We start from the raw sequence: 119250 nt of genomic DNA on the forward strand, positions 1-119250 counted from the left end.
TTATTCTATATTATCTCCAAACATTTGCATGCTATCAATAAATATTGGTAACTCACTCTTTGTCAATAGTACTTATTGTTGAAAATATTAAAATAATTAAATATTTTTTTGACGGAGCTGCTTCTCAGTATAAAAATAAATATAATCCCTTAAATCTTAGGGAAAACTTAAATGTCAGGGGTGGGTAGCCTTAAGGCGTCCCAGAGCAAATGACTTTATGACCACGATGAGGACCATATTGGGTCACCCAGCAGTTGAGTGTCGGTGGATTGATTGTTTACGTTTAGAGAGGAAGATAAAGTCTACAGAATATTAAGGACATCGTCCTGAAGGATCTGGCCACGGAGTGGAGAGTGACTTTTGACTCTTTGGCAAGAGGACTATGTCAAGGGACGCGGCGCTTACCCCAGAACCATTGAAGGGTTCGGAAGTTTCTAACAGGTCATTAGAAGACCAGATAACCACACCACAGGAATTGTGCGACTGAGCGACTGCTAATATGAAAAATATTAATTTTACATTCAGTACAGTAAAATGGTTAAAAAAAGTTTTTTTACTTAAAATAATTTTTTTTACAAACTTCAATGTTTTCTCTATAAACACCGTAAAGCTCATCTCCATTCGCTTACTAGTTCAATAGCTATAATTTTTTTAGAATAAGTTAGCACTTAACTTCAAACAGCTGTAAAATCGACAATTTTAAAAATTTAAAAAAACTTACTCCAAAACGTGCCTGATTTCGCGTGGAATCCAATAACATAAAAGTTGGAAACCGCTCGCTTAGAGTGTAATTTGGGCGAGTCTCACATAACCCACCGGCTAGCATCCGTAGGTATGCGTAACAGCATTTTCCTCTCCTCGCGAGAAAAGAAAAAAAAAAAAAAAACGACGACGACGATGATGGCATGCATGGGGAATTAGTACTGGACAAATACAGTGGCAACATACAAGTTGATTCCTGGTGCACAGTTAAATGAGAAAGGAGAATGGAACAAAATTCAGGTAATGCTGCATACTTTTCAAATATGATATAGAAATCAGTTTTTTCATATGTATATAAATTCAACATAAAAAATAATATATAATCAATATAATACCAAAGCATTTATATCGACGTGTACAAAAATAATTATATATTTATATTATTTAATTTGTTGCAGATCCGTAAAAAAGTAAATGGTGTATGTTAGAGCAGTACGACAAGAAGGGCCTTCTCTAATACTTATACAATTTGTTAGAAAGCAAAAATAAAAACAATTACATATACATGTATAATATGCAGAATAAGAATAAAAAGTTTCAATGTTACACATAGCAATATTGTCACATCAATCACTTGTATCCAATGTTACCCTAGAACCTCCTTCTATTTCTTCCATTTTTTCTTCTCTTTAAAAAATCATTGACGAATTCTGATTTCTATGTGTAAAAACTTAGACTAAAATACAACATACGGCTAAAATATAATTTTGAATTTTTACGTTATGAACAAAATAATAACATTCCTAATTAGACTACAATTTGTGTGAGATTGGGCCCTGAAACGAGTGGCTTTACGAAAAACATATGTCCTTACAATGTTTTGTATAATATCGACTCCATTTACAACTTTTTGGATTCAATCTGATCCAAATTTGAATAATGCTTTTACTCAAAATATACTACATGGTAGTAAATGACCTTCGAACTGACAAAATTAGTCCCAATAATAAATTGGTGAATTCAGTTGAGTGGTATAATTGTAATCTGTGAAAAGGTATACAAAAATTAGAATTATTTAAAATAAAAATTGAAAACAAAAAAAATTAAAAGCTACCACGAGATTCGAACCAGGCACCTACAGACTATGAGAGAATGCCTAATTCACACTCAACTAAGGTACTTTCTTCTAAAATTAGTGGATTAAACTGTAACTTTTGGAACAATTCCAATTGTTTGTTTATAGTAAATAATAACTATTGAAGAATAATGATTTGTAAATCACCTTTACTTGCTACATTTTCATCGATGCAAGGGTCACTCACACTGAACCTCTCGTACTGTTTGCAACGAGTGCAAGACGTTGCGAGTATTCATTAGCAATGTTATAATTTATACATTTAGTGAACAATAAACAACATGTATCATAATATAATGACAAAAACATTATAGGGGTACATATTTTTCGTAAAACCACTCGTTTCAGGGCCCAATTTCGCACAAAATGCAGTTTAACTAGAAATGTTATTATTTTGTTTATAACGTAAAAATTCAAAATTCTATTTTAGCCGTATTTTGTGTTTTGGTTCATAGTATTTGCATACAAATTTGCAAAACGATCGATCAGCATGTTGTCAGTGAAAACAACGACAATATACTATTTTGTAATATATTTTTTAAATAAATTGATATTTTTAAAAACTATTTACATAGGTGGATTCGTCGTTCAAAAATATACAATCGCTCCATTTATATCATTTTGCTATACGCACTAGTTTTGGAGATATTAAACGAAATATGTTTTCCACCCCCAATTTTGGGGGTGGTTTTCACACCCTTTAGATGAATTAGAAGCAATAAAAAAAAATACGTGTCGAATATTTTCGGCTATTCTACAATCCTACAAAGTTTCATCAAAATCGGAGACTTTCACCTCGCGATGTTCCCTTATTAGTAAGAATCAAAATCTCGGCTGGAGTTGGATTCGTTCAAGTTTTCCTGATGAGCAGAATTGTAATATGTACATACATATACAGGGTGTAACAAAAATGTCGCAGTTCCTTAAAAGGGGTGATTTAGGGGTTGATTTGAAACAACTTTTTCCTTAGCGAAAATGTAAGATGAGGCTTCGTTAACGAGTTATTAACGAAAAACACCGGCCAATGAGAGCGCGAGTTTGCCGCCCGAGCGACCGCGGTAGCGTTGGGTACGCGCGCTAGATGCTACAGTTGTACTCCGAACAAGAAAGTCGTCATACATCGAAGAAAATAGCATTAGTATGAAAACTGAAAGCGACATAATAAATAACACCGAGTCCTTTTTTTGTTTATCACTTGAAGTGAATAATTACTTAAAATCGAGGAAAACTACGTGCAACGTAAAAATACGAATATGTAAATCTCTTATTCGCATAATGTATAAACGAAAAAGCAATACAACGAAAAATAAAGGAAGAAGAGAACAAACTTCACCTGTAGTTTGTAAACCTGTGTCACTGGGTCACTGTACCGATCCTGGTCATCGACTGTCGAAATGGTTTATGCTAGGGCACGCATTTAGGTAATTTATGGCTTTATTGCTTTGGTTTCGAAGGAGACATGATCTCGGAGTGTCCGAACAAAGAAGGTCTGAGGTGCTTAAACTACGTGGGGGGTACAAGGAGCGTCTTTGGAAAAATTCTACCCTGCCATAAACCACTCCAGAGGTCGATGACCAGTATCGGTACAGTGACCCAGTGACACAGATTTACAAACTACAGATGAATTGCATTTAATTCATTAATGATTATTATTTTTTAAATCTAACGCAGACTACTTTCAACGTTTCTATCTTCAACGTTAATTCTCCAATTCTCCGTTCATTTCTTTTGTTGCATTGCTTTTTCGTTTATACGTTATGCAAATATTTTCACACTAATGCTATTTCCTTCGACGCATGTCGACTTTCTTGTTCGGAGTACAACCGTAGCGCCCAGCGCGTACCCAACGCTACCGCAGTCGCTCGAACGGCAAACTCGCGCTCTCATTGGCCGGTGTTTTTCATTAATAACTCGTTAACGAAGCCTCATCTTACATTTTCGCTAAGGAAAAAGTTGTTTCAAATCACCCCCTGAATCACCCCTTTTAAGGAACTGCGACATTTTTGTTACACCCTGTATATGGCAACAGCGTGACGAAACTTTCAATACGTTTTGGCAACTAAGCCTTTCTTGCGTCTGGATTCGTGTATTCGATGAATACGCCATTCAGCTGTCAAATTCTAGATTACATTTACCGACTAATCTGTATTTTTATCGATGCTGATGGTAATATGACCAAATTGATTGAGATATACCATTAACGCTTCTAACGGCAAATCGTTGAACTATTTTTGTGTCAAAACGGGTGCACAACGAAAATTACGCTTTACGCCTTCAAGAAGTGTTAAATTGAGGAAAATCGCATTTCCACGATATTGTGCTAATTCAAGGAAGGGTGCTCTGGTGTGCTATGAGTGAAAAAACCATTAAATCGTGAGATATTTGCGAAAATGTCACTTCGGCAGCCATCTTGCTAGTTACAACAGCGTCTGTTTCATGCTTACAGTTTGTAATTTTACAGTTTTCTCAACGTATAGTGTTTATTGTAGTTTAAACGGACCAGAGCACCCTGTAGTGAAGTCTACTCATGGGTTCTGTACCCGCGAAAAATTCATTTATGCAAGTATCGAGACGTAAAGCGTAATTTGCGAAACCGTTTGTCTCTCTCGCTCATCGCGTATACGTGTATGACTTTCTTTGCTTGTGTGAGCGCACGCACACAGCTCAAAACACAAGGAGTCTGCCCCCTTAATTGCAATAGCGCGGAGCATGCAAGTATCGGTGACCAACTAGCGGCTTGCGTGTTCCCGTATTTCTGAGCATACGGAGGAAAACATATTTGAAAGAAATGTAAGTGATAGTAATCAAATATAGTAATGTACAAATATACAGATAAATTATGTATTAATTTTTGCGTCAACTTACATTTTATTCTAAGACGTATGTTCCGTTGTCCCTGTCATTCTCCGTTTCATTAGATCATGGTAAAACAATCAGCTTGGCAATATCTTCATCTATGTCTTTTTTCTTGTGGCTCTGCACAAATAAACTTAAATATGGATCGGAGCTAATTATAATAATTGTTAGGTTTGAACGACCCGCGCATGGCGGTTTTCTTTGTCTCTGTACATGTTAATTGACTATATTCATGCGATTACCAATGGCGTGTGTGGTAATGCTTGTTGTATCACTGAGACACCATATTAAACGCAAGGCATATTAAGTGTAGTGCTGGACGTGATATTTTATTTTCATTTGCGCACCCTAACTCTTGCTAAAAATAATTCCTGGTATGATGCTTACAGAATCCCAGAATGTTTCAAAACGTGCACGTAAAAAATACAATATCTCAGAAAAACTGAAGATCTTCACAATTGAATTTACGTGCATGTTTTGAAACATCTGACGATAAAATCAACGAGGAAATTTGCCTTGGAAACCATCAATTGAGCAAAGTTTGTGATGAGTACAACGCCAACGCACAATCTCGACGAAATCTTTGGATCTTTCTATATTTTAATTTCCATTATTTACGTTATTTATTTTCAGTTATTTAGTTTAGTTTCATTATGTATGTTATTTATTTAGAGTTTTCGTGCCGTACTCATTTTTAATTATCACGTTTTACTTTCCGCGATAAGTTATTTAGTGCTCTTATTAGTTGTTATTACTTAATTAATCATGTGTAAAGTGAAAATACTACGTTCAACTTTGCATACGATGATGTTGGATTATAGTGATGAAAGAGAGAAGAAAAATCGCGCCATGAACTTCTTGAAAGAAATATTACGTATAAGTGGACATTTTGATGACGAGGGGAAATTCAAAGATCACATTAGGAAGAATTTCTTCCTTCCGTACTTTAGATTTTGGAATCAGTGCCATCGCAAAAATGATCGGTTTTTAAAAAAACATGAAGTCTGGCTTTCACAAGAAATTGATTGTAGTTCAATTCTTTCAAATTCTCCGATAACTTCATCAAGTGAAGCGAGAGAAACACAGCAAAAGGGACGTCCAAGCAAACAGTTTGGGGAATGCAGTGAAGTTACCAAACGAAGAAAAACTGAAAATCTTCGCAATTCTACATCCAATGATGAAGTTACATATGCCACTGCTATGAAATTGCGCGCGGAAGGCGATAATGACCCTGCAGCTTTACTTTTAGAATGCACAGGAACAACTCCAACAAGATCTGGACGAATTTTAAGAAATTGGAAAAATGTCGGAATCAAGCCAACTGCTATGACTCCTGAAGAAGTTTTATCTGTCTTATTATCTCATAATTTCACTAAAGAAACGTATTGTAGTCTGAGGTCTATTGCTATTTCTCATGGAAGCAAATTATATCCATCTTATTATAAAATTATACAGTGCAAACAACAATACTACCCAAAAGGAATTAGCATAACGGAAAGTAAATGTGAAGTCCCATTGCAAGAATTATTGAACCAAACCTGTGAGAGCATAGTAAAAACAATTTCAGGAGAGGAAGTTACAAATTCCCTTACGTTATACTCTCAATAGGGATTCAACGGGAGTTCTGGATATTCTTCTTACAAGCAACGATATGAAGCTAGAAGACAGCAGCAGTGCGTTTATTACTTCTATGGCCCTTCTCCGATTAGTCGAATCTGTGACAGGTCGTATAATTTGGAGGAACCCGACCTTCATCGAAAAGATTTTGCAGACCAGTGCGAATACAGTGGATACACGAATCCACTGAAATCACAAGAAATAAAGAGGAATACATTCAAAAACAAATTAATGATCTGAATTCATTTCATTCGACCGGGAATTGTGAATTGTTCATTGTTTTTAACTATGATAGATGGAAAGGTAAGTTGACGCAAAAATTAATATATAATTTATCTGTATATTTGTACATTGCTATATTTAATTAGTATCGCTTACATTTTTTTCAAATATGTTTTCCTTCGTATGCTCAGAAATACGGGAACACGCCAGCCGCTAGTTGGTCACCGATACTTGCATGCTTGCACGTGCACTCGATGTTACAATCAGCGCTATCTCAGATTCGTTCGTCGCGATTCACCTCTTAACATTGCCTTAAGAACAATCGTTTGAACACTGCGACCTCTTGCCTTTGAGATGCTGTTACATTCCGTAACGATTAAAACTTTGTTTTACATCTTTCCTGAGACAAATTATCGTCGTTCCGACGGTTGGTCGCCACCCGATATTTGGCGATAGCATAAAGTAAGTCGCGAACGTCTCTCGAGTCCTGCAATGACCTGCCGTTGCATCCATCAGATATTAACGTCCGGTTAATACGTAGAATCCCTGGACGCTCAGTGGTTCTCCAATAAAATTTAATAATAATAAAATTACCATTCACAACGGATGCATCCGTTCCCGTTATTTTCACATGAACAATAGCTTTGCGAATATTTCTCAAATTCTTGTCGAAGCACTACCTCATTTGTAAAATTATAACGTTTTTTCTTTGTATTATTATCATCTTAATTTTATAGATATACATATTTTTATACATATCCTGAATCACAATTGTGCGAATGAATGCGAAAATGTATGTAGGAATGTGAACTCATAATTTAGGATGGTTGAGAACATCACCAAATACTGGTCGAGGAGTGCAGAAATAAGAGGAACACATATGCTATGCACACACGCATGATTTCAAGCGAACTTCGTGAGAGCAACCGCAACTTGTCGTCGGGATGCAATAATGCAGCATCAGCTTTTTGGTAACTAGCCCAGCTAGGCCCCTCTCGAGGGCTCCAAGCCGCGACACTTTTCGTCGATAAGTCGTAAGGTACGCGACGAGGGGCCCGTGGGCTAATTATCCTTTCTTCTATCAGTTCTTCTATCAGTTATTCATTTTCATTAGATTCGCAATAGTTTCGAGCAGATTCATTCAAAAGTGCAGTGAGCCGGGAGTGAATAGACTCATAGGCTCAAGTGAAAATTCAAATAGTTTTTCTTTTTCTTGATTATTTCTTACTATCCAAGTTCGGTTTAATAGTATAATAATATCTCTAATCGCGCGCGCGCGCGTGTGTGTGTGTGTAGTTTTCCGAGTATACTCCAGTTTGTGTATAGTACTCCAGGTTTTTGAAGTCGGATAAAGACCAAGTAATTCAAAGAAAACATATAAAACTTGTATAAAGAAATAACCAGTAGATTGGTGAGTCTCTTATTGTACTATTTTTCATTTCTCGTATGATTATAATTTTTTTTTTTGTAACGAGGAAAGGGGGTCAATCAAAGAGTTGTCTCTGATCCTGGAATATCTTTGACTCTCCTGTTTAATGTTCTCTTATAATGTGTTTATCATTTCCGTTTGATATGTAACCTCTACACACATGTATATATCTATATCAGAATATATTCACGTATCTTAATATTGCAAACAAAATACAGTCTATTCAATAATCAGAACTTCATACATGCTTCCACCTTCCCTTGAACAAGCATCCACTACGGGGCCTGTATAGGATTAGGCGAGAACGGATTCACAATAGTTAATTTATCATCGAGGGTGAAGTAACTGCTTTACTTCATTGTCGAATGTACTGTTAACGCGCGTAGCGTTTGAGTAGAAAACTTTCCGCTGATCAACGCGACCGCGCTACGCACGTTACAATACTAATTCTCCACATGAGAATGATCGGGATTAGATGCCAACAATCGATTACTTCATCATCATATTATTAGTTACGTTTAACCAATTTCTTGCCGCTACTCTACTACTGATGCATTTTTACTCAATTGAAATGGATATATAAATACCGTTACAAAAGTTTGTGAAATTTTCCCTAAGAACATTAAAAATGCAAAGTTTGTACTAAGTACTTAAGGTGCCTTTAAACTTTTCAAATCTTGTCATAGAAAGAAATGAACTTTCCAAAAGCTTTGCGCTATTTAAATTTATGTAATCATAGATGAGTTGTGCACGTACCCATTGTTTCAGCTTACAGTATGTTTTGTTATATCTATTCACAAGTTGGTTAAATTTGATTATGCTAGTGGTTAAATATTTTAGACAAACTTCTAATTCATTTGCTGTTATCTTACAAAATTCAACGTAGTTGTAAATATTTATTGTGTAAATATTATGTGTCCCACTATACTATAAGCAAGAATAATGAGTTGATTTATGATTTCATAAATTTAAATGGTGGAAAGTATTTAAAAAATTAATTTCTTTCTATGACAAGCTTGAAAGGTTTATAAGCACTTTAAATACTTGGCATAAACTTTGTATTTTTAATGTTTTTTTGGGGGGGAGGGATTTATAATAGTGCGAAAGATATGTACATTGTCAAAATAATGGAGAAACATACTATTAATAACACCCCCACAGTTATTGTTGAAAAAGATTGAACAACTGAGCTTTAAGATATAATCTCTGATGAACACCTAAATTAACTAAAGAAATATACATATTATTAAATTTTATTGTTTGGAATTTATTTGTTAAAAACCTTGAAATCCAATCAAAGGGGGAACCATTAAAGCTGATAACAGACAGTTTAAATGGTGATATAAAATCTAATAAATTGGTTACAGCCACAAAATAGTTTTTGATCATTAAATTGTTATTTCATCATATTACCACGTCCAATTAATTATTAATACACGCACGTTAACCCTTGTGCACTATTCAACCCATTATCAGATTCATATTCTTTAGATGACATGGCGTTAGAAATTCAAATTAAATGCAACTAAAAATTTGGTGCGCTGGAGATGCAAATATCAGGAAAGCATGGATTCATTCACACTTATTTAGGTTACAGAATTGCCAGTTCCATGATAGGCTATAACCAGCGTTTAAGAGGTATCTAGAACGGAGACGAGACTTTTTCATCCCTGGCCAACAGCTGCAGCAGTTTCGAGGCTTTTCAATTGAAATGGACATCTAGTACGTCTGCAGGCTGGGGTGGAGGCGTGGAGGTGATGTGCTATACACATGAATCTAAACTAAAGAATAGAGCATTAAGTTAATGGGTAACGGTGATGGTGCGGGGGTAGCATCCACCGACAACCATATGCATGTGGGCAACACTACAGCCCAATTTAAATATTAATACTAGTCGCGCTATTTGAAATTTAAAATTGTGTAATAACGCGTACCGCCATTATTATATTGTGGTCTCACAAAACGATATCGTGAAACACCGCTTTAGACTGCGTTTTTTTAAGTATCATTTAATTATTGTTTTGGGACATGTAATTGCAGTATTAGAAATAAAATATTACACAATGTGAAAAACAAGTGCCATCTAATTTTTATTGCTTTTTCTATTACACTTGGATTAGAAGGAGTCAGCGTTTGAGATTTTAATCTCGTTTCATTTGGACCGTCGCCCAAATCATTCACAAATTTAAAATAGTTTCACGGTATGCCATAGGCGGCAGCACTTATCTCCCACAAGAAAATGACGGCGGCAATCACTCTGCTTTTCCGTTTATGCCTCCCATCGCGCTGGTGTGGTAGCACTATCCACCGTCCTTTAGAATTTTAGATGCATGGCTATACACAAATGTATGTGCAGTAGTGGTGACATTAATGATGGCGGCAATCATAGTGACATCGTGGTAAAATGGTAATGTCATCTATAGTCATAAAAATACTTAATTGTGACAGCAAAATTTTTTTATAAATAATAATGTGAACCTTTAAAAACATGAAGATTTGCGTAACGTGTGTGTATTGGACATTACTTTTTATATCAGTCGCTTCCAGGCAAGTACTTTTTTATCCGTTTCTTTTATTAACAATTTATACCCGTGCAAATGAAATGCTTAAAAGTTGAACTGCTTAAATGGTTTGTTATATACCTACTACTTTGTATAATAAATAACTGCAATAAGTTAGTCAGTTTCAAAAATATATTTTTCTTAAATGTTTTTTTATGATTGTCGTTTCCAATATTTAAAGTAGATAGTTATTAACAATTACATTTCAAAATATTTCTCATTATGTATATGATATACTTGTTTCTTAAGTGTATGTAATAAAACTATGTAACTATAACCTAAAAATTTAATTTCATTCTTTAGGATGATAAATATTTTAAGTACAATATTATCGCTTAATTTTTCACATAAACAATATAATTTCTGGTTAAAGTAATCATATTACATATTATCCATGATTGAATAATGAAGTTTCTATGTAAAAACAATAATGAAGATTAATTTACATATTTTAAATATTTATGTACAACATTTTTTAAATTTTAATTTTAATGTATAAGTAATGATGAAATAATATTAAAAAGTTGTATTGTGTTTAAATTTTTTTATAATTTTTTAATGTCTGAAAGCTATCACAATGCAACAAAATTTTATATACAGTGAGACTTCTAAGTCTTGAACATTTTGGTTATTTGAACAATTTAAAACTTGAATGAATAGTTGGAAGAAAATCTTGCTTTGAAACTTGAACAGAAATTCTAATGTCTAGCAAGAGTCATGTCTCTTTAAGTGATAGAAATATTAATAACAATAAAATGGTACTGAACCGTAACCTGTCATTGAAAGATTCTAGACTAATGCTAGTAATGATTATATGGTATTTTTTATGTAATTATTGTTATAAATAAAAACATTTAATTATTGAAGTTGTTTCATCATTATATATTTACAAGTATGATCTTTTGAAGTAGGCAATTGAAATATCTTGTAATGTCTTACTTTTGATGGTCTGAAACAGATTAATTTAATTTAAGTTTCTTCAAATGGGAAAATTTCACTCAAAAGTCAAACTGTCTTCTGAAACATACAACGTTTAAACTTTGAGATTTCATTGTACATAGATCCAGATACAAATTATCGTTGCCATAATAACAAGAAGGAACACTGATTGTTTTTTTTTTGTCTAAGAATGTGAGCTATTTATATATGAGTGAGTCATTTAACTCTTCCACTTTCTCTCATATAGAGAAATATTTTACACAATGTTTGTTTGATAGTAATAAAATTATAGCCGATGACAATGATGTATGCATAGAATTTTCATACACGAAAGTTCCATTGTCTTTTGCTAAAAAATATCTCAATAACTGAGCTTTTGTAGAGACAAACTTAGCAACTCCATTTTTTCTAAATATTTCACTTTCATTGCTAAAACATATGAGTAATAACCAGCTTGTAAACTGAAAAATTTACCTGCATAGTTATATCTATTATCATAACACAATAAGGCTATGTATGGTTCTTAAATAATATTTAATACATTTCCGAAGCAATTTTAACAAATTTTAAATTTTGAGTCAAGAATTGAATATCGCAATTTTCAATAAGAGATTATTTTGGTTGTTTACCTAAAGAGAATATGAGAAGATTTTGAGCTGGAAGAGGGTTCATTTGAGAGAAAAAAGTTCACTGGAGCGCACTCTGGTCATGAGTTAATGAGATTCTGCTGACATTTAGTAATACGAGTGTTATAAAGTAGAGTGAAAATCAACCATCCAGAGCTTTGGAATCCAAACACTTTTATGTAATTTAGAGAGTATTCTGAATGAAATCATGACCAGAATGAGTTCCTTTCTTCTTTCGAATGAACCTTTCCCAATTCAAAATTGTGTTATGTAAGGAGCTTCCCTAAAAAAAGTTAGCTTCCCTAAATCCATATTTTTCCCAACTTTTGTCAATAATATTCCCTCTGCCGTATCCAAGTCTGTCCCTTTAAACAATACTATTATATTAAATAAAAGTAGTACTCAATAGTTTAGCAGTTTTATTTATCTTGTGAAACTTTCTCTAGTAAATGATTGTAAAATAATTTGTTTCCGTGGAACTTGTATTATACAGATTTTAAAATATTTGTTTAATAAGAATACTATTTATATAAATTCTTTACAATAACATTTCATTTCATAAAAATTCCATGGGGATAGATATTATTCTCTTAAGCGAAACATATAAGTTTCAACTGAACTTTCCATAAATAAGAGTTATCACCTATTTATTTTGAGGCTTGCTTTAGCATTCTTTTAAAATATATGGCCATGTTGATTGTCACAGTTAAAAAACTCAAAATTCTTTTCATATTTCAACAAAAAACTGAAATAGTTTGTAAGTACACACAGGTAGTAGAGTTAAATAATTCATTGTATATAAGAAGCAAGTGGACTAACAATAGTATGACAAATATGATAATTTACACATAACGATTTATGTAACATATATAATTTATATAACAATAGGGTAACAATTTATATAAAGACTTTAATAATTATATGAATATTACTTTTCATTCTTTTTCAACTACTATTTTCAGCTCATTTATCAATTTAAATTATCTTTCGTTATGTATCTTTAGATTAGGAAAGTTGGTTTGCTATGTTAAATTCATGATATCATTTATAAAAAAATAAATTTAAATCCTTTTTGTTTAAGGTCATAGATGCATCACCTTGTCAAAACATGAATTTTTCATTACAAATAAAGATAGCATATTTTTTAACTTTTGCATCTATAATTGATAGATAACCAACACTATCTATTCTTTTATTAATACATCTTAATGATCAATAATATTTCCATCTGTAAATCTTAATATAATACTTGAAGAGCTCATAGCAAAAACAATTTTTACGATTCTGTTGAGTAAGAACACATTTTATCAGTCAGAAACGAAATTTACAATGTAATGGACCTTATCCTATCAAAAACGCACTATGTGTACTTGATGAATATTTTATTAAAAAGAACATTAATCAATTGAAGAAAAATTAAAAATGCTACAGTATTCTTTTGTCCTCCTAGAAAGAGACAAAAATTAAAAAGGGCCACTTTTGTTGTGAACTATTAGAATTTTTGTAAAATTATGAAAATAATAATGGAACTAACCATCTGTTCTATTTAAATTAAATTATGTTTTGTCACATAAAATAATTTATTATCATTTTTTCCTCTACATTATATATTTCTATAGAATGTTCATTCTAGTCTCTCTATTCTCTCCTGTTAATGATGTCTGCTTTTAATTCATTTTAATATATTTTGAGTTATTCATTGCACTTTTTCCTTGTGCACACTTGCTTTTAAAAGAGTACATTTGTGCTGAAAAAGCAACCTAGTACGTAATTGTCTCCTACATTTACAATTTCCATAATTGTCTACCAATGTTAGGAAATTTATAATTACATGCTCATAATTTTCACAATATTTTAAACATTTATACTACACTTAAGATACTAATTAACTTACAAAAGCTACTCAAGCACATTCAGTTACTACAATCAGTTATAATATCGATCAAGCCACACAGTAGTGCTTCGATGCCAAATATATATTTACTGGAGTTTTGTGTATGGAAAAGTTTAATCGCGAATTTCATTGGATCCGTAACTCACAAGGAAACATTCCGAAATGAGAATGTACAATTTTTATGAAACTTGGCAGGTTTATAGATCAGTCAAAAATATTAGACACATTTTTTGTTATCTGCCGGTATTCATATTAAAGGGATGAAAACCACTTCCAAAGATGGGGGTGGAAAAAATATTTTGTTTATATCTCAGAAACTGTCCGTCATAGGCGAAAAGTGATAACTCTTGAAGATACCTAGTTAATTAAAAAATATATTAAAAAATTTGCATGTAGATACTGTATACCTAAATACAAATACGAATATTTTGGAATTTCGAATTTTTGCATTGTAAAAGAAATAATTGCATTCAAAGTTTATCTACGTTTCATGCGAAATTGTACTGGCATAGATTATTTTAAGAAAATTTAATAGTCTTATGATATTCGTCACAGTGTTACGAGATATACACTGTTACGTCCTAACTAGACGGGTGCATGGTCGTCTCGAGCGATGGAGATCGACTTTAAGGGTTCTTGCTCTTTTAAAGTGCTAAAGCACACGTTGATTAAACTTATCTTAGAAGTGTGTAGTGGAAAGATGAGGGGAAGTGAGCTGATAGATTATGTTTAGATTTATCAGTTTCATATATTTAATAAGTTACGAATTACATAGCAATTCCTTCTTACTACCTGTACGGTCTCAACGTTGTCACCTTGTAAGTTAACTGATCGCTGGTCGTTCGTGGTTGCTTCTCGATGCAGCTTCCTTGCTACACGCACTTTCCTATTTCGGACTTCGCGGATTCTCTCGATGCAGTCTAAAGAGGCAGATTCGAACTTTGCGGAGTACGCTTGCGATACCTTACCACTCTTACGCGGTTTTCGCTTAAACGTTACAATATACCCTCGCTGTTACGCTGTCAGTTCTCGTTCTATATTATTCCTTTTTGGGTCATAACATCAAAAAGGAGAACGCTTACACATTGGTTTGCCGAATCAGCTCGATTGAGTTAGTTGCATACTAAGTTACATATTTAGAAATGCATCAGCATTTCTCGCTGATTGACACCGAAAAAAGGGACCAGGTGAAGGCCGGATGTAACAACACTATTAATTGTTCATTAAATTAACTATAAATAACAACGAAAGACGACCTGCTAAGTCAGATACCCGCCATATAGCGAAAAGCCTGTTTTGAGTGAAAGTTTTGAAGTAGAAATTACTCTTGTATCAATTAGTGTTATAAATATGTATAGTTTGTTGTTGCACTATTTTACGTTGTCATTTATAATTTATAAATAACCGAAATTTACGTCAGGAATATTTAAACTGAATCCGCCTTTCAAAAGTAGACGACTTTAGTGAGTTCATTAGTTGTAGATACCTGGCGGCTTCAAGGCGGCGCTTATTTTTATGACAGTGATCTACTCGGCTCCGAGGATTAACACCCTGTACGAATTTTGGGTAGTTCGAGAAATAGTCACAGGCTTTTAAGCTAATAGAATTAGACCTACTCACCCCTTAGGCCGGTAATTATGATTATATCATCGAACTAATTTAAATGTTAACAAGTTTATAATATTACTTCTTATACATTTACAAGAATATCTATACTCCTTTTCACACGGGAAAAGAGTAACTTTTCAATTTCGTAAAATAACGGATATGTTTTAAATAATTTTAATTATAAGACAATGTTAATTTATAATGTGGAAGTACGTGAGCTAGATTTAAAAAGAAAAGTAGGCAGACAGGAATCGAATTCACTACCTTCTGCTTGTAAAATAATCGTTTTTTGCATTCAGCCAAGAAACTTTATGAAAGACGGACTCAGTTTAAGTATTTCTACCACAAGTTTCGGTTATTTATAAATAATAAATGACAACATAAAATATTGCAACAACAAACTATACATATTTATAATACTAATTGATTCAGAAGTAATTTACATGTCAAAACATTAACTTTAACTCTGCGGATCATCTTTTTAGTTAATTTAATGAACAATTAATAGTGTATATCATAACATTGTGACAAATATCATAAGACTATTAAATTTTCTTAAAATAACCTGTTCCAATACATAATGTCGCATGAAACGTGGATAAACTTTGAATGCAATTATTTCAGAATGCAAAAATTCGAAATTTCAACATATCCGTATTTTGTGTTTAGTTCTACAGTATGTACCTACAGGATGTAAAAAAAGTAATGGTCACGGCTTCTAGGGGTGACAGTAGACTTCTGGATCGGTGGACATTTGAAAAAAACATTGCCGTAAAATTGTTTAACAATGAAAAAAATTGGTAAAGTTTTTTATTGCGTAAATGTGTTCTATGTGTCGAGTAGAAAAAAGGTCTAAAAGGAACCATGGTCCGGAAATGCACTGTTTAGGCGCTATAAAATTGCCAACATATACGCAGGAATGAGCGTGTGAGGCGCCACTCACACAGAGCCTAGCGCGCGGCTGACACATCCGGACACGCGTCCACTGGTGTGCGTTCCGCATCGTTTTACACCAGTACGTTATGTTAAGAGAAATACAGACGTTTTCGCTAATTTCTTGCTACGCATTCCCGTGACCCCGACACACGCACATTCACGCATATTCGTTTCTTTAATCCTTTAAAACAACAAAGACGAAATGGTCATGAATATATCGATACACGGAACAGCTGAAATACGTCAATCTTTGGCCAGTGAATGTGTGCTTCCAAATGTTCCTTATCGTTTCGTATAAGGAACAAACGCAATTGATTCTTATACAGCATGTAATACCACTAACTAAGAACACTTATATTTACTACTAATAGTTAGAAATGCGTTAATTAATATACATTATATGAATAATAACAGTATGTAACGATATATAACAATATTGCGTGTATTCATAGAGTCTGTATTTGCATTAATAATTGAACCGTGTTTTGCATTGATGTGTTAACCTACAAATAACTCGTTTTGGTAAATTGAGCATTCTTTACTAAAATAATCTACTCTAGCAATTTTTTAGTATAATTACTAATATAATTAATTTAAATAATTGTTTACATGTAAGAATATAGTAGTTTACAAACAAAATATAACCTAGTTCGTTTAAAACATGAGACTTAATTATCTAAGTATCATTAGAAAAAATTTGAGAAGAATAATATATATTACATATATCATATACTATACGTATATTATTGATATTTGTCTATTTGAAATTGCTAATAATTTAAAGCACGATATAAAACAATTACAGATTGTGATTACACTGGAAATTACATATAGAACATAAGTGCAAAACGGTTATTTAATAACCATTGTTCAATAAGACAACTCGTAAAAGTAATTTTAAGCTTCAGAAATTCAAAAAATTCTTAAGTATGTATTTATTAGTAAATATATAATTAATTACGTTCTTTTCAACAATACTGTTATATATCATTAATTACGTCCTCCACAATTTCTTAAATATTCTCTACATATTTCACGAGCTTCTAGATAATTACGATCCGCTTCGTCAATAGCACGTAGCATTAACCGAATGTTCGTAGAGTTGCAACGAAAATTTCTAAGCATCGTGACAGGATGGTGGTAAAATTATAGAAATTAAGAAATCACTTAAAATAACTGTTGTAGGAAAGAATAATATTAAAAACAGTGATATCTGATCAAAGATAATCCTTGTATGAAACTGTTCACAGCACTTAAAAATCACAATAAAAATACACGACACTAATCATGTAATTAAGAAATATGTTTCTCAGTGTCACGTGTTCAGGATTCCCGTTGGAATATTTTTGTCTTACATAGAATCGAAGCAGGTGGCGGAGTGGTACTTTGGGAGGAATAGCCAGCTTTGCCGCATCATCGCTTGTTTCATGATCTGATTTTTAGCTACTGGAAATTCATTAGTTTGTCGTGGGACGGAACAGGTGGCGGGGAGGTGGCATTCCGTCTGCTCTGCTCCTTACATGTGACTATTCTACCCGAAGTACCATCCCCTCGCCACCTGTATCCTTTGGCTACTAACTACAGACATTCCAACGGGAGTGCTGATCTCGTTTCAATTACGTGATATATTAACGTATATTTTTTTGTGATTTCCAAATATCTCAAGTGCGAAGTGTTTCAAGTACCGTGAACAGTTTCACAGGACTATCTTTGACTGAGTGTCATTGTTTTTATTATTATTCTTTTTTATAATAGTTAATTTAAGTGATTTTTTATTTTCTATCATTTCGCCAACATCATGCCGCGACGTCTTAGAAATTTTAATTGTAGCTTTAAGAACATTCGCTTAATGCTTCGTGCTATTGACGAAGCAAATCGTAATTATGTAGAAGCTCGCGAAACATACAGGCTGTCCCAAACTAAGTGCGGTAGCTGGAAATGGGAGATTCCTGGGGTGATTCTAAACAACATTTTCCTTTGCAAAAATGTCCTCCGAAGCTTTGTTAACAAGTTATTAACGAAAAACCCCGACCAATCAGAGAGCACGAATAGCGAGCGCTCGGCCGACCAGCGACAGGTCACAAGCTACGCGGAGCGTCTGCTACTCACCGTGCTCGAGGCTTGTACAAGAACCTCAAGACCTTTACACGTTATTGCCAAATTTCTCCTAAAGTATTGGATGAAAACTTACGAAAAAAATTAGAGACACGCTAACTATCGCGACACATATTGTGGAATTTTTTCAAATTTTTAAATTATTAGCCAAGTTGTAGAAAAAAAAGACAATGTTAGTGTTGATTTCTCATAAAGTATTGGACAAAAAATTATGAAAAAAATTAGGAACACCTTAGCTATCGCGACAAATGTTCTGGAATTTTCTCAGATTTTTAAATTAATTAACAAAATTGTAAAACAAAGAACGAGAGACAAGAAGGATGCTGACCAATTTTGTTAAAACTATTGTTAAATAGTTAACTATCATGTTACAACATGTTAGCTATCGCGACAAATATTTTGGAATCTTTTCAGATTTTTAAAATAACTAACAAAGTTGTAAAACATAAAAAACGAGGAAAAAGAGTTTCAAAATGCTGATTTAGAAAAGTAATGCTATAGTAAAAAAAATAAAAAGCAATGTTTTCGTAGTTCCTACGGATTTTACGTTATTTTACTGTGTATTAAAACATTGAAAGCTCTACAAGAATACTTATTTCATAATGAATGAACAAAAATTGGACGTATTAGTTGCTGTAATCGGTAAAAAGTGCGGAAACATTGATTTTTATTTTTTCAATTATGACGGATCACAGCAAAAAATGTTTAAATAAATTGAGATTAATAATATGACTCTAGTAATACGAGTAATTACTATCGGTAAAACTCACCCATTCGGAGAGGAATTCACCTGCTGCTTGAACACTTGCTCCATTGGGTCGCTGTGCCGATCCCAATCATTTAGGGATGATGCCCACGTAGCGTTGATCGCAGGTATACAACACCACAAGAAACCACCTTGCATTTACAACACTTGGCGGTCACTAACACTGATCACTTCACTAAACAAGCACTTGACCTTTTAATGACCGACAACCGATTACTTTGAAACGTTCTGCAGCATTCCGTAAATAAAAACAGGATCTTACACAGTTCGGCGGCGAAATTACGATCGATACTGACGATTTTTTCCGATGTCTCTTTCCTCGTGCCCTCGCATCCCTCCAGCGCGACTTCTCGGGGTGTAGCTTCGTCAAAATACTCGAATTTGATTTGCTAGCTGACACCAACAAGGCTGGATCTTCCTCGGTTCCTTTTTTTAGTGGAGGTGGTAGTCTCTCCTTCGAGTCGAAAAAGTCACAGAAAGTCACAGTCCTAAATGCATTTACGTGCATGTAAAAGATCCGTTAAATCTTTAATACATGAGTAAGTCTCCCCTATAGGTCGAAAAGGTTTACGAAAATTGGGGAAGAGAGGAACAAACATCGGATGATCATTGTGTGTGTGTGCCGTAATAAAATGCATGCCGGTCGCAGGACTCTGATATCGAAGTAACTAAAGAATGAGAATACAATTGCCGTATTTTCTCCTCATCGACGAGTTTGTCTGTCTATGCGAGACATCCGTTGACCAAATGTTTAACGTTTAGAAGCTTTCCCCAACTGGCGTTTTAACAACGGGCAATTCCATATTTCATCCGTCCGAATGCATCGAAAGGACTTCCATGGTAAACGCCACGCGACCCTTGCGGTCTTCAGTCTCGGGTACCGATGGCTTCTTCGAACTTGCAGGGCAATACCTGTGATCATAAACGGCCGCATCTGCAAGACACTCGTTACGGCCTTCGCTTTTCCCCATGAATTTGCTTGCGACTGTTTCGACCCGAAGAAGAGACTACCACCTCCACTAAAAAAAGTAACCGAGGAAGATCCAACCTCGTTGGTGTCAACTAATAAATCAAATTCAAGTATTTCGACGAAGCTACACCCCGAGAAGTCGCGCTGGAGGGATGCGAGGGCACGAGGAAAGAGACTTCGGAAAAAATCGCCAGTATCGATCGTAATTTCGCCGTTGAAGTGTGTTACATCTTGTTTTTATTTACGGAATGCCGCAGAACGTTTCAAAGTCATCGGTTGTCGGTCATTAAAAGGACAAGTGCTCGTTTAGTGAAGTGAACAGTGCTAGTGACCGCCAAGTGTTGTAAATGCAAGGTGTCTTCTTGTGGTTTTGGATACCTGCGATCAGCGCTACCTGGGCATCATCCCCCAATGATCGGGATCGGCACAACGACCTAATGGAGCAAGTGTTCAAGCAGCCGGTGAATTCCTCTCCGAATGGGTGAGTTTTACTGATAGTAATTACTCGTATTACTATAGTCATATTATTAATTTCAATTCATTTAAACATTTTTTGCTTTGGTCCGTAATTAAAAAAAATAAAAATCAATGTTTCCATACTTTTTACCGATTACGGCAACTAATACGTCCAATTTTTGTTCATTCATTATGAAATAAGTATTTTTGTTGAGTTTTCAATGTTTTAATACACAGTAAAATAACGTACAATCCGTAGGAACTACGAAAACATTGCTTTTTATTTTTTTTACTATAGCATTACTTTACTAAATCGGCATTTTAAAATTCTTTCTTCTCGTTTCTTATTTTTTACAACCTGGATAATTCATTTAAAAATCTGAAAAAATTCTATAATATATGTCCCAATAGTTTAGGAGAAATTGAGCATTGACGTAAACATTATGAGTTTCTTGTACAAGCCTCGATCACGGTGAATAGCAGACGCTCCGCGTAGCTTGTGCCCTGTCGCTGGTCGGCCGAACGCTCGCTATTCGCGCTCTTTGATTGGTCGGGGTTTTTCGTTAATAACTCGTTAACAAATCTTCGGAGGATATTTTTGCGAAGGAAAATGTTGGTTAGAATCACCCTAGGAATCTCCCATTTCCGGCTCCCGCACTTAGTTTGGGACACCCTGTATAGCTTTTACTATATTGCGACCATTATCGGTGACAAAATAAGCAGGTTTAGAAGAACTATCTAATCCCCATGTAAAGATGTAAGTAACACCGTTCGTAAATATTCCTCTGTATGAGATTGTGTTAAATGGCTTAAATTTAACATGTAACGACACATACTAAAATCTTTACTTATATCATGTATTGTAAGTGATAAATAACTCTCTATAGATCGAGAGATCCAGCCATCGGTTGTAAATCTCAAGATTAATTCTCGTGTTTAATCCGTAAATATAAAAATGAGTTAATATGTATATGTACAGAGTGTAAGGAAACTAATAGATACCGTTGACAGGGTTGAAACTAGACCTTTGAGTGGGTGGACATACGTAAAAAAAATACGTCGTAAAATTATTTACATATACAGTATGTCCCACGAAATCCTGGACAGTCGATTATTTAGTAACCTGTTAAAGATACGAAAAAAGTTTTTATATGAAATTGAATGGCAAAAGGGGGCTGATTTATTGGGTGTAACAACTTTTTTTTATCATTATTGTTTACAGAGATATGAAAGTTAAGTTTGGTTTTTTAAATGGGATTATATATTTTTTATTTGATCAATAGATAGTACGTTTCAAGACGACTTCAGCAAACATTAATGTATACACCTTTTTTCAAATAGTTTTTAAGATATTACGCGTAAAAGTTGACTGCTTTTCGGTACAAGAAAATCTGCGAGACCAGGAAGCACAGTAGGAAGTCTCGACTTTCGACCACACTTAAAATGCTACGGGTTAAACCGTGCCTCTTAAAACTGATACGAAGAGACTGCGGTAGACACGGCAGTCCTAAATTCTACATAATAGTTTTGTATACACCGTAGCAATACCATTCACATCTGAAAAAGTTTCTCTACCCCTTTCGTACGAATTTAAATTCAAATTCTAATACTAAATTCTTGTGGTACATAATATTGTTACATTCCGGGTAAATTATTTCGAAACAAAAAACGCGCTGAAGTCGAATGACATTTTGACAACCTCAGCAATGCAATAACCCGGGAAGGTGTCAAATATGAGCCGGCGACTGACCTAGTATAATTCGCGTTAGAATAAGATAGGAAATAGATAGCGAGAAGATTAGAAACTGCGACCTCGTTGGTATATATTACTTGAGGAATATCGTAGTCCAAAATTAATAAAAATTATAGATGGTAACCTCGCAACTACAGATCACGCGCTGTAGATTTCGCCGAGGTAAGCATCAATTGCGACAGGACTTTCGGCCCCCTCCATTTGAACAAATTCCAATCAACCCTTTAAAACCTGTCGGAACTTTCGACTCTTGCTTTTTCCGTCCACTAAACTCAAGTAAGGAATACGCCCGGAGGTCACAGTTTATAATCTGTGTAGTGTAACGCGACGATAAACCGGGAAGCGAAACTTGTAAGTCTCCTAGAAGCCGAGCCATTGGTTTGTTACGAGTCCAGACGAGTTACGTAAAGTAACTATGAAAGGGCTCGATTCAAAGCTCCTTCCGTTGACCTTTGACTTTGCCTGGAAGTCACCATGTAAGGGCCGATAGGCATTTCCGTTGCACCCAATTAATAGATTTTCTTCGAAATTAATATCTCTCAATTTTCTTGGAAACTCTGCGATGCAACCGAGTCCCCACCATTTTCCCTATAGATTTTTGACTATAAAAAGGCTAAGAAACTCGGTCTAGCGGGCTCACTCGTAATCCAGTTTGGAAGTTAGTACGTGGCTTAGACCGGAAAGCAAGATCGAGCATTAGTTCTCCTTCAAGCAAAAATCTTTGAGTACAGTACGTAAAAACTCACTGTAACGTAGTCTTAACGACGCGTCCCCCGCATACCTCTGTGCGTAATCGAGAGAGAGAGGACTTAGTTCCGCGACACGTAAAATCATAAACACTTGTATTCCTTCGAGTCAACTCAAACGTGTAATTATATACAGTTTTATAAGGTTTGTTAAATTGGATTTAGTTCAATCAAAACCTTTCCTAAATCCAATAAGAAGCGAACGCGTAAACGATCCCACAAATAATATATCTTTACCGCTCGAGATATATATTGTAAATTTAAAAGTTACGAGGCTATATTAACATCTTCGCAATCCTTGCGAAGGTCCTTTTCCTAACCTACAAGTGGCTCCCGGTGTTGGCAGTTGCGCACTGGTTCGTCCACGTCCCGGTGGCTCCTGGCGAGTGCAAAGTTACTCGCTGGTTCGTCCACAGTCTTTATTCCATCCTAGTGGCTCCCGATACTCGCCAAGTTGAGTGTCGGTTCGTCCACGAAAACCTACCCAAATCCTAACGTGGCTCCCGGTGTTGGCAGTTGCGCACTGGTTCGTCCACATCCGTGAGGTGGCTCCCAACGAGTGCAAAGTTACCCGTTGGTTCGTCCACGAAAAAATAACAATATTCCAAAAAACCCTGACCCTCGGTCAGACCATCTAGCCCTCGGCTCGTAACAGGTTCCTCTCGATTTCGTACCTCCGAATTTAAGGTAATCAGATATTGTAATTTATATTCAACTTGTAATAACATTTAAATCTCCGAAACGAGAATTCTAAATAAACTAATTGTACATGCATACGTGAGAAGTTAAGTGAACCCAACCCTGAATTTCCGAACGATCCCGAGGAAGGCAAACGAAGCCTAAACCTCACAAAATACTGTACTATCCCCGGTAGCGCACCCGAGACGTAACAATATCTTGCCATCATAAGTATTTTCCATTCAAATGTCTTGCCAATTTGTTAATTACTTTAAAGTACGAGCAACGCTTTAGCTTTATCCGTTAGCTTTATTTCTTTACTAAAACATGGGCGATATTTTTCTGCATGCCGTAAAGGTAACGGTTGTGGAAAAAACTATTGTGTAGAATTTAGGCCTGCCGTTCCTACCCCAGACTCTTCGTATCGGTTTCAAGAGGCACGGTTTAACCCGTAGCATTTTAAGTGTGGTCGAGAGTCGAGACTTCCTACTGTGCTTCCTGGTCTCGCAGATTTTCTTGTACCGAAAAGCAGTCAACTTTTACGCGTAATATCTTAAAAACTATTTGAAAAAAGGTGTATACATTAATGTTTGCTGAAGTCGTTTTGAAACGTATTATCTATTGATCAAATAAAAAATATATAATCCCATTTAAAAAACCAAACTTAACTTTCATATCTCTGTAAACAATAATGATAAAAAAGAAGTTGTTACAGCCAATAAATTAGCCCCCTTTTGCCATTCAATTTCATATAAAAACTTTTTTCGTATCTATAATAGGTTAGCAAATAATCGACTGTCCAGTATTTCGTGGGACATAATGTATATGTATAGCCGTATTTATACAGTGTGTCTCACGTAACACTGGACAGTCCATTATTTACTAAACTATTTAAGATACAAAAAAACAGTTTACATGAAATTTGCATGGTATAAAGGGGTAAATTTATTGGCTGTAACAAATTATTTTTTAGATTATTATTTTCAAAGATATGACTGTCAAGTTCAGTTTTTTAAACGGAACTATATCCTTTTTTTCAGATCATTTTGTAGTGCGCTTCAAGACAAATTCAATGACGTACAAGTTATGTATCTTTTTTCAAATGGTTTTCGAGATATTGCGTATGATTTTACAGAACACATATCCTTTTTTAAATCTTCATACATTTGAGGTATGATACTTCTCTCAAATGTTGAACGATTTGGAATTCCATACCGTGGTTCTGCAGTATTTAGTAAGAATCGAAAGCCGACATCTTCAACAATAGTATACGGCTGCATATCTAAAGCCATCATACGTGCGATTGGTTGGGTTAATTGTTTCGCACGTGCAGAATCTTTATTTAAATATACTCTATCTTGTCTGGAAATATTTTTCTGTGGTTCTCTAATTGTACCTGTATTATATTATGTATTATATTATTTCTATATTATTTCTTGATGTTTGTACTTCAAATATCGCATAAGACCACTAGTGTTACTATATTTTATTTGAAACACTTGCGTACACAATGAACATTGGGCTTTACACCGATTCAGTTTTTTAAAATACTGCCAAACGAAACTTTTGTTTCGTTGTTCTCGTGGTAGAATATCACTATTATCACCATCTTGTGCTGGCATGTCAGTTTCTATACTATTTTCCACAGGAACATGCGACATAGCACTTTCTTTAATTTAACCAGTTTATACAATATGTACATTCACACTGTATGATATACTCAAGACAACTGAGTAAGTTAACGCGTTGTTCGTATCAGCAGTCTTCGTTGGTAGATATCGGGATTTAACCATTTACGCAGAAATCGAACAACTGTTTTCTTTTTGTTCTAGACCTTTCGAGGAAGAACGTAGTAGAATGTATCGTCATGTTTCGATTTGTAATAAACAGTACACAGCTGTTAGTAATCTAGCTTACACACTGCCTCGCGACTCTCGTCGCCGTTTGACTATAAACTCTCGCACATCAATACATTTGTTTCATTTGATGTTCTTCCTAAAAAAAAAAAACCATTCCCATATTTCGTACGTATAAAGATTTTAGAAAAGATATTAGGAATAAAATACAAAACGATTTTATCAAAATCCGATTAAAAAATGCTGAAAAAGATCCGCATTTAGTTTTGGGTACCCGAACATTACAAACTTTCGGGATCCCGATCCGAACCCGGAATATCGGTTCCCGCACACCCCTAATATCTAACAATACATACAATAATTATTTTATGTTCCTTATAAAAATATTTACTACTATTAATATAAATTAATAATATTCTAACTTTTAAGTGTAATTTGTGATACGTTATATATACTGTTATTGTTAGACGATATTTATTGTTCAATTCTGTTACGTATATGTATGCAATGTACTCTAGCAGCATAAAATTAAACAATTTACTTACTTAATTTTCTTAAATAAGAAAAATTCGCCCGCAAAGCCTATATTTTCTTCTCATCCACATATCCACCGCGTGCTTTTATAATCGCATTTATTAGTCGTGGCATCCTGGCTATTCATTTTTTCATTATTTCACTGTCAATACAGTTCCATTCGGATTGTAAAATTTCCCATAAATGTTTTCTGACTTTGGACAATGCTTTCTAACTTCTCTATCCATTGAAATCGGGGCTTTGGAGTGGTCAATCCATTATTTTTAAACCAGAAGTTGCAATTGTTGTAAATGATCTCTACAGATTTTGGCAGTGTGTTTCGGATCAGTGTCGTGCATAAATGTGAAATTGTGTGACCAATTATTCTCTGTCTAGATGGAATCGCTTTTTGAACCAAGATGTTTAAATATGCTTCTTTTTTTAAAATGCCGTCTATTTTGATAAGTTCTCCTGTCGTGTTATTTCCAAAACATCCCCACACCATCACAGAACGACCTCCATGCTTAACGGTGGACACCACGTAATTCTCATTTAATTTTTCATTAACTTTTCGACGAACAAAAACACGTCGTTTGGATCCGAACACTTAAAATTTTGATTCATCGAGCCACAACACTTTTTTCCAATCTTCTAATGACCAATATTTATGACGTTTACCCCACTGGTCTTTTTTTTCATTTTGTGCTCTTAACAATGGTTTTTTTACCGTTGACACCGAAATTGTTTCATCCCTGGACTTATTAATTTCTGCAGCTATTTCAGGGGCTGTTTCTCTTCTGTTTCTTTTACTTATAGTTATAATATGCCGATCTTCTGCCTCAGTTGTTTTTCTAGGCCTTCCAGACCTTTTCACTGAGGAACAAATCCCTGTAGCACCGTACTTTTTAACACTATAATTTACACAAGATTTAGAAACTCCCACTTTTCTTGCAATTTCCCTTATAGAATATCCTTCTTTATGTAGCGTAATTATTTGAGAATGCATTTCTCCACTTAATTCCTTTCTTTTTGTCCCCATCGTGTTCTCACAAGAATTCAAAGCGAACTGATGTCGATGGATTAACAGAGCGGTCGCTACGCTGTTATTTACGGTTTTCCCACTCTGGATCATGTTTGTAAATGTTTATATTAGTCTTGGGAATGGTAGCAGAATGTAGTAAAGTGAAGCAGTCATCGTGAAATGAACGACCAAACGTTTATAAACCAAAAGAATATATAACGCAGCATTAGGCTCTTCGAGCGAATTTTTTTTATTTGAGAAAATGAAATAAGTAAATTGTTTAATTTTATGCTGCTAGAATACATTACATACATGTACGTAACAGAATTTAACAATAAATACCGTCCAACAATAACAGTATACATAATATATCACAAATTTCATAAAAATGGTGAGTGTCCACATACTTTTGAGCGGGGGTGTACATACATAAAACCAATTCCACAATATTTACTATTTATTGACATTGTACTACTTTTACTATTTTACTGACAACAGGAATTTAACGGAGTCCGGATGAGGTATTAGAGATCGGGTATCGCAAAAAAAGTGTACGCTAAGAATTTAATTTTGTCTGTCCTAAAAAGGACAGACGTTTATTTTAAATAAATATTGTTCCCAAAAAGAGGGAAGGAGGGACGACCCGGTGTTGATCCCTTGGCCGATCCTGGTCCTTGGTGCTGGTAGGGGCCTTCCTCTCTTGCGGCGTTCAGCTGCCGTCTACAAAAAGAAGGGTTGGCGAAACAGCACTGGTTAGCTAGAGAATAATTCGCTCTGGACCGTATTCTCCCGACTCCAGGCCTCGACGACGAGTCTATGTGGAGGGGAGAGCAGTACCTTGCCGTAACGCTAAGGTAGTGCAGTGGACTGTATTACTGACGTCTCTTCGCACTGAAGAAATCGTCGGTAGGCGAACGTACAGAGAGAAGAGTTCCTCCTTTTGTCTGCTTAATACACCTTACAATAAGGTTTGCCTCGTATGCATCTCGGCTTTCGCTAAGATTCGTGAGTGTGAGACATACTATAACTAGGGCTGGTCTTGGTGGTTGATAACGACCAGAGGTTCTACCACGCGCCGTTTACCGTAACGTATACATCTATTTGTCACACGTGGGCTGCTGCTAAATATGGTGCCAGATCGCGGGTAACGCAGAGGTGCCACACTTACGTTAACCCTCTCTGTTTGAATGCCACTTATCAGGGTTCAACCAAGCAGTGATCTATGGCTGCTCCGCTGACAAATAGCAAACTCAGGGAATCAGGGAAACCACCGATTCCAAGAGTGCAGTTAATCGTCAAAAAATGTCACCAAACTGCGTTCCCGATACTCTGTCGCACGTATCTCACGTGTTAGCTGATCAGAGTAATTGCACAAGTCGCAGCAGAGAAACACCCAGCTTTAGAAAGCGTTGAGATTTCAAGAGTTTGGTGACCAAACAACTTGAACTCGGTTGGTTATTGTAATATCACTGAATGCTTGGTGCAAGACTAACTCTCGAGCTCGAGTGTTTTCGCAAAAGCGTGTAGTCCCCGAAAAGGGGACTGTAATAGTTGAAAAACGAGTTATACGTCGAATGTACGGTTTTTGGGGACGAGACAAAGACTCGAAATATTATCGCTTTTAAACACTATTCGTTAATATTTTAATCTAATTTTAAAATATATTTCTATAAAATCCATATGAATCCAGTTACAAGTAGATTCTTTTAATCCTTTACAAGTCTATAACTATTATTTATATATTGTGTAATTCCTATGATTATTGTTTGCTTACATATAAATTAAAAAAATTGTCATTTTTACAGTTTCAATACTTTTGTTTTATAATATATCTATTTTCTTTTGCAGTGCACTTTTATTCATTATAGTAGCTTCAGAGAATGCACAAACTAATTACTATTCATCGTTTAGGAGCAATCAAACTTTGGAGACTCATGCCAATGAATTGGATAGCATTGAGCGTGACAATTTAGAATTACCTAATATAGCAATGGTTAAACTACCGGATTCAACAAAGTTAACGACTAACTACAAGGACAGTTACTATCGGGTAAGAACTCAAACTCTAAAGATAGAACTTATATTTATTTGTCATCTTTTTTCTAACTATGTTCTTACGATCTTCTGTTAAATGCTCTAACGTTTTTATTTTTTTTGTTGTATATTCTGCACTTATGCTCTTCTTCTGCGATTCAGTATCTGTTCCTCTTATAGTTGTTTCCGCATTTGAATCTTGCTATCATTGCCTGGTTTCTTCTATCATACTTTGCTAACAAGTAATGTGATCTTGTACTCTTACTTATCCTATTGCATGTTTTGTTACATTTACTACTTCTTTTATATTGTTCTTGTTTGTCCGTGTTAGCTCTTTTGCTAATTCTGTATTGTTTTATGTTATGGTTTTATATCTGCACCCTTTCCGCTACTGGATATTTTTCCATTCTTTTTTCTCCATTTATTATTTATTTTCTTCCCGCTGTATTCCACTATTTTGTTTATCTTTATTTTTGTTGTAGAACTTCTGACTTCCCTCTATTTTGTACTACGGTCGGATTTTCTAAAAAAAATTCCTGGTGACCGAGGTTTTTAACTTACGATTTTGTCGCTTTGCAGACCGCGCACCCTACTCAAAGTGACTTAGCTAGTTATCTACGAAAGTTCCGTCGTATGTTCTCACTTATTCCTTGCCTTTTTCTGGTATCTGTCTCCTTTCCCTTTCAGCGTGACTACTTAGCTCTGTTTCAATGGTAATTTACAAGAATGTAAAAATCTATTGGCGATTATGATGTGTAGGTCTATTTAATATTAAATCCTTATCAAAATTCCTTTGATTCGTGAAAAAAATATGAAAAGAGAAATTAATTTGGCATGGAGTGACCTGCGGGTGAAGGAATTTGATTTATTGAGTCAGTGAAAGTGCTTTTAAGAATAGAAGGAGAAATCTAATTTGATATAGAATCCAACAATGTTGATGCAAGAATTATCTACATTTACCTCTAAACTATGTGCTGGCTGTCTGGATTGCTTCAGGGATTTTCGTTAGAAAATTCGACAGTGGGTCTTTTCTTTTAAAAAAGTCTTCAACCTTTTTAGCATTTCCTGTAATTTTTACCTCTACTACTATCAAGAAGGTGATATCTTCTGAGTATGTGAAGGGTCATATTTTTTTTTCTATTACCACTCCTGATTGTCCTTTCTTCGTATACGTTTCCAAACCTGTTGTATGTAACTTAGTTGGATTTAATGGACATTGTTGCCTAACTCCTTTGTTTATCTAGAATTTTCTAGGCATTTCTTTATTGACTTCAGTCACATTTTATTTCTTTTTTAATTATTTTCATTATCCTTCTGTTGGCTAATTTTATTTTCTTCCATGATTTGAGTTTTATCTGTATCCAGTTTATCGAAAGTGAACTTTAAACCTATAAAAAGTACATATTGTTCCGTTCTGCCTTTCATAACTTCCTGTTCGCTACATAAATCGGTATGGAGATGTCAATTACTTGTCTCCCGACTATTATTTTTTTTTCTTATATTTCTTCTTTTAATCGTTTTCTATTATTGTTATGTATATCTTGTATGCCATTTCGAGTAACACGATATTTCTAAAACTCGATACCTTTCTCTATCAACCTTTTAAAAGTTTTATATTGAACTCCTTCATTTGATCTCTCTAGAAAATTACCTTCTTTTCATGCAAATTTTCGTCCTCCATTTTATTTTCTCTTGTTGTGTTCTTTATTTGTTTCGCAGCAAAATTTATTTGCTTTACTAATATGTCTATTCCTCACTATTGTCTTAACTTAGTTTCACATTTGTTACACGAAAAATTTGTATCACATTTCTATACTTTAGATGATTTTTGTTTTAAATATAGGGCAAATTCGTTACGGACACTACCAATTTTGAGACTGTAATAAATGGTGACCAAAGAAGTGGAATTTCTAATAAAGGTCCAAATATGCTTGAAAATCTTACTCAACAAACGAACTTGTCTGAGAGGTAAGTTTTTGTATGCGATACATATAGTGAAATGTTATTTATGCAAAGAAATTCGATAGGATTCTCCAAATAACTCAGTTATTTATAGTCTTATAAAAAGAACTCCTTGGCGCAACATCACACTACTCCAAGGGGTACACGTAATCGCGGAAACAACTTTTTAGTAGTCATTTCTTTAAGAGATTTCAAGGTCATCGGTATTTTTTTAAATGAAGTTTGCGATATGACCGTCCCGTCGAGCCGTATTCGGGCTACGACGGGCGTGCAGGATCCGGCTACTACGCGTGCCACGTTTGATTTTTCCCGTGGGCGTCAGGTATCTTGCGATACCAGCGTGGAACACGTTTCTCGTTTTCCGAATCGCGATCCAGGCTAGCTCTTTGCGCGGAGAGGGGTGAGATTCTTTCAGACGTAGGGTGAGGAACGTGTCTAGGATTTCGGGTTCTTACAGCGAGAACGCCAGTCAAAACACGGTTTTCTGATGTAAAAAAGAATATATTCTAGCGAGAAACGTACAAGTTCTTGTCGAGATTATTACACGCGCAGTCCCGCGACACGTGGTTGCGGGTAGTTATCCGTTTCCCGCTACAGCGATCGCGTTTCAAAAGTTTACGGGCGGCAACGAGGCTAAAACGCACGTTCGGCACACGTTAGAGATTCGCCCGCGTGGCTGCTGTTACAAAGATTCGACATCAGCAGGCCGAATACATTTCCGCATGCGACAACCGTTTGCTATTACACCGCTAAGCCGCGGGCTCGCTGTTCGGTCGAGCCTGCAGGTTCCGAGAAACCCGCCCGCGAAGGCTCTCTTCCTGTCACGCGGCCTACACGACCACCAACAGCCGGCCCTCTTGAAATTTCGCGTTCGAACCGAGCTATTCCGAGTCAACTCGGGAGAACAATGAGGAAATACTTATCACCTACGACCCAGACGGCGTCCCGTACAAGAAGAAGACCGAGATCGCTGCGTGTAGCAGAATCTCGGCACGCAATGCTTCCCCCACCGTGTCCCGATCGGCTCGCTCGTGTCGCACGACCTCGCGATCAATAATTATCGGCGCCGTTCAAATGACTAGCGGTGATTGGCAGGGACCCATTGAGTCCCCCTGGAACTCTTCTTGCGGCGAGGATCCGAGACGCAGTATTAGATGCTGTGCTTCCGGGGCTCGCTGCCACCATCTGTCCATGAGATGGCTCCCGTAACAGCGTCCCTGCGCCTCTCCGTTGAGGACTTCTTCCCGGAACGCGGAGCGAGGTGGCCAACCTCGCGCGCGTCGGCTGGTTCCCATCCATCGGTGCGTCCTTGTACAACCGTTGTGCAGTCCTCTCATCGTGCGTCCTTCTTGAGTCGGCTTGATGGGCCACGACAGCCTCCTAATTTAGGCATCGCGTCACTCGCCGGGTAGAGTGACCCTGGAGTGGCTGGTACCCTGGCCGCTTCCTGATTCCGAAGATCCGCCGCAAGAGACCGCTTTGGTGGCTCCGTTGTTGTCTACCTCGTGTTTGCTGCCAATTCTCGCATCTAGGACACATAGATAACCATGGTAGCTTGGTCGTAAAAGAGATGTTAGTAACGCGTTAGACTCGCGATGATGCGCAGCCCTCATGCCCCGAGAAGAGTTAGGATTTGTGACTGGCACTGGTGCCACATCACAAGTTCTAAATGTGAAAGTTAGCATGTTTACTTCAAATAACAGCCAACGTTTGTGTTTGCATTTAACAGTGTGAAATTTATGTGTTACGTGAATTTTTAAGAAATTTTAACTTTCAGTTACAAATATTTCGAATTAAAATGATCCTAACGATATGATTGATCAGTCTTCGAATGTTTTTTCTTACTTTATAAAGATATAAAGAAAAAATATAGGATTCTACTTAAAACAAAAATACCGATAACCTTGAAATATCATGTGTTCTTCCAAACAGTATGACTTTGTTCTGAGGATTTTTTCAGAAAACTAGAAATAACGGAGATATTTCAGCGTTTTCATGTATGTACTCCATCCCATATGATGTGTTTTGTTATAGAAGGTAAACCTTAATCGAATCTCTGTATTTGTTATGTTCCGAAACACCGCAATTGTTATTTGACAATTACTTGAGATTGTAAATCCTGATTTCATTCGATGCAACGATGATCGAGACTTTGGCTTGATCCAAATGTTTGATCAAGACGTGATGAAATGATAGGTATAAATGATTGAGTTATTATTTGTGTTTAATTTATTTAATTATTTCGGTGTAAATAACGTGACTATCTAAAAGTCAGTTCGAAATATTCAAGAGAACGGGATGAGACTCCGTATAAATTGATGCATGTCTGTCTTTCGCATCTACTGTAGCTTCTAGGACAGCCCGATGTGTCGCTTGTATGTTTCTATTGGTTCCGATTGCGTAAGGGAATAGACAATGTTTATGCCTTATTGGTTACATAAGCGGTTGCGCAAAGCTCTTGACTTAGACTTTCGGGTTCGAAGTGGGAATCAATGATGAGATGGTTGGGTTATTTGTATTGTAATTCATAGATAAAAATTAGACTTCATCGAGGGTAGTCGCAAGTGGTATGTAAGTGGTTTGCTTGAACTAAGGACGGTATGGTATTGCTATTTAAATTGTCATTTTTGTGACCTTCTTTGTGACTTTTTTTATAATGTGGGTAGGTTGTTTTGTATTGACATTTTGCAGATATGTTTATTCATCTTATAAGTATATACTGTATTGTTTTTCATCGAAAAATATTAAAAATTAGGGGTGTTATAATTTTTTGTTTAATGGCTCCTTTAAAAGTATTAAAACTTGTAGGTCTTATAATTTTTTGTTTAATGGCCCTTTTAAAACGAGTACTCCACTGGTTTCCATGATATCTTAAGATCTAATTGTCTGATTGACTTCAAGTTTGGAGAGAATTTTCAGCAGATATACCTTTATCGCCGGAACTAGAGATTTTAAAAAATATTGCATTTTACTATTTTCTTAAATATTTTATAGATAAAAAGGGAACTACGAAATAATCATTCTAACTTTAGTGCTGCCATGTTTTATTTATCGAGATTTTTACTTCTCTCTAGTTCCTGCTATAACTATACCTCTCTTAATGAAGATGCTTTTTCCCTCTTTGTTTCAGATTAGCAGTTTGGTTGGAATTTTGAGAGCCAGTGGAGCACCTTTTTTAAAAGAGCCATTAATCAGAAAGTTATATTCCTCACGATTTTTAATGTTTCTGGATGAAAAAAATGCAGTATATACTTATAAGATGAATAAACATATCTGCAAAATGTCAATACAAAACAACCTACCCACATTATAAAAAAAGTCACAAAGAAGATCGCAAAAATGACAATCTAGTCAGCAATACCCCCTTCAATTAAAAGCCTTTGAAACGATTGAGACCACATGGCCCTTGATTGGCTTCGCAAGGACTAAACAATATTAAATATAAATTAGATTTGTTGTTTAAATTAGAGTATAAATTCGGCTAAATGGATTTTTGTACATAATATACACTTTCTTATACATAGAGTATTTCTGAATAGCACGGCATAATTTTAAGGGCTGATTCTAGGCACTAAAATAAGACGAAAATGGAGAATAACGATTACGTGTTAGAGATTTCGTTTATTAGTTTAAAGCATCTAAAAACCTGGTAGGAAGCACCAGAATTGAGCTCGCGCGGAGGTCTCAAACAGTGGTTGCTCGAACAGTAGTATCGCACTGACGTAAGGTAGGGGAGAGGTCACTTACTGGAGAACAGTTGTTTGGAAATATTACGACACTCGACAAGACTACACGATCCAAAATTGAGTTAAAATTCATGAATATCATTGAGTAATAATAATCTTGTCTATTCGTTGCATCCATAGACCAACTGAAAACATTCACTACGAGATAGAAAGGGTTAGTATGTCTATCTTGACGTAAATTGTCTGCTCATTTCATACGTCCACACATCATGATTCTCTCATCCGCAATTATTGAAACCGTACAACCGTATCGTTAAATAACACTAAACCTGCCTACTCTTGAGTGAAAGGGTTAATGTGTCCACCCTGCTATTAATCTTCTGGTCCAAATTCATACAGGACAAAAACTGTACACATTACTAGAAGTCTTGGCGTAGAATTTGGAGGAGAATCGCACACACAACGAGAATATCGCGAGAGGACTAGATTTGTAGGAAAACTCGGCACGTATCACGGATATACGCGCGCACACATATCCATAGGAAATTTAGTTATCGATTTTTTGGTTTTCTTAGACTCAGGGGATCGTAAAACGTCGAAAAATATAAAAAACTCCAGGGGTCAAAATTGGCTATCGACCTGAAAGAACAGAATCTTTCCTGAACATTCTGTTACGGTGGCGAAAGAAACCTCCCTTCAGGTTGAAGCGATTGTCGAAGCTTTGGGAATGGAAAAACAGTACTTCGGATTAGTGTACACGAGTGTGTGAGAGAAGAACTCGGCTCCACAAACGTATTTACAACTTACTACATGTAATAATATTTATAAACGGAAGACAAAAAAACCGAAAGTTTCGTACGCTTCAATAATAATTCGATTGAGGGTTGTATTGGGAGCCACAATTGAGGGCTGTTGCGGTCTCCACCACTTCACTCTTTCTGTGCCGTGGAGTATACAGGGTATCCCAAACTGAGTGCGGGAGCCGGAAATGGGAGATTCCTGGGGTGATTCTAAACAACATTTTCCTTTGCAAAAATGCCCTCCAAAGTTTTGTTAATGAGTTATTAACAAAAAACCCCGACCAATCAGAGAGCGCGAATAGTGAGCGCTCGGCCGACCAGCGACAGGGCACAAGCTACGCGGAGCGTCTGCTACTCACCGTGCTCGAGTCTTGTACAAGAAACTCAAGATTTCTACGTTATTGCTGTATTTCTGTTAAACTATTACATGAAAAATTATGAAAAAAATCAGGTCCACGTTAACTATTGAGACACATACTATAGAATTCTTTCAGATTTTTAAATTAATCTGTAAATAACTGGCTATCGCGACACATATTGTGAAATTTTTTCAGATTTTTACATTAATTATCCAAGTTCTAAAAAATAAAAACCGAGGAAAAAGAATTTAAAAAAATGACGATTTAGTAAAGTAATACTATAGCAAAAAAATAAAAAGCAATGTTTTCGTAGTTCCTACGGATTGTACGTTATTTTACTGTGTTCTAAAACATTGAAAACTGTACAAGAATACTTATTTCATAATGAATGAACAAAAATTTGACGTATTAGTTGCTGCAATCGGTAAAAAGTGCGGAAACATTGATTTTTATTTTTTCAATTATGACGGATCACAGCAAAAAATGTTTAAATCAATTGAGATTAATAATATGACTCTAGTAATACGAGTAATTACTATCGGTAAAACTCACCCATTCGGAGAGGAATTCACCTGCTGCTTGAACACTTGCTCCATTGGGTCGCTGTACCGATCTCAATCATTTGAGGATGATGCCCAGGTAGCGTTGATCGCAGGTATACAACACCACAAGAAACCGCCTTGCATTTACAACACTTCACGGTCACTAACACTGATCACTTCACCAAACGAGCAATTGACCTTTTAATGACCGACAACCGATTATTTTGAAACGTTCTACGACATTCCGTAAATAAAAGCAAGATATTAAACAGTTCGGCGGCGAAATTACAGACGATACTGACGATTTTTTCCGAAGTCCCTTTCCTCGTGCTCTCACATCCCTCCAACGCGACTTCTCGGGTTGTAGCTTCGTCGAAATACTCAAATTTGATTTGTTAGTTGACACCAACGACGTTGGATCTTCCTAGGTTACTCTTTTTAGTGGAGGTGGTAGTCTCTTCTTCGGGTCAAAAAAGTCGCAAGCAAATTCATAGGAAAAAGCAAGAGGCATATTGGATCAGTGTAGGAGACCGTAACGAGTGTCTCGCAGATGTGGCCGTTTATGATTACAGGTATTGCCCTGCCCATTTTGGAGGAGCCTTCAGTACCCGAGACTGAAGGCCGCAACGGTAAGCGCGAAGCAACCCTTGTGGCGTTCAGTCTCGGGTACGGATGGCTCCTCCGAACTGGGCAGGACAACGGTAAGCGCGACGCATTCCCATTGCTTTTTATTTTCTTACTATGACATTACTTAACTAAATTGGCATTTTTTAATTCTTTTTCCTCGTTTTTTGTTTTTTACAACCTGGATAATTAATTTAAAAATTTGAAAAAATTCCATAATTGTGTCGGAATAGCTGACCTGTCCCTAATTTTTTCATAATTTTCCGTCTAATAGTTTAAGAGAAATTGAGCAATAACGTAGAGATTGAGTTTCTTGTAGAAGACTCGGGCACAGCTAATAGTGAACACTACGCGTGTAGCTTGTGCTGTGTCACTGGACAGCCGAGCGCTCGCTATTCGCGCTCTCTGATTGGTCGATTTTTTCCGTTAATAACTCGTTAAGAAAGCTTCAGAGAACATTTTTGCAAAAGAAAAGGTTGTTTAGGATCACTCTAGGAATCTCCCCTTTTCGGCTTCGCCACCTTATCTGGGACATCCTGTATATGTATGTATGCATATTTTGATTTAGGTCTGGGTTAGGATCGTTGGATCCTAAATACAGTAAAAATATGATCGAGGGCCGTTTTGTCCACAGGAATAAGAGTCGCGACCATACCCGAGCGCAGCGCTCATCCGCATCATCGCTGTAGTGGAGTGGAGTATTTTCGTAGCATTCTGCATATCTCGGCGACCGAGAGCAAAGAAACCCGAATCAACTACCAGTTATGGACGAGAGCCGCGTTCGGGTCTGGCCGCAGCTGTCGAATCGACTACCAGTCTCGGACGAGAGCCGCGTTCAGGTCTCGTCGCGACTCTGGGTTGGGTGCGCTTGAGTCTCGTCGCAGCTCTCGTCCGTAATATTACTATATACGTAAATGAGCATGACCTTTCGTTCTACAAACCAAGAATCATGTCGTGTTTGATATCATTTTCATCGGGAGAGCACAAGGAATTGACTGGTGTTACTGGCGTGAAAATTCGTTTGCGAATAAGAAACTTCAATTTTTCCTATTTAAATCTCTGCTTGTTCTCGTGCATCGAGCTCGAACGCGATGGTTTCAACAATTAATTCTTGCTATTCGATTCTCGGAACATTCATGCATATGTTTATACCGTATAAAAGGTTTTACAGCAAAAGAACCCTGGATTCCCTGAACTGTGATAAGAGTAAATATCACACAGTATAAATACAAAGCTCCTTTTAAATGCTTAGAATATATTAGCCATGGTGAGTATTTTTCGAGCCAACTGTACTGAAACTTTCTTTTCAAATGTTTGGCATCTTCAGGAAAATTGTAATTTTGTGAAGGTTTCCAACAGCGTTTCAAAACTTCCATTTTTATGGCTGTAGTCATAAGAGAAGTTCTTCCTACCCACTTGCCGATATCATTGTCATAACTCTCTTCTTGAACCGTGTCTTGAATTATCGACAAGGAAGGTTCCGGCTGAGGTTCAGAATTTAGTGAGGGATTCTTTGTTTTTCCTTCATCACTTCTGTTTTCATTTTCTGATCTTTTCCTTTTCTCGGTTGCTAAAAGAAATCCACAATTATTATAATCTATAGATACTGTATAAGCAAGGTAATATTCGGTAGTAGTAGTATTTTTGCAAAATAAAATAAAATCATAATAAATACCTTTAGCCATAAAAAAATCTCCTTATGTCCATTTTAACACAGCACTACACACGATGGATTTTTGTAGAAATAATAACAAGTAATAATATAATTAATGAAATCTCGCAGGCAGGTACAACGCTGCGCACTGCACACGAATTAAACTCGAAGCTAGCCAAGAAAATGTTCGTCCATTCCGCGGCACCGTCAATTAGGCTCCTATGACGCTTAACGGCTGTCTCTCTCCTTTTTATGCGCTCTCTGTTCCCGTCTCCTCTTTTCGCGTTTGCCTGCGACTTTGTTTTGTTTATGAGGGTTAAAAAGAAAGGGACAGCATGCTCTTTGGCTAACCGACAAAAGCAAGAGAGTGCTAGCGCGCACGTGTTGTAGCCCTCGAGCAAAGGAATATATGGAGAGAACGACGGAGAGAGAAGGAGAATCAAAACTGTGTAGGAGTACTTATATCAATGTATAACAAAACACTGTTTTTTATTTGACAGCCGCTGGCGTTGTTGTCGCCACAGCCAATTGCAGTGGATATTTTGTTGAAAATTGGTACGGCTGCTTCCACACACATCTTCTTTAATGTTCTCTTTATATATTTCTTCGCTCTAAGGTTGTAATACGGAAGCGTCGCTAGTGCTCAGGAATTTGCAAATGAATCAAGAGCAACAATCTCGCGAAGCTCAGGCGTACAAACGGTGAAAAACACCTTCGGGACACCTTCCTGACCCGCACATTAGTATATAGACACCCTCGACGAAGCCGCGGGCAGACTCTCGATAAAATTCTGATTGTAACACGGGCCTTCGGGCCCAGAAAAGTGTCAGTTTAAATAAATTCGTGTATTAACCATCCTCGGTTGAGTTCTAATGCTTTGAGCTGGAAAAATCCCATTTACCTTCGGCCAAATATTCTTTCTCCTATGAATAAACCCCAACGAATTTCGAGGAACAACGGTTGCATTAGACCGGCTAAGTAGCGACAAACCCAGTGTGGAACCGCTTAGAAACGCAGGCACAACACTCGGTTGAAAATGCAGAATGCTACAGAAGTGTCACCGGAATACAATTATGGGGGCCTAGTTAGTCTTTTCGACAACGAGTATCGCAGATAGCATCTGTAATCCAGATAATTTCCATTTAAAAGCTTATTTTTTTGTTTACAAAGTAAATGTTTCTTTTAGAAAATTGGGGGGGGGGGGCATGCCCCCTGGCTTCCGTCCGTGTAGACGAAACGGTTCTCGTCCGCATCATTACTGTATTCCAAATAATATCCGAAATGGTGTCGTTTTTATATTTTGTCTCGAAGTAGTATTAAAACACCTTTGACACCTGTCCAAGTATTTGTACCACTCTTCAGTTTTCGGCGCCGATAGTTTGGCTAATAATGGTATTAAAGTACAATGGTATACCTGTAGTCAACATGTGTTTTATACGCTTATATTTACAAAAGTCTTGAAACGCAGTTGACGTGAACGCGGCACCTCTATCCGAACAATCCTTCGAGGATTTCTAAAAGGAATCGCTTGTTTGTTCAAATGGTCTGTTACTTCTGCCGAATTACAACTTTTTGCGGCGTAAAGTCACACGAATTTTGAAAATGTATCTATAACAACGAAGATGTAGTGGTATCTTTTCTTTGTCTATGGGAACGGCCTTAAATGATCTACGCGGAAAGTGTCTAACGGCACCTCGCCTTTGTTTATTGCAAATAAAAATCCTTCCGACCTACCTTGCTTTCTTTCTACAAGTATAGAATCAACACAATTCCGCAACACTTTTTCTATTTTTTCCCTCATATTCCGAAACCAATAATCCTTCTTCAATAAGGCTTCAGTTTTTCCGCATGCGAAGTGACCGTTTTTATAAGTGCGTCTAATTATTTGGGTCCGTATCAACCTTGGCACTACAAGGCGTATATCCCCATCAATTTCTTTAAATAAAATACCACCCCTAATTGTAAAACCCTCAGCTTGTCCTGACTCTACCACCTCGAATATTTTCTGGATACTTGGGTCTTTCCGCTGTGCTTTTTTGGCTTATCACTCATACTACTTTCGCTCTCATCTACCAGCATGCACGACGAAAGAGAGTTCTGACTCAAGGCGTCCACGTCTAGTTACTAAAGGTACTAGTCTAGTTTTTTTTTTTAATACTATCGGGCTAGCGTATGCTAAAAGAGAATGTTGTACGATTTCATCACGTAATCATTTCTGTATCTGTACATTAACTGTACCCCTTTCCGATGAAGATAATCTTCCCGCGCGTTGAAACGCCGGCTCATAATCCTTCAATATTATTGTCATTTCTATCTCTATCTCGTGTGTAGCAACAGGTTTATAATTATTAATTATTTCAGCTAAATTTCATCTACGTTCAGTGTCTGCTATGTATGAAATGTTTACTCCGTTAATCTCGCGCTCTAAACTACTCTGAAATGTGTGAAATATTACTCTTTACTGCTTTGCGGATCATGACCTGCCCTTGTTTAACGATCAATTCCACCGCGTGTAAAAGGTCTGTTCACATCAAGAAACCGTGAGACATCAACCGTTCTGGTATTACACGAATCTGCACTTCTATTTTAAAGTCGTCGACCGCTTTATTCCTTCGGTCTAAGCTTATTGTATTGATCGCACCGCATTAAACATAAATCGCTAGCAGTGTCGATCAAGGCGTTTACTCTATACTTTTTTATAATAATTATCACATGATGTCTGTTGCACAGCAAGGTTTACTCCGGTTGTTGTTGTTTTCTTTGTCGAACAATTTAGTGCAACATGTCCAAATTCTCCGCACTCAAAACATTTCGACCCTCCGCTCTGCATCAGACAATTATAAATAAAATGGTCGCGACCGCTGCAACTGTAGCATCTTCCTGGTGTTGTATCCCGCACTTCTTGTTGTTGATGTCCTTCATTGCGCCGCTACATCCCGTCGTCTCGTCGCTATACCGCGTTGATTCGTTACTGAATCCCGTAGTCGCACCGCTGAATTCCATCATGTCGCTGTCGGGACACGTTATCCTGTCACTGGATCTCGTCCCATCGGCGGGACTCATACGTTGCTCGCCACATCGCCGCACCTCCACGCTGTACCACATTGTCGAACCGTTGCACCCCAGCACCTCTTCGCTAAATTTTGTTCTTGTACATTCACGCTATATCTTGTACCTTAAGTGCCTCCAAAAGTGACGCTTGCAATGTGAACTTCTGCATCTTCGCATGATTTCTCAGCGAGTGGTCCGGTATACCATCAATTATATATTCTATAAACTCTTCCTCATCAATACGAATACGGTTTGTCAGAATCATTTTTCGATGGAAATACTTTGCTAATGTTTCCGCCTTTTCCTAAATTCGACTCTCAAATTCCCTGCACGCCGCTATGCGGTTCTGCCTATCACCAAAAATATCCTTTAGAATGTCCTAGAACGATAACTGTAAAAGTAGATATCGACTTGTCAATCTTGAAAAGTCACGTGACTACCCTACCCCTTTAATAGGTTTCATGCGACTTAATTTTTATTTCTATTCAATCTACATGTTACTACATTAAGCAAATACTATATACATAGGTATCTTTTAATGAAAAAAATGTAATAAAATCTAGAGCATCCGTACTGCTCTTGAAAAAATTAAGATTCCTAGATGCTGGCTTAGGTTAATAGACTTTAAATATTAACATATCGTCAATTGTCTTTACTTTAATATTAGGATTCTAAATGCATAAATTATAGGTGAATATTTGAATGTAGTACATTGTATAAACATTTAGATAAAGATACAAAATATTTACATTGGCTTTATTTTGATCTGTAAACTCTCTTTGTTGAGGAGCTCTTACCGATGTTGATGATGATAAGTCATACCACACATCAAAGAGATTCTTGTTTTCGGTTTTTCCAGCCCATTGTCGAAGTTCATAGTTTCTAAATATAAGCAGTTTCTTTTATCCAATCATGTTTTCAATAAATTTCATTGCGTAATTATGGGTATGATTAATAGAAGTATTTTCTTGTTCAGTAAATATTTTGTCGATTTTATCAAATACTTTTTCATACTCTATTGCATTTTCGTTGAGTGGATACAATCCACATGTTTGAAATCCATTCTATCTAATCAGCTTCGACCGAAATACTCGTTTTCGCAGGTTTATGCTTAGAATCCAAAATTAGGATGTCCTGTATCTGACAAGTTACTGATGTAAGCCTTTAACTTCTAAAATAGCTTGTGTCGTTGGTCAACAATCGCTGCCTATTAGAGGAACGGTCTTATTATCACTCGATTGGTAGCTAATAAGCTACCTCCAATGTCTTCATGCTAACGCCACGATTGCTAGGAAAGGAGTCCGTTCTCTGCCAGTTGTGCGGCTCCTTTTATACTCGAAGTTCTAAAAATACGTCTGCATAGTGTTTCACATTTTAGATTGTCTTACTCTATTTTCCGCATTGTTACTATAAATTATTATGATTTGGATAAGTTTTTATAATTATTCATATTAGAAGTATAATATAATGTAACATTTACAAAATTGGTAAGAACATTTGATTTATATAACAATATTTAACGACTTATAATTAATTTTTAGCAACAATAGAGGAAAAGAAAGCGTCTGTAAGAAGAGGGAATAGAAAGTAGGGTAAGGAAGGAATAGACAGCTGAAGACAGAAAAGGATAGAAAGGGAAGTGAGTTAGTAATAGAAGAAAGAAAAGGATAGAAAAGAACAGGTGAAGTTAAATAAAAATAAATAAAAGGAATAAATGAGGACAGAATCTGTCGGCGCGTTACACGTGTCATGCATAATTTTCGAGATATTTATACGTTTTCAAATAATATAGATACACAAACGCAATATCACTGCGAAAACATTACGGTGGAAATACCATATTTATGATCTGTCGGTACATATGTATGTTTTGAAACTTGGATCTATCAACATTAACAGATCGTAATAGCAACATCGCGGATCTTATTCAAATTTTGATACATTGTAATCTTCAACGGTGTGTAATTTATTTCAAAGGGTTTTTCAAAATTTTGAAAGTGATGTATTTTGCTTGAAGTACAGTGAAAACTTTTTTTAAAAATTCATAACTCCTGAATTAATAAACACATGAAACCCAGCTTGTGCTTATTTATAGCGAAGACATTGATGTTGTGATGTTGCGCATAGCGCTGTCGCCGTTTTGTGAAATTACGCGAAGTTAGTGAAAAGAAGGATCGTACGGCCCCCTTGCGGAACACATGCCGAGAGACGCCTCCTGGAGGAAAATATCGTGAATTTGGAATCGCCGCTACTTTCGGGTGCCTCCGTGCCGAGCACGCACGACGTTTCAGGGCCGTGGAGGCAGCCTGAGGGACCCTGAGGCTGTCCCCGTCCCCGTCCCCTGCCCGTGCAGTTTCCGGATTCAGGCGCCGTATCTACACCGGATGGTACAGGGGCCCTCCCCCCTCAGAGTTGAGGGACTTGCCGCCTCCGCGGTGGACCAGAAAGCTTGAGGAAAATCAACCAACCAGCTGAGGGATGGTCTCGTGGTGCTGCCCTTCTACAAAGGCTCAAGCGGAAGGCGAGGGTGGAGACGAGCGCGGAGATCGATGTTCAGACGGTAGTTTCCATAGGAAGTCCTGGGGGAAGTCTCCGCGATGCCAAGCAAATACGGTTCGTCACCGCAGAGGAGCGGGGCCTCGCTCCTCGCATACGCGCCTGAACCAGAGCGAGTACGCAGAGGGGCTGTAGCGAATGGGGGGGGGGGCATGCGCGAGTGCCAATCGTCGTCACTCGTTGCTGATACGTGACGGAAGATCGCTAGCGAATAGAGCAATAAGTACAATAAAATAAATAGTACAATAATAAATTGCTTTGGTCCCTAATTACCGGGCACGAAGTGCCGTTAGTGCTAGGCGCAATTCGGGTTTCCCCCGGGGCGTCTCCGATATCGCGGTATTATGTAATTTGCCGTCTTGTTTCGCTTATTCCGGTGTCAGTAAGATCGACGCAATTTTTGTAACGGGCGAGTCCGCGTGTACAGAGATTGTGAGGGCACGTGTTTGTTTCGTAAATTTCGTAAATTTTTTTTTTTTTTGTTTTTGTTAAAATAAAGTGGAACCAAGAAAAAAAGATGAGATTGCCGCTCACGCGCTGCGAGAACCAATGGAAGAGTTTAGAAGAAGCAGCGTACGTAAGGGAAAGTGATCTAGCCGTTTTTCAGATTGTATCGCGTATTCAATTAACAAAGGCACAAAGTAAAAAAAATCTGATCGGTTCGGCCTTTGGCACAGGTGTTATGGGTACTTTAAAGTAAAAAAAACGTGGACACTTGAATGTTTCTATGATTTTTTTAAAAGTGGCATCATGTTTTGTGAAAAGTGGTAATTAACTCATTTTCTATGTTATTTGGAAATGACCTGTATACGATGAAAAAAAATTCTCACTAAATTTCCGAGGAAATGCGCTTAAAGAGAAACCTTTCAGCTTTCCAAAACACCCTTGCAATTTTCCTACTATTACTCAGTCGTAAATTATAGGTGTTCAACGTTAAAAGTGTCATTTTTCATGCAACAGTAAATAACGTGGTAACAAAAAATGGTAAAACAAATCTAAAAAAAGGAAATTAAAGGGAAAATTTGCCGCTTTAGAAGTATTTAAATGGATTCGCGAAGAAAAATTTCTTTCATCCCATGCATCACTTCAAAGTTGACAAAAATTTTTAACAATTTTTTTATTGCGCTTTATCTTGAAAAAAATGGCATTATACTGCACAAAAAATTAGCTGGGTACATGATTTCAAAACTAGAAACTTCAAGCTAAAAAATGGCTGCTTTCAATATTTTTTATACCTATTGTTTATGGAGATGCACCCACTTGAAAATGATCAAATTTTTTGCAAAATTTTAGTGGATCGTTAATTTTGTGCACCAGTGTAGTTGTCTATATGGAACGTTCTTCATTTCATATTTCTCTGTATCGCTTGAAGGACCATCGCTCTTTGATAATTTCAAACCCGATTCGATCGGTGTTTTACTGGTTTTGCATTCTATCATGTTATACTCATCTAACAATTTTTGTATGTACTGCTCTTGTGATAATTTCATGGTTTGATCAGTGCAACTTATACTTATTCTTAGTAAATAAGACGCTGAACCTATATCTCTTATTTCATACTTCGACGTTAACAATGCTTTCGCCTTTTCTAACGCACTCGTATTTTTGCTAAATAGTACAATATCATCTACATATATAGTTAGTATTAGATCACAATAAGTATATACGCAATTATTACTAATTAATCTATGAAAACCGTTTTCGACTAAGAACGTATTGATTGCATTGTTTCAATTACGACCTGATTGCTTCAACCCATAAATAGGTTTCTTCAGTTTCGCCACTTTAGTATCTAACCCGTTATATCCTGACGGTAACCGCATATAAATTTCTTGTAACATCTAGATGGTGTACTTTCCAACCCCGACATTTTGATATCGCTAACAATAACCTAATTGTTGAAATACTTGCGACTGGAGCATAAGATTCAAAGTAGTCTACATTCTTTTTCTAACCAAAGCCCTGCGCCAGTAGTCTCGCTTTGTATCTAACGATATTTCCTGTATGATCTGTCTTAACTTTATATACCCACTTGCTGCCAATACATTGCATGTGTTCTATCTTGTCAATTATTTCCCAAGTATTCCTACTTTCTAAACTTTGTAGTTCGTCATCCATAGCTACTTTCCATTCTTTGGATTGACGTAGGGACATTGCACGATCAAATGTTACTGGTTCTATTATCTCGGTTAAGTTGATCTCCATGTTTTTAGACTTACCTTTGCAACCCCAGAGGTTTCTCATTACCTTTCCTCGTCGTCCTGGACGAATAGGTGTTTCTACAATTTTCTCGTCATCGTTTTCTACCTTCTGTGTCTCATTCTTAGTTTCACCTAGCTCAATATTTACTTCTTCCGTTTCTTCCGCTATATTTTCCCCAAAGTTTCCTAATACTTCATATGTGTTTTTCCTGTACATATAATCAAATCCACAGATCTCCTCCGCAAACTCTATATGCTTTGAGTGTATAGTATCATCTGTTGAAGAGTCCCATAATCTGTACCCTCTAGTTCGATTTGAATAACCTACAAATGTACACTCTTTCGCTCTTGAGTTAAGTTTGCCATGCTTAGGAAAGTGCACATATGCCAAACATCCGAAAACTCTTTTAAGGGTTAAGGGATGAACTCAGCTCCGTGGGTTTTCGTGGGTTTTCGAAGCTTCTCGAAGCTTCTCGAATATTGCGGCGCGTAGCCGAGTTTTCTTACACAATAGATTTCTTCTTACGTTAGGAACATAATACACATATACAATGTAATACTGAATGTATTATTGCCTACATAGGTTTCTATATTAATGTCGCCAACGCCTACTGCTTTTAAATTATTTAGTGCGCTGCTATCTGCTGAATAAATGGTTTCGTCAACGATAGGCTTATAATTACTAAACCAATCTTTGCTTTTGCATATATGATGTGTCGCACCACTGTCTATTAACCATGAATTATCAAGTTGTACATTATTTAATTCAAGCAAGAATGCATCTTTGTACTTACATTGACTTGACGTACCACTTTTCCAATTCGTCTTTTTATCTTTTATTTTTGACCTACAATTAACAGCTATATGTCCTTGTCTTCCGCAGACAAAGCACTTCCTCTTCTCCTTCTTGTGTTTAATCTGTTTACGTGATGTTCCTTTGGTCTGGTTGTATGCCTCTTTCCGCTCTTCGGTGCATTTAGGCTCCTTCGCTGCTCTCCTCTCGTGCTCGCTGAGTAACATCCCTTTGACTTCTGTCAACTTGAATTTTTCATCATCGAGATTTGCCAATGCCATTACGATCCCTTCGTAATTATCTGGTAAACCGCATAGCATTGAGTATGCCAAATCATCATCGCTTATTTCATAACCAGCTGCCTTAAGACTGTCACTGCATATTTTCATTCTGGACAGATACGACATCATGGTTTCATCAGGCTCGAGTTTTATGGAAACCATTTGTTTCTTAAGTTGAAATATTCTTGGCCGAGATTTCGGCTCGAAGACTTTGGCCAAAGTTTGCTAAGCCTCAGATGCCCTTTCGCAATCTATTATGTGAATTTGATGGTCTGATTCAATATTGAGTGCTATTGTGGCCAAAGCTTTTTTTCTTCCTTTCGATTAAATTTTTCTCTTGCCTCTACGTTCTCTGCCGGCTGCTCAATAGCTTCGCTGGTCACGTGTTGTCACAATTCACGTTGAATCAAAGCCATTTTTGTATTATATTTTCACGAACGATAATTACTTCCATTTAATTTATCAATTCGATCTACAAGCTGAGTTGAATTTGCCATTTATGCGTTATAGTTTTCATTCGTATGTTATTCAAACACGTGCTTTCACGAACAGAACCTTATGTGTCCTTTCCCTCGTGTATATTCTTGTTCACTTTCTACTTACTTGCTTCGATTTGCTCAGTGAAATCGTTACCTGGGCCCATAACCTTGTTGGATTGATGAGAGAATAAACTACAAGTTTAGTGTAAAATTGAACATTATATTCTTTAGCATCTTACTGCGCAACCACACAGTTATGCATACAAAAAATGTGTTATATAGAACGTAACTCAATCAGCGCTGCGTTCGCACACGCTTCGTGCGTCTCCATTATCGGGTGCATTTCAAATGTGGGACAAATGTCCATCAAACTCCATTTGTTTTCTTTACCGAGAGTCTTTAAAAAATACTGACATTTTAAAATTGGGTCTATGAAAATTTGTTGAAATTCACGGATCCATCAAATCCTTCTCGTGCGGTATGCATTATCGATCGAGCATTGCCGCGTGTTGACGTTAATTTTAATGAGTTTTCATAGAACCAACTTTTGAATATTTATATTTTTGGAAAACTGTCCGTAAAGAGCACCAATTGAGGCTATACAGTACTCCCGGGATATAAGTTGGCACGTGTGCCAAGTCACAACATATACCCGGGTGTCTTTTTTAGTTTTCGAAATATTCGCAAAAATGTTTTCAATATTAAAAAGTGTGATCGGAATTGGTCTGGGTTAGGTTCATTAGCGGGCAGGGGTTTGGGGAGGAGCGGCAGCTTCTCCCCAAAATAATAGACACGTTCCTACTTGTTTATTCCTTTATATCTTCAGTTATTTTATATGTATCTGGCATTACTTGAAAAAAAGCATCCAGTTATTCCTCAAAACCGAATGATCTTTTAAATACAAATTTTGCCAGATAGTGGTTGAAATGATATTCTGTACGACTATACGTAGGAATATTGCCACGAATATCTCTCCATACTCATTCAATATTCTGGGTATGGACATCTGTGATTGGATCAACGAAATTTTTGAATGATTCACTACAAAATGTTGATATATATATATATTTTTATCAATTTGTTCATATGCTTTCGAACAATCACTATGGATTATCGTTCCAGGAGCAATCTTTTTTACAATAAGAGGCAGTAATACTTCTGTTTTAGGGGACAGAATTGGTACTACAAATATCTTTTTTGTGTCACGGTCTATACCACCGAAAATCCATATGTTCCGTAATAAGTCGTCCACGATTATACTTTCGACGTCCAAATTTGGATTCATCGATTTCTACAATAATTAATGCACAACGTTACGAACGATTTGTTCGAAACTGATAATAATGAACCGTCTTTCCTCGAATTCTTTCGACATCATAAGAAATATCAACAATATAGGTTTCAGTGAGAAAGGTAAACAGAAGCTGTCGCTAACAAATCTAACCCAGACCTATTTCGATCACTCTTTTCAATATTGAAAACTTTCTTTGCGAATATCTCGAAAACTAAGGAAATATACTGAAGCCACTCTTCCCCAGGAATGCCTTCTGAATACGATGTAGTACATTCGATGCAAATTGCATCATCTATTTGGTCCCATTCAGCGAAGTATCTTCATGCATTTTCGTCCGATTCAAAAAAGAAATACATATTTTTTTCTATCTTCTTTTTTTCCTTCTCCTTGTCTTTGTTTTTATCGTGCTTCCTCTGCTTCATTTTTTTCTTCATAGCTTTGTCTTAATGTGTTTTGTTTAATCTTTACTGCTTAAATTATTCTTTTTTAGGTGTGTCCGTATATATTGTGCTTTTTCTTTTACTACTGTTTGTTTTACCTTCTTGGTATGGTCCTGCTTTGAAAAATCGTCATATGTCTTCCAATACAAATGAAGTTAAAACTGTAAATAAATCGTTTAAAGGTAATGACTCAATTTTGTGTATATTATATAGTTTTTTTTCACTTGTTAGTTATTGCTTTTTCAACGACGCAGATTTTCTTCCAGAATATTTTTCTACTTTATCTTATGCCATGCAGTTCCAAACCATCGAGGAGCCTCCGCCGTGCTTTACAGTCGGTTGTAGATTTTTTAATTCTCGTTCTCTATTAGGTTTTCTCCAAATATTTTTTTTACCGTTATATCCAAAAATACTAAATTTCGAGTCGTCTGAGAAAATAAGTTTTTTCCAAAGGGTATTGCTTTGATTTCTGCATTCCTTCATAAATGATAGTCTCTTTATTCCATTATTTTGTTAAGTTTATTAATGAGGGGCTTCTTTCTCAGTGTCTGACCATGAAAATTTTCACTTCTCAATATTCTTTGACAAGTTTCAGCAGAAACCTTCTTATTGAACATGTTACACATTGTGGTTAACTTTCGCCCTATTATCGTGACGTCCGATCCTGTATCATACTAGAATCGCAAAATTTTATTCAAAACCGCCGCGTTTACGTATATGCGACGCCCGTGTTGAGTGCTCGAAATCGATTTTATAGTTAAGTATTTTGTCTGCCCCGCGTAGCAGTTAATGTTTTGCGTCTTGCGTTCTTCAACGCGCCCTACCTCGACCGAATAGGTCATACGGGCATTCGCAACACTCTGCCAGATATTCGGGCTCCATTCTCAATGCCTCCGGAGCGACACTGCTACTTCCGCTTGCCACCTCGAGTCCATACCCAATCCAGGAACCCTCGCTTAGCCTTGCGCTGAGGCGAGCGGGGTTTGATCCTGGCCCGAGGATCCGGATTCCGTCGGGAGGGCGGAAACGCCGACTAGACTGAGTCCCGCCGAATCAGCAGGATCGCCAGTCATGAGCTCTCGAGTCTCGGATAGATCGACAATCTGATCAGTGGCCTTATGCGTTCGAGCGACTTTGGCTTCCATGACGGTTCTGGCGAATCTCCTGAACTCCCGGTACAATCGTTCGTTTTCGACAAGATCGGCTTCCTCCATTGACCATACAGTGCCGTGGACAGTCGAATAGAACGTGGCTCGACGTTTCTGCCTCACCACATTCGCATCTGTCGTCCGGTACCAAGGCAAATCCATACAGCTTGGCTCGGAAGTCTCCGTGCCCGCTAAGGAATTGGACCACATAATGATCAATTGTCAACCAACGCACATTGAGGCGGTCTGACACGTACCTGAAGAAGTGGAACGTAGTGCTGCCCTTCGTCGACGCCGACCACCTTCTTTGCCACACTGCTAGGGCTTCTCTCCTTACCTCGGCGATTGCCTCGGCTTCGGTGATTGCCCCTGTCTCTAAGTCATTTTGACTTATTCGACACTCGCCAAACTTTATGTCTCTTGCTTTCCGGGCATTATAGACGCATGCTCTCTCCGTTATCACCAGATCTATGGGCAACACACCCGCGATCACAGAGATCGTATCAGTGGATACGCCAAGTAAAACCTTCCTCTGCACCCTCGTGAGTTTGGTCCTCAACTTGGGCCCGAGAAGGTTCGCCCAGTCCGCGGCGGCGTACGCTACGATCGAGACGAAAAGGTCAGCATACATGATACGCATAGCGCAATGTTCCAACCCCCAATTTGTTCGGGCTAGCCGCTCGAACGCGTGGAAAATTCGCACGGTTCTGACACTCAGATGTTCTATATGGGATTTAACACCCAGTCTCTCATCAAAGTGCACTCTGAGATACCTAACGGTAGTCCTCAGAGATACACACCTCCCATATATCTTTATCGAAGGGAGTCTTCCTCTATCCAGAGAATCCTTCAAGAGGATCATCTCGGTCTTGGTCTCTGACAACGTGAGCTTCTGGCCTGCACACCAGGTAGTCAGCGCGTCCGCGACCGTTTGGCCTCTCGCCTCCAACTGTCTCCTTGAGTCGCCATAGACGAGCACAAAGAGGTCTTCGGCATAGGCTAGATGTTCTGCGAACAGGAGGTTCGCTATGAGCTGTAGAACCTCGTCAAAGACTAAGTCCCAGCAGCTCGGACCGAGAATCGACCCCTGCGGACAGCCTTTGGTGACCTTCTTCGCAACACGAGAGCCTTGGGCGACCATGGTCACCTCACGGTCGGCGAAATAGTCAACCATCAGGCGGTAAAGATTTCTTGGGCATCCTCGCGTTCTCGAATTCATGAGAACAAACTTTGGCGATATGTCCCTTTCTTTTACACGTATTACAAATGGCTTTAAGGAAAGGACACGCCGAGCGCTAATAATAATCGCCGCACCCGTTGCATTTTGTTGGGTTAACATGTGATTGACCCGAGTCCGCAAATTCTTTAGATTTTGTTGAATTTGTCGCCCCGAATACGCAGGTGCTGTTTTCGATTTCGAATGAATAGCATTCACTGTCTCCATTTTGTTTATCGGATTGGCGAGTGTTTGTAACCCCGAGCAAATATTTATGTGCGCCTCGAGTTCTTTCGTGACTTCCGCGAGAGTAGCATCCGGGTTTCTTTCCACAACTCGCCCTTGCTGTGATGAATTCGTTGTTAGTGTATATTTTTGTCTTTAGTCTTCGTAGCTTTCTCTTTTCTACTTTTCCTGACGTATTTACGATTTCCTGTCTATTTTTTCGATTTCTACGTTCTCAAGGGTTCGTCCTGGCCTGGTCATCATCAAGCACATTTGGCGACCAGACCAGGGTGACCTTAAGGACTGTTCCTTTTCTTTCAACTTTCTCTCCGGTTTTCTCTCCTTTCCGTTTTCCTTCTCCGTTCTTTCTACTATCACTATCTTTCTTTTCGTGTAGGATTTAAGGGCGGAATTTTCTAAGCGCGGGGCACTTAGTCCGGAGCAACCGAGTAGGCACGTCTACAGATTCCTGTATACTTCACATGAGTGTGACAATAAAATAATTGAGAGCTGAATTAGTTGGAGTCAGTTTGTATTATTCGCCTCAATTCAAACGGTGTTTTGTTCTTATTTTTTCGAGGCGTCACATTACTTACATGACTACTGCATGCTGCGGCTTCTGTCCAAAATTTGGCCGGTAAGCCACTACTATGTAATAATGATTTAACACGTTCTATAATAGTTCTATTAGCTCTTTCAGCTTTACCATTACTTTCAGGGTTATAAGGAAATGTTTTTTCGTGGGTTATCCCATTATCCATTAGAAATTCGTCTAATTCTCTGTTTACGAATTCACGCCCGTTATCCGCTCTCAAACGTTTAATTTTAGTATTAAGCAAATTCTCATATTTTCTTTTGAATGCCACCAATTTTTCATACACTTCGCTTTTCTGTTTTATAAAATACGTAAATTACATACCTGAGTAATCGTCTACCAAAACTAGGATATATTTAGATTTGTTCAAAGATTCTACTGGCATTGGGCCACATATGTCACCATGGATTAATTCAAGTTATTGGTTACTTTGATCCTTTATAATTATTTTGTGCGATTTTCTAGTTATTTTACTGAGATTGCAGCTTTCACAGACAAAACCACTGTCGAAGTTCACGCGGATGCCATCTGCCAGATTGTACCTACACATTTCAGATAAATACTCATTATTTATATGTGCTAATCTTTTGTGCCAAGTTTCATGGTTCACATCTACCGTTTTTTCAATATTGTAGGAATGTTGAATACAATTATTAGGAAAAGGCCGAGCAAGGAATTTTAAACGCTTACCAATCAGTTCGCCAGTTAAAATCGTATTACCTCTATTATCAAGCATAGTGATTGTATCGCTTTCTTGTATAATCTTGTATCCTTTCAACATGAGTGTAGTAGTGGATAACAAATTTTCCCTAAGTTTCGGTACATACAAAACATCATTCATTATAACGGTAATTTCTTTGCCGTTTTCGCTGTAAATTTTGATTTTAATTGAACCAATACCTTCAAAATACAATTTCGAATTTTCTCCTGCTTGGGAGAGTTCTCCCACCTGGAAGTCAATATCAGTGAATCATTTCAAATTATTTGCCATATGATTAGTTGCACCACTATCAAATAACCAAACATTATAAATATTACCTTCATTTGATGAACTATTAATATGAAACGTATACATCTGATCGTTATTATTTAAACCTTTTACAATGTTATTCGCTGATTTTTTTCTTATTGGCGTCTTTGCCCTTTATGATGCTTGTACTGCTCGCGTCTCGTCGCCTATCTCCTTTGTTGTGATGATTACCTGCTTTGTAATCGTCCTTGTTGTTTCGTGGATTCCAACACGCTTTCGCTAGGTGACCCATTCTTCCGCACACATAACAACGTTTTTCACCTCTCTTCTGGATTGCGTAGGCCCCTTCTGCTTCCTTATACTGGCCGCCATAACGTTCGATTTCTTTTTCTCTTTCCTTCAGAACTTCTTGAATTTCTTCCAGCGATTTATCACGCTGCGTTTTGAGTATTTCTCTAATATCTTTAAACCGATTGTTTATCCCGCGCACTGCGTAATAAGACAGCTCACGTGAAGTTACGTTTAGGCCGAGTGATACGCACTTCATTGCTACGCCACGTGCTCGTGCGATGTAATCACTGACTGTTTCTTTGTCTTTCATACGCAGAAATTTTAAATCATTGCTTGCGTTTATTTTTTGATCTTCTGCTACATCTGCATATGCAGCTTTGATGTTCGTCCAGAGTGTTTTTGCGGTTCTTCCTGTTGCAAATTGTAACGCTTGCTCGTTCGCTAAATGTAGACGTATGTACGCCACTGCTTCCCGATTTTTCGCGTTCCATTCATTCTTCACTCTTTGTTCTGCTGCTTCTGAAAGTTTATCTTCTATTATCGCGTTCTCTATTTTCTTCAGGCTGAGTATGGTCTCTGAGTATCGGTTTGCGTGTGTGCAAACGCTCCAAGACGTATGCTGATGGACGTTTTCAAGACATTTTTAAATTTTATCTTAAGACGTTCAGGTATAAAATGTACATAGAATAGGCGTTTTTAAGACACCCTTATGTTATCTGAATTCTGAAAATATGTATAGTTGTAATTGCGGGTATTTCGTAATTGTTGTTTTTATTTATTTTTAATTTTTTTTCGTTAATGCTTCATATTCTGTTCGTTATTATTTCTATTGAAATGTGTTTTCTTATTAATTAAAATATCTCTTAAATTTCAGGATTTTTTTGCTGGTTTTGTTCCTTTTAATAAGGAGTAGCAAAGGGAAACGATTAAATTTGTTAGCGATGTTTATATTTATGTATTTATAATATACATAGTATAGACCGTTTGTTATAAATGTTTCTTTGTTATTTCAGTTTTTCCTAAATCATTTAAAAGAAGTAAAGTACTCTCGTTGAGCTGCTTTGCGCTAGTCCGAGTAAGCTTTACTGGCTGCACATTTGCGCCTTAATTTGAAACTCAATAGGCTGCATTGTTTGCGGCGTAATTTCAGTGCAGCAACTGTACAAAGTTGCGATAAACGTATATTGTTCTGTTTAAAATGGCTGTTGATCGAATCATGCCTGTGCGTGAGGAGGACAGAAATGCCATTATCAATGGAGATTTACTGACGGATAGACATATTGAACAGTTCAATTGTCTTTTACGTCTGAGCGGTTTCTGTAACCCTCGCAGATATCGAAATATTGCACAGTGGCGACAAAGAGTGTGGTCACTGAGTTTGTACTTTCTACGATACGACGACGGTAGTTATGTACGATTCTTTAAATTCAAAAATTTTATACGAAGATCATTGTATATTTTTAAGTAGATTGTGTCCGTTTTACTATTTCGAGAATTTCGGAGTTCAATTTCCTCAAGTTCAATGGCAATTAAACGATGCGGATTGCGGTGTTTTTGCAATAGCTTTTGCAGTACCGCTGATTTATCATTGCGATCCTGAGACAATAACGTACCAATGTTCTTCGATGATATCGCATTTAATATTTGTACAGTGGAAGGTGCTCGAATCACCTGCTGTTCGTCGCACCTCTTGTCTCTTGTCTTCTCAAAAACTGCACGCGGAAACCGTGCGCCCTCTTTTTTTGTTTCGCGCGCGAGTGCTGACCAATCAGCCGACTGGTTTGCACTCTCTATTTTCTTACTCACTAAGCTAAACCTAAGAAAAAGCGCGGGACAACTAGACCCTCGCTCAACGGCGCAGTTGACCTCGGGGTCCACCGACGGTCACGCGCTCGCGGACCCAGCACTGTTGGGCCTTTCAGAAAGTCAGGGGTTTATGATGCCTGTACCAGCTATTGAGGCCTAAAAGGAAACTCGACGGCAACATGCTTATAAAAGAGAAAGTAACGAAAATTACTTGGCTTTCTCAGAAATAGCTTTCCATAGTTACTGACGTCCTAAACCATGTTTCCATTTGCGTGTGCCGACGTGCGCTACAAATCTTTGTATATATGATTCGCTAAATCTGAAAGCATTGCACAAAGATCATGATACGTTTTTGAGGAGATTGTATCCATTTTATGATTTTGCAAACTTAGGAATTACGTATCCTCGAGTTCAGCAACAATTGAATACCAATGATTGCGGTGTATTATTCGCTATAGCTTTTGCCGTATCTTTGGTTTATAATCAGGATCCCCGATTTATAACGTTTAACGTGTGTGTAATGAGATCACACTTACTCTCTATATTAGATATAAATATTTCGCAACCTTTTCCTGTATTGATGGTACTTCGAAATGATGACAAGAAAATAGTACGCCGGAAATGAGAGGTACGAAGTAACGAGAAACATTTAGTAGACGAAGATCATGTTGTGCGTGACGGTATGATGCGCAATACTAGAGATAGTACGGATTATACTGTTACTGTGAAAGGCGATTCATCTAAAAGCATTATAATGTATAAGGTTTCAGAAAATTCAAATATGCGCAGAAGCGAAAAGTATCGTAATATTAGTTCAACGACAAGGAAGCAAATATGCGAAAAGTTGCGTATTTGTGAAAAATCTGACGAGTAGAGTGGGCGAAAATTGAAAGTGTTTGTCGCGAAAGCAATACTCGAGAGAAGCAAACGTTTATATGTTCGAGAGAATAATATTAAAATGTTAAAATCCGATGAAGAATATATAAAAATAATTGCTTGTAAAATGCATTCTGGATCTTCTGTTGAAAGAATGATTGAGTCGCAGAGGATAATTAAGTGGTGCATTCATTTAAGAAAAATGTACATCACGCGTATGAGAGAAACGTTATCTCTTAGGCAGAAAGTAAACGCAATTTTAGCAGTTTAATCGATCGCTACTACTGATACCGATACATTGGTGGAATTTCAATGCGGTCCGTCTATGCATACTTCTTCTTCGGAACTGTTTTTCCTTGTGTAACGACCCACGGTCTTCCCTCTCACTCCATCTCTCTCACTCCATCTATTACTCTCTCACTCCATCTATTACCCTCTCACTCTATTTATTGCTATCTCTCTCTATCTATCACCATCTCTCTTTATATTTGTATCTTTCTAATACTTATTACTATATTACTACATATTATATTATCCTAACACCAACTAATATTTTTGTACCATATATTATAAGTTCAATTATATATTAACATAAAAACAGCATATATCGTCCGATTTCATTATGATTAGAATAAGACCGCCATTAGAAAGTAAGACATTACGCATGCGCTAACTCCGACTAGCGGGTATATAAGGAGCTGCGGAAGCAGCAGGAAACATACTTCGCTCTGGCATCAGGTTCCGAACAGACGAAGATCTTGAAGGTAGCTGATTTACTCGTCCAGTCAGATCGAGACTGCTCCTTTAGGGGTAGCGACCGTTCTAACAAATAGTAGTTGATGCTCCTTTAATATAGAGTTCATACTCGCCAGAAGCAGATGAATCGCCTGTCAACAAGCGCTAGAAGCCATTCCTAGTCGGGCACGTCTCTAAGACCGCTCCTGAAGAGTCTTTTCTCGAAGGTAGCGACTGATGTAGGAAAGACAACGAAGGGCTTACGGATGCTTAGGCAATTAAGGCAAAGATCATATGTTTCATGAAACCTTGAGACCGTTCTGAGGTTATAGCCACCTATAGCTTTGGCAGCGACCAGGGCATGCGAGACAAGATCTATTGCAGACACACACACACACACACAATACACTTCACTTTGTACAGAGGATCCTCTACCGCGAATAGTATAATTAGTTACATAACCTAACTCTCGTTCAACGACATATATATATCGTATTTTCATAACTCTCGCGTTATCGAGATAATTAATAGATAATTATAATCACGTTCAATGTAACCTCTAAATAGATAATCACATATAATATAACCTAATATCATCTTATGATTTTATTTAACCGGATTAGAATAGTTATCATTGTTCTATTAATGTTAGGATTAGAATAAGTATTATTGAATAAATTATTGTTAAGAAAGATATAAGCCTTGGAGAATTCTTGTGACCCGTATTCAATGTGTTTATTAGGGCGAGATAAGACAATAATATTCAGTTGAAAACTTACTACAGTAGCACTACCTTAAGGTTTACATTATAAGTACTAATAGGAAGTAATAGTGCGCACATATCTATCGCATAAGACTCATACTACAGACGGAACCGAAAGTCCAGTAAAAGTCAAACACTTTTGTTTTCTATACCTTTGTATAGAGAGCATTATCAACTTATACAGTATGTCCCACGAAATACTGGACAGTCGATTATTTCGTAACCTATTAAAGATACCAAAAAAGTTTTTATATGAAATTGAATGGCAAGAGGGGGCTGATTTATTGTCCGTAACAATTTTTTTTTATCATTATTGTTTACAGAGATATGAAAGTTAAGTTTGGTTTTTTAAATGGGATTATATATTTTTTGTTTGATTAATAGATAGTACGATTCAAGACGAATTCAGCAAACATTAATGTATACACCTTTTTTCAAATAGTTTTTAAGATATTACGAATAAAAGTTTACTGATTTTCGGTGGAAGATTTAGGCCTGCCGTTCCTAGCACAGTCTCTTCGTATCAGTTTCAAGAGGCACGTTTAACACGTTCGACGCGCGACAGGGTAGCTCTATCGAGTTGAGCCCGTTTCCCCGGAGAATTATTGACCCGGCGGTGCTGCCGCGCGCTAGCATACAATCGGACAAACCTTTTTCGACCATTTTTTTACCCCCGCACGCAACGTGTTAACCAGTAGCATCTTAAGTGTGGTCGAGAGTCGAGACTCCCTACTGTGCTTCCTGGTCTCGCTGATTTTCTTCCACCGAAAATCAGTAAACTTTTACGCGTAATATCTTAAAAACTATTTGAAAAACGGTGTATACATTAATGTTTGCTGAATTCGTCTTGAAACGTACTATCTACTGATCAAAAAAAATATATATAATCCCATTTAAAAAACCAAACTTAACTTTCATATCTCTGTACACAATAATGATAAAAAAAAATTGTTACGGCCAATAAATCAGCCCCCTCTTGCCATTCAATTTCATATAAAAACTTTTTTGGTATCTTTAATAGGTTACGAAATAATCGACTGTCCAGTATTTCGTGGGACATACTGTATGTCTAACAGTGTTAAACATACTGCAAAATATTAAACAATTATACAGTAAAACACATTTACAGGCCAGTCATAAACAGTACATCATAAGTGTATTGTAAAAAAGTTATAAAAACATGGAAAAAAAACAACATGTAAAAAATTTCTCGAGTAGAATTCGAATCCGTGACAAAAAGGACGACGGTACTGGCAAGCGGACACCTAACCGACTAGACCTCGCTCAGTTACGCTGTCCGAAGTCGCAACTTCGGGAGTTAATGGGGGTTGAAAACCCTAATGTTAAATATTTTGTAAATTATTATCCGCCTGCACCCAAAACCGGGTATGATTAGCTTTAGTTTTTTAAGCTTTATCCTTATACAATGGCTCATTAAAAAATAAGAGTTACACTCGGGGACCTTCCCTCGTTGGAGCAGTTTTCATTAGACAATAGTCTAACAACAAGTCAACTCTGATTTCACGTATCATTCTTTTCTATTCACAGTTTATCTTTAATATTTATTCATATTCGTATTATTGTTTTTTTCAGGATTTCTGAAAGTGAAGATGCAGCGGTACTTACTTTCGATACAACTGCAACAGAATTACAAGATTTAGTGGAACCACAATTTAATTTAGAGTTTACAACATCTAGATTTTTTACAAATACTTCATCGCCGCTAACGAAGAGTGCGAATGTTCTAGAAGAAACTATAAATGAACAACAGAAACTTTCACCCAGCACACAAATTCCATCACTGCCAAGTACTGATGAAATTACTGAAGAATACAACGAATCGAGGACTGATGAAGAAGAACCTTCATTATTGCAAAATGCAATAGAGGAAGAAACTTTAGATCTTGATGAAGTGGTCGTAGTAAGAGCAGAACAGAGTCCTATTATCACTGATGAATCAGAAACAAGTTTTCAAGAAAAAGCTATTACTGAAATGCCGAAAGTTGATGAAATGCTTATGACGACTTCTGAATTGGATGACACTGCAAATAAGGCACTATTAGTAGAACATACTGGAGACGAGGCCGCTGCAATTGTATTTAAAGATGAGACTATTCCAGTAAGATCTGCAGATTCTCATGAAGAAATTCCATCCTTTAATGAGTGGGCGCAGAAAAGGTTGGAAGAGGCTGAAAAGAAAAAAAGTAAGTACTTTATCTTGTACATGTGTAACTATATGAAGTACTTGTACATCTTTCCCTGTGACGCAATAACTGATATCAAATACTATTTTCTTTCGCATTAAATAATTTGTTGATTATAACGCTAGATTGTCTATATAGTTGTGATACTCAGCAGTTGACAGATTATGTTGTAATAGGTACTTTTCCAAGTACCATATCCTTGAAATAATAGCTTTTAGAACGAACTTTCTGAAATAATATTCAGAGTAATTAGATCTGTACGTGGTGGGAGAGTTAAATTCACCGCGAATTTTTAACACGTTTTATTGAAATATTCAGTAATGTATAGGGTGTTTCACCTAAGTAGGACCACCTAAACATCTGCCTTATGTTTTGTTGTATGGAAAAACTTCTTAAGACAAAGTTACACTGTTTGAAAGGACACATGTATTCACGAGAAAAATTTTTTCAAGGTCATTTGTTTACGTGATTTGATGGTCGTAGGTATCTTTTGAAATGAAATCCTATGTTGTTTCTCATACTTTGTAGAGTATGAAAAAAGAAATTCAATGAGCATATTAGATCTGAAAATTGAAATCTCTTAAAAAGTGACGTCGGACCATACTTTCGTATTCAAACGTAAACAATAGTTGTTATTAGAAGCAAACATATTATTACATTTCATTGCCAATTTCTAAGACTGTAAATGTCCAAACTGGTAGTAGGCGTTTGCTCAATTGAATTGTTTTTACTACTTTTTCGTATATTTTATTTAGTACGGTGTTAATTGAAGAACATGTAGCAGTAATTTTTTGCATCGTACCTTTTGTTGTAGTAGGTTTGTTAAGGAAAACAATATTTTTTGAATGAAATGTCATCGTAAAGTCAATGAAATGTAAAATTAAAAATATTTGTTTCAAAAAATAAAGCAGATATTTAGGTGATCTCATTTAGCTGTGATACTCACCCGTATATTCAGTAATATACACAATAATCGTTGTCACTACCTTACAGCACGATATGCTATCGCTTATCAATTTTACAAGTGAGAACTAACGTGCAGTAACTAGTGCTGCATAAGATTCCAAAAGTAATCTTGGTATTGTCTTGTCTTGTCTCGAATTTCAAGCCAATAACAAGACAAGACTACTATATACAACATACAAGTCAATACAAGATAAAGTCGTCAATAATCTTGGCTTAAATAATATTTTTTACAATAATTTAATTCTTTTCTTCATTTTAAGAAATATATAAAAATACGTATAAGAACATTTTTGTATCTAAATTAATTACAAATACTAAAAATGTTAAAAATTTTTTATGATTTGTTTAAAAACAATTATACTTATTTATATATAAGTTAATTTTCAATTATTAGATCTATGTTGTTTATGTACATAAACCCATTAATTATTTTAATTCTTAACTACGGAAAATTATTGACATTAATTATTCTACACTACAAAAATGAAACATAACAAATATAGTAAAAAATGTTATTAATAAATATATTACACTTACAAAACAGAAATTAAAAAATTTACAAGAAAAATAAAACCTGTATTTCTTAAATTTTGAATAAAATTTCAGTCAGGAGTTTGTCAGACTTCGTGTCAATAGTTAAGGATTGATACTAATTGATTCCAGTAGAGAAAAAAAATCTTGGCCCAATTGTCTTCATGTAAATTAACACAGGACATAAATACACGTTAGATATAAAATATCTCTAGTAATGCTTTTTCTTATTCGTGTCAAATTTAAGACCTCATATATTACTGTTTTTCATTTTAATTTCGTGACGTTCTGTTCTTTACATAGTAACGATACTGCTATTTACTCTCTCTCTTTTTTTTTTCTTTTTCTTTTTTTTTTTTTTTTTTATAACGAAAATACGTTTGATACGTGAACATAGTTGACTCTAGTACTAGCCATGCTGAACAAAAAATAGCAACACTGCGAGAGTCCGATTTTGCACGTGATAGAAAGAGTACGCAACATTGTGTCTCTATCTGTCCAGTGAAAAATCGAACTCTCGCAGTGTTGCTGTTTTTCATTCAGCATGGCTAGTACTAACTAGCCATCTCTACTCGCTTGTGACGTAGACAAGCCATTAGACGTGTTTCTTTTCTCGCTCTTGTTTTTTGCCATTTTCTTTTTATACTTTTACTACTACCCAACATAGATTATAGCATAAAAAATAAATTATAAATTAAGTAATTAATTTACTATGTTTTAGAATTAGCTTAACAAATTGTATCTTAAATTGGATATAATGTTAAGACAATACAAGATTTTTTCAATCAAAACCAAGACAATATATAAATTTTCAAAATTTTTCAGGAGCAAGACAGTATTCTTATAAATGTTGTCTTATCTTTTGACTTTCGTATAGCACCAACCGTAATCGCAGCGCGATAGATTTAAAACGGTAGATACGAAATTTGCGTAGTCTATAATGTCGAATCCGTGATAAGCTTGGATTTTAGGAATTCCTCGATTCGAAGAAAGCCGAAATAACCTGAAAAGCAAGATCAAAATCACCAATCGATTCAGTGTCCTTCAATATTCGAGAGATAAAACAATAGTATTACCTTGTTTGATTAGCTTAACATGTTGAGTGCCGGTTTTGCATTTTTATGGGATTTTCAGCTATTGCTTGATCACAATTGCCATGGGCAAGGACAAAATGTATACTGTTCCGAAAGTAGGATTTAATGGGATATAAATTAAATATTTACTTTTTCTATTTTCAGTATTTATTCAAATTCGGTATATTTTTCATAAATTAAACCAAAGTATAATACCAACATATATATTGAAGTACTAACTATAAGTTTATTGTTCATATCAACTAATTCATACATGTCGATCTTTTATCGTCTATAGATTTCAATAGTAATAATAATGATATTTGGAAATTCTCAATTATTCAGTTGGTGATTTACGTGCATATGTACCTATCTACAGGGTGTCCCAACAAACACTGTACAGTACGTTATTTCCTAAAGTATTAGAGATAAAAAAAATTGTTTATATAGGATTGCATGGTTCGAAGGGGTCAATTTATTAGCGAAGGCGAATTTTTTGTAACATTATTATTACATGAGATATGATGGTCAAATTTAGTTTTTTAAATGGAACTATATATTTTTTTACAGTGTTACGTCCCGGGTGCGCTACCGGGGATAGTACAGTATTTATGAGGTTTAGGCTTCGATTGCCTTCCTCGGGATCGTTCGGAAATTCAGGATTGGGTTCACTTAACTTCTCATGTATGCATGTACAATTAGTTTATTTAGAGTTCTCGTTTCGGAGACTGAAACGTTATTATAAGTTGCATATAAATTACAATGTCTTATTACCTTAATTTTGGAGATACGAAATCGGGAGGAACCAATGGCTCGGCTTCTAGGAGACTTACAAGTTTCGCTTCCCGGTTTATCGTCGCGTTACACTACACAGATTATAAACTGTGACCTCCGGGCGTATTCCTTACTTGAGTTTAGTGGACGGAAAAAGCAAGAGTCGAAAGTTCCGACAGGTTTTAAAGGGTTGATTGGAATTTGTTCAAATGGAGGGGGCCGAAAGACCTGTCGCAATTGATGCTTACCTCGGCGAAATCTACAGCGCGTGATCTGTAGTCGCGAGGTTACCATCTATCATTTTTATTAATTTTGGACTACGATATTCCTCAAGTAATGTATACTAACGAGGTCGCAGTTTCTAATCTTCTCGCTGTCTATTTCCTATCTTATTCTAACGCGAATTATACTAGGTCAGTCGCCGGCTCACATTTGACACCTTCCCGGGTTATTGCACTGCTGAGGTTGTCAAAATACCAGGTTACCGGGGCATTCGACTTCAGCGCATTTTGTTTCGAAATGATTTACCCGGAATGTAACAACAGATCAGTTGATAGCGTGTTTCAAGACGAATCCAGCGATATCTAATTTATATACTTTTATTAATTAATTTTTGAGGCATTGCGCTTACATTTAGTGATTTTCGTCGAAAGAAAACGTAATATCGGTGTCAAGGGGTAATGCCTAACACGCGCCATCGGAAGAGAACAATAGACCGCCCGCAGTACCTGCTGGTCAGAAAAGTTCTCTTCCGACGAAAATCACTAAACTTGTAAGCACAATATCTCAAAAATTAATTAAAAAATGTACATAAATTAGACATCGCTGGATTCGTCTTGAAACACACTATCAACTGATCTGTAAAAAAATATATAGATTTAAAAAACCATTTAAAAAACCAAACTTGACCATCTTATCTCATGTAATAATAATGTTACAAAAATTTCGCCTTCGCTAATAAATTGGCCCCTTTGTACCATACAATCCTATATGAACAATTTTTTTTTATCTCTAATACTTTAGGAATTAACGCACTGTACGGTGTTTGCTGGGACATCCTGTATATCACTCATTTTTATTAACAGTTAGATAGTTTATCCAGAGGTCTGAAGAGGGTATATGGACTCCTAGTTGATTCTAAATGTTTAGTAGTAAAAAAAAATATTAACTTTATTTAAGGTTTAGATCGGACGATATTTTTGTATTCATCTTTCACGAGAAAAGTATACTGCTTAATTTGAAAAATGTATACTAAATTTAAATGTATAAATACCAGAATGAAAAACAACAAAGAAATATTAAATTTATACTTGAAAGCTGCTTTAAAGAGTACTGTTTCCTAGACAAGTTTTCGTTCATTTATATATTTTTCAACTTGCCGTAATTATCCTTAAGTATTAATATAATCGTAGTAAAGTAATTATTATATGATTATACATATGTATATACGTACATGTCAATAGAGAGCAAGTGAAGATGAATGAAATCGGAACATATTTCTTCAACTTAAATTGCGGATAGGGTACGTAAGAGGTATTGTGGAAAAAAATACATCTATTCCGTCTTCTGCCATACAGGTCATGCCGCACTAAATTTATGGCTTGAATCTGTCACGCGTGTCTTGCCCCTCATCCCTACCAAGGGGCAAAAGAAAAGCGGGCTGAATAGTACCCAGCTCTCGATACAGTAGCGCCTTGTCCCCAGAGTAGTTTACTTGTATCGAGGCAATACTATATTAGCATTTATTAGAAAGTAAATATGATTGAAATTATATAATATTTGCTAGCATTTTAATCAGAAAAATCCTTTCAGTTTGTGAAACTTTTATTAATGAAAAATTGGAAATAATGAAGTTTTATTAATACATTAGTATTGTCTCAATTATACGGAATCCAGATAGGTTAGCACTGGTAAGTTGAGACCAGAATCCCATTCATTTCAAGGGGTTCTCCTGATAGGAATGATGATGGACCCAGTACCATTTATGCGTAGCTCTAGAGGCCCGCTATTGCGAGAATACTGTAATCGGCCATGAATTACGGTAATATTTTGATATCGATACGTGGAAAGTTTTCCTCGAGCATCGAAAACTATCAGATTTTCCAAGACCTACTGTAGGCGGTGGCAGCATTATAATTTGTGTAAGCATGGTAGTCGTAGAAAAACTTATATAAAATTTATTAAAGTGAAAATAAATATTTGCAAATATAAGAATCTTATTAACAAACAAATAAACACTCATACCATGAGAATTATTAGAAATGATCTTATATTTTGCCAGAAGTATGCTTTCGTTCATACTTCGCAGCCAGTAAAAACACTTTTCGCTATTTAGAAAATTCGAATCCTGGACTGGCCAATAACATTATCGAAACTGGGAAAATCTTGCAAAAAGTGTTTGTTAATGATCGACATTTTGAATAAACGGTGAGCTAAAGAACATATTGGGTATAAATAGCAACAGTTACGAAGAATTAAGTAAACCCCTTACGAGACAAATGATTGTTTTTATAAAAATGAAGAAGGTTTAACTAGATATTAAAATTTAACTTCCTAGCGACTGAAGTCACGAAAAGAAAACTGTAAAAAGACGGGAGTGTTAGTTACTGTATGCTGATCAGTTACTGTGCTTCCCCCCATTTTCGCACTTGACAAGATCTAACACTATTGAATTCAAAATACAGTAGTACTCTATTTATCCGACGTGATCGGGGGACAAGGCTGTTTCAATAACTGGATCTGTCGGATAATACGAGTCCACGGATTTTCCCCTACTTCGCTGTTTATTCGTTCGTATGATTGGAGTTAAGTTTCATATAACTGGATTTTGCCGAATTACATATTCTCTAAACAGAGTACTGTGATGATATTGCTTTGAATAAACGAAATTCAGATAAATGGAGTTCTACTGTATTCGATTTTATTAAAATAACAAATATTTTTATTTGAATAATGCTACACCTCGTTATGTGTGAAAATATGATTGCGGGGGACAATAATTGGTATTCTTACTCTAGACGGCTCAAAGTAAATAATACATGAGTCCATATTTCGTACTGTAACAAACCGGAGACAATTTCGCTGATAATTTTAATGGCATTAAATTTGAAAAACTAGGGATATCGACAAATCTCATTAATACTTCTACTTCGTTGAGGGAAATCACTGGGTCCAGAGGAAGGAGGCAACCTCTGAACATAAATACGACGTTGTCAGTATTCAAAGCAGCTTTTAAAAGTTCGAGATTCTAATGATCAACAGTCTCACTGATTCTAAACCGCGCCGAGGCAGCTTTAACCAGCTCCTTGAGCACCACTTCGAGGCAGCTTTAAACAGCTCCTTGGATCCTCCACATCGAGGCAGCTTTAAACAGCTCCTTGGATCCTCCACATCGAGGCAGCTTTAACTAGTTCTTTGATTACCGACCAAAACAGCTTTAACCAGCTCCTTGGCCTATTCTTGATCCCTATCGACCATGATCGATCACTGCCATCTGCTCCAATCACAACTCATAAGTGACCTCAAATTGAAAAGTATTCGGTCAATAAATAAGCACTGCTAACTACCATTTCAGTTTAGTGAAATACCTAATCATACTATTGTTCCTTAAAATGACTGAATTAATTATAAGTGATAAGTAATCACGCATTGTTTAGATTTGGATATTAATCGTATAGAACCTAATTTCAATAAATTTTGTTACATACTAATTTAAGAGAAATCCTAGTCTATGAAATTCATTTCTTAACCGCACGCCACATGAATTCTACTCCCTGTTTACAGGTAATCTACTCTATCTATGAACATTTTATGTACAACAAGCCGGTTTGTTATAGTACGTTGTTACATGTGCAATAACACAAGATACGAAGATAGTCGCTGAGAGGTTGAACAAATCTAGGACATTCTCCCGTTATGTGTCAATATCGTTTTGTCCTACTGATCTTCTTTAATATTTCCACTTTTGTAGGTATAATTATATTAAATGTTAACATCAAAACCTAATTTCTTAAAACTCTTCCACGAAGGCAGTTTCATATGTGTGTATAATGAACTATATTTGTGTCACCTATTAAATTAAAATTGAGATATTAATATGGTGTGTTCCTTTTTTGCTTTGGTGTGTATGTAGTCCGTTTTCGAGTATTAACTGATTTATTAACTGGATTAATTATTTTTTTTCTAGCGCATTTGAATACATCTGTTCAAAATTCTGGTATACCAACGCGAGGAGTTAGTGGAATGAAAGTTCGTTCTAAGAATTACGCTTCTCCAGATTGTGGAGCCAAAATTGTAGCAGCGAATCCAGAAGCTCGAAGTGCTCGAAGTGTTTTAGTATCTACAAGAGATGAATACATGTTGAACACATGCACATCACGTATATGGTTTGTAGTAGAACTTTGTGAGGCCATACAGGCCAAAAAAATTGAATTGGCCAACTTTGAACTCTTCAGTTCATCACCAAAAGACTTTTCAGTTTCTATTAGCGATCGATTTCCTACAAGAGACTGGAGTCTAGTTGGACAATTTACTGCAAAAGATGTGAAAGATACGCAAAGTTTTATTTTACAACCACAACTTTTTGGAAAATTCATAAAAGTAGAACTGCATACTTATTATGGATCTGAACATTTTTGTCCTATTTCTTTATTTTCTGCTTACGGCACCAGTGAATTTGAAGTTCTAGAGACAGAAACAGAAAGCCAAGTCTTAAGAAATACTAATGTAAATGTAGATGATAATGAAGATGGTGACGAGGAAGAGGTGTTAAATATTGGAACTGGGGAACCACCAAGGAATTTGTTTGGTAGTGCTAGGGACGCTGTGTTGAGTATTGTGAAAAAAGCAGCTGAAGTATTGGTAAAATCTAGCGATTTAACTGGTAACAATATCACAAAAATACAACAAAGTATAGATAGTGGTAATATACTTGAAGACTCTTTCGTTAGCTGTACTACACCAAGATACACAATTCTTTGTGATAATTGTTCAGATCAAAAATTTGCAAAAATCTTTCAGTTAGTTAGCTGCAGAGAACATCAATTAAATAAGTTATTAAAGATTCCGTTTGTAAAGAGAACATTACTTCAAAATGGATTCTGTAGAAGTTATGGTGTAAGAATTGAGACTTCTGCCAAAAAAGATAGAGAACAAGAATTGGAGAAAACCAAAGGTACAATAAGAAGATATAAACAAAATGGAGAAAAAGTTAATTCTATGAAGAATTTTCAGTTGACATTCCTTACATCTATATTTAAGCCTGAATATATAGCAGCACTCTGTAATGTATTAGCTATAAAAGAACGCAAAATGGTGATGAATACTAGTTATGAAGTGCCATCTAACAATTTCAAAGATATTGATAAAGAAGACAAGTTGCCCGAGAAAAGCGAAGATAATAGTAATGACGCAGTTGATTCGTTTCAACACCTTCAACACAATACTTCTCGAGAGATTCAACGAAGTAATCAAGACCTCCTTAACGAAAAGGCTGAGAATCTCATCGATGAATCTGTTGAATCTTTTACAAATACTGAAAGTATTGCTTTACAAATCAAACCTACCAAAACACTTGAAGGGAATGAAATAAAAAATGATGTCTCAACTCCTATTTTGGAATCTAGTAAAGACAGTAACGAAGAAACAGTACATACTGATACAATAACAACTGCTCCTATATTTGTAAATGTCGATCAACCTCCAGTTTTAAGTGACCCTGAAGACATACCGATCACCTCTGATGCTTCTATTGAAAATTCACATGAAACGACTGGTTCCATTCCGGTAGTTACTATTGACAATAATGAATCTTCACATAATACTATAGCATTTAGTGTAGATTCTCTTGAACTTCCTGATACACAAGTTAAAATAGAAAAAATGGAACGACCAGATCCAGAAGGAAGACATAAACAAGCAGATAGTTTAGATCAAGAAATAAAATTATCCTCTCAGGATTCTTTAGCGTTCGACTCGTTATTATCTGATTTAAAGGATTTGGAGGGGGAAGCTATCCATGCACAAAATGGGCCTGCTGCAAATCCTTCGCAAACGCATTCGACATCAAATACAATGCCACAAAAAGAGTCCGTTTTCTTAAGATTATCTAACAGAATTAAGGTAAGTGTTCATTCTAAAAATTTAGTTTTGCCATTTCAGCATAAATATAAGAACATGGAGTACAGAGTGCACAAGGTGTCTCACTTCAGTTGGACATTTAAATTATTTTCATTGCTTTTTGAACATAATAAAAAGCTATTAAAAGGAGTTAATATGATTTCAGGACATGTATCTGGTGATAATAAAAAGTATCCCTTCAAGGTCAGTTTGAATGCCATTTTAAGGTCATCATCATTTTTTTTTTGCATATTACCGTCTTTTTCTAATGCAACGTTGTAGTCGACATCAAAACGAGTTTAATACAGCCTTAAAATCTGTTGTTCATAATGAAATTCGTGCATGTTGCACAATGAGTTATGAAAATTCTATACAAAATGTCATTCAGTCGTTTATTATTAGTTTAATAAAATAAACTAATTTATTATTCTTAGTTTGTTGTTTTTTCATCGTTGCAATTCAAATTAATTTTCTTTATTTTATTGAATTCGTTTTAATGTCAACTACAACGTTGCATTATAGAAGAGTGATTGTAAAATGACCTTAGATGGATATTTTTATCATCGCAAGGTGCATGTTCAGAAACCACATAAATACTCAATAATTTATTTAGAGGATAAAATGAACAGTTTACTTTAAAGAAACTGTTTAAAGTGTCCTGGCCAATACGAGCACTTCAAATATCTTTCTTCTGGGGAATTATATTTAAAAGTTTCAAAGATGTACATCTTATATTTGTTACGAGCCGAGGCCTAGATAGTCTGACCGAGGGTCAGGGTTTTTGGAATATTGTTATTGTTTCGTGCACGAACCAACGGGTAACTTTGCACTCGTTGGGACCCACCTCACGGATGTGGACGAACCAGTGCGCAATGGCCAACACCGGGAGCCACCTTAGGGTTTAGGTAGGTTTTCGTGGACGAACCGACACTCAACTTGGCGAGTATCGGGAGCCACTAGGATGGAATAAAGACTGTGGACGAACCAGCGAGTAACTTTGCACTCGCCAGGAGCCACTTGTAGGTTAGGAAAGGGACCTTCGCAAGGATTGCGAAGATGTTAGTATAGCCTCGTAACTTTCAAATTTATAATATATCTCGAGCGGTAAAGATATAATATTTGTGGGATCATTACGCGTTCGCTTCTTATTGGATTTAGGAAAGGTTTTGATTGAACTAAGTCCAATTTAACAAACCTTATAAAAATGTATATTATTACACGTTTAAGTTAGACTCGAAGGAATACAATTGTCGATGAGTTTACGTGTTGCGGAACTAAGTCCTCTCTCTCTAGATTACACACAGAGGTATGCGGGGGACGCGTCGTTAAGACTACGTTACAGTGAATTTACTTTACGTACTGTACTCTATGATTCTGCTCGAAGGAGAACTAATGCTTGATCTTGCTTCCAGTCTAAGCCGCGTACTAAACTCGAACTCGATTGGAAATGAGCCCCCTAGACCGAATTTCTTGGCCTTTTTATAGTTAAAAATCTATGGGAAAAATGGTGGGGACTCAGCTGCATCGCAGAGTTTCCCAGAAAAGTTAAATGATATTAGTTTCAAAGAATTCTATTAATTGGGTGCAATGGAAGTGCCTATCGGCCCTTACATGGTGACTTTCAGGCAAAGTCAAAGGTCAACGGAAGGAGCTTTGAATTGAGCCCTTTCATAGTTACTTTACGTAACTCGTCTGGACTCGTAACATAGGAAACATTTTAAGTAAAAATCATATTGCCGGTAACTTCAGAGTACTGTACCGAATCAATATTTTTAGATGAGTCCATATATTTTTTGCTAGTACAACATATTGTACTAGATTTCAAGACAAATGCATTAGTAAATAGAAATTTCGTTTCAAAACTATTTCAATTTCGTGATTCGGTAGTGATTCACGTTTCGCACACTATAGGAATGCCACTGTGTTCTGTCGTAAAATAGTACCGCGATAGAATCGAAGAAATTAAGTCCATGGAGTTATAACCATCAAGTCCTTTGCATGTTACGATTTTAACAGAAAAAGGCGGGGAAAACTTATTTTGATTTAACAAGTTTATCTCTTTCACAACAAGTACTGTATTATTGTAACTAACAATACGTAATAGTTACTTATTTGATGGTAGTTAGAAGCAAAAGATTGAAGATTGAAGAAAGAGAATTAAAAATTTTCGGATATTGTGTAAATGAAACATATGGATATGTTTGTTTCGAGTTTCGGCTACTTCCTGGGATAACTGTCCGTTTGCTAGCAGTGCATTTTATATTACTAATCGTCCGTGTATTAAGATTTTGTGGATTGTGAGTGTCGTTGGATGCCACGAACATGATTTAACATATGATTTTGCCGTTTCTTTTGAGGAGACTTCGAATTTCTTAATGTCAATTTCGATACCTCTCGAGGTCGTTTGCAGTATAGCTTAGAACCGTTTTATATTAAAAATAAATTTTAAAAATGCAGGAGGAGAGAAACATTTTTAAAGATTGGAGTTTCGCTAAAACAATGTTATAACACGAACAATGCTATACCTTATTAAGACAAGGTCTCACTGCAGTTTTGCGTGAAGAATCGTTCCCGCTGATGTAATGCGCGGCTGCGTACAGTTTTCGGGCCCACTTGAAAGAGTCGAAACACTGGTGAAATGGAATCCAAATTTACGTGTATCCGCGCACAGAGAAGATCGTGTGTGCACTATATCAAGAATAATCTACCATCCCGCGAACAGACAAATGCAAATGTACATAGTCATTTTGTTGCTTTTAGTCCAAAGATATTGATTATTTTTACATATTACTTGAATTTGTACTTATTGTTTCGTACTACTAATACTACTACAAGCAACCGCATGATATTTATTGTCAATAAACAGCAATAATTATATCAACCACATGCATAATTGCAGTGCAATGTATGAACATATCTGCCTCTACAGTTCATACGATAATTATCTAGTGAGAGCGGGAATTTTCCAATTTGGAAAGCTTTTCAAAACTCGGCTTTTATGGATACTGTTACGAGTAGAGCTCGTCCCGCTCGTTACCTACAGTTTTGTTACGGGATGATTGAGACACCCGAGATGTTTCATAAATTAACATATCCACGCTCTATATAAGTGACTAATCGAGCAACTACTCTGTTTTATTAATTGCTAATAATAAGATTATGCGGATTAGTAGTGTGATTGCGATAGCAGAGTGGTTTCTAGATAAAGGAAAAGCTCGGACACGATAGACGAGTATGTCTGCACTTGGAAAAATAAATTAATGCACTGAATATATTGTATATGTAAATGACAAAAATAACAAAAATATATATTCTCAAAATTTAGTAAATCTTGAAATCAATTTAATAGATCAAAAGGAAATATAAAGAAAACGCAGTATTAGAAAGATGAGTAAAAAGAAAGACAAACACCATATCGAATACGAAAAAAAAAAAAGAAAATATATATAATAACACATTTGGTTTCGTGTGCTTCTATACCCTATTGTGTCTACAAGGACACTTGGGAAGATCCAAAATGCTTTGCGATATTTATGCCCTTCCAGCCACGCGAGCGCAAAAGCTGAACACATGTTCGCCAAATTGGACACATGAAAATAACAAAATTAGCTAGAAATACAAAATCAAATTCAGTAATATGTAGAACTTAAGCAAGTGAAAAAACCAATATAAGGAAAGATATACAGGGTGTCCTAAATTAAGTGTGGGAGCCGGAAATGGGAGATTCCTGGGCTGATGCTAAACAACATTTTCCTTTGCAAAAATGTCCTCCGAAGCTTTGTTAACGAGTTGTTAACGAAAAACCCCGACCAATCAGAGAGCGCGAATAGCGAGCGCTCGGCCGACCAGCGACAGGTCACAAGCTACGCGGAGCGTTTGCTATTCACCGTGCTCGAGGCTTGTATAAGAAACTCAAAATGTTTACGTCAATGCTCAATTTCTCCTAAACTATTGGATGAAAAATTATGAAAAGAATCAGGACCACGTTAACTATTGAGACACATATTATAGAATTTTTTCAGATTTTTAAATTAATTATCTAAGTCGTAAAAAATAAAAAACGAGGAGAAAGAATTTAAAAATGCCGATTTAGTAAAATAGTGCCATAGTAAAAAAAATAAAAAGCAATGTTTTCGTAGTTCCTACGGATTGTACGTTATTTTACTGTGTATTAAAACATTGAAAACTGTACAAGAATACTTATTTCATAATGAATGAACAAAAATTGGACGTATTAATTGCTGTAATCGGTAAAAAGTACGGAAACATTGATTTTAATTTTTTTAATTATGACGGACCAGAGCACAAAATGTTTAAATAGATTGGGATTAATAATATGACTTTAGTAATATGAGTAATTACTATCGGTAAAACTCACCCATTCGGAGAGGAATTCACCTGCTGCCTGAACACTTGCTTCATTGGGTCACTGTGCCGATCCCGATCATTGGGGGATGATGCCCAGGTAGCGTTGATCGCAGGTATACAATACAGATGCAGGTATACAGAACCCTCCCAGTAGCCGACTAGCTCCGCCGTTGTGCACTTAATATCTTCCTCATACGCTGTTCGTAATCCCAACAGTACTGCAGGCAATGCTTCTAACCATTGCTCTCCTTGATGGCACATTATTGCTGCTTTTAACTGTCGGTGCAACCTTTCTACCAGTCCGTTCGCTGCCGGGTGAAAGCTGTTGTATGGGAGTGTGTCATTCCTGTGAAATGGGCCAGGCTTTTGAATATGTGGGACTCAAACTGTCGCCCTTGATCTGTTGTTATTACTACCGGAACCTCGAATCGCGTGATCCATGACTCGACGAAAGCGCCTGCAATTGTCTCTGCCGTAATGTCCTTCAGGGGTATTACTTCTGGCCACCTAGTGTACCGGTCGACGCATGTAAGGCAATACCTATACTCTTTACATGGCGGCAATGGTCCGATCAGGTATATGTGAACATGGTCGAATCTTCCGTTGGGTACTTCGTACCTTCCTATTGGTGCCGATACGTACCGGCTCACCTTGGCCTTTTGGCAGGCGATACAGCATCGCGTCCACTTCGCTACGTCGCTTCTTATCGGCGGTCAAACGAAACGCTCTGTCATGATCCTCTGCATCGCCCGAATTCCCGGATGAGTTAGCCCATGTAACGCGTCGAACACCCTATGCCTGCAACTTTTTGGTACCACGGGTTTAGCCGTACCCTTAGATACGTCGCAATATATGTCTCTCCCAGCTGACGAGTGACGGATTTTACACAACTCGAGGCCAGTATCTGATTGTAAAAGTGTACGAAGTTCCTCATCTTCGTCCTGCGCTTGGGCCAATTCGTCGTAGCTCACGGTTTTTACCCCTTCCAAGCGCGAAAGCATGTCTGCTACTACATTATCCTTGCCGGCTATATGTCTGATGTCCGTCGTAAATTGGCCGATGAAATCTAAATATCGAAACTGACGCGGCGAACATTTCTCTATCTTCTGCGCAAAAGCAAACGTTAGCGGTTTATGGTCCGTAAATATCGTGAGGACACGCCCTTCGATCATGTGCCTGAATTTCTTGACGGCCGCATACGCCGCCAGCAGTTCCCTGTTGTATGCGCTATATTTCCGTTGTGCTGAACTTAGCGTCTTTGTATAAAAAGTTAATGATTGCCATTTACGGTCATGGAACTGCTGTAACGCGGCGCCGATCCCCTTGTCGGACGCGTGCCATAGTTCTGCGCCTACGCAGAAAGCTGTCTTCTTGGGATATCTTTCGTCTACCAGGATCTGCCAATAACCGCTCTGCAGATCCAGCGTGCAGAACCAGGTTGAATCGACCATGCCGTCTAACGTGTCCTCAATCCTAGGCAGGGGATAAGAATCTTTCTTGGCAATATCTTTCAGCTGACGGTAGTCCATGCAGAACCTTGTGGAACCGTCCTTTTTCATTACGAGGACGATTGGCGATGGCTATGGGCTCTATAACTCTTCTATCACGCCTTGAGCCTCCATCTTCTTTAATAGGTCCTCAACTTCTTGTCGCCAGGTGAATGGTATTGAATTTTCTCGGCGCTTGCTTAATTGGGGCATTTCACATCTGCTCACTTCGTCTGGATTGCTACCAAACACATCTTGATATTCGTACAGCAATTATGTGAATTGTCGCCGCTGACTTTTTGACAGTTCTGCGCAGCATTGCACGTATAGCCCTAACAAATGCTCCGGTACTGTCTGGTCCGGCGAGTCCTCTTCTTGTCCTCGCGCTGCCTCTTCTGCCGTTTTTTTTAGCGGCACCAAACGATTTCTGAGTAGGTGAGCCAGATTTCACAAGAAGTCAATCTGATAGCAATGCCTTCACAAGAAGGTGATCCCGAGGTTGCACGGTTATAGCATGTTGACGACATAAAATTCTTTCTTGGTTACGAACTCTCGGACCTGTAACTTCAGGACTTTCTTATCGAGCATGTTCATTTTCTCTGTCACGTTGGATCGAATCTTTAATGGGACTTCCCGTAGATTCTTGATCTCCTGCTATGGGCAAACTCGGACACGGCAAGGGAATATAAGTCGGGGCAGCCGAGGGGCCCGGAGCAGCCAAAGGGGGCGCGACGACACTATTATTAACGACACTATTCACAGTGTCGTTAATATGGCCCACGTGGCTATCTCGAGCCCCGCGCTCCCCGGTCTAGGTACCGCGCTGTTTACAGCTACAGGCGAAGATGTCAGCATTACCTGTATTTGCCATTCCTGGGTCTCCACGCCAGCCCGCATAGTGGTCTCCTCCTCGACGGCCCGATCGGCAACCAGCAGAGCCTCTATGCGAGCCCGAACACAAGTTACGCTCTCCTCCTGCCTGATCCAATCTGTGCTCCGTTGCTCCTCGGTTAACCTTCGGTGCTCCTAGAGCTAGCTCACTAGGGATTTCTTTAGCTCGTTACAAACCACGAGGAGGAGGTCGCCGGAAGCGGGATCCATCCCGAGTTGGATCCTACATCTGACACTAATGTTGCGGTGGTGAGCTGGATGTCGGCAGCTCGCGCACTTTACTAAATTTCGCAAACATTGGCCGATTTATTTCAAATTTTGTATAAACAATCTCGACACTTGTACCTTACAGTAGTTGTAACATTACCTTTAGAACTTAAATCTAACATGTATATTTTTATTGTTTAAGGTTTCAAATAACAAACGTTCGATTACTTTCGTGAGCCACTGTATTTCTTAAATTTGTTATAAAAATGGAAATGTTTCAAAATTCTTTTGGAGATGTTTATGATACTAGGAGAGTGCAGGAAAAATTACAAAGTAGCTGCAAATTTGTATGTACGACGCTACCCAGATCGACGGTCTAAATCGCATATGGCATTTAAGAGACTAAAAAAGCGTTTTATCAAGACATTTATTTCAATCACTTTTTCAACATCCCCTTGCAAGTTTGATTTTGAATGACCTTCTGTAGATAGTTATCAAATTCGTCTTAAAATAAGTTACAATACTAGCAAAATATAAAAGTACGATTCTATTTAGAAAAATGGTCGGGACCTCCACCTTACCTTTGCGCGTCCACCAAAAAAAATAAAAGTTCCACCACATGATATTGCCCTCGGTGCTGAATGACTTTGATCTGAAACACTTTTGCCTATAATCAATATTTTTGGAGATATTCGTCTGTAACGCTTTATAATTTCTACCTTGTATAGTTCTGTGACGTGCCTTGCGTGGGGGTGTACCTGAGCGGTAGAAATTTTGCCCTTAGCACACGGATAATAGTGCAAAAGAATTTGGAAAACCTTATCGAAGAATGAGGTGTAGCTTTTGGGATCGTCGACGCTGTAGTCCCGTGCGGTCTCTTTCAGATAGATTATATCAACAACTGGAGGAAGCGTTATAAATTAATTTGCAGTTGGAAAACATATTCAAATAAATAACTCATATGATAGTAATTAAATATTATTGAAATTAAAGTTCAAGTTGCCTAATGATGGATAACAATATTCAGTTAAATATTCAGTTTGCAAATAATGAACAGAAACATATACTCATATCAGCAATTAATAAAAGAAAACGTTGAAATTTCAGAATTTGAAAAGAAACAAATAATATAACTTTTCATATACAAATAATTTATTCGCGGTTCCAAACAGAAACAACAAAATAATACTGATATAAAATATAAGTCATACAAAACAAATCATATAATATAAGAGTAGTAAATAAAAATAAAGCAAATTAGAAATTGAAAGTCGAAATATCTATTCCTTAACTGTCTATAGGCAGAGTGTCCCAAAATTGATGGTACAAGTCGGAAAGAGGTGTTTCTACATGAAAAAATAAATCAAAAGTATAGAACAAACATTCTTGGTATCGTGCTTCGTTTTTGAAAAAATTGAGGTGGAATTATGGTCGGGTGCAAGCGCATAGAGGTACAGTTTTGGGTGCTTGAATTGTATAGAGTGTAAAAAAAAAGTAATTGTCACGGCTTCTAGGGGTGAAGCAGACCTCTGGATTGGTGGACATTTGAAAAAAAAGTTGCCGCGAAATTGTTTATAACAATGAAAAACAATGTTAAAGTTTTTTATTGCATAAATGTGTTCTATGTGTCGAGTAGAAAAAAAGTCTAAAAGGAACCATGGTCCAAAAATGCACCGTTTAAGTGCTATAAAATTGTTAACATATACGCAGCAATGAACGTGTGAGGCCCCACTCACATAGAACCTAACGCGCGGGTAACGAACACGGACACGTAGGGACTGGCCGCGTCCCAAAGTCTTTTTCTTTGGCCTCCTGGTGGTGACTGGTCCGTCGATAATCCTAACGTCTTTGACACCTAGAACAAAAATCGGCGGAACTGCACCGTCTAAGTACGAATAGCTCGCACTAGATTCATCTGATCTGTCTCCAGGCAACGAGCCGTTTTGCCTTTTGGGACGGAGACGCAGTACCTCGTTGTATAGCACAAGGTAGTTCAGCGGTCTGTACATATTACCGACAATTCTTCGTAGTCAAGAATCTGTCGGGTGACGAGCGTATAGAGAGAAGGTGGTCTCTTCTCTGCACTCTATGCTGTGTTAGGCGGATCCGCTATGTTAGGCGGATTGCCTCGAACCAACTGCAGTGAAAACTGTGCTTTGTGAGCCGAGAGAACCACGTTTACTAGCTAGGCTTGTCCCGATGGCTGATAGCGGCGGCCTATCTCGCTTATGCCCTACATCACAGCCTTCACCCTACACGTGTGCATCTTTTTGTCACATGGGGTTTTTTTTGTGAACGCGGAAGTGGAACTATATTGCGGCGGAATAAAACCTGCCTCACGATAAGTGTACCTTGCGAATGTGTCGCTAACTAGTGGTCATCCATGGAGTGGCCCCAGATGCTGCCGCGCCGAATGGCAACCGCCAGGAATCAAAGTAACTTATTGATTTCGCTTGTTTTTTCGGGCTTGCCACGAAAAGCTGCATCTTTTTATAACGCGATATGCTTCGTCTGGGGCATGTGCAATACGTGTGGTTCACCTAGAACGAAATATGCAGATCGCTAGAGACAGAGATGACAGCGTTGGGAATCGACTAAGAGATCTCGAACGATTTGATAGCCAAAGAGCGCTCACTGAGGTGTGCTCTGTAGAGGATATTCGCTGACTGACTGTCAAATGATTGGCAAGTGCCTGGCGTATGCGCGAAACACTAATTAGCCACTATGCGGCGCTCACTGTCTTCTAATATCTGTAACTCTGTTCTGTTACATGTTCTCTCTCTCTCTCTCACTCTCTCTCTCTCTCTCAAGCTTTGACGTCTACAGTCGACGTCGGGCCTGAAATTCGAACAGCTGATACAGGTGGTTCACCCAATCGACTTCAACTGTAATAACCAAAAAGAGTTATACGCCGATTTTGCCGTGTCTGTTATGAGCGCAACGGAATCTCCTATCGAGGACACCTTCGATTGGTGACGTATGCTAACCGACAACGGTTTTCGTGGACGAGACAAAGGCTCGATATATAGCTTCATCTTTAAACACACGGTTATTCCTAACCATAATGTTCAAAGGTTCAGTGTTCAAATACGTGAAGACATGTGAGCCGGATGCTGTACCAAAAATTTTCAATATCTCTCAAAGTATTAATTTTTTTCTATATAGTACTCTTATACGTTCTTACGCAGGATGTTCCAAACATTCTGTGTGCATGACAAAAAAATATGCAATCTCATTAAAAAAAGAAAAGAAAAATAAGTGGTGCCTCTTTTGCCCCTTTAAGTGCCGTCCTGGAACAATTTATTCTGTTTTAAATGACCAGCCGTCATGTCCCATTTAATTTAAAAAAAGTTATGTTGATATCTGCAATCGTTTCAGAAAAACAGCTTTGTCACACTTTAGATAACTCATCCTGTGAAATAAAAGTATAAATCTCTTTCTTAATAAATGATACTTAAGAAAATAGATTAATAATTCACATTTGAATTGTTGTCTGGCATACATAAAAATACGTGCAACTTGTGTACTTACTATTTTTGTCAATTACTTGAGCGAACGAGAAAGAGTTTAGCGGGAAAGTAGGGTACAAAAGCAGAGCGTAAGACCGTAAAAGATAAAGTGCGACGAAATGAGGCAAACTCAGCTTTGTTCTCTTATTTCTTATTTCTTTTTTTCTTATCGCAAGAAAAATTGAAAGCAACACGCTAACGAAATTGCTGTGTTTTAAGTAAAGAATAACAGATGAGATGAACCAGAGTCTTCAATTAAAGAAAACTTGTGCAATATAATGTGTAAATGTAATAAATGCGTAAATTAAAGGAATTGTCACATTCAATTGTTCATATTCTCTAATTCTATACGTAGTATGTTTTACCATACATATTAACACCTTAACGCTCACGCTTGTGATAGTTACGCGCGCTTTTTAAATATGTTTGAAATATGTTTCTTAATAACTAGCCGGTAACACATCATCGTGTGATAGATGGACATACATATCGCTCATATGCGATAAAAGTGACACGATTCAGACACATACGTTTATCAAAATATACCTTAAAGTGCTTTATGATTGTAATTTGTAAACCACATTTCCTGAATTGTGTCATTTTTATCGCATATAACCGATATATTCAGTTAACGTGAGTTGCGCGGTTGGCTTTCTAGATCGATGTGTCATCTCAGATTAGCAGAAACGTGATAAAGTTTGGAAAAAAAAACAGTTAAATATGCGTTAAGGGGTTAAAATGAAATAACCAAGAACCCTAATAGTTATAACTAATATGAAGAAAATTACAGGTCAACAATTATTTTCTCGACTAAAATGGTTTTAATTACAAAGAACAATTATGAATAACTGAAACTTTTTTTTAATTACCGATAGCTATTATTGATAAGAGAAATTTGTTTCAGTTGCTCAAAACTGTTATTCATGAGAAAAAATCATTTCGATCGCTCATAACAGTTACTGACGAGGAATCATTTTTTCGGCTGCATTCCACCAAGCAACTTATTATTTACTTATTAACAGGATTAACCCTTTAGTTTATAACTCTTTTTATCTAGATTTATATAGATTTTATTTATTTTTTCTGTATTGAACGGTTTATCCCATAAAAAAACAAATAATAATAAAAATAATAATAATTCGGTTGTTGGAATGGAATCGAAAAAATTGTCCCTTGTCAATAACTGTTATAAGTGATTGAAATAAATTTCTCTCATTGGTAATAGTTATGAGCGATCGAAATGAATTTACCTCGTCGACAATAATTATGAGTTATCGAAATAAATGTTCCTCATCAATTATTGTTATACGCAACAAAAATAACTTTCTTGTTTCGATAAAATAATTATTGACGATGAAAACAAATGACTATAAATGATGATTATTGTATAACTCAAACATTTGGAAATCGATATTTTTTAATCGTGTCCTTTTTTGAAATATTTACTGTAGCCTTTAGTATTATTCTCAACTGAAGTTAAAAATAAGTTTTTATTCGTGATTTTTTTTTTTATAAAAATTTTTATAATAACTGTTACTTTTGGCCTTTGAAAATAATTCTAATCCTATAGCCAAGCTTGTTTTATTATTGTTATGCCTCGTTAAATTAACGCAGAATATACTTCATTGTATTGATTCAAGTTACTCCTGCTATCTAAAGCATTGAGATATAGTTCAATTAACTCACTTTTACAAGGTCCAAGGAACATATTCAACCTATATTTATGTTTTCGTTATGTGGTCCAACATATTCAATATTTACTTTTATTAGTAATCGTTCATATTGACGAAATGAAAACAGAAGTTGGGAGTTGAAAATTATGCGTATTTTCCTGAATATCTTGAAACTATTAGATGAGAAAGGAAATCTTTCCTGCAAACATTGCATAAAGATACTTCTCTTTAAACATTCCGTTAAAAAAAGTTTTTTGTTAACTCTTCTGACAAAATTGTAATCAGTTGTGATAAGCCAACGTGACATCATTCACGCAATTTCATTACTAAAAATGAATAAATTACTTTCTTTTTTCTCGGTTTATCTTCCACGTTCTTATGTTCTATTTTTTTTTTTTGACATACTTTTTCATGGTGTACGGCATATGTTCAATATCTTATTATCGCAATATATTATTCAAATTCCATAAACGTCGAAAATTTAGTATTTATTGTAAATACCTATACTATGTTTCATCGTTTGCTACCAAAAAATGAATTGTTTATATTTTTGTTGGGTTTAGATAAGGACGCTTCGAACTCGAAAGGGACTCAAATAAAGCTTTATTAGAACAATTATATATTAATCTAAGTAGTGTTGTTCTCTCAGTGATCAGTACTTAGTATACTGTTAAGCAAATGTGTATTATAATTTTTTATTACTCTTATGACAATGCGATAAAATATCAATTGCTTTCGTTATTCTAGTTTTTGCATTATGATACAATTACCATAATTTCTATCACTTCTTAGATATTTCTTAACTTTTTATACTCCTTTTTTAATGTAATATTCATGTGTTACATTCATTTTTTTATATAATATTTGAAATCAATGATGAAAGATATTTATGGGAACAAATACAAATTAGTTTTCTATGAAAATGAATTATTGAATAGACAAGCGCAGCACTGTTTTCATATTTTTGGCATTTAGTCGCAATATTCGGCCTGTTCCAATTTTAAAATGGTTCCGGTAATAATATAAAAGCGGTTGAATCGCTAATGTTGAAGACATCTTGAACTTTTAAATATATATAATTAAAGTGATCTTATTATTGATAAAATTATTTCTTGTTTCGACTTTACGTGGGGGGGATTAAAAAAAATGATTTCGAAAAATCTTTAAAAAAATTTCTTTCTTTAAATATCTTAAAAAAATTCTTTATAAAAATAGTTTCTTAATAGGATTACCTGAACTATGTGCCAAGCGTTCCTTATTAGACTGAATCGATAACATTGGCCGCGAAAGAAAAATGGTAAGGGAGCTCGTAAGCCCCAAGTATATGACAAAAGGATACATTGGATAATATGGTAAAGTCATGAATTATAATGAATAATTGTATCCTTTATTTCATCGATTATGTGCCTGGCAAAAAATACTTCTCGTGCTGAGAGTGAGGTTTGCTCTCTGTCTTAAATCGGGTTAATTTAACGAGGCAGCTTTATATTATTTTAGATGATTTACATGGTTTTGTACATATCGTCATTATTGTATTTGTAGGCATTAGAGAGGAACATGTCTTTAAGTGGGCAGTACTTAGAAGAACTAAGTCGTCGTTATAAGAAACAAGTCGAAGAAATGCAGAGATCACTTGAACGGACGGTTTCAGCAATGAACGAGGAAACACGAAAATGGGAAGAACGTGAATCTAGCAGAGTAGAAGAAATTACTAGTTTAAGGAACGAAATCGCGAATCTTTCCAAATCGATGAAAAATCTGTTATATGACCGTGATAGTTGGCATGGAAGATTGTTGATGATGGGTCAACACCTCTTATTAATATGTTCTGAAGTTTTTATAATATTCTTGATTCTACTATATTGTCGTGGAACTAGAAAATCCCAAGAAAAAGAGAAACAATTGAGAAAAGATATTATGCGACGTAAAAGTGCAGAACACTTTAGTTCCCATGTAAAAAAGACAAAAAAGCGACGACCAAGTGAAATAGCTTCTAATATTACTGGCACATACAATGATTTAATGATTGATGAAAAGTCTTGTGATACCAAAAAGGGAAGAAAAAAGAAACGGAAAAAAGAAGGTGCTAGTAAAACAAATACACATAGTGATACAAAAAAACATTCAATTTTATATTACAAATCTATACCTAATGTTTTTACAGGCGATGCTATGTCGAGAAAATCTTCGTCTGTCGAAGTCTTACGAACAACCAATTCTCAGATACTTACTCGTAAACGGCCGAAATCCGCTCCTGAGAATACAATAGATTGGTTGAGTAGTCATGATTATGAATGCAATGTACAACCAATCTTATCATCAAAAAAAAATCGTGAAATGGAGTTTGTACAGGGTTTTGATTCTGCTGATTCATATACTGAATGTATAACTAAATCTAATTCGTTACCGTTAAGCATGTGTCCTGAGGAAACTATACCCAATGAACAAACTACTGTTGAGTTACAATTAGATGTATTAAATTCTAGAAATAGTAACGTGAGAATAGATACAGACGCTAGATTATATCAATCTTCCTTTATGAAAACTGCTTTGAGCGCGAGGGTAAAGAGGAAATTTCAGACGAATGATGAAAATGGAAAATGGAGTGAACCTATAAAACAGAAACAAGATTTAAATTATTCTAATGAAAAGTCTGAACAAGAAAGTCTTGCATCAGAATTATGGTCGGATAATAGTACGACTAATGGTTCATTATTGGACCAAAGTGATGAATCTAGATGCAGTAATGATGCATTAGCAACCAGAAAAAAAGATAAAAAAAATACTGCTTTTAGGAAGATGGTGAAAAAACTTTTTGATTAAAATAGGTACGCTAACAGCAATCAATTGAAATATCTAGACATTAAATAAACATTTGGTTTAAATAGAGAGTATAAAACACAATATCGTAAAATGCAAAATATATTAAAAGTTTTACTTGTACAGAATTCTTTGTTCTTGAATGTAAATGTAATTTTTAGCTTACTGTTAACTTATCAGTTACTATAATTTAAAGTAATTAAGAGAATTGGCATTACTTTAGTGTAAAGCGCAGGTAGAATTATTTAGGTTTAAATAGAAATACTGTGCGGTCTCATTACAAGCTAAGATTTATTTCTGTCCTTACTTAAGTGCCATTTCCTTAGAAGCACAGATTGTCCTCCGAGTGTGTACTTATAACAAGACAGAATTTCAAATGTCTATTAGTCATGATTTTCTTATATCAATATTTTCAGGGACATCGTTGGTCCTATAAAGAACTGTACGAGTGTTTATTCTAAAGGGCAATAAAAGGAGCAACAATGTATGATGAATTTGAGTGGTGGAATTCTTAATACTTTAAACTCTGTATTTCCCAACGAAATTTTAATATAAGAACGAACGTGCAATGTGTTTAAATAAACCCTTGTTTTCAAGGAAATGACTGATTTAAATAAATGTTATGTATATTGTATATAAAACTATACTCGCTATATTTATTATGTTGAAAAGCTAATAAATGAATATCTTAAAATACTAATAAATGAATAACCTAAAAATGATGTGATCCTTCAATTATTTCAAAATAAGACTGCTTTTTATTCCTGATACAGTTCATTTAGAGCGGTTAATCTGTATATTTCACGGCCTGAGAAGCAACTTACTTCAAATCTAAGCATCAGTTGCGAGAACAACTCGTCATCCCTCTTACGATCCTTTGTTACAGAATGCAATAGTGTTCACAAGATGTGTACGTGTATATATTGGTATTTTGTCGTTTTTCCAGGATCTTCTCTAGACTACTACAAACAGACAATCAAGCACATATTGTGTAGTGGATGATCAAATTATTATAATAAAATGAAAATAATACATTCAGTTTCCTACACGTTCTAATTTTAAGTTTAAAAATATGCGATGTCTCAAAATTTTCAACTACTTCAAAGTAAGTCTTCAGTTTTTCAAATTCCCCAATCTCCAGATTATTAATTTTCAAATCTTCGAAAGACAACAGATAAAAGCTTCGAAAATTATTTACTAATTTTCTTTTATATAAGAGGTGTAAAATTTTTGTATACACGCTTTCGAACTAATTGACTTTGAATTTTTACACCGAAGTACAGACGTAAGTGTCTACAGACCACATTGAGATAAAAGAAATATATACGTCATGCTGTCCGTAGATGAACTGTATTTTCTAACATCATGCCAAACGGCATTGTGGTTATAATTAACTTTTTTGTTTTCTAAAAATACTTCCAGGCTACGTAATTGATATTTGTTTAATAAGATTATTATTTGTGAGTTTTCAACTACAATTCTAATTGTTTTACGTTTGTCAATTCTATTTATAATTTTTTAAATTTATCTACTACTTATAGTAATATAAGTAATAGTTTTTCTAACGCCATATTTTGATCTAGATTGTGTGGTTTATCGCAGTGTGTCCTGTTTTACAATTTTGTGGTATTTCCATCGACGATGTTAGCCACTATTACACCGGATCTTCACTTGGTCTCTTTTTTCGTCGGTAACTTGTGAAGAAGACATCACCATTTTTGTTAGTAATTATTAAATGGTTTGGAACAAAATGATGAGGGCCTTTTATAGATCTCGAATAACTAACTTTAGTATGCTTCTATACGTTTTGGTAACGCGGTATACATGTGCTTTGCTCTTTTTTCTCTTTTATTCTGCCACGACTTCCGTTCCTCGCTTTCTCTACACTCTTCTCGCGACTCGCGACACACACTATACATGTATACCATAGATTGTACTGCACACAAATATTCAACTGTACGCCTGTACAATACAAATGTACCCACATTTCCTAACAATTTTATAGTTTGGGGATCAAGAACTCCTCTATTACCGGACAAGCCTTGTCCAACAAACGTGACAGAGATAGGAACGAAACCGATAAGAGGTGGAGTTGGTATGTTAAACCTGTTCCAGTTATATGATACAAAAATACATATGCATATATACTGTACATCAAACAGTTTTAAGCAGCTCACTTTTTCTCATCTCTAACTCCTCTAAAGTCAAAGTAACGTAAGTATAGTAAAGGTATGCTTTAGTACTTTGAACAAGCAACAACCCACGAGGTCGTCTTCTGCTGCTCAAGACAGTCCAACCTAGAATGTAATAGGATAACTGATATCAGAAGTGGGATACGCTTCGAAATTTTGTTTCAAAATCTATTCAATCATAGCTTTTTAATTCAAAAGCTATCGCAAAGAGTTCGCTAATAACTTGACTAAGCTTTTCGTTATCCTACACCTTTTGCTAACATGTCAATTTTACAGATACATCTAATGTCCAGTCTGCATCGTCTGTACCGCCACTTATCCCCATCATTCAGCAACACGAATTACAATACATCCACATGTTTCCCCACGAAAGTGTATCAGATTGTGTAGTACGAATTCATAAGTTATATAGGTAAACTAGGTGGAACTTGCAGGAAAGTAATTGCCATTGTTATACGCCTAGTGTGCTGACCGTTAATAAGGGGACTACCTCATAATATTGTAAGCCATGTTTTATTAAAAGCTCCGAGTATACATATTATGCGACGCGTTTGGCGAGACGTTACAAGCTAAGAGCAATTAGCACCCGTTACGAATTCTTACGAGACATTCCTGCATCCAGTATTGCCAGATGCAGGGAGGAAATGTTTTTTAGTAACGTTTATTATGAACTGGGATGGATTTTCTCTGCGTCGAACTACCGTGAGCTCGAGGCAGGGAAGTTCGATAAACTTTGCCGTATCCGCCCTGCAAGTCGCTCGAAAAAGAGGACAGTCATCCGGATGGACGTCAGGCACTTTCGTGCCTAGTACAAGAAAATTCGAAAAATATACGCGACCCTTGCAGTGCAGGTACGGCGGAAAACGTCGGCTAGCTCGGAGGGAGAGGGGAAAAGTCGTGGGCCGGACGCGTGGAGGAACCTAGCCTTCACGGCAACGCAATAATGACACGGCGTGTATCTTCCACAGGTGTTTATTTGACAATTATTCTTGGCCGCGAAGACGGTACGGCGACGGAAGATTGTCGAGATGTTCAGCAACAAAAACAGACGCGCGTCCTCGAAAATCGGCACGCGCGGACTCGCCCGTTACAAAGTTTCTGTCGGTCGTAATAACACCGGAATTTCGCGATAACAATTGAGACGAATTACACGGTATCGCAATATTCGAGGACGTCCTGGAGGAAACCCAAATCACGCCTAGCGCTACGGCACTCTGTACCCGATAATCGAGACCAAAGTAATCTGTGCAGCTTACCCTAATTATTCGCTAATCGTAGATCGCTCTCTATGCGTTAGCGTGTCGGCAACGAGTGACTATGCTCGGTATGCGAGCATGTGACCCCGCCGATTCACGGCACGTCTCTCTCCCGCGCAAGCGCGACACCCCCTCGGCGTACTTGCTATGGTCCAGTCGCGCATGCGAGGAGCGGGGCCCCCGGGGACGGCCGCTACTCACCGGTGATGATCCGCGTTTCTTCAGCATCGTGGAGACTTTCCCTGGACTTCCTATGACTCCGGCCGCCTGAGCAACGATGTCCGGACTCGCCTCCATGATCGCCTTCCTCTTGAGCCACTGTAGAAGGGCAGCACGGCAGGACCATCCCTTAGCTAGTATTCGGCAGATTTCTTTCGGCTCCTCTGGTCCTCCGCGGAGGCGTCAAGTCCCTCAACTCTGGGGGTGGAGGGTCCCTGTACCATCCGATGTTGATACTGCGCCTGAATCCGAACACTACACGGCCCCGGGTCCTTCAGGTTCCTTCTAGGGTCCTGAAACGTCGTGCGCGCTCGGCACGGAGTCACCCGAAATTAGCGGCGATTGGAGTTCACGATATTTCCCTCCAGGAGGCGTCTCTCGGTACGTATCCGCAAGGATTGCAGGGGGTCCTTCTTATCACTGATTTCACGAAGTTCACTAAAACGGGGCGGCACTACGCGTAACGTCACAAGGTTTAGTACAGTTCGGTCTGGTCATAATTTAATGAGATTCCGCTGCTATTTCGTAATACGAGCGTTACGGGGTAGAGCAAATATCGACCATTCACAGCTTCAGAATGTAAGCATTTTTATCTATTTAGACAGTGTTTTGAATAAAATGATGGCTAGATCGCGCTACACTGAACTTTTTTCTTTCGAATAAACCCTTGCCTCAATATTGCTTTCTGTTGGGTTATCGAACAAACAAAGTAAAGTACGTGACAAATGTAGTTGGGCTTGTGGGAACATCTAAATAAGAGGGCTGACGATGTGGAATCGGAATCTGAGATACTCAAATTGGTGACGTGAGATACTGAAAATTTCCCTTTTCATTATACACGCCGTATTTGTCGCGTGAACATGAGCTCAGCTTTTGAGACTAATTCGGACAACTTCGGCAAGTCAAAATAGAAACTGTAGACTGTAAGTTATGTAATTAGCTTAATATGGTTTACAGAAATTATTAAAGCCAGGAATTTGAATGTTAAACGTTGAAAAACTTTCTTCGCGCATCGACTTGGTTTTTAGAGAGCCTAAACCTTCAAACAAGCTCAGGGCCGTTAGGGGAAGACCTACATAAGTATCTAATAACACCAGGTGTTGTGGGAAGTCCCCGATGAGTTTTTCAAGACGCCACAGTTAGTTTTTGGACGGATTTCGCATCAAACGTTTGTGCAAATATTCGTAATACGTGTTGTGTTTCTTTACAAATTTAGTCCTTTTCTCGCGATATTCCCATTGTATGTACAATTTTCCTCCAAATTCTACGCCAAAACTTCAAGTAGTGTGTGCAGTTTTTTCGTGTGTGGATTTAGACCAGAAGATTAATCGGAGGGTGAACACATTAACCCTTTCTACTCCGAAATTTCATAGGGCGTGTTTTGACTTGCCCTCTGGATTGTAAAGAGTAGACAGGTCTAGTGTTATTCAACGATACCAGTGTATGGTGTTTGAATATTCGCGAATAAGGGAATCGTGATCTGTGGATGTGTGAAGTGAACAGACATTTTACATGAAGGTGGACACATTAATCGTTTCTATCAGATACTAAGAGTTTTGAGTTGGCCTATGAATTGCAACAAAGAAACAAGATTATTGTTATTCAATGATATTTATCAATTTTAACTGAATTTTGTATCCTGTAGTTCTATCGAGTGTTGTAAAATTTCCGGTCAATTGTTTGACGGTGAGTGATGTCTCTCCTCCCTTACGTCAATGCGCCACTGCTATTCGGGCAAACACTGTTCGAGGCTTCCGCGCGGACTGATTTCTGGTGCTCTCCACTAGATTTTTAGACGCCTATTGTTACGTCCCAGTAGATTTCGATATAATACGCAATATTCCATTCCGAGCATTCCTCTGAATCTGAGAGACGTCGTAACTTGGTATTTTGTCAGAATCAGCAAATCATCCACCACTAAATATTAAATGTGTCGATAGCTGACCTAATATATTTTCGCGTTAGAATAGATAATATAGCCAGGAAAACGAGAGAGACAAAGCTATGTTCTCGGCGCGACGACAGTACGTTAATCGAATTACACCAAAACCATCACTTCCTAATTACCAAAATTATAGGTCTCCCAAAAATACCTTAAAAAGGTAAACAAAAACATACCAAGTATATGCGGTCTCTTGAAAAATCTACCTTGTAGAATCCAGTCTCCAACAAAGCAACAATCATTTGAAAAAATCAACTTGGAATATTAAGGCAAACAAATCCACTGAAATTATTGGGAAACGCAAAGCGCAAGAATTTAATCTTCTACCAAAATATTACCAATATTGTACTTCCAACAAATATCACTTTTAATCTTATTTTTGCCGCTATAGTGTTTCTTCCATTAAAAGTATTTTTGACGCTACTTGCACATGTTACACGAAAATCATGTTTCATCTTATGAAATGCACCTAGATTTTTATGAGTAGAAATTAACTTACAAAAATCATTGCCTATGTTACAGTTAGTAAATATCTGAACTAAAAAATTCTTAAAGTAGAAATGCTCTCTGGATCGCATCACGAGATCTCAGTAACAGGTGCACCGATTTTGATGAGACTAAGCTTAAGGGGGCAGACTCCTTGTGTTTTGAGCTGTGTGCGTGCGCTCACACAAGCAAAGAAAGTCATACACGTATACGCGATGAGCGAGAGAGACAAACGGTTTCGCAAATTACGCTTTACGTCTCGATACTTGCATAAATGAATTTTTCGCGGGTACAGAACCCATGAGTAGACTTCACTACAGGGTGCTCTGGTCCGTTTAAACTACAATAAACACTATACGTTGAGAAAACTGTAAAATTACAAACTGTAAGCATGAAACAGACGCTGTTGTAAACTAGCAAGATGGCTGCCGAAGTGACATTTTCGCAAATATCTCACGATTTAATGGTTTTTTCACTCATAGCACACCAGAGCACCCTTCCTTGAATTAGCACAATATCGCGGAAATGCGATTTTCCTCAATTTAACACTTCTTGAAGGCGTAAAGCGTAATTTTCGTTGTGCACCCGTTTTGACACAAAAATAGTTCAACGATTTGCCGTTAGAAGCGTTAATGGTATATCTCAATCAATTTGGTCATATTACCATCAGCATCGATAAAAATACAGATCAGTCGGTAAATGTAATCTAGAATTTGACAGCTGAATGGCGTATTCATCGAATACACGAATACAGACGCAAGAAAGGCTTAGTTGCCAAAACGTATTGAAAGTTTGATCACGCTGTTGCCACATATATGTATGTACATATTAAAATTCTGCCCATCAGGAAAACTCGAACGAAACCAACTCCAGCCGAGATTTTGATTCTTACTAATAAGGGAACATCGCGAAGTGAAAGTCTCCGATTTTGATGAAACTTTGTAGGATTGTAGAATAGCCGAAAATATTCGACACGTATTTTTTTTTATTGCTTCTAATTCATCTAAAGGGTGTGCAAACCACCCCCAAGGTTGGGGGTGGAAAACATATTTCGTTTAATATCTCCAAAACTAGTGCGTATAGCAAAATGATATAAATGGGGCGATTGTGTTTTTTTGAACGACGAATCCACCTATGTAAAAATTTTTTAAAAATATCAATTATTTAAAAAATATATTAAAAAATAGTATATTGTCGTTGTTTTCACTGACAACATGCTGATCGATCGTTTTGCAAATTTGTATGCAAATACTATGAACCAAAACACAAAACACGGCCAAAATAGAATTCTGAATTTTTACGTTATAAACAAAATAATAACATTCCTAGTTAATCTGCATTTTGTGCGAAATTGGGCCCTGAAACGAGTAGTTTTACGAAAAATATATACCCCTATAATGTTTTTGTCATTATATTATGATACATGTTGTTTATTGTTCACTAAATGTATAAATTATAACATTGCTAATGAATACGCGCAACGTCTTGCACTCGTTGCAAACAGTACGAGAGGTTCAGTGTGAGTGACCCTTGCATCGATGAAAATGTAGCAAGTAAAGGTGATTTACAAATCATTATTCTTCAATAGTTATTATTTACTATAAACAAACAATTGGAATTGTTCCAGAAGTTATAGTTTAATCCACTAATTTTACACGAAAGTATCTTAGATGAGTGTGAATTAGGAATTCCCTCATAATTTGTAGGTGCCTGGTTCGAATCTCGTGGAAGCTTTTAATTTTTTTTCTTTTCAATTTTTATTTTAAATAATTCTAATTTTTGTATACCTTTTCACAGATTACAGTTATACCACTCATAACATTTTTATTATTAAATAAAAAAAAATTAAAATAATTTCGTTTGTTTATTTCTTAAAAAGTATGAATGAATGAATGAATGAATGAATGAATGAATGAATGAATAGCATGAATTTAATGAATTATTTATTCTATATATATAAGTTTTAGGATTTCACATATTAGTATATATACAGTATGTCCCACGAAATCCTGGACAGTCGATTATTTGCTAACCTAATAAAAATACGAAAAAAGTTTTTATATGAAATTGAATGGCAAGTGGGGGCTGATTTATTGGCCGTAACAATTTTTTTTTTATCATTATTATTTACAGAGATATGAAAGTTAAGTTTGGTTTTTTAAATGGGATTATATATATTTTTTTTTATCAATAGATAGTACATTTCAAGACGAATTCAGCAAACATTAATGTATACACCTTTTTTCAAATAGTTTTTAAGATATAACGCGTAAAAGTTTACTGATTTTCGGTGGAAGATAATCTGCGAGACCAGGAAGCACAGTAGGGAGTCTCGACTCTCGACCACACTTAAGATGCTACGGGTTAACACGTTCGACGCGCGACAGAGTAGATCTATCGAGTTGAGCCCGTTTCCCCGGAGAAGTAATGACTCGGCAGTGCTGCCGCGCGCTAGCATACAATCGGACAAAACTTTTTCGACCATTTTTTTACCCCCGCACGCAACGTGTTAAACCGTGCCTCTTGAAACTGATACGAAGAGACTGTGGTAGGAACGGCAGGCCTAAATCTTCCACATGAATGTGTTGCCATAACTCTGTAGCGACTAGCACTACCATTCCTCCTAGCATAAGATTGGGAAGCGGCGTGTCGACCAGAGTTTTTCCCGAAGGTCTGTAGCGAGGAGTTTTCGCCGAGGTTACCCATCTGGGAACCAGATGTGTATAGGCCTGCGTTTTCGCACCAGGTAATTTTTCCGTGCGTATTGGTAGGACAAGAGTCAAAAGGATAGAGGCGCAGACATTACTTGACTGAGACTCGAACCTGCAAGGTCGATGTCGAGCTGTCGCTCAGTTTTTTATAACTTGTGTTCACGTCGTATGTTTAACTATTAAAAGAGTGTGGTACGCTTACGGAGAGAATTCTTATTTTCGTTACCTACCACCTCAGTATAATTGTAATTGATGTAGAACATGCTGACTGATAGTAATATACAGTTTAATAAAATGTCCAATTATTATTGATGTAAAACATGCTGACGAATAGTCGTGATGGTAAACTAAGGGAAGGGGAAACTAAATTCAATAGGTGTGGCAATGGTGAGGAAATCGTTCGTGCTCGATATGTGATACGAATCAGAGTAGGAAGTTTCTCCCGAATTCATGTGATGAGCCATTCACATAGCTCGTAACAACAAAATAGAAGTGGAAGCAGTAAAGCATATTTGCAATGGTGGGAAGCTAAAAACTAAAGCAACTAAAAACATTTCTTACAGGGACTTGCCTCAGTTATTCATTAAACGCAGTACTAAAATATAAAGTTTAATCGGTAAACTTCGTGTCACAGGTGTGAGTTAATTGTGTTTGAAATGTTTCGAACAGAAAAATTGTGTTAATTACTATTAATTGTCTACCAGAACACAGTTTTTTTTATAAATAGAATTAAATCAAAATGTGTTCTCAATATTATGAAGAAAATAATAAATCTGTGCCTTATACTCGAATCAACGAATCAATCGAAGATGATGCATCGCCTCCTAAGAAAATGAAATATGCGAAGTATGTATTAATCTTAATCTTAAAATGATGGTATATACAGGGTGTTCTTCTTCATGTACTTGGCGTCGAGACGCTACCGCGTCTCTAGATGGCCATTGCAGTATGTCTATTCATCGTTGCGAAGGTATTTCTCCCATGTCGTACCGAATACTCCTCCCACAATGTATCGTCGTACCTGCTCTTTTACGTGACGGACATCCGGACATTCGTACGTACTATGGACAAGAAAATCTTGTGTAGGAGGGTAGACTGAATAACTCGTTGGTACGGGTAAATAGTAGAAACTTTATTTGATGTGTCTGCTAAGACGCCTGGATTCCAACTGCCTCGCGAAAACATGAGCCGAAGGCAAAGAAAGTCAGGGTCCACTTAAGGGTACGTGCCCACGCAGGGATGGTCGAATTTGACACGCTTTCTAAAATATACATACTCTGTACCCCAACGAGGGTCTAACGTCTATCTTATTCTCAAGGACCCAAAGAGGCTCATTGACGACTAACAGTCTACAGTTCGGCCATTCCTGACTAAGGTGACCGTCCTCGGTCACAAGCGTACAATCATATATTTCCAAAAGTATACAAATATACTCAATCAAGGATCCTAAGCGAAGTTAAATAAAAGTATAAGATAACACACATTCACTCGCAAGTGAAAAAAACAAAATCTGAATTAAACAATATTCTTGAAGAAAGAAAAAAAATAACCGTAACATTCTTCGCTTCTGATCAAACTGGCAACATGTGCATTCATAATTATATGTATAAGATACAATAACACTCATTTAAACTAATACACATTAACATCTTAAACTTTAACGCTTACAAAATACACTCACTCTAATAATATGTGTAACGGCTGTGAATTACATTTTACATCCAAAATACCATTACATAAACATCAAGAGAAAAGAAAAAGAGAAAAAGAAAAAAAATAAAATTAACATAACAAATAAAAATATTAATAAAACTTAAAGTAATGTTATCTAATGATTAGGTAAAACTGTTCGAACCCAATATTTCATTTGATCGGGACCTACAATTCCCGTAAACGGTAAACGTGTCAACTGAAAACCATCTACATCAGTAACGACATATCTATCCCGATCCAATACTTTTTTAACAACATACGGTCCTTTAAATTTTGGAATTAGCTTTTTATTTACTCCCGGAGTAACGTTCGAATTCCGGATCATAACATAATCGCCAACCTGATATAATGTCGACTTTTTATGTTTTTTATTATAATTGCGTTCATTAACTTCTTGAGATTTGTTAATTTTTCCCGCCGCTTCTTGACGCATTGTAGGGAGATCCCTATCGTCTTCGCAATATGTCTCCAAAATTAATCGTAAATTATCTGTTACATGCCCAAGTTGATTCATACCAAATAACAATTCGGACGGGCTTTTCCCCGTAGATCGACAAACTGTATTGTTCAAGGCGAACTCTACTAACCCTAAAACACGATCCCATTTTCCAGGTGTCTCTGACAATTTTGCCAGCATTGGAGCTATGACCCTATTAAGACGCTCTACCTGCCCGTTCGCTCGAGGGGTCCCAACAGCAATTAATACCTGTTCAATTGAGTTGTCTGCTAAAAATTCTTTAAATGAACTAGAGGTAAAACAAGTACCTCTATCACTAATTAAACGTCTGGGCTTGCTGTATGTTCTAAAATATTCTATCGAATGTTTAATAACTTCTTCCGTCTTAGTTGTCTTACACGGATACAGCTTTATGAATTTCGTGAAACCATCTATTATCGACAAAATAAATTTGTACCCCTTTCCGCACTTCTCCAGAGGGCCATAATGATCAATATGAATTGTCTGAAAGGGCAAATTACCCTTCTTAATACTATGTAAGTATCCCTCAACTTTACCACTAAAAGGAGAAAACTTAATACACTTCAAACAATTATTAATGTATTCTTTCACCTTCTGTCGAATTTGCGGAAACCAATAAACTCTACCAATGTTTTCAACTACTTTATCCGCTCCTAAATGGCCTAAATCATCGTGAGAAGTCCTAATTACGTTCTGTTCTAAACACGCTGGTACGTAAAACAATAATTTATTATTTTTTACTTTTTTGTACACCAACCCGTCTCTCAATTCATAAAACTTGTTTTCGCTTGTCTCTAATTGATCTCTCAATTTACAAATTTGACTATCTTGACACTGTTTAATTGATAATGTCTGCCCGAATGTATTTGGTTCTAAAACTAGAATCGAATGGTACCTACTTAATGCGTCTACATGTACCATTTTACTACCACTTCGATGTTCTATTTCATAGTCGTAGTTCTGTAAGAACATCGCCCAACGAGAAATTCGTGGATTGATATCCTGTTTGCTCAAGGTTAACCTAAAGCTGTCACAATCTGTAATTATTTTAAATGGTATGCCCGCCAGGTAAATATGAAATCTTTTAATTGCATATACGACTGCTAAACATTCCAGTTCAAAACTATGATATTTCGTCTCTTGTACTGTCGTTCGTTTACTAAAATAGAACACTGGTCGGAAGACTCCATTCAACTGTTTCTGCAACAGAATCGCGCCAAATCCACTGCTACTCGCGTCACAGTGGAGTTCGGTTTTAAGTCTCGGTGAATATATCGCTAAAACCGGCTCATTTATTAAACTCTGTTTGAGTGTCTCAAACGCTTGATTTTCTTCTAATCCAAAACGAAAAATAGCATTTTTCCGTAGCAAATCATACAATGGCCTAGCAATGATTGAAAAATTCCGAATAAATCGTCTAAAATAGCTTGCTAAACCTACAAAACGCTGAACTTCTTTAACATTTCTAGGAACCGGATATTCAGAGATAGAATTTAAATTTTCTGTTGCAGGTGCTATTCCATTATCACTAATCAAATACCCCAAATAGGTTACTTGGCAAAACAAAAAAGAACATTTATCTAACCTGAATTTTAAATTATAGTGTTTTGCTAATCTAAAAACTGCACTTAAAATTTGTAAATGCTCCTCAATGGTTTTTGTCGCAATCATAAAATCGTCTAAGTACAGTAAAACTTTCTTTTGTCTAATCAGTTCTCCGAAAATTTCATTTAAAAATCTTTGAAATATACGAGGCGCGTTAGTTAACCCAAACGGCATCCTAAGATACTCGTATTGTCCCAACGGCGTTATGAATGCTGTATATTTAATAGAAGATTCGGCTACTTTCACATGATGAAACCCATTTTTTAAGTCTAATTTTGTAAAATAAGATTTATCGCGCAACCTGTCTAAACAATCGTCAATCAACGGAACTGGAAAATTTTCTCTTACCGTAACCTTGTTAATTTCGCGATAATCCACGCATAACCGAATTTCACCCGTTTTCTTTCTAACAAGAACAATCGGGCTAGCGTAAGGAGAGTTACTAGGTCTAACAACACCAGTTTTTAGCAAATCGTCAATGATGACTTGCAGTTTTCCTTTGTCTGCAAAGGCTAACCGACGTGGTCGAAAACTAATAGGTTGCTCGGTCTTCAGTGAAATAACAGCCTCCACAGAACACGGATTTTGATTTTCTACATCTAGATGATGGTAATCATTAAAATAAATTTCCTTCACTTTGCTCGCTATTTTTGAATCTAACTGCGGATTTATATTTAAACTATGATCTACAGAAATTGGATTTCTTACATACTCAATTTGTAATATCTGCTCAATGAATTTATCCGTATCAGAATTTTGCTTCCTGTCTTTACTTGACGAAATTTCGAAAGAATTCCCTAACACCACTCGAATTTGCGGCGATAAAAGAAAATCTCTCCCAAGGAGAACAAAGCAGGACATTGTATTATCAGGTACAACCAAAAACTTAATTTTGAGATATATATTATTAACGTTAATCTCGGTCGAAAAAGAACCCTCAATTTTCACAGGTGTCCGATTAACACCATAGTAATTATTACTTTCCAATCGGTCAAAATGGAACATAGACGGTAACAAACTGTATTGAATTAAACTAACGGGCGACCCAGAGTCGATCATCGCTGTGACGGCCAAATTGTATATCCTACCGCTGTCGTCCTGAATTGCGAATTTTATGGGTACCATAAACGGAATATTAGGAGAATCCGGCTGCACGAGGTTCATCGATGTCCCTATGGTCGGGGTTGACGATGACGTCGGAGTTGGTGCCTGCTGTTGTCTTCGTACCTGCCTCGGTGTCGAAGTATCCTGTGGGCAATTCTTCGCCTGATGAGACGATGCACCGCATTTAAAGCAAGAGCCCCACTCCCGTCTTGGTTTCTGGCAATCCTTCTTCCAATGACCCGCTTCCCCACAATTGAAACATCGCACTTCTTTTCCCTGTGCGTCTACTTTTCCCGTCGCTGGTTTCGCCAAACCTGGTCGCTTCAAGTCTTTGCGGTCCCGATCGGATTTTCCATCGCTCCTCAACGACAACTTCCTAAACGCTTCCAACAAATCGCTCGGCCTTTCGAGACGTTGCATACGTGCTTGATCCCTCAACTGAGCATCAGGAACTCCATCTATTATTAAATCGACCAGCTCATCCGGATCGATCGAAATCTTATTAGACAAAGTGATCTTGTCATGGAAATAATCGCAGAAAGATTCATGTCTCTGCCAAATTCTACTCTCAGATTCTCTTCGCAAAGCCAGTTTGTCCACCCTATTGTCAAACATTTTCTTGATCTCTTCCAGTAACGACGACGATGACAGGGCCATCAAACTCGGTTTCGAATGGAACCACTTCAATGCCTTACCTCGAAGACGCAAGGTAATGATCGTCATTGTAGCGACATCATCCAATTGGTAAATCATTTTCAACCGTTCCACCTGCTGCCTCAAAGTTGAAAAATTATTTTCTGTGCCAGAAAATTCACACAGTAGATCCGAAACCGTTCTAATACTTGTAGTCGACCGAGCGTTAGCGTTGCTCTCGACCGACGACTGTGTCACTGAGAACTCCCGTTCTCGTCGCACAAGATCTAATTCACGACGCAACAAATCACGCTCACGGCGAAGCATTTCCACTTCTCTCTCAACTAACGATGAACTCGTTCCAGGATCTAACAAAATACTATGTGCAGGATGCTCTTCTGCCAATGGAATCGAATCCTGACTGTCCTCAACTAACTGACTCCCGGACTGTTGCTGCAGAGTGGTTTCAATATTCGGATCAGCAGTGGTCAACCGTGTGATCAGTTCATTTTTAGTACCACTTACAGACAAATTTCTTTGACGAAGGAGTTCCTTAAGTTCCGCGATGGTTAGCACATTCAAACTTGCTATTGCAGGTGCCATTCTTCTGTTGTCCAATCGCAAATTCACTCCCAAAACAACAGTTCTGTCACTTAACCAAACTTAACAAAGCTACAAAGTTCACTAAACTTAAGAACAGTTCAAATCAACGAGTTTCGTCTAAAACCCTCTTACGACTAAATATCGCGAGTACAAACTCCGCGATCAAACTAAATCAAAGTCCAAAACACTGTAGTGATTGTCAGCACAAAATTGATAGTCGCGAATCACCAAATTCCACGCACTATCCTAACGATTCCGATCCCACTTCTGATGATTTTGTAGGAGGGTAGACTGAATAACTCGTTGGTACGGGTAAAGAGTAGAAACTTTATTTGATGTGTCTGCTAAGGACACCTGGACCTGGACACCGCCTGGATTCCAACTGCTTCGCGAAAACATGGGCCGAAGGCAAAGGGAGTCAGGGTCCACTTAAGGGTACGTGCCCACGCAGGGATGGTCGAATTTGACACGCTTTCTAAAATATACATACTCTGTACTCCAACGAGGGTCTAACGTCTATCTTATTCTCAAGGACCCAAAGAGGCTCATTGACGACTATCAGTCTACACTTGAAAAATGATATTAATAGTTACACTTTTGAGAATCGCGTCATAAGATCTCAGCAACAGATACACTGATTTTTGTGAGAGTAGACTCAATAAAAAAATCATACCCACATTATATTGCGATAATACAACTGGATTTGAAATCTGAGTTCGGATCGAATGATATACGCAATTAAAGTTCTTTATACGCAAAACTCCAAACAGTATACACGGTAATGCCGGCTACGATTCGCATATACTTGCTGTCGGGGTACTACTGTGCCGTTTGATAGACACAGAACAGAAAAGTACAGGAGGTAAACTGTTTGCTTTGTTCGTGGATCTAGAAGCTGTTTTCAACAGTGTTAACAGGAATCTACTGTGGGAAATGATGAAAAGAAAAGCTATAAGTAAAAGGCTAGTGGAAAGAATAAAGGAAATCTACCATGAAACCAAGAATGTAGTAAAGGCGAGAGAGGATGTAACAGAAGAGTTTTGGACTAAAGGCGGAGTAACGCAGGGCTGCTCCTTGAGTCCAATGTTATTCTGCCTGTACATTATGGATATAAAAGAAACTCTGAGGCATACATTGACAGCTGGAGTTAGGGTGGGAGAAACGCGTTTGTGCTCATTGACATACGCAGATGATGCGGTGGTACTGGCGAAAAAGATAGACGGTATGAAGCGACTGATGATAAAGTTGAAAATACAGGGTGTCGCAGTAAAAATTACTATCTTCATTATCTTCTAAACTGCAAGAGTAATAGAACAATTTTTTAAATAAAAATTGTTTGATATTAAAGGAATCATCATATGATCGTATCTACTTCTTTATACGTGAAGTGGCTGAACACATTTGAACGTCACTTCTGTTTTCCTAAATGGCATCCTACATGTTTCTGTTTAGCATCTGACAATAGTTCGCAAAACGAATACAAGTATCTATAACACATGGTCATTCAAGGCCATGAAAGAGAGGTTATAAATAACAAATAAACTTAAAAAATATTTAATAGCGTTGTAAATTCTTAAGAATTCGCTATATTTCCGCTACGCTGAAGACAAAGTTTTCCTGTAGAAACCCAAAGGCTGCCATACTCCGTCTACACACTGCCCCCATAGCGTAATTAGACGCAACAACGACGACGCTAATCGTTGCGCCAAGTATCGGGTGAGCTAATAAAACGGCGGTATGTAAAGCGTTTTTGGATTCTGAAAGTACGCATGCTGCACTTTGATAAAAGCTATGGATGCGTTATTCTTCTTTAATCCTTTCAACAAGTCATTAAGCGGCTGTAAAATTCGAGCAGCTCCCGAAATGAATCGACGATAAAAATTGATCCGAGGAATCTACGCAAATCTTTTATCGTCTTAGGTAGAAGAAAATTTTTAATTATTTCGACGCATTCGTCGAATGTCTTGATACCCTGTGCGGATACTGAATATCCTAAAAAGGAGATAATATCTACACCGAATATACATTTTGCGGAATTGATGACTATCCCGTATTTGTCCAGCCTACTGAATAAAATGTTAAGATATTCATAATGCTGCGCTTTGTCTACTGACGCGATTAAAAAATCATCGATATACGTAAATACGAAATCTAATCCGCGTATAATCTCGTCAACGAAACGGTAACACGTTTGCGCAGCATTATGTAAGCCAAATATCATGTTTGTCGCCTCAAATAAACCGAAAGGAGTAGTTATCGCAGTTTTTCTACATCCTCAGGAGCCACGGAAATTTGATGGTATGCTTGCACCAAGTCTATTTTCAAGAATACCTTTTTCCCTTATAAACATTGTGCAAAATCGTCAATGTGGGGCGGTGCGTATCTATCATGTACCATACGGACATTAAGTGCCCGGTAATCCCAGCAAGGACATAGACTGCCGTCTTTCTTGGGAACCACGTGCAATGGCGATGTCCACGAACTCTTCGAAGGCCAAAGAACGCCTTGCTGGATCATCAGATCAAACTCAGCCTTCACGTCCCTTAGACGATCCGCTGCAAGCCATCACGGCTTGTTGTAATCTGGCACTCCAAACGTCTTTTGAATGAAGTGACGTACATTATGTTTCACTGTCTCCTTATCGAAAACGAATGAACCTCCTGAATCACCCCTTTCATGGAACTACAACATTTTTGTTACGCCCTGTATACAAGATTTGATTTGAGCAGATGGCAGTACTGAATTATGGTCGTGTGGAGCAAGGATAGGCCGAGGAGCTGGTTAAAGCTGCCTCGACTTGGAGGATCTAAGGAGTTGGTCGAAGTTGCCTTAGAGTGATAATCAAGGAGCTGGTTAAAGCTGTCTTGATTCGTAGAAACCAAGGAGCTGGCTAAAGCTGCCTAGATCGAAGGAATCGAGGAGCTGGTTAAAGCTGTCTCGGTATGATCTGGAATCAATGGGTTTTGGTCTGGAGAGAACTGCTCTGCGCTCGATTTCGAACTCGAACTGGAACTCCGTTGCTGGCGACGCCGTATTTATCTTCGAATGTTGCCTCCTTCTTTTGGTCCAGTGGCTCCCTTCAGTGTAGGGCAAGTGTTGTACTGCGCGTGCGTGCTCGAAGACTGTCGCAGGATACTCGCACCCTGCAATGTTCTGGCGCATGCATGTGGAGAACCTCACTCGTTGATAGGTTAGCGGTGTCATCATTCAGTCGTCATCTTGTCGTCCTGTGCGAAGAGGCACGCCATAGGATGTCACTTCGATAATGTCTTGATTTTATGCGTATGCGTGTATGAAGGAGTCCTACTATTTATACGCGTACGCGTTGCTCATCGCTAACGTGATCATTTGAATTAGGAAGTTAAGGTTAAGACGCGATTGTAGGTTGGAATCACTGCCACTGTACAGATTTCGCTATAACTGATTTGTAATTAATGTTTCTAGTGAGAGTTATTTTTTAAAATTCAATGAATTCGTATTTAATGGCGAAGGCATCGCCGGTTGTTACACTGTTTCAGTACTGCGTCGTATTAGGCAATTTTCCGAAAATCGTATACAGGTTTCATTCCAATTCCTTTTGAAACAATGAATTTAATTTGCCGTATGTTTGCATTGTTCAGTAGGAAAAAAATGTGTTATACATTTAGACGAAAATGTGAATGCTTTGACATTAATTTGGATCTAATGAAATTAAAAAATGCGTTGGGATTTGACGTTCATGAAACATTCCATAACGACTCTAACAAAATATATCGAGAAAACAGGGAAGGTCCAACTGTTTGTCTCGGTTGTCCATAGGAGCAGCCTCAACCCGTAATATTTGATAAATATTACTTCATGTTTCAATCATTCTTTTCTTATGTATCGGATCCACTGTGAACTATTCATAATAGCAATTAATATCGGTGACTTGAATTAGGAACGCTGCATGTTTTATATCACTTTCATGGGTACTATACTGTACATCTTTTAGTTTGTCCGTTAACCGATTGTACAAATTCGACAAAATGATTTGTGACTAAAATAGGTTATTTTCCGTAAGTTATTTTAGTATCTCAAATACTTTTTCAACAAACTATTTTTTAAACTATTTTTAAGTTTGTGGGATTCCTCGAACTAATATATACATTTCATGATGACGATTTATCACAACAATTGCTGAACGTATCTTTTTTAAAGTTGCTTCCAACGACAACGCTAAGTGTAAAGTTCATCCTTTTACTTTTTGAATCATTTTTTTATGTGGCATATTTTTCCTGTTTATAATTGTACCCATTCTTTGCACAGACTGACATGCTTTTGCCTTCAACATTCATTCATATTCATTCAAAGGTGAAAACAATAGAGATATGTCATTGATGAAGAGGTTATTGTAAATATACTAGACAGTAATGGCAAATGTAATTAATTGATCCATCTTTATTCTGTAAATGTTGTACAGGATAGGTCTTTTATTTGCTACTGTTTCATACAGACTGTCCAACAAGTGGCACTAGTACAGATGGAAACTCTCAGGTAATAAAAAAAGAGCACTTTACCCTGTACAATTTGACGCAGCGGTCATGATTAACGAACGAAGGTTACATATGCATCGAGTATTAGTCAAGACAAACAGTAATGAGGCCCGATTTAATTAGAATACCGCGACAGTTGCACGGTATCTCCAGAGGAGAGGGCCGATCAAGTACGCGTGCCTCCTGGGTGATTTTGGTGTTAACTGGTCGGCAAACAGGTTGCTAACGTATCTCGTGTCTGCCGTAACAGCCTTCAAGTGATGACCACTGTTTTAACCCTTTGCACTCGAAGTTTATTTTGAGTCATATTACCAGCAACTCGAAGCCATTTGAGTGAAAAGATCATATTCACATGTAAGTTCATGATATACGCATTGAAAGAAAAGTCATCGTTGTATGTTATTATTTTTTTTAATTGTTTATGGATACAAATGTTAGGATATATAAAAAAAATTATAAAATTATTACATTTTGTAATTTTCCAAAGTGTGATACCTCTCGAAGCAATTGCCAATATGTAATCTTGGCTTCTCTAGACAGGTATCACAAAAATAATGGGTCTGCCGTCTTTCGCCTGGAATTTTTCTATTCGAACACACTACACAATCTTTCTTGGTTCCAGAACGTATAATGTGTAGGTGGTTGTTGAGCCTGCCCTCCGTATTTGGTGTATAAGTTTATTCTCGAGATGTGCTGTTTTGTCGAAAATTCCCAATCAATTGGTCCACCAACAATTTTACAAACTTCAAATGTGACATTGGTTTTTCATTATTTATTTTTTTAACAGAAGTGTAAAGTGTAAAAGAAGTCATTTGTCACCAACAACGAAACATCTTACAACTAGTTTTTACGATTTGTTCTTGTTCTTATGTTAAAAACTGAAAACTATTTGCATTGTCTCCGTAGCGGAGCCCTCGAGTTTGAAGAAAAATTTTAAATGGCTCCGCTCCGGAGCCCTCGAGTGCAAAGGGTTAATATTGTTAGTAGTGACGTGACATCGATTGGACGAATTCTTGCATGGAGTTATATCAGGAGACACGACAGCATCTCGTGCCAAGTAGTTAAGTGGTGCATGACGCTAGCAGTGTATCTTTTCTGTGACTAAACAACCAAAATCTTTGATAACGATTTATTCTTTCGACGCAGCGTGTAATGAATTACAATGATTGCCATATTGTTAACTACCACTGTGCACGTAAATGAACCATCATACATGTAAAGTAGTATAGGAAGAACTGAGATATCCAGATATTAATTTCACGCGCAGGAACAATTTAACATGCTTAGTTTCGTTCGACGGACATACTTTTTTTTATTATTATTATTTATTAATAAACGGACCGAAGCCTTTTTACATAAGAGTTTTTGCAAAAAAAAAGAAGTTTTTATATAGCTTTACAAGGAAAGGAAGAATGTATAGAAAAATAGAAAAAAAAACTTATGATACAAAACGTGTAATATTATACGATAATCCTACGTAACTGTCTTTTAAAAGTGTGTAAAAACCCACTAAAAAAATCATCTAATTATAAATAGTACTAGAGTAATGCGATTTATTGGGTTAATAAATAATCTATATGCCGATCTGGATTTAAGTATTTGTAAACCTGTTCTAGATCTCAACACGCGTCCAGGTACATAGAAAATGATTTGCATAAGGAGAGAGGGACAATCAACTTGATTATTAATTAACTTAAAAATAAAGCTATGATCGAATATTCTTCTTCGTACAGACAATGTTTCGAGGTTGACTGTGTTTCATATTGTGGAGTAATCATGGTCAAAGATTGACATAGGATTATTTAGCTTGTAAGAACTGTGACGTTGCGCATAGCGCTGTCCCCGTTTTAGTGAATTTCGTGAAATCAGTGATAGGAAGGACCGTACAGCTCCCTTGCGGAACACGTGCCGAGAGATGTCGCCTGGAGGAAAATATCGTGCGAATCGCCGCTAATTTCGGTACAGGTATCCTTCACCCCCGGAGTTGAGGAACTTGCCGCCTCTGCAGAGGACCAGAGGAGCCGAATGAAAATCTACCCACTACGAGCCAAGGGATGGTCCCGCGGTGCTGCCCTTCTACAGTGGCTCCAGAGGAAGGCGAGGGTGGAGGCGAGCCCGGAGATCGTTGTCCAGGCAGCAGTAGTCATAGGAAGTCCTGGGGAAGTCTCCACAATGCCTCGAGGGCCCCGCTCCTCGTATACGCGCCTGGACCATAGCGAGTACGCCGGGTGGCTGTAGTGCTTGCGCGGGGGAGGGTCGCATACGCGCGTGCCGAGTGGCATCACTCGTTGTCGACATGTTGACGACTAGACAGGTGAATCGACATCAGCGAATTTAGGGTAAGCTGCACAGATTACGTTGGTCTCAATTATCGGGCACGGAGTGCCGTTAGTGCTAGGCGCGATTCAGGATTTCTCCAGGGCGTCTTCAAAACCGCGGTATTATGTAACTCGTCTGTAATGTTATCGCTTATTCCGATGTCATTACGACCGACACAATTTTGTAATGGGCAAGTCCGCGCGTGCCGATATTACCGGGACCCGTGTTTGTTTGCTACTACCGACCACCTGTACTATCTTCCGTTACCGTGTCGTCTGCACAGTCTAGATAATTGTATAATAAACACCTGTGGAAGATACTCGTTCATCATTGCCTTGCCGTGAAGGCTAGATTCCTCCGCACGTCCGACCCAATTTTCCTCTCTCCACTCTGAGCTAGCCGAGGTTTTCCGCCGTACCTGCGCTGCAAAAGTCGCATTTCGCTACCGACTTTTACTGTATTTGGCACGAAAGTGCCTGGCGCCCATCCGGACGATTGTCCTTTTGTCGAGCGACTTGCAGGGCGGATACGGCGAAGTTATCAGGCCCTCCTGCCTCTAACTCGTGGCAGTTCGACGCAGGAAAAGGTTTCTCCATCCACCCGGGAAAATAAACATCAACCTGATAAAAATAATCAATCTGATAAAACAAAACCTAAGAAATTTATGCTGCACTCTCTCAAGCATGATTTCGTGATTAAAACTTTTCGGAGACCATATAATTGAAGCGTATTCTAGCAATGAACGAACAAGGGCAATATATAGCAATCTTAGTGTGTGAATTAAATGAAAATCATTGGAAAAACGCAGTATAAAGCCGAGTGTTCTTGAAGCGAAGTTAACATTACAGGAAATATGGTTGAAAAAGTCTAAGGTAGAGGAGAAATTAATTCCTAAGTCCTTAACTTCACTTACTGAGGAGAGAATACATTTATTGAGACGGTAAGAAAATAGGAAGGGTGCAGAACGGCGGGGGAAGCGCATAACATGGCATTTCTTGATATTGAGATCCATACCATTCCTGTGACACCAATCACAAACACGATCCAGATCTGCTTGTAATCTGAAAGCATCATCCAGGGACCAGATACTGCTGAAGATTTTTAAATCCTCTGCGAATAGGAGTAATTTACAATACTGAAAAATGGTAGTTAGGTCATTTATGAAAATTATTAATAGTAGAGGATCTAGGTGGGAGCCTTGAGCTACGCCGGATAAAACACGTACCGGAGGTAATAGGCATCTGCGTATACGTATAATTTGGAAACGATCAGTAAGGTAACTTCTCAGCCATGCTAATAGATTACCCTTGCATCCTAATGCTGAAAGCTTCTTAATTAAAAGAGTATTATTTACAGTGTCAAAAGCTTTATGAAAATCAGTAAATATTATGTCAACTTGTAGATTGGCTTCCAAAGAAGATAAGACATAGTTGCAATACACCGCTAGGTTTGTGATTGCTGATCGCTTGTTTACGATACCATGTTACTCATATCACATATTGTAAGAGAGACTGTACTGTACAACTTATTTGTGACAATCTCTTCGAAGATCTTAGGTATAACACTAATGGTACCTATAGGTCTAAAATTTTCAGCACTTGATTTGTAGCCATTCTTGAAAATGGGTGTAACCAGACTGGTTTTCCCAGGTGTCGGGAATACACCTGATTTTAGAGATTTATTTCATCGGCCGAGATATAATAAAGCTGCACATTCTGAAAAACAAGAGTGAAATACCATCTATACCAGGTCCTTTATTGACATCGAGTTTATTTAATCTGATATAAATATCACTAATGTCAATATCCAGGTCTGAAAAACAGGGATTTTCAGGGATTTTCTAATTAGTAGTGTAATTACGATAAACTGATTCAAAAAAGCGCCAAATAAATTTGCAATTTTATCATCATCTGTTGTTGTTGTAGTGTCTTTGTAAAATAAGTAGCATGGTAAGCCGAATATTTTCGCTTATGTAACGTCCCTAAAGCTATGCTACGTTGTCCATGGAAGAGCGGCTTTCCGATGGACGAAAAGTGGGGTTCGTGTGGCGTGCGGTTAAGGAGTTAAAATCCAAAGCTTAGATCTTTCTTGACATTAATTTATTCAGTAAAACCCTATTCTAATTCTAACGTAAATACAATACTAATGCCTATTCTAATTCGTTAAATATTTATAAGAACAAATAAGGTTAATTATTATGTACAGACGAGGTTATGTTGATCGTAATCGTTATGCGATATACTTCGCGAGAGTTAGGTTATGTGTCTATGATTCGTGAATAGAAATTAAGTTATTAATTATTAATCCGTATTAATTGCGGTAGAGGATCCTCTGTATTAGACGATACGCAGTGTAAGTGTGTGTGTGTGTGCAATAGATCTTGTCTCGTATGCCCTGGTCGCTGCCGAAGTTATAGATGGCTATAACCTAAGAGCGGTCTCAAGGTTTCATGAAACATATAATCTTTGATTGATTGCCTAAGCATCCGTAAGCCCTTCGTTATCTTTTCTACATCAGTCGCTACCTTCGAGAAAAGACTCTTCAGGAGCGGTCTTAGAAATGCGTCCGACTTAGAATGGCTTCTAGCGCTTGTTGGCAAGCGATTCGTCTGCTTACGGCAAGCACGAACTCTATATTAAAGGAGCATCAATTACTATTTGGTAGAACGGTCGCTACCCCTAAAGGAGCGGTCTCGATCTCACTGGACGAGTATCTCAGCTGCCTCCCAGATCTTCGTCTATTCGCAACTTGATGCCAGAGAGAAGTGTTTTCCTGCTGCTTTCGCAGCTCCTTTTATACTCGCCAGTCGGAGTTCGCACATGCGCAGTTCTAATTCTAATGGCGCTCTTATTCTAATAGTGGCTGTTTTAACATGAAAACGTACGAAATATGCTATACTTATATGAAAATGTAATTGAAATCTATAATATATAATGTGTGTCGTAATACAAAAATGTTTATTAGTAATTGGATAACAGAATACGCGCTATTATACAGTTATAAGATAGAAATAGAAAAAGATAGATATGTTTACAATAAGATGGAGAGAGACAGCGATAGTAGAGAGAGATAGAGTGAAATAGGAAGAGACAGAGACAGAGACAGAGACAGAGACAGAGTCGTGGGGCGTTACACTTACAATTTACAGAACTCCAAAAGGATTTAATATTTATTATGAACAGATAGTTTAGTTTGGCGTACATACGAAGAATAACAACGTTTTGCCATTCTCTTACATTCGGCTCGTAAGTTGACAAAAGTCAAGTAGTCAGACATTCGAGAACTCCTTTTAAAGGCTCTGTTAGAATCACTGAGTACAGAGATCTAACGGGGTCTGGATGAGGTTGTACAGATCGTGTGTCTCAAAGAAAGTGTACGCGGTCAATTTTATTTTTGCCTGTCCTTAAAAGAACAGACCTTTTATTTCAGAATAATTCTGAAAAAAGAGGGAAGAGGGGGCAGTCCAGGGCTTGGTCCCTGGATCCCACGTGGTAACCGATTACAGTAATTACACGAGTCTCGATATTTAGCGATAATAGTAAAACCTGACGAGTTTAAGTAGTTTAGTTACCAGACTCTTGAACTCGAAACGCATTTTAAGCCGAGTGTCTGTTCACTGTGACTCGTGTAATTAACTGTACTCTTGGAATCGGTGGTTTTCCTCATTCCTTGAGTTTGCTATTCGTCAGCGGAGCAACCATAGACCACTGTTTGGTTCAGCCCTGATAATTGGCAGTACAACAGAGAGGGTTAACGTAAGTGCGGCACCTCTGCGTTACTCGCGATCTACCACCCGTTTAGCAACATGTACACGTTACACGTTACTAGCAGTAGCTAGTCAAAGTGAATCTCACGCTCGCAAATCTCAGCGAAAGCCGAGATTCGTACGAGGCAAGCTTTCTTGGAAGGTAGGTTAAACAGAGAAAAGGAGGATCCCTCCTCTCTGTACGTTCGCCGACCGACGAGTTCTTAAGTGTGAAGAAACTTCGATGATACAGTCCACTGCACTACTTTAGCGTTACGGCAAGGTATCGCTCTCCCCTCCACATAGACTCGTCGTCGAGGCCTGGAATCGGGAGCTCACAGTTTAGCCCGAAATATTCGATAGCTAACTGTTTCGGCTTCGCCGACCCCTTCTCGTTCTAGACGCTAGCGTTGCTGACCGGTACGACAGAGGAGGGATAGCTACCAGAGAACCAGGAGCGGCCCAGGACCAAGCCCCGGACTGCCCCCTCTTCCTCCTTTTTTAGGAATTATTCAAAAGTAAAAGGTCTGTCCTTTTAAGAACTGACAAAAATAAAATTGACCGTGTACACTTTCTTTGAGACACCAAATCTATACAATCTCATCCAAACCCCGGTAGATCCCTGTATTCGGCGATTCTAATAAGGTTCAATTCTTTTTTCTAAGAATATGTGCCCTACATATTTTACTTTGTCTGTACTAAGTCTAAATTTTTTAAGATTAAATTTTACATTCCTTTCTTAAGCCCTTGGCGTACTTTGATGAGTCTGGCTCGTGTACTTTTTACAATACCTTCGCTGCCGATTACGCGGTAATGTGTGATGAGGATATTTCGCAAGTAACTGATCACGCATCATCGCGTGAGACGTCTATGTTCGCTCAATGGGAGCTTTACGGTTGGCAGTTTAAGATAGTTGCACGTTTCAGATCGGCAGCAAAGGTGATAATATTACGAAAGGGAATTGTACGTCAAGGGGTTAAGCCCTTCTCAAAACTTTTTCTAAACGTTTATTATGTTCAACTTTATTTCTGTCCCAAATTAGAACATCATCTATATATATATTTTTTCAATATCATTGTTCCTTCAATATCATCAAATATTTCTTAGAAACTGTTAGATTTTTCATAAATCGACTCAGTGTATTTTGAATCTACAGTTTTAGATGTAATTTTATTTTTCCAACTACCTGAGAAGGTATAGCCTTGATGTACGTTCGGCGAAACTCCGGCCTGACAATGCATCATAAAAAACGGTCAGTTTTGCATCCCAAGTCACTGCTGTCGCTTACCGTTACCTTGCTGGGTTTCCCAAAAACGGTAAGAGGGAATTTTCTTCCCTCCGTACAGGGAGTATTGTATTTCACGCTCCGTGCAAGCAGTTCAGTACGAACACTCGAAACGTTAGGTCGCTGAATTGACCGTACTCTTGTACACTATTTTCTTTTCTATTTTTTTCTTAATAAATACTTATCTTTTGGAAGCCAAACCTGCTAAACATCCAAGAGAAACATCTTTGAAATACTTCTAAAGCTAAGGAAATACCATAGGGCTTTCATCGGAATTTAAATCTTCCAAAGGGAATATTAAACGCTACATAATTAAAGCTTTCGTTTGTTAATTTTATTCACCAAAAGACACGATCAGCATCTAAAGTACTGAAAACTTTGGCTCCTATCATTTCTGAGCATAATTCTTCAAAAGTTGGAATATGATTATGCTCTCTTCTTATACTTTTATTTAAGCTTGTTGGATCTAGTACAATTCTTAGTCCTTTATCATCCTTTTTTATAATCATAAATTGGCTTACCCAATCTATCAGTTTTGTTACTCTTTCTATGATACCCTTTCTTTCCATTGATTTCAATTCGTTTAGAAAAGATTCTCTTAATACTATTGCTATATTTCTATAAAGTTCTATGGTAGCTTTGATTCCATCTTTTAACTTTATCTCATATTCAAAATTTTTTATATATTCAACCCCTTGAAAACCAACAAATATATTATATTTTTCTAATATATTTGTTGGTTTTTTATATTGCTCAACTATATCTCCTTTTTGTATTAAATCAAGGTTAACTACAGAAGGTAATCCCATTAAGGCTGGTTTATGTACATTTCTCTTAATGCTGCGACGTAGATTAGGGTATCGAGGACAACGAACACGGCTGATCACTTTCGTGTATAAGGTTTTATTCGTCGACGGCAGAATGGTTAGTAAAAAAATGCGCCTTTTTTACTTGCACATTAATCTTGTGAACATAACATTAATTTTTTTGCCTTCAAATAACGCAGCAAGGAAACAATATCTGATTCTATACATTATACATTACTCTACATTACTACATTATACATTTATACATTACTCTTGCTACCGACACGTTCCCGCGTACATGCGGCTTACATTGTCCGAATGGCGTCGAACGGGGCGGAAGTCAGGTTTTTGGTTTCGTCCGATTTCGGTCGAACTTCCGGCGAGTAATTTAAACTTAATATATGAAGATTAACTATTAACGTGGATTTAACTTAAGAATAATTAACTCTTAACACTTAACTACTACAAATTCTAATTCCGTTTCTTCTCTATCCTTAAATTTACATTTTAGTCTACTTTTATCTATTACTTGTAGTGAACCTCCTCCATAAGGAATTAATTTTATTTGTATTTTATTTATCTTTACATTTATTCCCAGTCTATCTAACTCATTTAATGAAACTATGTACCAGTGAGAACCTGAGTTTTACTTTACTTTTAGTCTGTAATTCTTATTTACTTGAATCTTATTTACTGAATGAAAAATTGAAACCATTCTATCTCAGCACTAGGTTTACTTCTAATCATACCAATGAATAAATTGTTAATGTCACTTTCTAATGAGCTTCTTACTTTACCTATGATAGATTCTACTTTTTTGAAATTATAGAACTTTGCAAAATGGTTGAATCGCTAACAGATATTACATTTCTCACCATACGCAGGACATTTACGCATTTTATGAAACCTATCACATTTTGAGCATTGTTTACGTTGTTTAGTTTGATGTTGTCCTTCACTGCTGTTGCTCGCTTCTGGAATTGGACGTCCCTGCTGTGCTTTGTTGCTTCCCATTGGAAGCTTATTTCCCAAATATTGTTTCTTCTTATCCACATTCATTCAGTTTTGATTCTTCCTATTTTGATTGGCTGATCTCATGGAATGGGTTTTTACATCTTTATATATTTTTAACTGATTTTATGCCGGTTCTGCGGTTTTTCTAAATTTAAACCCTCTTCTCGTAGTAATTTGTGTTTTAGATTTGAATCAATTAAGCCATTTATAATTTGGTCTTTTATTAGGCTATCTCTTATGATTTAAAATTCACAAGATTTACTTAATCTTTTTAACTCGGTTAGTAGAAATTCAGTAAAACTTTCTCCTTCCTTTTGCTGTCTACCGAAGAACAAGTGTCTTTCTACACTTTCAGTTGCTCTAGGCACATACAATTTTTAAAAGCTTGGATTACCGTTTCTATATTATTGCTATCTTCTTCGCTTAATCCAAACGTTTCAAATTTCTTCAGAACTTCTTCTCCTATTACGTGTAGGAATATTGCGACTTTATGTTCTTTATTTTTTGAATCAAAACCTATAGCTTGCATGTATATCTTGAAGGTCTTTTTTCATTTCTTTCAATTTTCTTTTAGGTTACCTTCAAATGATAATTATGTTGGCGGTTTCAACAAAAGCTCCATTTTGTCTTGATTTAAATTATGTTGACTTATAGTTGTTGTTTCTGCTTCCTCGTTTAAAAAAGATTCTACTAATTCAACGTTAGAATTATTATTTCGCGAAGTTTCACATTCTTCGATTATCGGTAATTTTTGTTTCTTTTTTGTCTGAGCACGTGTACATATACCTTTTTCAGATATCACACTACTATCGTATTTCTTAATACTTTTATTTTACCGACTGTACCATGTCATGTTTATGGGTTACTTCACTTAATACACTTTGTATCTATATATATTAACTTTATTATATTAATTAACAATAATAACTTAGTGGCTAATGTGTTACACCTGCTAATCATAGGTTGCCCTCCTTTTCATCGTGCTCTGTGTCTATCTCCGGCTCACGCCTACGCTCTATGGATACCATATGACAGTCGATTTCTGGTTTATAAATTTTTGTCGCTAGACAGCTTCTATTACGCAGTGAGAAAGCTGTCAAAATCCGTCAAGTTTTCAATAAAAATGTTGACAATAAAAGCTAATATATACGAATAATAATATGAGAATAATAATAGTATAAGAATAATGATAAAAAAATAAGAGAAGCAATAAATAAAAACATCGAGGACTCTTGTAACAATATGCTCTAATACGGGGGAAGTTGTTACGCAATTAAGAGTGAGTTAATACAATATTAAATTTTGGGGGAGAGGTTGACCATGAGTAATTAGATATTATTAAAAATCATTTCAAAAATTAAAAAGTATAATATCAAATCTGTGCCTACTACGACATTGTAAATAGACGTACAGAGTTATTCGTGCTGTACTTGTACACCATGGCGAATCTGTTTATAAAAGACATTATACTTATTTCCTAAGGCAAAAGAATTCTACATGGATGGATGCTGAAGACTGTAACATTCGCCAGATGTATTGGTCACGAGGAACCAAAGACGCTCATATATTTATCTTAGAAAACATATCACAATAAACTATTAGAAACTACAATAGATACACATAATAAGAAAGAAAGAAACACATGGACACGCTATATTGTACAGAAATAATTTTCTATATATCAATAGCAAAAATAAGTAAAATCCACCTAAAAAAACATTCAAACTGTAAAAACACGAAGTAGATGAGTTTGGTTTGGGCTCTGGTTTCCATAAAAACTTTCAAAAAAAATTGAGCCCTAAAAAATCTTCAAAAAAATGAATTCACTCAAAAAAATATCCAAAGGATATTGATCCTTCCACAAAAGTATCCAAGTGATATTAAATAACTCTCCAAGAGGCATCCAAAAGATATTAATAAACCGCCCAAAACTATCTTCAGAAAAATTAATCCACAGAAACAGAATCCAAAAAAATTATACTCCAAAAAAATATAGTAAAAAAACATCCCAAAAAATATTTATTACCATTTTATTTGAAAAAAGTACCGAAATCAAAAGTTATGGGTTGTAACATATCCTACAAGGAAGTGAACTCTTTACTCCCGCGTACCGCGCAAACGCGACGAGTTATGGCCACGGCCGCTAGGTGGCTATCACGCGAAGCGCGATCTCGCAATAAGACTGGCGGACCGTCTAGCTGATAAGTAGCCGCAACGGTCAGAAAAATCAGAGCGCAGAGGGGCCAAGCCCAGATGTACACAGTTAAAATTGCGTTGTACTTCTGTTCGTATCGGTATCCCGCGCTACTCGACATCATACATATATTTTTGCAACCTATCAGTGAATACCACTGCGAATATCCTATGTCCGTAAGAGTCAGTAACTTCCATCTTTTAAATTTCGACTAATTTTACAATTCCACCGCATTTGCTTGCGAAGATAGAATTATCAAAATATATGATTTCTTTTTAAGCATGGAATATTTGCACATAAATGTGGTATGTATGATTGAACAGGTCTTAACCCCTTGACCTATGAGTTTCTTTCGTAATTTCATCACCTTCACTGCCGATCTGAAACGGTTATCTATCCTAAACTGCCAACCGCAGAGTAACCCATTAAGCCAACATAGACTCCTCACGCGATAGTGCGTGATCGGTTACGTGTAAAAAATCCTCATCACGCGCTATCGCGTAATCGGCAGCGAAGATATAGTACAAAGTGCACGAGTCTGACTCGTTGTTATAGGTCAAAGGGGTAATGTATGAAATGCTTATATATGGATGTGCGATGGTGTGTCTTACCTTTAAAGAAACAAATTACATTTTCTTCTTTTCTTTCCTACATGTTGTATTTGCTTGCAAAGATAGAATTCTTAAAATGTATAATATTTCTGTATTATAAAATATTGTAAAATGTATATAGCATATGTAGCTTGAATTTGTATTTGATGTTACTATCGTATTATTTTGTATTTTTGTAGCTGGGGTAACCCCTCCGTAGGGTAATGGAGAATTTTAAAGGGCACTCAGTTGTCCTGTGGCAGTTCGGCACTGCCATCACGGCTTTGTCATTTTTTCTCAATTTCCATTTCCGTTTTCTGTTCTGACTTTCGCTGTTCTTAACCTTTCCTTCTAATGCTTTACAATTTCCTGCCTATTCTTTCTACATCCTCTCCCAAGGATTGGCACGGGTCTGGTCATCGTCAGTTACATCTGGCGGCCAAATCCGCGCGAGGCTCAGGACAATTTTCCCCTTTTTACTTTCTTCATTTTGCTCTCTGTTCTGTCCGCTTTCCTCTTCGTTTTCCAGCCCTCTTTCCATCCTTCTCTCTTCCTGTTACTATCTCTAGTTTGTAAGGTATAAGAAAGGATGATGTGAGGGCGCGAGGACAGTCGAAGTCAAACTGCTGTAGTTTACACTTCATCGTGCTAATAAAACCAGTTTTTATACATACACTGAGTCACTATAAAATAAAAAATCTACGCGGATAACACTATTCAGTTTCTACAGTTGTAATGTCCACCACAATCAACAGTTACCGATCACGTCGGGGTCACCAATAATTGAGGTGGTTAACTAAAAACTGGTTTTATTAGCACGATGAAGTGTAAACTACAGCAGTTTGACTCCGACTGTCGTCGCGCCCTTACATCATCCTTTCTTATACCTTACAAACTAGAGATAGTAACAGGAAGAGAGAAGGATGGAAAGAGGGCTGGAAAACGAAGAGGAAAGCGGACAGAACAGAGAGAAAAGTGAAGAAAGTAAAAAGGGGAAAATTGTCCTGAGCCTCGCGCGAATCTGGCCGCCAGATGTAACTGACGATGACCAGACCCGTGCCAATTCTTGGGACAGGATGTAGAAAGAATAGGCAGGAAATTGTAAAGCATTAGAAGAAAAGGTTAAGAACAGCGAGAGTCGAAGAGAAAGTCAGAACAGAAAACGGAAATGGAAATTGAGAAAAAATGACAAGGCCGTGGTGGCAGTGCCGAACTGCCACAGTCCAATAAACTGAGCAAATTGGTCTACTTGTTTCTTTCTTCAAGTATGTATTATTTAATGTAAGGAAAAATATAAACATATAAGTTCACCAGAATTATGTATAGTAAATTATATATAGGTCTATCTCATACTGTAAATAATTTTAATATTTTCCAGATATTGAAATCAATTAATAAACAATTCATGGATTAAGAGGAAAAAGATACTGGAGAATCTTGAAGGACACTCAGTTGTTTAATGAACTGTGTAAATGGGTCGAATTTTTATTTTTTTGATGTATGTATAATTTAAAGTAAGAAAAAATATAAATAAACATATAACTTCATAAGAATTATGTATAGTAAATTATATGCAAGTCTATTTGACACTATAAATAAGTTTAATATTTTCCAGATATTGAAATCAACAAATAATCTATGGGTTAAAAGGAGGAAGATACTGGAGGATTCTGGACACTTAGTTGTCTAATTGAACTGAGCAAATGGGTCTACTTTTTATTTTTTTCAGGTATATGTAATTTAAAGTAAAAATATAGGTCATTGAATAGATTGGATTTTTATGCAATTTCATATTTTCATAGCAGTTAAAAAAATAGGACCTAAATAAGAGTTTACTTCTTCTTCCAAATACCGTGAGTTGGATTTCATTTTTTACATTTTCTATATTTTTGAGACTTATATGTATTCTGTAACTTTCTACACATTTCAAATTTCCATGAGTATATAAAAATTTACAGTCTATTCATAAGAATTATGTAGTGAATTATATGTAAGCTACAAATAATTTTAATACTTTTCAGATTCTATTAACATCAGCTCGCTAAATGATGTCAATTGTACGATTAATTGAAAACAATTAGTAAAAAATGTTATATGCTGCGACGTGACCGCCCTGCCGAGCCGTATTCGGCTTAGGACGGGCGTGCAGATCTGGCCACGACGCGTCCCACGCCTTGATTTTTCCGTGGGCGCCAGGTATCTTTCGATACCGGCGTGGAATGCGTCTCCTGTTTTCCTAAACCCGCGGCCCGGGCCAGCTCTTCGCGCGGAGAGGGGCGAGGTCCTTTCGAGCGCAGGGTGAGGAACGCTTCGGGATTTCGGGTTCTTACGGCCGGAACGCTAGTCAAAACTCGGTTTTCTCTGGTATTAAAAGATATATTTCAGCCAGAAACGTACAAGTTATGAGCGACTGATTACACGCGCTGTCCCGCGACACGTGG

At 37.0% G+C, this 119250-nt stretch overlaps 1 protein-coding gene across 7 annotated transcripts; it reads left to right on the forward strand.

Annotated features, from left to right (window-relative positions):
• The first annotated feature begins 10243 nt into the window (after window positions 1–10243).
• LOC143187639 (SUN domain-containing ossification factor) lies at window positions 10244–118534 on the forward strand. Of its 7 annotated transcripts, none has more exons than XM_076391881.1 (8): window positions 10244–10368; window positions 10456–10508; window positions 29248–29449; window positions 31277–31401; window positions 60374–60984; window positions 68515–70448; window positions 84123–85408; window positions 85817–86122. In XM_076391881.1, the coding sequence occupies exons 1-7, from the start codon at window positions 10366–10368 to the stop codon at window positions 85401–85403; spliced, it is 4209 nt and encodes a 1402-aa protein (XP_076247996.1). In that variant the 5' UTR covers window positions 10244–10365; the 3' UTR covers window positions 85404–85408; window positions 85817–86122. The 7 variants fall into 7 exon arrangements, 6 of the variants coding, with proteins under 6 accessions (XP_076247996.1, XP_076247998.1, XP_076247999.1 ...); XM_076391883.1 differs by having other exon boundaries at window positions 10245–10368; window positions 29311–29449; XM_076391884.1 differs by having other exon boundaries at window positions 10336–10508; window positions 84123–84663; window positions 84745–85408.
• Window positions 118535–119250: the final 716 nt, after the last annotated feature.

The sequence above is a fragment of the Calliopsis andreniformis genome, unplaced genomic scaffold, assembly GCF_051401765.1.
Source record: "Calliopsis andreniformis isolate RMS-2024a unplaced genomic scaffold, iyCalAndr_principal scaffold0133, whole genome shotgun sequence".
Classification (NCBI taxonomy): domain Eukaryota; kingdom Metazoa; phylum Arthropoda; class Insecta; order Hymenoptera; family Andrenidae; genus Calliopsis; species Calliopsis andreniformis.

Coding starts and splice junctions, on each gene's coding strand:
- LOC143187639 (XM_076391880.1), top strand. CDS start 10,450: ATGAAGATTTGCGTAACGTGTGTGTATTGGACATTACTTTTTATATCA. Junction 29,450..31,276: donor ACAAGGACAGTTACTATCGG/GTAAGAACTCAA, acceptor TTTTAAATATAG/GGCAAATTCGTTACGGACAC. Junction 31,402..60,373: donor CAAACGAACTTGTCTGAGAG/GTAAGTTTTTGT, acceptor TGTTTTTTTCAG/GATTTCTGAAAGTGAAGATG.